Source organism: Schistocerca gregaria, chromosome 3, assembly GCF_023897955.1.
Source record: "Schistocerca gregaria isolate iqSchGreg1 chromosome 3, iqSchGreg1.2, whole genome shotgun sequence".
NCBI lineage: Eukaryota > Metazoa > Arthropoda > Insecta > Orthoptera > Acrididae > Schistocerca > Schistocerca gregaria.
This window is the reverse complement of record NC_064922.1, coordinates 362,035,675-362,179,853: the sequence shown is the minus strand read 5'-3', so window position 1 is coordinate 362,179,853 and position 144,179 is coordinate 362,035,675. Positions and strand designations below refer to the sequence as shown.

The 144,179-nt window shown below is 42.7% G+C and overlaps 1 protein-coding gene across 1 annotated transcript; it reads right to left on the bottom strand.

The window, feature by feature from the left end:
* Positions 1 to 29,833: 29,833 nt before the first annotated feature.
* LOC126355373 (octopamine receptor beta-3R-like) lies at positions 29,834 to 80,117 on the bottom strand. The gene is made up of 2 exons (XM_050005668.1): positions 79,283 to 80,117; positions 29,834 to 30,081 (listed from the first exon to the last, which is right to left on the bottom strand). Exons 1-2 carry the CDS (start codon positions 80,097 to 80,099, stop codon positions 29,834 to 29,836), a joined length of 1,065 nt encoding a protein of 354 aa, XP_049861625.1. The 5' UTR covers positions 80,100 to 80,117.
* Between the last annotated feature and the right edge of the window lie 64,062 nt (positions 80,118 to 144,179).

The following is a 144,179-nucleotide window of genomic DNA, read 5'->3' as shown; positions in this document are numbered from 1 at the left end:
GCACGCCAAGACCGTAGGATCCTACGCAGTGCCGTAGGGGACCGCACCGCCACTTCCCAGCAAATTAGGGACACTGTTGCTCCTGGGGTATCGGCGAGGACCATTCAGAACCGTCTCCATGAAGCTAGGCTACGGTCCCGCACACCGTTAGGCCGTCTTCCGCTCGCGCCCCAACATCGTGCAGCCCGCCTCCAGTGGTGTCGCGACAGGCGTGAATGGAGGGACGAATGGAGACGTGTCGTCTTCAGCGATGAGAGTCGCTTCTGCCTTGGTGCCAATGATGGTCGTATGCGTGTTTGGCGCAGTGCAGGTGAGCGCCACAATCAGGACTGCATACGACCGAGGCACACAGGGCCAAAACCCGGCATCATGGTGTGGGGAGCGATCTCCTACACTGGCCGTACACCACTGGTGATCGTCGAGGGGACACTGAATAGTGCACGGTACATCCAAACCGTCATCGAACCCATCGTTCTACCATTCCTAGACCGGCAAGGGAACTTGCTGTTCCAACAGGACAATGCACGTCCGCATGTATCCCGTGCCACCCAATGTGCTCTAGAAGGTGTAAGTCAACTACCCTGGCCAGAAAGATCTCCGGGTCTGTCCCCCATTGAGCATGTTTGGGACCGGATGAAGCGTCGTCTCACGCGGTCTGCACGTCCAGCACGAACGCTGGTCCAACTGAGGCGCCAGGTGGAAATGGCATGGCAAGCCGTTCCACAGGACCACATCCAGCATCTCTACGATCGTCTCCATGGGAGAATAGCAGCCTGCATTGCTGCGAAAGGTGGATATACACTGTACTAGTGCCGACATTGTGCATGCTTGTTGCCTGTGTCTGTGTGCCTGTGGTTCTGTCAGTGTGATCATGTGATGTATCTGACCCCAGGAATGTGTCAATAAAGTTTCCCTTTCCTGGGACAATGAATTCAAGGTGTTCTTATTTCAATTTCCAGGAGTATATATAGGTCTAGCGGTTCTAGGCGATCAGTCTGGAACCGCACGACTGCTACGGTCGCATGTTCGAATCCTGCCTCGGGCATGGATGTGTGTGATGTCCTTAGGTTGGTTAGGTTTAAGTAGTTCTTAAGTTCTAGGGGACTGATGACCACAGATGTTAAGTCCTATAGTGCTCAGAGCCATTTGAACCAAAACAGAATGTAACGTATAAATTATGCTACGTGTTGCTATTCAGTGTAGGAATACCTCAGCAAAACATCGAGTCTGTCCGACCTGAAATAGCGTACAAAATTAGTGTTCTCACATTATGAAATTAATCATTGTGATTTTATTCCACTGTCACGACACTAGTGCTAGTTATTACGTCTTTTAAAAGCTCATCGTCCTATTTCTATTAGTATAACTAGATGTAGCTCTACAGGTTGTATGCTGTTTGTTATCTTCATGTTTCTATTCATAGGCGGAAGTGAAGCCTCGGCACTTAAACTTTGAGCCTATCCTCCCCCTACGGCTTACCTCCTGTGTGCACACAAGACCTGCACTTGATAAAGCGATGAAACCGACGCACAAACATGCAAGGCTAAATGACGTACAATACGGACTACCTTTGAACACGCTACGGGCGTATCGCACAGCTCTCCTGTAAGCCATAGTACGCTTTGCAGCGTGTGCGTTTGTGCAGCGCCTGAGTGTAGTGACCAATAGAAACACAGTGAGGCGAGGACAGAGGAGCATACACTCAGAATGTCGATTGCTTTTGGCACCACATCAATAGAAGCCTTGTGTGTGCTTCTGGGAACGTGCCCCATTAACATCACTATCCGCCACAGAGTAGTGGCATACTGGCTAGAGACCGGCAGACACGACGACGTTCCAGAAACATAACAGCAGTGGACATTGCAGACGTGCGACAGTGAAACAACTGCCGCTTTGACACGTGGCAGCGGGAGAGGGACATGACCGACAAAGGACATTACGTTTTCTCTTCCTTCCCCAATATATGATAAAGACTGAAGCTAAAGCATGCGGGTCTGAGCTGCGGCATGGTTCACTTTTTGACCGGCTATGAGCCGTAGCTTGCACATTTAAACCGCGTAGTACTTCGCCAGATCTCTACGTGCACACGCGGGACATACGTTTCTCCTAAACGTATGGCATTACAGTGTAATAACTTCACACACGTACGACCTTTAACAGAACATAACGACCCAGACAAATGGTGTGCTATTAGGTAACATTACTGATAAGGTTTCAAGAACGTTGTAAGACAAGAAAATTGAGAACGGACACACAACAAACACGACTACAGGAACCATGGGAATACACAAACTTGGGCACAAACACTGTTATAGATGCAGTCATAGAAGATTAGACAAACACAATAACAACATTAGACACAGACTCATAACACAAGGAGTGTAACAGCTAAAATAGAAAAGGTATTTATAGAAAAAGTAGACATTCCAAGTGATTTGTTCTAAGAGATAGTTAATTAAAATTTATTTACGAAGTATTTTGTGGAACAGTTTTAAATCAACAGATTATCCGTCCGAACTGCGACTTAGTTGCAAGCGGCGATAACGCTTATAAACTCTTACGAGTGCTGCATTTCTCGGTGATGTTAGGTTATCACTGATTCATTGGACCTAATGAGAAGAATTACTTACGATTTTACTGCAGTTATGGATTGAGCTACGGCGTTCTATAAATGTAAAAGTGTTCAGTTACATAACAAACTGTCTTCTGTGAATAAATCAAAGACATTTAACAAAGAAAAATACTTTTCTTCGACAAAACCTACCGTGACAATTACCGCTACATACAGACAGCATTCAGACTATTGGAATCCCTGAGGAAAGAACACTAACTGCTATCAAAGGGGATCTATTTTTTTAATTCTCTTTTCCTCAATTCATTATAGGTACTTGAACAGATTTTAATAAAGTGTAATTTAATACTTTTGGTCCGCATTTAATGAGTTTCAGTGAGTTAGACTTGGCAAGAGAAATGGGATCGTGAACTAAATGTCGGTAGTCATATAGCTAATTACCAGAATTATCTCAAGTAAATCAAGTATGGCCTTTTCACTGTTAAATAGTTCTTTTAATGTCTCGGAAGGAAAAGCAAAGCCAGCCATACTGTCTGCCTCCCATACCACCTTCTACTGACTCCCTAACTAAACTGAGACACTTCTGGAGGTTTAGTTAAAAGGTGGAGGAGGGATAGAATTGTTTGTGGAGTTCGGTCACCCGATGCTCTTATCCCCTGTAACAGATAAACATCTCTGATATTCCAAAATATAAAAATTCTTTTCTCGGTTTGTCGCTATGTTGTCAAGAAACGGCACCCGTAACAGCAACTGTAGGGTGCAATGCTAAACTCCGCTACTTTACTTACTTACGGCATAAGTCATATATGTGTATGTAACAGTTTGAAAGACATAGGGCTTTGGAAACGAATGAATCATTTATAGCAGCGCCGTATTTATGTTGGACAGAGTTATTTACTCCAATTGAGAATTCAACATGCAAACAAATCAAATAACATAACCATGAGAAAATTAAATTCATTGAGCAATAAAGTACTGTTCCAGAACTCAAAATAAACCTTGCAAGATTTAGAATACTTCCGTTCCTTAAGGATGACGACTTGGCTATCATGACAGAGAAACAACGTAACGGACAATATGAAATAGAGCATCAGCTTAATCGCAGATGCTATCAAAAATATCAGCGGGGATATGAACAAGGTTTCATTAACAGAATATTGAAACAAGGAACAGTTACTTAAGGCTCCACTTCAGGTCAGTAACTGATGACAGTGGTGCCACAATAAAACAATCAGATACTCCAAAAAACGACTGATACAAAACACACGTTAACTGATACTCTGGCAGCCCAACAACATCCTATTGCGACATCGCACAGTAAATCAAGTCAACCAGTCACTACGCCTACGTGTGACACATCTCCCGAAAGACGAAAACCGAATTTCAGAAATAGTTTTTCGCTGTCATGTTGACTTGTTAAGGTCCGAAGCGGATTTGCTAGCCCAGTTATATATGGCGTCTGGAAAACAGTTGTACCACTTGCTGATCTAGTAAGCACAATCGCTATTTCTTTTCACTTAAATATTAGAAGTTCACAGCTTCATGCTCCGCCTAAGATTTCTGCTTCTCCTTTTCTGCACAATAAGTCACTCCGTCCATATTACCTGAACATTTTGAAAACAAGACGTAATCTTACAACTCAAGCACGGCTCAAAAAAGGCTGTGAGTTTACATGGGAGCGAAAATCGATTTTGAAAGTGGAAAACCGACAGCTAGAAGAGGATTTCCAAAATCTATTTTGGAGTATTTACATGACCAACCATAAACGGCACTGTGAAATCAGTTTACGAATTCCGGTTTTGGGAGCCCCACGTAAAGATAGTAATTGCCTCAAGCCCGGTGTGAGCTCGTACATCCCTGCCTGCTGTTTGCTGTCCAGCCTACCTCAAGCGGAGAAAGACGCCCGCCCAGGGATACAGCTACAGGAACAGGGTCCTCTGTATCGCCCAGGCACCTCTCGGCAGCACCATCGGGAAATCCGAGTTGAGCGGTGCCATGTTCATCACGGTTGAAGTTAAAATGGGCAGTAATCGGCACAGTGCAATAGCCTCATTTACATTCTCTTTAACAGTAATGTGTAATTTTCTGCGATCCTGTCAACGACTCGTGCGAAGAATGTCGTCATAAGCAGTCTTAAGGGTATTATTCATTTAATCAGATAACCGTTATTCTGTTCAATGAAAGTGTCTTGACTTTCAATATCGTTAGTAAAGAATTCATCATCCACTGCCATCTGTGATATTTGTTCGAACCAGTCACCGTTGTCAAAGGTCAATGATCAACGGACTTCCGACAACACGCAGCTTTCTGCAACAAGAATCATCATTTGAGTATTTAAGGTGAGAGATAATAAGGACTTTGCGATCTGTGCCTGAAGTGAATACATACGCCTTCTAGACCACAGGTGAACTGTAGAAATATTGCAACCACTGGTACTCTCACAACAGTAGCTGTCTTATGAGTCCTTTAAGAGTAAACTTCGCAGTACGCTAATGACGAAAGGCGTATTCAGTACCTGGCTGGTGTGCTCACTCGCTTCTGAAATAACTGTTTAAGCAGTTGCATGATATACAGCACCATGACCAGAGGTCGGCACCATCAGTGCACACTCATTTCGGATATGTCTCGACGTAGACGGCACTCGTAACGTGGAATCTATTTATGCTTCTGCAACAAGAACTTGAAAAAGATTCCATATTTATAGGTTTCCGCAAAGCGTTTATAGGGAGCTGCAGATCATTTCATGGGCATTTCTCTAGTATTTGGAAGTCATGAATGCGTAAGCGCCTTTGCACTGTTTGAAATTATAAGCGCGCATTTTCATCAGAGATGCTTTGTCGCCTGGAGGCTTGCTTGGACCACCTCTGCTTTGCAATGTGCGTAGGAGATGACGCACACTGTTAATCGAGGGATGAGGAGACACAGCAGTCGGCAGTGGTGTGGCGTGAGTTGCAGTACGACATAGTCCGGGTGGTACGGTTGAAGGAAGTGGAACATGCTGATTTACTGATTAATTATTTGAAGTGAGGAAAGAGATTGAAAAATTTTGAGCAGAATAATTTATTTCATTTTTGATGAGTAATAGAACAGGGCATAATTCATAGTAATTAGGTTCAGATTTTATACTTTATTGCGGTAACTTGTAGTTAGGCATTCTTGGTTCAGACATTCAGGGAAAGATGAATAGGCATGCATAATTTTCAATCTGAATTTGAGGGAGGATTAACTGTTGAATATTTAATGTCATTTTTCGAGCTGCATTTATGAAAATATATCATTTGATGTTCATGAATACGTACGTTTGTCCACTCATGAAGTGTATTTTTTATGTGTTAATAGTAGTGAAACAAAGAAAGAGATAATTTATTAATATAGAACTTTTCTGAAGCTTCCTGGCATATTAAAACTGTGTGCGGACCGAGACTCGCACTCGGGACCTTTGCCTTTCGCGGGCAAGTGCTCTACGAACTGAGCTATCCAAGCACGACTCACGACCAGTCCTCACAGCTTCAATTCTGCCAGTATCTTGTCTGCTACCTGCCAAACCTCACAGAAGCTCTTCTGCGAACCTTGCAGAACTAGCACTCCTGGAAGAAAAGATGTTGCGGAGACACGACTTAGCCACATCCTGAGGGGACGTTTCCAGCGGAGAGTGCGCTGATATGAAACTTCCTGCCTGATTAAAACTGTGTGCCGGACCGAGACTCGAACTCGGGTCCTTTGCCTTTCACGGGAAAGGTTCGCAGAAGAGCTTCTATGAAGTTTGGAAGGTAGGAGACGAGGTACTGGCAGAATTGAAGCTGTGAGGACGGGGTGTCAGTCGTGCTTGGGTAGCTCAGTTGGTAGAGTACTTGCCCGCCCGAGACAAAGGTCCCGAGTTCGATTTTCGCTCCGGCACACAGTTTTAATCTTCCAGGAAGTTTCATATCAGTGCACACTCCGCTATAGAGTGAAAATAACATTATAGAACTTTTCTAATCAGAAAGCTAATTACATTTGATATTACAATGTATCACAAGTCATTCTTCGCACCCAAAGTGCAGGCAAAATATGAGTTATCATTTTTACTTAATTCAGACTTTTTATGAACCAAGTATGCCTTACCTTTTTTTAAAAAGGAAAGGGCATTGCACCAGACTCATCTCAGTAGTTAGTTTTAGCTCAGCAAATGCGACGCACTTTTGAAGACAATGCCATGGTGGTCCCATTTTGCTACAGGTAAGCCACAATTAAATAATAAAACAAGTGAACATTGAATTTTTCCAGGGCCAACGTATCAGTTTATAAGTTTAATGATTATACACAGACAGTGTTCTTGCCACTGCAATGTTGAACTTATGTTCCAAGTTCACGAATTGCTTCTTGAAAGTTTACGTAAGCTTATAGATAGGTTACACCGTCAGTAAAAAACTTCTAATGAATTACAATAAATATACTATTTTTACTTTGATAACTTTCCGCATTTAACACGGTGACGTATTGCAGACTGGTAATGAAGGTTCGAACTTTCGGAGTAGATTCCCAGATATGGGCATGACTCAAAGACTTGTTAGGCAACAGAACCCAATATATTGCCCTCGGCGGCGAGTGTTCCATCAGAGACAAGGGTATCGTCTGATGCGGTCCAGAGAAGTATGACATAACCGTTATTATATTTTATATACGTAAATGATTTGGCGTACAGGGTAGTCATCAATCTGCAGATGTTTTGCTGATGTTGTAGTGTACGGTAAAGTGTCGAAGTTGAATGACTGTAGGAGGATACAAGATGTCTTAGATAAAATTTCTAGTTGGTGTGAATAATCGCACCTAGCTCCAAATGTAGAATAATTTGAGTAAATGCGCATGAGTAGGGAAAACAAACCCGCAATTTTCGGATACAGAATTAGTAGTACTCTGCTTGACACAGTCACGTTGTTGAAATATCTGAGCGTGACGTTGCAAAGCGATACGAAGGGGGAACGAATATGTGAAAATTGTGGTAGGGAAGGCAAATGGTCGACTTCCGTTTATTGGGAGAATTTTAGAAATTGTAGATCATCTGTAAAGGAGATGCATATAGGACGCTACTGCGACCTATTCTTCCCGCTAGAGTGTTTTGGATTCTCACCAGATCAGATTAAAGGAAGGCATAGACGCAATTCAAAGGCGGGGTTCTAGATTTGTTACCCCAGAGTTTGAATAACATGCAACTCTTACAGAAATGCTTCGGAAACTCAAATTGGAAACCCTCGATTGAACGCGACGTTTTTTTTTTTTTTCGAGGAAAATTTAGAGAACCAGCACCTGAAGCTCACTGCATAACTATTCTACTGCCATTAACACGTAGCTCTCGTAAGAGAAACGAAGATAAGAGAAGTTAGGGCTCATACGGAGACATATAATCTTTTGTCCGTCACTCTATTTGCGAGTGGAGCAGGAAACAAAACGATTATTAGTCGTACAGGTTACCCTCTGCCACGTTCCGTGCGGTGACTTGCGGATTATGTGCATAGAGGTACGTGTAGAAACAGTCGGCTCCATCAGCCTACAACAGGAGTCCAGTGGTGCTGTAGGTAACATGACTCGTTTCGTAATTTTTCGTATCTTTTAAAAATGTTGTTATGATGCCTGTGTTATTAGATATGATTTAAAATTGAAGCAACCATTGAACTAACCTACCTTTACTCATTTATCGAAATGTTATTAATGTTATTAATCTTTAAAGTAAAACATTTGTCGCACCACAGTAACAGGATTCTCAAACTGCTCTGTCAGAGGAAAAGTTTCTGAACCACCGCCTACAGTAATGTCAGCCACCAGAGAGGGCGCTGATAGCTGGAACTACTTTCTTATTCCGCAAAAGAGAGCGCAGATGGAGAACACCCCGCTGTCGCGGATAAATAGAGACACACACCGGAACTCGGCTAGTTCCATTTCACCAGTTGCGTTTCGTTAGATGGCGCAGTTTGCAGTTACTGTCGCACTTCATCGCCAGTAACAGTTCCCTACAGTCCCAGCCGACACCAGTCAACAGTCCCGTCGTTATAGCTGACAATACAGATGAGTGGTCGTCGAACAGTTTATTAAATATTCAGAGCCAGAGAGGCTCTTAGAGACACCAGTCTAAATAACTGCTGCAGATTAAATACAGGGGCTGGACAAAAATATGGAAACACGAGAAATGCAACACATTACAATGGCTAATAAGGTGTAGGCAATCCTTTGGCTTTCGAAACAGCTTCCAGTGTGCTTGGAACAAATAAATACAGGTGCTGTGTGGTTTCCAAGGGAATCTTATACCATTCCTCCGGCAAAATACTATGAAGTTAGGTATCGACGACAGAAGTGGATAGCAGTAACATCCCTTCCCTGCAAAGTGTACCAGAAAGGATCAATAATATTGAGATCGGGTGACTGCAGTAGCCAAGGGAGATGAGGGAATTCGTCCTAGCGCTCACAAAAGCACTACTGCATGGTGGAAGCTGTGTGAACCGGGCCGTGTCATCTTGGAACCCGGCATCAGCATTGGGGAACAAACATAGTACCAAGCGATGGACTTCATCAGCCAAAGTGGTCACATAATCCTTAACAGTAATGTGAACTTGCAGAGTAACAGTGTAACCCATGGAATGCTACGATATGGCTGCCTTAATTATCACCGAACCCCCACTACGTTTCACTCTTGGGATGTAAACTCGGCTATAAGTTGGAAACTTATGTGAAACAAGACTCATCCGACAATATGACTTTCTTTGTTTGTTACAGGGTCGAAGTTTTATGTGTTCGCCACCACGTTTTCCTGTTACGAGAAACTGACGTGCCGTTTTAAAACTCCAGCTCACTCTGCAGTTACCGGCTAATCGAGCCTCCTTCGTGCTGATAGGGTTTGCCAGTGCGACATTCAGTTCTGCACGACTTTTGATACAATAGCAGTCATATACAACCCCTCGCTCACTGATAGATCTGTACCTACAGATTGGAAAATTCTGCAGGTCGCACCAGTGTTTAAGAAGGGTAGTAGGAGTAATCCATCTAACTACAGACCTATATCATTGACGTCGGTTTGCAGTAGGGTTTTGGAGCATACACTGTATTCAAACAATATGAATCACCTCGAAGGGGACATTCTATTGATACGTAATGAGCATGGTTTCAGAAAACATCGCTCTTGTACAACGCAGCTAGCTCTTTATTCCCACGAAGTAATCGCCGCTATTGACAGGCGATATCAAGTTGGTTCCGTATTTCTAGATTTCCGGAAAGCTTTTGACATCGTTCCTCACAAGCGACTTCTCATCAAGCTGTGGGCCTATGGGGTATCGTCTCAGTTGTGCTACTGGATTCGTGATTTCCTGTCAGGAAGGTCGCAGTTCGTAGTAATAGACGGCAAATCATCGAGTAAAATTGAAGTGATATCACGTGTTCCCCAGGGAAGCGTCCTGGGAACTCTTCTGTTCCTGATCTATATAAATGACCTGGGTGACAACCTGAGCAGTTCCCTTAGGCTGTTCGCAGATGATGCTGTAATTTACCGTCTAGTAAGGTCATCCGAAGACCAGTATCAGTTGCAAAGCGATTTAGAAAAAATTGCTGTACGGTGTGGCAGGTGGCAGTTGACGCTAAACAACAAAAATTGTGAGGTGATCCACATGAGTTCCAAAAGAAATCCGTTGGAATTCTATTACTCGATAAATGGTACATTTCTCAAGGCTGTCAATTCGACTAAGTACCTGGGTGTTAAAATTACGAACAACTTCAGTTGGAAAGACCACGTAGATAATACTGCGGGGAAGGCGATCCAAAGGTTGCGTTTCATTGGCAGGACACTTAGAAGATGCAACAAGTCCACTAAAGAGACAGCTTACACTACACTCGTTCGTCCTCTATTAGAATATTGCTGCGCGGTGTAGGATCCTTACCAGGTGGGATTGACGGAGGACATCGAAAGAGTGCAAAAAAGGGCATCTATCTTTGTATTATCACATAATAGGGGAGAGAGTGTGGCAGAAATGATACGCGAATTGGAGTGGAAGTCATTACAGCAAAGACGTTTTTCGTCGCGGCGAGATATTTTTACGAAATTTCAGTCACCAACTTTCTCTTCCGAATGCGAAAATATTTTGTTGAACCCAACCTACATAGGTAGGAATGGTCATCAAAATAAAATAAGAGAAATCAGAGCTCGAACAGAAAGGTTTAGGTGTTCGTTTTTCCCGCGCGCTGTTAGGGAGTGGAATGGTAGAGAGATAGTATGATTGTGGTTCGATGAACCATCTGACAAGCACTTAAATGTGAATTGCAGAGTAGTCATGTAGATGTAGATGCAATGATCGACATCTTATTTTTCGTGACAATCCTCTTCAATGAGCATCTGTCATGGTCACCTAACACATACTTCGGCCCACGTTGTGACTTAGAGTTAAGCCCACACCATACCAGCACCTGCTGTTTGCCTATATTCGATAATCCTTAGCTCCGACATAATACACTCACTACCACACAGAATACTGACACTTGAAACGCGTTGAGAGCACTGCACAAGTGCCGTTCGTAGTCAAATACAATAGTGCAACCTGCTGGCTTGGCCAAAACCACCTACACTACAGGTCTTACGTGGCCGCGTAAAGAAAGTGTGGAAATTTATATCATTGCATAAAATAACTCAACAAAACTGCCCTATGTTATTTCAAGATGTAAAATTACTTTGACGATTTGCCTTAATTACGCGTTTCTAGGCTTGAATACAAACTGTAATTTTTACCTCAGGAGCTACGCTTTCTTGCAGTAAAAAATCGGCAATATGAAACAACAAGCAGAAGTTTTCGGTTTTAAATAAAGCAGCTGGAGCTCAAACAGAATTTAAGAATTTGTTTCCCTGGTTTTCATCGTAAATTTTCCTCTCCACTTCAAAATTTGCTGACCTCGCACGAAACTCACATCATTCGACGAAATGGAGCACCTCCTGACATAATGTTTAATAAACCGAAAAACCCGAAAAAATGTTTTATTACCTGTTTCTCCGGAACTATAAACATGAAAAGACTGTTTCTCCTATATCCTTGATTGAATTCGTGTCACAGAGTGCTGTTAATTTAGTCATAATGCACTTACCTCGAAATTGTACTTTCTGTACTGCTTAATCTGTCGAACACAGAACTCATTAAACCGATTTTCTAAGGTAGTTTACTCAAATTGAAAGTATTTCCGAATAGCTGTATATGTAAAACTGAACAAACTCAGTCTGTAGCTCTTCCATATAAAAGTACTGTAAATTCAATAATCTGGTAGGAATGATAAGGAATACGAGTCATACTAATTAATATAACTATTCTGTGAGACAATAGTTGCAAATATGAGAGACATTTCACAGCCAGCTTAGAATTAAACTCGCAGCAATGGTCCAGAATTAAGAAACAAGTGATACCGGTACATAATACATAAATGATTTTAAAATGAATTGGCAAATATGATGCAATGGAAACAAATAACACGCTCCAATTTTTTTTCTCATTTGCTTATCCTTGAATGATGCGTAGACACAAATTCCTGTCTGGGAACAGCTGCAATCCAGTGATTTCTCAACTTCACACATTAGGGAAATCGAAACAAGTGCACTTTCATGCCTTTTTGGGTTTTATAACTTCCCTGGCAAAAGGGAAAGCAGCACTTGTATCCCATACTTCGAAGAACGGTAGGCGAATACTGTATGAAATATATATTTCTTTCGCGTGTCACACACATTCAACACAACATACACGCCAATAGGACTGCCGACCGAAGATAAGATGGCCAACAGTTTGTGACGTCACGTGCCAAAATGGCCGCTGTGCATAGGCCTTGTATCTAGAAGGCTTTGGCTTGGCTGGCCTCTACTTCGAACCGCTGTAGATTTCTGTGAATGACTTAGATTAGAGTATAGGACTTTGACTGCAGAGTCTACATCTACATCTAAATATACAGGGTGTTACAAAAAGGTACGGCCAAACTTTCAGGAAACATTCCTCACACACAAAGAAAGAAAATATGTTATGTGGACATGTGTCCGGAAAAGCTTACTTTCCACGTTAGAGCTCATTTTATTACTTCTCTTCAAATCACATTAATCATGGAATGGAAACACACAGCAACAGAACGTACCAGCGTGACTTCAAACACTTTGTTACAGGAAATGTTCAAAATGTCCCCCGTTAGCGAGGATACATGCATCCACCCTGCGTCGCATGGAATCCCTGATGCGCTGATGAAGCCCTGGAGAATGGCGTATTGTATCACAGCCGTCCACATAGCGAGCACGAAAAGTCTCTACATTTGGTACCGGGGTTGCGTAGACAAGAGATTTCAAATGCCCCCATAAATGAAAGTCAATAGGGTTGAGGTCAGGAGAGCGTGGAGGCCATGGAATTGGCGGGGAATCGAGGAAGTAAAGTACATACTGACGAAACTAAAATGACCTCTAACATGGAAGTTAAGCGTTTCCGGACACATGTCCACATAAGATCTTTTTCTTTATTTGTGTGTGAGGAAAGTCTCCTGAAAGTTTGGCCATACCTTTATGTAACACCCTGTATACTTCGCTAGCCACCAAGCGGTGTGTGGCGGAGGCCTCAATTGGCGCCAAAGTTATACTCCCCCCCCCCCTCCCCTCCCACTGTTGCAATAGCGGATCGCGCGAGAGAAAGACGACTGATAAACGACTCAGTACGAGTGGTGATCACTGCGTGATTTGAAAGTTGGTGGTAATATTATATGCTCTGCATCCTCGGCGAAGATCAGATTTCGGAATTTAGTGAGTAAGCCTTTCGGTGTAGCGCGTGGTCTATCTGCAAGTGAGTCCCACTTCAAACTTTCTATGAGATTCGTAATGCTCTCGCGATAGGTAAATGTACCAGTCACGAATCTTGCCGCTCTTCTGTGGACCTCCTCAGTCTCGTGAATCAGACCCAACTGGTAAGGTTCCAAACACACGCAAAATACTCTAAAACTGTACGAACTAACGTATTGCAATCAATTTCCTTTGTTGAAGGACTGCACACATCATTCATCGCTCAAAGCCAAGTATTTTATTGTATCTTGCGTTAATAAACGTACCTTACGTGTTTTTTGTGTTCTTCATATTACGTGTGTCCTAGAAATATCGCCCTGCGAGCACAACAGTCATTAGTGTGCAAGCCAGCTACCTTGCTCTGCAACTAGCTTTCTGTAGTAAGGGGATCAATTCCTCCAATCGTTGACGTTGGGTCTCAGACATGTTTTGATGAACGCAGTAACTCTTCATTGATCTCCGAACATTCCGAATGGGTATCACAGCTAAAAGTTCAAATAAGAAATATGCATTAACTTTTCACTCAATTAAGGCATTCATTGTCGTATCATATAAACTCTTACGACATGCCCAGTTTTTAAATTTTTTTTATTTACCATATCGTTTGGCTCTGAAAGTACTAGAGGATATCATAGCCGCTACTACTTCAAGTCAAGAACCGTAAGTTGAGTATACTGTCGACCCGCGGTCGAGGTAACGGAAACATCTTTTTCTACTTTTCACTAAAGCACCATTATTTGTCCAAGACTTACCAGAGATCATTGGGCCAATACGTCCCACTTTGAGCCTCCATTTTTACATTGTGCCCTAGCTCATATCAAAGAGAGACGAATTAAAGAAACTGGCTGCGAAGTGAAATTTTGAATGCACGCGAAACTCTAATCTGTAACACCATCTGACGGAAACACAGGAGTTAAGCTATGGGCCGAATTCCGCTAATAGGCAATATAAATGGGCGAGCACGAAGCATTTGAATATCTGAATGGCCGGGGAAATGTTAACGGCTTCGGAATTTTAATTGGATACCAGCAGGCAGATTTTAGCACGGCTGTCCATTACCGGGAGTCACCGCGTTTGTTTGGAAGCAATTAACGTATGCTTTGGAAGGCGGCACCGCGAGGATCGCTGTAATCATGGAAATTACAATTTTCCTGGTTTCACGAGTGTTGCTTGTTGGAGCCAAAGTACTACATACCATTTTGTACTGTAACTTCCTTTCTTGATGTAATCCACACCGACACATTGTATCGATCGTTTTAGAAAGGGCTACTTCATTTTACCGATTTTTCGTTTTTTTGTTGTTCCTTTTTAATCCACTTTCTCTGTTCTATGCTCAACATTTTATGTAAATAGATTAATGTTGGAGGACAGTAAGCATACAAAATGGATATTATGTCATTAAATTATACTGAAAAGAGGTAAGTATATTAGATAACTAAGCGTGGAAGATGTGTTTCATGTCATTATCTGTCATCTCTCTCAGTTTTAGTTCCTATTAATGGGTTAAATATTTGACGTTACGTATGTAAACAAGAAGTTCAGAAATACCCTTCATGTTTGTTGGAAGGCACTGAGTGATCTCATTATAAAATGATGGATAAATATAGTATGGGTAGTTTCCGCTTCTTTGTGAACAAAGGCAAGTTTTTCACACATCTCAATGTTTGTGACGTCATATCTCCTGAACTGTGTCGCATTATGATATAATTTTGCAGGTATATTCAGTGATTTAATAGGTACCACCTGCAAAATGTGTTGCGAATAAAATTAGTAGTAAAGAAGTGACGCTTGTGGGGTTCAGATGACACGGCGGCCCGTCGGTACCGTTACGCCCCCATGGCCATTTTGGGCGGAGAGAGTAAGTATCTGTGTTATTATATCTCCCGAACTACGTCTGATAAAACGTTATAATTTTGCAGGTGTATGCAGTGGTCTATATGGTCACTGTCTGCAAACAGTATTACGATTAAAGAAGTAATACGTTATAACATCATATCTGATGCTAGGGTTTTGGCCGGCCGGTGTGGCCGAGCGGTTCTAGGCTCTACAGTCTGGAACCGCGCGACCGCTACGGTCGCAGGTTCGAATCCTGCTTCGGGCATGGATGTGTGTGATGTCCTTATGTTAGTTAGGTTTAAGTAGTTCTAAGTTCGAGGGGACTGATGACCTCAGAAATTAAGTCCCATAGTGCTCAGAGCTATTTGAACAATTTTTTGTGTCTGAAATCTTATGGGACTTTACTGCTGATGTCGTCAGTCTCTAAGCTTACGCACTACTTAACCTAAATTATCCTAAGAACAAACACACACACCCATGCCCGAGGGAGGATTCGAACCTCCGCCGGGACCAGCCGCACAGTCCATAACTGCAGCTTTTTTGCTAGAGTTTTACTGCATGAACAGCGAAAATGTAGCAAGCGAAAATCTTCTTTTCTTTCATCATTTTATGTAAGGGTGTCAGCAAGAAAAAGTTGTTTAAAGGTTTGTAATTATGTGTTAAATTTCCTGTAAGTCACCAAGTGCTCTCATTCAAAAACACTGGATGAAAAGATTCCGCGTGTTTTCGCGCCCTCATGTACGCTGCCTCAAGACAACCACGCAGTTTTCAACTGTAATATTTGTCCTACTGTGCTAAACCTTTGACGTAAGATTGCACCTCTTAGTGAGTAGATTAGGCAGCACTTCATATTCGCTCAATAATTACTCGAAAGATTGAAAATCAATTTTTAACCTACCCTGGAATCTGTTAAACAGGCAACCTGCAACAGGTACTTGGGTACCACTTTTGGCGTTCAGGGTTAGTCATTAAGTAATACAGATACCCTGTAGCAGCCTGGAAGTAAACCATATCTTTACTAAGAATATTTTTGAGGAAACTTCGCAGTTCAGATTTTAAGAGCGTTAAGCGAGAAAAGCGACAATGAGAAAATTATGGATACTTCTTCATACATTACATGAGCTAAATATACAGTAGTATCAGATCAGTAGATTTTTTAATCTGAACAGCAAACTGATATGACCAAATGCACAGAGAATATAAAATGCGCGTATCTTATTACATTGTGCTTAACACGAAATTATCAGTTTTTGACATTACGGTACTAATACTGATCCTACTGTATTCCAAACAGGTTCTCGGAGGAAAGTGGAATTAAATGAAAAGATAAACAGGATATTCGTCTATTTACACATACTATCCTTTTCAAACCATGTTCTACTTTATTGCCTTTCTAGTGTCCACATTTTCCATTTGCTCTGACAACACGTACTTCATACTTCTCTATTGTTATTTTATTCTTTCATACTATTTTTAATACTGATTTATAATATTGTTAGTTTTCAGGCTGCATAATCACTGCCTTGTGGCTTCATTTATTGATGCTGCTAATCTCATATATGTTTTAATTCTTAGTACGTTGATTTGTGTTATAGAACGGACCTTTCATAGGAAGGAACATTATAAATCTTTCACCTATCCATCGTTTGTAGGTAACGTTTTGGTCGCAACGGACTGCAATAGAAAACGACATAAAGAAGTCAGTTATCACCGAATACTTCCTGTATAAAAACTAAGGGTATTAGAGAGCTTTCATAACTATTCATTCATTGCACAAGAATACTAAACTTAGGAAGGAAGTTGACAGCAACAATGCTCTTTCCGTAGCATAAGATGTCGATTTGGAGACAGAAGTACAGATGAAGCTCCTTCGTAAAAGCAGTTTCATTGTACTCATAAAGTAATTCTTAATCAGGAAGAAGATTCTTTACCCTTCCTATTATGTATGCTGACAACTAAGAATACTTCCAAATGCACATTTATCTATTCAAAGCTAAATTAAATAACAGAGGTAGTGGTATGTACGATAATTTGTGCTCATGGTATCCGCAGCAGATCTTGTCTCCCCCCCCCCTAACACCCCTCCCCACCCACTTGTTATTCCAACAAAAGAGAGCAACATCACCTGAAGTTAGGATTGTGGAATAGTTTTCACACTATTATAATATCACCAAGTTGTGTTATTTTATGTACGCAGCTGCCGGTTCGGTTTACAACGCAACAGTGATGTAATCCTGGCAACCAATGCTTAGGCTTGTTCGTAGCTTTTGCATGTTTAGGAAATGTTACTCATTGCAGTGACATTGGAATATCATGAAACAGGGTGCTCGGAAAGGTGATGTTCATTTTTTATGTTGGTATATAAGTTCGTAGCGTTTTTTTTTTTGCATGTTAGTATTTCGGTTGTTAAGGGATTATTTATACATCATCATATTTTATCTGTGGTTCATTGTCGCTGTTTAAATTAACATCGATGATTTTGTCATACGAAGATACTGAGCGGATCTGTGGACGCTAGAAAATCAAATTTAATGTGGAGAAATTGGAACATTTCAGACATATTTTTCTGTTTGAGTTCGATACAGGTGTGAGAGCAGCGGAGGCAGCCTGGAACATGTGCGCCTTTTGTGGCGATGATGTCATTGGGCCGAGCACTGCTAAAAAATGTTTTTTTTTTTTGTTTTAAGGAGAATCTTTTGACATTAGTGACTCTCCAAGTTCAGGAAGGCCTTCGGGTTTGATGAAGATCATTTGAACGCATTAATCCACAATGATTCCCTCTAATGTACCCAAGAACTGGTAAATGTGATGAACTGTTATCATTCCACCATAGGCATTTTCTTGCAGTGGAGGAGGTTCTAAGATCGGGTGGATGGGTATTGCATATTCTAAGCCAAACTCACGAAAATAACTGGGAGGTCATTACTCATCTCTGGTTGCCCGTCATCAATGGCTCGTGATCAATACCGAACCACTACTTTCACCTTTCCCGCCCTCTATCTAACAACCTTCAAGGATATTCCGTTAATGATGAAAATGCGCTCCTAATGTGGTTCAACGAATCCTTCGCCTCAAAGTCATGTGATTTCTACAGACGCGGAATCGAAAAGTTATCCCAGCGTTGACGACTGGTGTAAATAGTGAAGTAGAATATATTATTGATGATTAAGGACGATGTGATGTGTATCTGTTGTGTTCATCAAATTTATGGATAAACGCTGCGAACTTATGTACCAACGAAATACAGCATATATTGGATATGAAGTACAACGGCAGCTATACAACTCTGAAACCTCTCAATGTGATTGGGAAACACTTTCTGTAGATTTGATTGTGAAATGCTTCTCACGTACGTACTTACTGCAGTTGGTAAGTCACAAATCGTGCGTAGGCGATTGTGAAACACTACAAATGTTGCTACTACCCAAAGAAATAATCTGGTGGAAAGCGCCATAGCATTTTTTATATGAAACGTTCCACAAAATATCTTACAGAGTGTTCAAAATGTTGTTATTTGCGTGTACAGTAGTGCCATCTTCTTGAAACCCCGTACGCTAACGCACAGCTACAATTCCAAACGCTATGAATGTGTCGTGTGAAAAGTATCCTCCTACATAAGATATCCACAAATAAATTAGTAATATTTCACCGACGACAACGATGTCAACACAGTTAACGGTTACTTAATGGGGGAACAACAGGCTGAGATACCTGTGCAAATTAACGTTTGATGTGTAGCCCTATGTGAGGAACAACCTGACGTAATTGTTAGCACTGCTCAATTTTGTACACATGTTATTGGAGACGCTTAAAATATGCATTAAATTATAATCCAAATACGGTGAACGCGTTGAATAGCTTCGGAGCAGCCGAATTTGAGGAAATCAACCAGTGACAACCAAAGTACCAGAGAATCAAAAAGAAAGAACAGATTTGAGTGGTTTGTTAGAGACAAACTGTAGAAGATACTAACACATTGTGCATATAACTGGATATAGAAAGTTTCAAAGTTTTGACAGAGTTCCGCTGTTGCTAGTTTGTAGCAACATTGGAGCTAGACCACTACACCACAAGAGGAATCAGTTTGTGTGTAGGAACTTGGGCGAAGTCATTGTTCAAGTGCAAGGTGCATTCCGCCGCCGACAGAGCAAGAAGCCGCATGTGGAAAAGTAGATTTATGATTGGCATACAAAATCCTTGGAAGTTGGTTATGTATGTAAAGGAAAGAGCCCTGGTCGATCACGCACGACTGATGGAAATGTCGCGCTTATCCGAGACGGGTTGGCACTGAGCCCATGCAAGTCCGCAAGAAGAGCAGTCTAGGAACTTCACCTTCCTCCAACAATGGCGTGGAGCATTCAGAAGCGACGCCTGCATATGCAACCTTACAATTTGCTGCTATTGCAGCAAATGCATCCAAGTGGCCTTAACAGAACGTTCGAATCTCGCATTTCAGTTTTCAGGATATGGAAGAGGATAGTATTTCTGAACGCCTCATATTTTAGGATGAATATGCGTTTCATTCTTTGGGTAAAGTAAACCTCCATAATTTAAGAATTTGGTGGTCACAAAATACTGGGGTCCTCGTTGAACATGAAACAGACTTCTATGTTTCTCGAGGTTCAATAAACAGGAACGTGTTGATTCGTGTGCGGAATGAAATGGGCTGCTGTTTCTATGTTTCTCGAACTGCGCATGGCACTAAACACATTCAGTGCCGTTTCCGTTCCCAGCGATTATGGACGTTTCTTTATTGTGGAGGAAATGGTGACAGGAATGTCATTCTCGGACGTTGTGCAAAATTGGTTGTTTCCTCAACTTCAAGATTCTAAAGATTTCATTTTTATGCATGACGGCGCGCCGCCTCGCTTTCACCTTGAGGTGTGTCGTTATCTTAATAACATACGATAAAATCTTGTTGATTGCTTTTGGCCTGCCTGGTCACCAGACCTCAAAGATGGTTCAAATGTCTCTGAGCACTATGGGATTTAACAACTGAGGTCATCATTACCCTAGAACTTAAAACTACTTAAACCAAACTAACCTAAGGACATCACACACATCCATGCCCGAGGCAGGATTCGAATCTGCGACCGTAGCGATCGTGCGGCTCCAGACTGCAGCGCCTAGAACCGCTCGTCCACACCGGCCGGCACCAGACCTCACACCTTGCGATTTTTTTCTGTGGGAGTACACAAAAGACAGAGTTTTTGTGCCATCTATGGCAGCTATTCTTCAAGAGCTGAGAAATCGAATTGTTGAGAACCTGTAAGTTCAATAAACAGGGACGTGTTGATTAGTGTGCGGAATGAAATGAACTACTGCTTCTATCTTTCTCGAGCTGCGCGTGGCACTAAGTTGAGTGTATGATATAGTTTCTGCGCGAACATACAACTTTGAATTTTTCTCTATCCAGTGACATGCGTGATGTATTTCTATCTTTCATAGTTCGTCTTCAACAAACAACTGAAATATGTTCTTTCTTTTTGAGTAACCCTATATACGCCTTTGTTTAATGTGATATGTTAGATTCTCTGATTTCGTTTTCTGTCGCTGTTTCATGTTGGTTGGTGAAAGAGATCTTCCGGTGCCTTCAAAGTAGCTCTTATCATTCGAAAAAATTTGTAAGTACCTATTGACAATTTCTCAAATAGAAATAAGCAATCGTAATTAAATATTTATTTTTAGAAAAGGTTAGTGTGGTGTCACCGCCATTAAATCGGCCCTGGTCCGTTAGTATACGTCGGACCCGCGCGTCGCCACTTTCAGTGATTGCAGACCGAGCGCCGCCACACGGGAGGTCTAGTCTAGAGAGACTCCCTAGCACTCGCCCCAGTTGTACGGCCGACTTTGCTAGCGATGGTTCACTGTCTACATACGCTCTCATTTGCAGAGACAACAGTTTAGCAAAGCCTTCAGCTACGTCATTTGCTACGACCTAGCAAGGCGCCATATTCAGTTACTATAGTTACTATCTTCAAGAATGTATTCAGAACAAATAATATTGTGAATCATGTACCGTCAAGAGCTACGTTTATCATTAATGGATTAAAGTTAAGTATCAAACTAATTACGCCTGCTTTCTGAATTCTCATTCCTTTTCATGTTCCAGACCTCACGACAGTATTGTTCTTCCCTCCTCACGCCAGCCTGCGTGAGCTAAAACGCGTGCATTTCGGCCTCCACTCGTAACACGGAGTAGTCTCTTCTGCTAACACAAAAGTTAGATCTCATCTTTGGGTGCTGCTGTTGCACTGTTGGCGTTGAACAGGAGAAAGCGTGTTCAGTTCCTCGAAGCAAATCTTTCTGAAAGTACGTGTAGTGACTTCGAATAATGAAAGTACACATGATACAAATTGCATCATTCAGGGACGGAACACGGTGATTCTATCTGTTAAAGTGGACTTGTTAATATCCAATACTATACAGTAAAAAATACGTAAATACACAATTAGAAGTAGTCGCTACACGTGTCTCGAAGACGAATGGTTCTCCGTAAACAGTTATCAGTGACCCTTTCTAAGTCTAGCGCGTTCTTGTGCAAAATGTTGCCGAAATACAAGCTGATCTTGCAAAGATGGAAACAGGAACCAGTCACTGCTAATAATGCTGTTTATTTATACAAATGTCACCGTTACCGGGTACTAACCGACAGGTTCATCTCCAGATGGCCGTTTGCATTTTTTTATTGTTGTTACGTTTGTTGCTGTTTACAACATATCTCGATGGCAGAACTGATTCGAATTTTAGGGCTACTTAGACTTAGGTCGGCACTACAATATCTTATGTGTGACTGCTTGTCTTCATGGCGTAGTGAGAAATACTTAAAGCACTTTTGAATATATAAATATTCACACATTATGAGAGATAGAACATCGACAAAAGAGTTTCTCAATGTGAGATGAAAACAACAAATGTAATACAAACACGCACAGACGCCTGAAGATAAACCTGTCATTTCGAAACCGGTAACGGCACTGTTCATGCAAATAAATACCATTGTTAACAATCGCTGGTTGTCGTTTACTTCTCTGTAAGATTGAACTTGTATTTTACATACAGTCAAACTAACAAAATGTCAGCTCTTGATATAGTAGCGTTGCCAAAAACCATCCAATACGCCCATTTTTTTCCTTAACCATTTCTGTCTGACTGCTATTAATCTTTGGAAGTCCTCGATCGTTTTCTACCCCTAAAATTCACGCCACCCCTTTCCCCTCTTGATACTGTTTCTTCGTGTACCAAGCTGGTTCTTGGATGCCTCAACTCAGTAGTTTTCCTGATTAGGATTGGCGTCGAAGGCATCCAATTCATCTACTGTCACCACACCAGTTTTTACATTTAGCAAGTAGCTATTTTTCTTTTTGCTGCTTCACATCGCTTTAGCCTTTGCTGTATTTATCTTTAACGTCAGTGTTGTGCTGTTATAAATATAAATCCAAGTCCGGTGCTTCGATCGAATTTCTTTTTTGCAATAAGCCTATTTCCGCTATAATTGCCATTCTTAAGCTATCTGCCAATAACACATAGCATTTTATTATTATTTACTTAATTTTTCTGTGTTAACATATTATGGCTATATGGTGTGTCTATATACATTGGTACTTATGTCCCTTCCGAATTACCGGAGATGATGGTCACGTGTGCATGAGGTGTGTGTGTGTGTGTGTGTGTGTGTGTGTGTCTGTGTGTGTGTGCGTGTGTGTGTTTTTATGACGAATGTTGTAGCCGACAGCTACGTTGTAAGTGTCTTTTAACTGTGCCTGTCAGAAACATAACGTGTCACCTTCACGATAAGTACCGATCTATCTTTTCCTTACATTGTTGGTGCATACGTCTAGTTATTGCTGACTTCCATTTCACACCTGTTCCTTCCATTGTTGGTGCATACGTCTAGTTACTCTTGACCTCCATTTCACATGCTTTAATACTGTCGCTTATTAAAGTGCTGTCTATGGCTATGTTTGTATTTTAGCAAATTTGCGACAGCTTGTTTGTCCTTTTTCACACTAGAGGATGCTGCTCTACGTGCTTGATTTTACGTTTATTTGGTAACGAATCTCTGGCAGAACATCTGACAGTTACGCCAACGATGCTATATGGTTACAAAGTTGCTGTACGTAGTCTATAAAGTTAGTTGATTAACCTTTTGATCTTTGCTGCTAATTTTATCTTTGACTATAAAGTGTTCGTATTAGGTCTCTGTGTGCCCGTTATTGTAATTTTAGATCTGAATAAAATTTTCTGTATTTTTTTTATGTTTAAAGTCTGTTTGTTCGCTTAGTATGTTCTGTGATTGCTTAATTGTATGCATATGTATTCAAATTTATTGAAAAACTTTCATAGTTAGCCCCTTCGGTATTATGTACAGGATTTTCATTGTTTGTTCTGTATGTCCTGGTTTGATATTTTCTCGGATTTTAAGTTTGTGAAAAACGTAGAAGCATTACTCCCATAATATCTAGTGCGCTCTCGATATCTAATGTGAAACTTTAGTCCTGTGTGAGTTACGTAAAACCTTTCACAGTATTCGATTTTATATACGACTGGGTTGGCTTGAATTTTTCCCTGAGTGGATTCGTGATTCCAAGTTATTGCTGGTATGGCAAGCGAATTCGGTATGTGCAGGTACTACATGAAGGGCTTATTTCAACACTAGTACAAGTCCATTACCTCCACTTTTCTGTCTATAATGCTTCTGACGTTAATGGTCCAAACAAACAGAAAGAAAGGTTCATCTCTATGAAGAAGCCATATGCTTGAATATTTCTGGTATCTCAACTGCAGATTTTTCAACGCTCATTTAACTTTAGGACTCTGTATCTCAGAATGAACAAAAGTGGACTTGTACCACTATTGAAATAAACCCTTCATATGTAGTGTTGAAAATTCATTACCATATAAATCTAAACTAAAATATATTTCAAAGCATCCACTGATGTGAAAAATGAGCATCAAGCTGTCACGAAATCGCTAAAGTACAAACATAGGCATAGACAGCAGTTTAATAACCAACAGTACCCACCGAGGTGAAATGGAAGTCAAAATTAATTAGACATAAGTACCAATGTAGCCTTAACATGTAAACTTTAAAAAAAGTAACAAAATAACGGTAAAATACTCGAAGATAGCTTGACAATGGCAATTGTAGCCGAAATAGGCCTAATGAAATAAAGAAATTTAATCGAAGTAGCGGACTCGGATTCATATTAATAATGTCATTACAAGCCTTACATCACACTGCTGGCCAACAGGAACATAAATTTTGTGTTAAGTGCACCATAAATGTTTCACAGGCAGTTTATTTCTGATGTCTGTACAGCTGAGTGGCCTTGGCGAGCCAACTTCTCACGTTAGCGTACAGCGTGCTGTCCAAGACCCGGCCTCTTACTCGGCTTTGCTCGGTCGTTCCCGCAAATACTCGGAACAGCGCGACACACGGTCAATTCTGAGTTCGGCAGAATCGTGGTTTCTACACTGTTTACGGTAAGCTATTTGTTTGTGGTATGAAGGTCGTTCAGAGATCATATGGCTGTTTCCAAAAAAAGAGGCAGTGTAGGCCTGCTTCATATTTGCTACGAGACGACATTACAGTACCATGGAGGAAGAATTTAACGATTTTAGTTGACAACGAGAGAGCAAGAAATTACAACGATCGACAGACGGGATTCAGAGTTCTATACATCAAGATTATAGGCATGGAGCACGTGATGAAATTGATGTAACGAATAGTAAAATTTCTGAAGTAGCATGCATTATTTCATTGTGAGTTGCAACAGTTTTCAATGGAACTAACGTAAGAGTATGGAGATTTCATAAACTACTGCAAAATATGCTGGTGAAGTCAGGGGAAATACGTATAACGATTTTTCGATTTAAAAGTCGGTATTGTTGAATTAATGAAGGCGAAAGGAATGCAGGGACGGAATTAGAATAGCCGGAATGGATTGCAGATTTCACATTTCAGGTGGATTTGACTGCACACTGTCTACAGTAAGACACTGCAAGGTAACTTCTTTCTGATTCAATGAGAACATATTTTTAAAAAAAACCTGACAAAGTTAATCCAATTCCCTAAGCTCATTGGCGTTAAAGAAAACGCGAAATTTGAAGACTCCATTCTTGCCTTGAAAGAATTGTAGTTTTATAAAGGCTTTCAGGACACTGTAGAATTTACATCTGTTTTAGAGCTGTTTTCGAGACCGTTTGGCGTGTGAGTTGAAAGCGCCCCTGTACATGTGCAGATATAAAAGACTGACCTGCAAGATATTTCTAGTTTTTAAGAAAATATTACTTTACTCCATAGTGAGACTGCAATCGTACTAAAGTATTTCGATTGACAATGACATTGAATATTTGTTTCGTTTTGATCTCTGTTGCTGAAAAATGTGAAATATACACTGATGAGCCAAACCATTATGACCATTTGGCTAATACCGCGTTGGTCCACCTTCGGAACGCATTACAGCAGCGATTCTATCTCACTTGAATCCGACATGTATATGACACCAGCAGGGTCACGCAACTGTCAAAATTATGGGCCGTTGCTCTATGGACGGGAAGTGGTGCTCGGTAGCACCTCAGAAGTGTTTCCTCGGGTTCAAAAATGGCTGTAAGCACTATTGGACTTATCATCTGAGCTCATCAGTCCCGTAGACTTAGAACTACTTAAACCTAACTAGCCTAAGGACATCACACATATCCATGCACCAAGCAGGATTCGAACATGCGACCGTAGCAGCAGGGCGGTTCTGGACTGAAGTGCCTAGAACCGCTCGGTCACAACGGCCGGCTCCATGTGGTTCAAATCAGGAGTATTTGGCGGTCAAGACATCAATGTCAGCCATCATACTCCAGCAGCAACACAATTCTGGCCTTGTGATGTGTTCGACGATGCCATCGCAGTTGGCGAAGACATCGCGGAGGAGGGAGGCAGGTGATCCACAATAATACACACGTCGTTTGTGGTTGTCTTGGTGCCTTCGCTTGCTGACACGACCCCATGCATTTGAATGCCCCCACTGCGTAGTACTGCCCCAGCAGCCTGCGCCCATTGCGCGGTGCGTGTTTCAAGCATCGTTCGCCTGGATGACGGCATATCTGGTGTACCGTGAAACGTGAATCATCAGTACAGGCTACACGTTTCCATTGATCCATAATCCAATCTTGATTTTTCCTTGCACTTTGCAATCTTGATTAACGATACTGTAGGGTCTACATCGGAACAAGTAAGGGTCATCTGCTCTGGTACCTCATGTTCAACGATATGCATTAAATGGTGTACTGCAGAACACTTCCAGCTGCACCAGCTCTGCACTCTGCTGCCGGACCTGCACAGGTTGCTTCCTACCCTGTTTTATAGACCGGAAAAGCTTCCCTGGTGAGGCGTGGACGTCCAACCTCTTGTCGCCTCTTCAGGATTATTTTGCGCTTTCATCCACATTCCACAGCTGCTCACGACACCAACACATCAACAGCCGACCAACTTCGCCGTTTCCAAGATACTCTTTCCCAGACGCCGGGAAATAACTGCCTGTTGTTTGCCGTATCATCGATAGAAATTGTTCCCTATTCATTTCCGCTCGAGTTATATATCTTCCTTAATGTGCCACGTACCGGAAACGCCATGCAGTCTCCCTGTACGCAGTGGCAATAATGTTTTGGCTCGTAAATGTAAAACCAAGTCGTATGCAGTGCGACTGTGCTGCCATTTAAATGCGGACGTTAGCACTTTTCCCCCTCTTCTCCCTCCTGGGGCTCAGATAGCGTGGCTTTGCGGTGTTAGAAGTGTGCAGCGGGGCAAGAGAGGGTTGGTTGGGTTGTTTGCGGAAGGAGACCAGACAGCGAGGTCATCGGTCTCATCGGAGGACGGTGAAAGAAGTCGGCCGTGTCCTTTCAAAGGAACCATCCCGGCATTTGCCTGAAGTGCTTTAGGGAAATCAAGGAAAACCTAAATCAGGATGACCGGACGCGGGACTGAACCGTCGTCCTGCCGAATGGGAGTCTAGTGTGCTAGCCACTAGGCGGGGAGGGGCCCGTCAGCCGAAATATTGGTCCCCTCTGCTCTAGAGGATCTTCCGTCTCCCGTTCATAGCGAATAATTAGCATCTTCAGCTACTGCATGTACCCCAGTTCCAATTTCAAGCAATTTGCTATTGGAATATATACAGTTGGACTGCCCTGCCAATGGACTGCCCTTTTATATCTTGCGTACGCGATATTATAGCCATCTGTATTTGCGCATGTCGCTATCTCATGACTTTCGTCTGCATAGCGTAATAAATAATTTCATTTACTGTATTAAATACAAACATAAGATAAAATGTGTTTACTGTAGTGCTGAAATCCATAGCAAATAAATAATGATCTTCAAATAAATCTCCCTATAACCATAATTGAAACGGATGACTTGGGACGTCAGCTAGTATAATATATGTTAAAAAATGACGAAATTCCTCCAGCTGTATTAAGGTGTTGGTTTTTTTGGGAACTAGTTTCGATGTTGTTACAACATCATCTTCAGGCCCATACTCGCTGACAGCAACCGTATGAGTCTAACACTAGTAGTCAGTGGTGAGATAGGTATTTTCCATGTGTAAGGCAGGTAGTGGAACACGCCTGTGTCACCGCTGACTACTAGTGTTAGACACATACGGTTGCTGTCAGCGAGTATGGGCCTGGAGATGATGTTGTAGCAACATCGAAACTAGTTCCCAATAAAACCATCACCTTAATACAGCTGGAGGAATTTCGTCATTTTTTAACATACACTTCAAATAAATGGTCCAAATGGCTCTGACGAACGTCAAGTGTAGCAGCCATCTTGAAGACATGCTGTGACGGCGCCACTCACAGGAACCGGTTGAACTAAGTATGAAAACAAGCGGGAAGGTTCAAATGGCTCTGAGCTCTATGGGACTTAACTTCTGTGGTCATCAGTCCCCTAGAAGTTAGAACTACTTAAACCTAACTAACCTAAGGACATCACACACATCCATGCCCGAGGCAGGATTCGAACCTGCGACCACAACGGTCGCGCGGTTCCAGAGAGTAGCGCCTAGAACCTCTCGGCCACCAAAGGCGTCCCCTTCAAATAGAATTGAATGGTTCATTTTTGTTCAAATATAAACATATTACGAACTGGGGTATCCTGGTCAATCCGAAGATGAATACACAAAAATTTAATATGATATTTTTTTCCCTCTTGATCACTTATGTCAGTTATAATATCTTCTCTCTTTATCGCCATTGCTTTTATGACATCTATGTTGAACATTACTGACCAGAATCTACAAGCACGACGTACGCACAAACCAACGTGATCTGTTCCCCTTGATATATTAGGAGGCACTAAAATTATACATTTGTGACAGTGGCCTGGTAACTATTTGACACGTGATGTGTAAGTTGCACTTAAGACAGTTCAACTGAGTTTGATCTTATCAGTGATGTTACGGAAGCAAGCGTCCTAGAACAACTGGAGCGAAAGGAAATTGTGTAAAGGTGTTGACAGAAATGGTGGATGAAAACACGGGGAAGTACGGTAAACGAAGAAAAAAATAATGTACAAAGAATGCTATGGACGTGAGAAACGAACAAAAGCATTCTCAACACCGACATTTTTGAGATTCCCGATTCTCGCGCAATGTGACAGCAGCTAAAACACCTACTTGGGCATCTTCATTTGTTGCAGGTTGTGGTTGGCGTTTCACATGCGGCTGAACACTTCCTGCTCCTTAAATAGCGTAACTATCCTGCGAACGGTCCGGACGCTTGAATGATGTCGTCCAGGATACCGAGCAGCATACATAGCACACGCCCGTTGGGCATTTTGATCACAACAGCCATACATCAACACGATATCGATATTTTCCGCATTTGGTAAACGGTTCATTTTAACACGGGTAATGTATCACAAAGCAAATACTGTCTGCACTGCCGGAATGTTACGTGATAGCACGTACGTTTGTGACTATTACAGCGCCATTTATCACAAAGCGAAAAAAGTGGTCCAACCAAAACATTTATATTTCTTTACGTACTACACGAATATGTAATAAAAATGAGGGTTCCTATTTAGAAAAACGCAGTTGATATCCGTTTGTCCTTTGGCAGCACTATCTAGCGGGCCAACCAAGCGCTAACTGGTTTCCCCCTTTGGCCCGGTCACGATCAATGGACCACCCTGTATATTTCCTCACCTTTGTCATTGGCTTCATTTTGCACAGGGTCCTACTGAAGCCAATAATATAAAATTAAGGAAATGACAACAACCAACCAAAACGATTTTTAGGGATAGTTTTCGTACATTATTATCACTTAAAACCTAGTGACAGTTTTCAGGTTTCGATAAAGGAAACCCACTAACGATGGCACGGAAGTGCGGAAAACTGTTGTTTTGCGTTAAGAGGCGGCTCTTATATCCCGTAATGGTACGAAAAAGGAGTGGCAAGTGACGTACAATCCCAGGTAAGCACCCGGAGTAACGAGGCCTGGCACGGCAGAGCGTGGACGTGTGTAATCGGACATTCAGGAAGCAACTCAGCCGGCGGTCGGATTTCCCCGGAGGCTCGCCCGGCCTGCTGCCCCTCAACCGCTAAAGTGGTTTGCGGCGGCGGCGGCTAATTCGCTGATCGGCGCATGCGCAGTGGCTGGGCAGCAAGCTGCAGGTCGGCGCAGGCTCTCCCACTCGTGTAACCTTCGCTGTCCGGCCTACGGTAGCCAAATGAGCGCGCCAGCCTCTGAACCGAGGCGGCGCGCATCTCCAGACTGACTTTCGTTTTTCCTGCTGCATCTTCTAACGTGCCCAGTGCCACTGACCCAAAGCTTAGGATCAGCCACAAACAATTAAGAAATTGGTGAAACTTGGCTGAAGCATATAAAAATGTAATATGTAAAAGATTTAACCAAAAATCAATAATTCGCCGCAGACAGTTAATCAGTAAAACTATTATTTTATCAGTCCCGGACTTCAAGAAAGCAATTGATTTCCCAGACCTTAGAGTATCTGATGGTAAACCATACTCAACAACCATAACTCACGAAACTAACAAGTTCGAAATCTAAACTGAAATTTGTGGGAGGAGAACCTCAACTGGTGTGAGGAGAGTGTTTCTCAACTTTACTTTTAACTGCGTTTTAGAAAATATATTATAGAGACCTTGAATTTTAAGTAAGAAACAACAAAAATTAACTAATAATTATGGTACGGAAATCAGGAGAAATTAAGGTAAACAAACCACGGTTTACAGGCAATTTCCCAACACTTTCACAAAATATGACGAAATAATTTACTCATAAATTTCTTAGAAATGGTCTCAGAATTTCAGCTGAAAAAATGAATGACGAATATAAATAATACACAAAAATACAAAACACAAATGGCTAAACAAGGCAAATTAGTAAATTTCAATATTTTGAGCTTACAGCATGATGCGCTAGAACAGGAGATGGAGGAGGAGAGGAGGAGATTAGTTTTAACGTCCCGTCGACAACGAGGTCATTAGAGACGGAGCGCAAGCTCGGGTTACGGAAGGATGTGGAAGGAAATCGGCCGTGCCCTTTTAAAGGAACCATCCCGGCATTTGCCTGAAGCGATTTAGGGAAATCACGGAAAACCTAAATCAGGATGGCCGGAGACGGGATTGAATCGTCGTCCTCCCGAATGCGAGTCCAGTGTTGCGCTAGAACAATATGCAACAGATGCAAGAGTTAGTAAAATAGAAAAAGCGTGCTGCTTAACCAAAACAACAAGAAAGCTGTCTCTAGAAATTAAAAAAAAGAAACACTATATCACATTATTATGACCTGAATGCTTATATGAATGTAAATGCTTAACGGTGACGTGTAAGCTACACACAGCAGAGATATTTGAAACACGGATTATTAAGACACTAATGAGTACAATAAAAACTAAAGATTGGTGAAAAATGAGGACATCTGCCAAAATAAACAGCAAATATCAAAAGTAACTGCAGTCCATAGGTTAACCTCCTGTACCGAATGAATGAGGCCAGGCTAAAAATTTCTGAAGAAGGAAGTCAACAATAACAAGGAATTAACAAATAAGAAAATGAACAGCTGCAAATAATATCAAAGAACCGAACATCACAAAGTGCATAAGTATAAAATAAGAAATTTCGGTGGCTTTAAAGAAAAAAATAATGATAAGTTAGAAAAGATATGGTCAGAAGAAGAAGGAGTACTGGAACGCTGCTCGATGTGGCCGAGCGGTTCTAGGCGCTTCAGTCTGGAACCGCGCAACCGCAACGGTCACAGATTCGAATCCTGACAGGGGCATTGATGTGTGTGATGTCCTTAGGTTACTTCGATTTAAGTAGTTCTAAGATCTATGGGACTGATGACAGATGTTAAGTCCCACAGTGCTCAGAGCCATTTTTGAAGTACTGGAAGAATCGTAAACAACAAAGAATGAAGTGGAATGGAAGACGTTACATCATCCTCGTTGGACAATACAGAGGTAAAAAGACTGATATACAGGTTCAGGCCCAGAACTGAAAGTTTTGGTTAATTACAAACTGAGTATTTCAGTTTTTGATTGGAAATCCAGCGGTAATGGAGAATATTGCTTCTCCTTGCAGCATTCTTTTTTTTAGTCATCAGTTTTTCCTTGAAGCGGCCCGTTATGATTTCCTCTCCTGTGCCACTCTTTTCACTACAGAGTATCTCTTGCAGTCTACGTCCTCCATTCTCCACTATTTGTTGGATGTATTCAACTCTCTGTCTTCCTCTACATTTTTTTACCGACTACGGTTCCTTCTAGTAACTTACCATGGAAGTTGTCCCTGATGTCTTAACAAATGTCCTATAAACCTATCCCTTCTTCCTGTTAATGTTTTACATTTAGTCCTTTCTTTGTCGATTCTGCCGGAAACTTTCTCATTCCTTACCTTATGAGTCTATCTACTTTCCAACATTGTTCTTAGCAGCACATCTCAAATGCTACGATTCTCTTACGTTCCGGTTTTTCCACAATCCATGTTTCACTATCATACAATGCTCCAGACTTACATTAGCAGAAATGTCTTCCTCAAATTACGACCCAGACTATGTCGTCAAAGTATCCGGACACCCTCAAAAACATACGTTTTCATATTAGGTGCACTGTGCTGCCACCTGTTGCCAGGTACTCCATATACGCGACATCACTGGCCATTAGACAACGTGCGAGAGCAGCATGGCATTATCCGCGGAACTCACGAACTTCGACGTGGTCAGGTGACTGGGTGTCACTTGTGCCATACGTCTGTACGCGACATTTCCACACTCCTAAACATCCCTACGTCCACTGTTTCCGATGTGATAGTGAAGTGGAAACGTGAAGGGACAAGTGCAGCACGAAAGCGTACAGACCGACCTCGTATGTTGACTGACACAGACCGCCGACGGTTGAAGAGGGTCGTAATGTGTAATAGGCAGACATCTATCCAGATCATCATACGGTTATTCCAAACTGCCTCAGTGGTGCAAGTAATACGACAGTTAGGGGGGAGGTGAGAAAACTTGGATTTCATGGTCGAGCGGCTGCTCATAAGCAACACATCACACCGGTAAATACCAAACGACGCCTCGCTTGGTGTAAGGAACGAAAACATTGCACGACTGAGCAGTGGAAAAAGGTTGTGTGGAGTGACAAATCACGGAACACAATGTTGTGGTCCGATGGGTACGGTGAATGCCCGGTAAACGTGAACTGCCAGCGTGTGTAGTGCCAACAGTAAAATTCGGAGGCGATGGTGCTTTCCATGGAGGGGGCTTCACACCTTGTTGTTTTGCTTGGCACTATCATGGCATAGGCCTACATTAATGTTTTAAGAGTGGAAGCACTTATCAAACCTAAGGGTGAGCCAACATCATATTGAAGAAGTCATTTTCGGTCACGTGTCCGGATAATTTCGATCATATAGTGTATTTTTGATACTAATACGCTCCTGTTAGCCATTAATGTAATTTTTGCCAGCTTTTATTTGCTTGTTATTTCCTTTTTACTACAGCCTTCACTTTTTTTTCTGTGTGGATGGCAGAATTCCTTGACTTCGTGTACTTCATCTTCAATTCAGATATTCAGATGTTAAGTTTCTCGCTGTTCTCGTTATTGCTACATCTCATTACTTTCGTCTCTCTTCGATTTAGTCTTTAGTAAATAGTGTTCATTCCGTCAACAGGCCGTGTAATTCTCCTTATCAGCGAACCTTATCAGTGATATTCTTTTACATTTAATTTTAATCCCGCTCTTTCATCGATCAGCTAAAGTATATCTTCTGTTACCCATGGATTTTTCGCACTTACCTTCTCTTCAAATTTGGCCTACATGACTCAATAATATTGAGATCTGGTAACTGTGGTGGCCGGGGAGATGCGACAATTCATCGTCGTGCTCACAAAAGTAATCTCTGGAAGATGCGAGATGTGTAAACAGAGGCCCCGTCGTCTTGAAGCAAGGCATCACCATTCTTTTGGGAACAAACATTGTACAATGGAATGGACTTGATCAGGACAAAATGCTCAGATACTCCTAGGCAGTAATGCGACGTTGCAGAGTCACCACGCTATCATGCAGAGTTCCCATGGACCCAACAGAACAACACGACATGGGTTCCCAGATCGTATTCGACCCCTCGCAATGATACTCTCTTGGCACGTGAACTCGGCCGGAAGTTGGAAACAATCTGAAACAAGACTCATTCCACCAAACGTCTTCTTCCATGTTCCATTGACCACCTTTTATGGTTTCGGCTCTACGATTTCCTGTTACGTGCATTCGTATCGCTGATAGGGTCTGCAATTCCAGCTCCAATACCCTACTTATCGAACTCTGTTCGTGTTGTTTTGGCACTGACAGAGTTCGCGAATGCAACATTCAGTTCTGCAGTAACTTCTGCAGCTGTCGTCCTTTTATTTTTCGTCACAATCCCATTCAGTGACCGTTTGTCGCTATCATTCAGCACACTCATTCGTCGGGTTGTTACTTAGTGCATGATGGTTTTCCTTTGTCCTTGAATGCGCTAAAAATCTTCGGTACAGTGCGGCTTGAGCCCTAGATACTTCGGGTCTCTTGGTTATCCCACCATACGAGTACTAATAAGTTTGCCCGCGTTCGGTTTTGGCTTAGCTGTGACATAATGCACTCATAACTACCCAGAACACGGTTCTGACACCGACCAACACTTAACAACGTATCGACGACTTTGCACTGGTGCCGCTCATGGTCAAATACAGCAACGGAACCTGCAGGCTTGGCTAGTATTAGCATTTATGTTCAAGCATGTACTTATCTTTGTGTTTCCATATTTTTTTGATCACACTCTGTACGTATCTCAAAGCTAACTCTTGGTAGTTTATTTGCAAGCATTTCAGTTCAGATGCAAGTCATCAGCTGGCCTTATCTACATCCAAGTCGACATCTACATCGAAACTCTGCAAATCGCATTTAAGTGCCTGGAAAAGGGTTGATCGAACCAACTTCACAATTCTCTATTATTCCAATCTCGTATAGCGCTTGGAAAGAACGATCAACTATATATCTTTCCATACAAGCCCTGATCTCCCTTATTTTATCGTGGAGATCACTCCTTCCTATGTAGATCGGTGTCAACAAAATATTTTCGCATTCGTAGGAGAAAGTTGGTGATTGGAATTTCGTGAGAAGATTCCATCGCAACGAAAAAAGCCTTTCATTTAATGATTTCCAGCCAAAAACCTGTATTATTTCTGTGACATTCTCTCCCATATTTCACGATATTACAAAATGTCATGCCTTCCTTTGAACTTTTTCGATGTACTCCGTCAGTCCTATCTGGTGAGGATCCCACAACGCGCAGCAGTATTCTGAAAATGGACGGACAAGCGTACTGTAGGCAGTCTCCTTAGTACGTCTGTTACATTTTCTAAGTGTCCTGCCAATAAAACGCAGTCTTTGGTTGGCCTTCCCCACAACATTTTCTGTATGTTCCTTCCAATTTGAGTTGTTCGTAATTGTAATACCTAGGTATTTAGTTGAATTTACGGCTTTTAGATTAGACTGATTTATTGTGTAACCGAAGTTTAAAGTGTTCCTTTTAGCACTCATGTGGATGACCTCACACTTTTCGTTATTTAGTGTCAAATGCAACTTTTTGCACCATTCCGATATTTCATCTAAATCGTTTTGCAGTTTCTTTTGATCTTCTGATGATTTTTAGTCGATAAACGACAGCGTCATCTGCAAACAACCGAAGACGGCTGCTCAGATTGTCTCCCAAATTGTTTATATAGATAACGAACAGAAAAGGGCCTATAACACTACCTTGGGGAACGCCAGAAATCACTTCTGTTTTACTCGATGACTTTCCGTCAATTACTACGAACTGTGACCTCTCTGACAGGAAATCACAAATCCAGTCACATAACTCAGACGATATTCCGTAAGCACGCAATTTCACTAGGAGCCGCTTGTGTGGCACACTGTCAAAACCATCCCGGTAATCCAGAAATAAGGAATCGATCTTAAATCCCTTGTCAACAGCACTCAACACTTCATGTCAATAAAGAGCTAGTTGTGTTTCACAGGAACGATGTTTTCTGAACCCATGTTGTCTGTGTATCAATAGACCGATTTCTTCGTGGTAATTCATAATGTTCGAACAAAATATATGTTCTAAAATGGTGCTGCATATCGACATTAACGATATTGGCCTGTAATTTAGTGGATTACTCCTACTACCTTTCTCGAATACTGGTGTGACCTGTGAAACTTTCCAGTCTTTGGGTGCAGACTCTGGAAGGAACCTAATTGGTATACAGTCTGGACCAGAAGACTTGCTTTTATCAAGTGATTTAAGTTGCTTCACTACTCCGACTCTAATTCTGGAATATTTGCTTCGTCGACTTTGTAGGGAGAGAGGCAGCACTACGTCACCTTATGTATGACGTGATTGCTAAAAGTCCTTGTATCTCAGATTCCTAAATTTAGAAGTTTAGATTATGTGACTGAATCATACAGGGTGTTTCAAAAATGACCGGTATATTTGAAACGGCAATAAAAACTAAACGAGCAGCGATAGAAATACACCGTTTGTTGCAATATGCTTGGGACAACAGTACATTTTCAGGCGGACAAACTTTCGAAATTACAGTAGTTACAATTTTCAACAACAGATGGCGCTGCAAGTGATGTGAAAGATATAGAAGACAACGCAGTCTGTGGGTGCGCCATTCTGTACGTCGTCTTTCTGCTGTAAGCGTGTGCTGTTCACAACGTGCAAGTGTGCTGTGGACAACATGGTTTATTCCTTAGAACAGAGGATTTTTCTGGTGTTGGAATTCCTCCGCCTAAAACACAGTGTTGTTGCAACAAGACGAAGTTTTCAACGGAGGTTTAATGTAACCAAAGGACCGAAAAGCGATACAATAAAGGGTCTGTTTGAAAAATTTCAACGGACTGGGAACGTGACGGATGAACGTGCTGTAAAGGTAGGGCGACCGCATACGGCAACCACAGAGGGCAACGCGCAGCTAGTGCAGCAGGTGATCCTACAGCGGCCTCGGGTTTCCGTTCGCCGTGTTGCAGCTGCGGTCCAAATGACGCCAACGTCCACGTATCGTCTCATGCGCCAGAGTTTACACCTCTATCCATACAAAATTCAAACGCGGCAACCCCTCAGCGCCGCTACCATTGCTGCACGAGAGACATTCGCTAACGAGATAGTCCACAGGATTGATGACGGCGATATGCATGTGGGCAGCATTTGGTTTACTGACGAAGCTTATTTTTACCTGGACGGCTTCGTCAATAAGCAGAACTGGCGCTTATGGGGAACCGAAAGCCCCATGTTGCAGTCCCATCGTCCCTGCATCCTCAAAAAGTTCTGGTCTGGGGCGCCATTTCTTCCAAAGGAAACATTGGCCCATTTTTCAGATCCGAAACGATTACTGCATTACGCTATCTGGAGATTCTTCGTGAATTTGTGGCGATACAAACTGCCTTAGACGACACTGCGAACACCTCGTGGTTTATGCAAGATGGTGCCCGGCCACATCGCACGGCCTACTTCTTTAATTTCCTGAATGAATATTTCGATGATCGTGTGATTGCTTTGGGCTACCCGAAACATACAGGAGGCGGCGTGGAATGGCCTCCCTATTCGCCAGACATGAACCCCTGTGACTTCTTTCTGTGGAGACACTTGAAAGACAAGGTGTACCGCCAGAATCCAGAAACAATTGAACAGCTGAAGCAGTACATCTCATCTGCGTGTGAAGCCATTCCGCCAGACACGTTGTCAAAGGTTTCGGGTGATTTCAGTCAGAGACTGCGCCATATTATTGCTATGCATGTTGGATATGTGGAAAATATCGTACTATAGAGTTTCCCAGACCTCAGCGCCATCTGTTGTTGACAATTGTAACTACTGTAATTTCAAAAATTTGTCTGCCTGAAAATGTACTGTTGTCCCAAGCATATTGCAACAAACGGTGTATTTCTATCGCTGCTCGTTTAGTTTTTATTGCCGTTTCAAATATACCGGTCATTTTTGAAACACCCTCTACGTGCTCATTACACGAATCTTTCCTTCAAGGTCGGTTACTTATACAGTACATTCCTCAGACGCTCCTATAAGCTTGTCAGAAATTTACCTTTGCAATGCCGTTAGAGCATAACTTGGAACTATTTTCGTAAGACGAGTGACGTCAGCATTTCCATTCCGGGACGCAGGCTGTTGCTGACCTGCATGGAGACACGTTCCCGAGCTGCCGCTAGGGGCTTCGCACAGTCGATGTACCCGTGTCGAGGTGGATAATGAGCTTGAGCTTAAATTCTTTTGCGCATATTAAGAGCTGCTGCTCGGCGAAAACGTGTGTCTATATTTACAGTTTTGCTAAAAGCCATCGTCTCCCTCTTACCGTGAAATTGTCAAGATAATCAAGCTGATGAACTAAATTCGCATTCCAGTAATATATCTGTGTCGTTAGTTTGTGACTAACAAAGAAATATCACCAACCTGACCTCATATGTTCACATGCAAGGTATCAGCCCCAGAAATCTATCCTAGGCGAAAACTTAGTCCTTTGTTCTGATAGCACGCAGTTATGACATTCTGACAATAACTTTCGAGCGCACCGTTCGTTCCTTTCCGCTTCAACCGCCTGTTGTACCTGAGCGCGAAACACTGTACATTGGAGTGACAACCAGAGCTCTCCTATTCGCAGGATGTTTAGGGGTAAGGAAAAGCAGGGGAAAGTTTGGGACATCTGGTCAACATGTCTTGAAATCGTGTTGGAGAACACGTTATTTTACGCGAAAAATACTCTTACTTGAGCACAACGTATGACTACCTTACGCACGTGCATGTTCAATATTATTTTAAGAATATCCTCGTACTGAAATTCAGCAGCTGCATAAACGCTTCACATTCTGAATGCTTAAACTTAAGCAACTAAGGAACTGTTATGAAATGAATTTAATGTTTTTTGGATGTAAAATTTGATCATGCCAACGAAGAATAGCGCATCCCTTGCAGCTTTAAAAACCAGAGAAAATAGCGCACAATAGCGAGTTTAATAAATAGCGCAATGCTGCTTCTTTAATGACAATCCTACTCATTCCTATACACTGCATTTGTGGATCGCAAGATGAAAATGTTCAGAGCGAACAAATCTCTGGCACTACCTAAAGATTAGAAACAACGTTATTTGACATAATGACCAAAGCATGTCACCAATGTCAAAACAGTATTTTAGAAACCTCTTACTCACTCCACTGTACAGAAATTCCCGCTCGGGCATTACGCGGTTGTAGTTGGGCGGAGCGAGTGACAAAGGGCGAGCGTGAAAGTTTGAAAGCTGTACTTTCAGTAGGTCGTAACTGAGTACTGTTAGAATTATGGCCCAAATTTTCGTGCTGGATAGATTGCTGGCGCTGATATCTTGTTAGTGTGCTTTAGTTCTCTTTAAAATATGAGGTCAAGTTGATTTACGCCACCTGAAACTACGCTTCGCCCACTTCCTAGCCACAGTAGCGAAACTAGCTTTACGCTACCTAAACAGGCAAGGGAAAGGCAATTTGTTTTTGGTACAGAGTAGGTATTACGATGCGCAACTATGTCTTTTGTGTATTTCTGGGTTGTGAAAAATAGTTTCGTTCATGAATCTCAAGACTATAGGAAATCTGTTCAATCGTAACATACGTTCCACAATAGAAGTAGAAGCACCTACCTTAAAGTTTCAGATATTAAAAAATCATTACATTACATTTTCACAGTCTCAAAAGTTTCAGTACATATATATTCCGAGAAACCTTTGAGACCTTAACGCAAGAGGATAATTTCAGCAAGAAAAAGGATAAAAGGATGCAGGATTGTTATCCTAAAGATGACCACAGGTAGCAAATGGGAAGGCACACCATTAAGTACCACAGAAAGGCCCTCGGAGCAATGGCGCCGCGTATGTGTATATAAGACGCACACGAACTCGAATTCAATCCACCATGAATGTGGGAAGATAATTCTTTGAGAATGACAGCCACTCGGGTCGTCGGAACGTAAGATTATTATCAATCAAGCGGCAGCCAATGTAAGGACCCTAGGCAGACGTTCGTTCACCAACACTGTTCGAATTATTTTCTTTCGAAAACTCGCTAACCGCATTTACGGGCCTTTGCTAGCATCCAAAAACAGCATCATAAACAAACAATTAAGTAATTAGTGTTCTACCGATAAATATTTACATTTATGTTTCTTTTAATTATTTTGTTATTAAAAGTCAAAATTTACGTATCATCTTGCAGTTTAATTCTGATATTTCTGGAAAAATGCAATACCAAATCCTAAAAAAGATGAAACTTCCTGTCAGATTAAAACTGTGTGCCCGACCGAGACTCGAACTCGGGACCATTGCCTTTCGCGGGCAAGTGCTCTACCAACTGAGCTACCGAAGCACGACTCACGCCCGGTACTCACAGCTTTACTTCTGCCAGTATCCGTCTCCTACCTTCCAAACAGGAAGTTTCATATCAGCGTACACTCCGCTGCAGAGTGAATATCTCATTCTGAAAACATCCCCCAGGCTGTGGCTAAGCCAAGTCTCCACAGTATCCTTTCTTTCAGGAGTGCTAGTTCTGCATGTTTCGCAGAAGAGCTTCTGTAAAGTTTGGAAGGTAGGAGACGGATACTGGCAGAAGTAAAGCTGTGAGTACCGAGCGTGAGTCGTGCTTCGGTAGCTCAGTTGGTAGAGCACTTGCCCGCGAAAGGCAAAGGTCCCGAGTTTGAGTCTCGGTCGGGCACACAGTTTTAATCTGCCAGGAAGTTTCATATCAGCGCACACTCCGCTGCAGAGTGAAAATCTCATTCCTAAAAAAGATATTTATAATTACTCATCACGTAATAAAACTTAGACTGAAGACAAGGAAAACAAACAAGGGTTAAATCTGCTTAAATGGAGAAACTAATTCTGTAAAATTAAATGAGAATCAAAACTTCATAGATTGCATACCAAATACAAAATTTTTAGAACTTAATATTAACTGTCACGTAAACACACAAATATACCAGCAAAGAAAATAAAATCGCACGTTGTGCACTTAGAGTTCTGTAACAGTCAATGGCTGATATGTACTATTCCTACATTAGGTTTGGAACCAATTTTTGTGATTCCCAACACAAAACATCGACACAAACTACAGGAAAGAGCAATTAGAGTACTAACACTTATCTCACAAACAACAGTATTCAAGACCATGGAACAAGAGCCAGAGTAAAATTACATTTGTTCAAAAAAGTGGTTCAAATGGCTCTGAGTACTATGGGGCTTCACTTCTAATGTCATCAGCCCCCTTGCACTTAGAACCACTTCAACCTAACTAAGCTAAAGACATCGCACACATCCATACCCGAGGCAAGATTCGAACCTGCGACCGTAGCGGTGGCGCGGTTCCACACTCTAGCGACTAGAACCGCTCGGTCCCCTCTGCCGGCTTACATTTGTTCAAAACTGACAAGAGTGACAGGCGTTACTAAAAGATCGTTCGCGATATTATCCAGCACGTGATCATTAAGCGCGAGATGCAAAGATTATGCAGATTTGGCATTACTTTCATTGTAGTGCTCCTTAATATATGTGGGGTAGACTGTTAAAAGTCTTTAAAGCATTTTACGAAACACTGCAACGTAAGAAAAACCAAAACTACGTTATCTATCTTTCTTGCGCTTAATGATCACGAGATGTATAATATCGCTGACGATAGTTCAGTATTACGTGTCGATCCTAAGGGATTGACACTGAACTTTCTAGAAGGGAAAGTTAGAATGAGTAAACCGAACCCTGCTCTGAACGAACAGGTAGAACTTAGACATAGACATAATGAGTAACTTGTTTAAATACCTACAACTGCCGATTTTTTACGTAATGCTCTTGTTGGTACCGATCAATAGTCCTTTCACAGCCACTGTTCTTAGTCTTTTTTACGTACTTTTACTTTTGTTCGCCGTATAATGTGTGGTTGAGTGGTTACCGTTTTGGTTACTCATCGCAGTTTTTAAGCTTTAGGGCCTGCAGCCACGAGGTTTTAGATTACACCATTTGCACTTCGTATGTGATTTAGATTTACATGTGATCTGTATCAGTTTTTGTATTTGTTTATTCTATTCGATTTAACTCAGTTTTTTTACACTTTATCTTGATGGTCCACTATGTTTCTTATGGGGTGCCCATCTCTCGACTTGGGTCGTTACCTTAAGCTGCTCATTACAACTGCCGTTGCTTTGAACTTTATGCTAGGTTCTCTTTTACTCGGGTGGGCGCTCCTCACGCCCTCTTTACTTTAGACCAGCTTGTAGTCACATTACTCAATTTCCATTCTCCTCGTAGACGGAACACATTGCCACTTTCTACGAGTAATCGTTATGTGGCAGACATTGTAGTCACATTGCTTTTCAGACGTTTAGTTGCTAGCTAACGGATACTGGAATAGCGTTTTCACTTGTTACACTTACGTCAATTTGTTTAGATTAGAAGGAAGGTCAGCGTTGGCCGTAAATTTGATGGTTTATCGAAACAATTTATTTGTTGCCTATCAATGACAGCTCTGTGCAAACTTGGCGTAGACTGACCTACCGTCAGTGTAACTATTTTATCCTTAGTTTTAGCCTTACTTTGTAGCTCCTTGCCTTTCATACAGTCACTAATCCTGTTTGAGTTGCTCAGACTCTAGGCCCTCACCGGCCTTTGCAACATATTATCACTGATGTACATAAGACACATTTGGAAAGTGGTTTTAGCGTGGTCACTTCTCCATACTTCTTCTAACGAGCCATGCACGTCCGATGTGCTGCCTTTGAACTTGGACATGTACCCTTTGTACTGTTTTTAGGTATATTCATTTCTATCTACATATTTCTTTTCTTACTTGCTTTTGTACTACTAGTAGCTTTTTCAAGGATTTTACTGTTCAGGTATATCGTTTAACTTTACTTTACAGTGGCGCCTGGTGATGGCGCTCAGACCCTGAAACCGGGTTTTGTAGGACTTAAGGGAAAATAAATATACAGCTGTATCGGAAGTTAAAATTAATGTAACCAACTTATGTAACGGTTACGGATGCCCCACGAACAGAGATTTATATTAACATTTACGAAGTATAATGAAACAAAAACACAAAACAGCATGTTCTACAATGGAATAATAGAGTACATTAAAACACAAGTGGAAATTAAAGAGATAATTTACAATCAAATATTTAGAATCAAAGATTTAAAAACTTATAATAGCATATCTCCTAAGAATTTCATACGAAGTGAACGATTATTTAGGAAACACAAAGTAGGGAATGGTAAATAATTTCCATTATTTATTTATATACAGCATCATTCTAGAGTATCCTGTCATAATTTAATGATGCTTACTATAACGTCCTATGCCTGTATCTTTGATGGACAATTTGGATAAACCCTAGTGTCTGGTTTCCCCTGTCGGCTAAGCCAAGGACGCTACACAGCCCCCATATTTGAAGACAACGGGGTTATAGGTAAAGAAACGAAAGTATCACACAAGAAAAGATAATACATATAGAACTACGTTCGATAAATTACAAAAGCAGTTCACGTTATTAATTGCATTTCCACGAATTATATCGTAAAGAGACTAATGTACCCTACCACAGAAGAAATTACCACAGAGAAAAGGAAATATTCGTGACTGAAATACATTAGTATCATAGTTTACGCTAATATGTAAGATAACCACAGACGACCTTTAAAGGTCACTACGATATCACCTTCACAAATTAGGAATACTGTGTAGTAATGTTGATTTTTAATAATAAATACTGCACCTAAGGAACTGCGGCGGGGAGGGGGGCGATTTGACGGGGACAAACTAAAATCTAACACTAGAACTGCGAAACGAAATAAATAGTAGCATATAGCGAACGAAATAAGGATTTCAACAGGAAGCAAGGAGAAATACACAAAAGATACAGCACAACTAACCAAAAGAAACAAACTTTGGAATCGGCAAATTCACTTGATCTTTATAGATCATTTGTAGTTATCGCTTCCAAGATTCATTATTTCTAGAGTTTTGGCAGTAGACGCCTACAGTGTTTTTTTTTTTTTTAGCATTTCTGTTGTGCTTAGAATGGGCAAGTACAATACAACCTATATAGGTCAATCCTACTTATCGATTACAAGTTTCTTTATTATTCACAGTAAGAAAGGTCCAGAATGAAAATCCTGAAAAATATAAGTGTACGTACCAAATACAAAAAATCTAACAGTAGCAAGCCTTGAAGCCACAATGTAAGCAGTGCCCATAAATTTCTGCCTAACCTAATCCTCGGAAATCAGGCCACATTGGAGAAAAACAGCAAAATATTTATGAAAATCAAGTTTATATATATGACTGCTGCTTGGTCCACTTGCAGCAATTTAAGATGTGATCTTAGATTCCTGCCAAAATACACCCTCGAAAATCTAGGCATGTTTAGAATAAACAACATACTTTATGCTACTCATTGATACAACCACAGATAACACTTCATAACAGACAGCTTACATCGTAAACTGTTACACAGGACGTCAGTGGTCAAACATGACTGGTAGAATCGGATACTAGCATTGCCCAAACAATAATGTGAGTTTTGACCAGGGTGTGATATAAGTGAATAGTCATCATAAAATATTACTATACGCATAAATTAGTTATATTTTTAAATATGCTTCCATTTTCAATTGAGGTGACTTGTCTGACTTCATTTCTGTAAGTTAACAATAGTTAAGGAAGCAACTACCCAAAAACAGTTTGAGGTTTACCGTACATTCTAGTTCTGATTTGTTAGTAAAGAGATTATTCCAGTAAGTTGCTTTCAGACACACATTTTCTCTTCTTTTGTGAGACTAAAATGGAATTCATTGTGGTGACCTTCACCGAAGAGATGAATACACTGATAGAATTTCATTTTAGAGAGAGAGTCGAACTCGCTATCTGGTTGCAGAATACTGAAATAGCATGGCTGTCTATTTCCCGCTCGCGGAAATTGGTAGGAAGGCTCCCTGATGAACTCTGGCGGAGTGCGTTCTCAGCCTACCGTTATGCCTACAAGTGACATAATCGATGCAGACGGCCCTTTTCACACACGTTCTACGTATGTACGCACTACATGTCTACATTATGTACGGTGCGCGGCTGATAGTAGTTTTTATTGTATCCTGTAAGATCTTTTCTTACAATGATTTAACGTAAGAACAGTGATTCGGCGGTTGTTTTTAGGCATCTGTACGAACTGCGGCATCGCTCGCACTTGTGTATATTGCGAGTGCTTCAGCAGGGACAATAAGCCGATATGAGTTAAAATCGTAAGATGTTTTGGTCCTATGTAAAAGAAGTAACCGCCTAGAAATCCTCTAGTCTTTCACTCAGTCACCACACTGGCACCGAAACGGAACATAACAGAGAGAAGGCCGCAATACTGAATTCGGTCTTCCGAAATTGCTTCGCTGAGGAAGATCGTATCGCGTTCCCTCCTTAGAATCATCGTACGAACGTCGAAATGGCCATTATTGAAAAGACCGACCGCGGAAGAGGAAAGCAACTACAACCGCTTAGTAGTGGAAAAGCATCAGGACCAAGTGAGATACACCTTTAAGATACTTCAAACAGCTTGCAGACCGTAGATCGCTGGAGCAGCGGATGGTACCTAGCGTCTGAAAAAAGAACGAAGGTCTTTCCTGTTTTCAAGAAGAGTAGCAGGACAGATGCACTTAATAATGCGTATAGGTCTACATCGTTGACATAAATTTGTTATAGAATTATGGAACATATTTTATGCTCAAGAGTTATGACGTTTTTGGAGAACGAAAATCTTCTCTATAAAAATCAACATGGACTCTGCAAACAAAGATCTTGCAAAACTCAGCTCACTGTGATTCTCCATGAGATCTATAGCGTTATAGACAACGGTGCTCAGGTGGATGTGTTCCTTAATTCAGGAAGGCATCTGACACCATACCGCACCGCTGTTTAGTGGAAAAAAACTTATCGAGTTTCGGACTAGATTTGCGTATGGAATACAGAGCGTGCGGTTTTCTATAAAAAAGTAACACTGCCAGAAGACAGTATAGATATGCAATTGCCCTGAGAAAGATTGAAGAATGGTGCAGGCTCTGGCAGTTGACCTTGGACGTAACTACACTCATGCTCATAAATTAAGGATAATGCTGATACATGGTAAAACAACGCTCTGGTGGGCGGTTTACGGGTTTAAATCACCTCGTGGCATGACCGTGCGGTGCATTTGACCTGCGGTCGTCGCACGGTGGCGCTTGCAACAGTCCACATACGCAGAGGCGTGTTGGTGCATGTCAGAGTACGGTGCTACGAGTGAGTGTGCAGACGTTTTCAGACGTGTTAATGGTGAGTGTGTGTTGAAAACTGCTCAAAGAACACATATTGATGATGTTATGATGGGTAGAATACTAGGGCGACTGGAGGCTGCTCAATCACAGCAGGTCGTAGCACGGGCGCTGTGTGTGCCACAAAGTGTGATCTCAAGTTTATGGCAACCATTCCAGCAGACAGGAGTCGTTTCCAGGCGCTACAGTACGGGACGTCCACAGTGTACAACACAACAAGATGACCGATATCTCACCATCAGTGCCCGCAGACGGCAACGGCGTACTGCGGGTAGCCTTGCTCAGGACCTTACCGCAGCCACTGGAACATTTGTCTCCAGACACACAGTCGACAAACGACTGAACAGGCATGGTTTCTTCACCCGGAGACCTGCAAGGTGCATTCCACTGACCCCTGGTCACAGGAGAGCCCGTAAAGCCTGGTGTCAAGGACACAGTACATGGCCATTGGAACAGTGGCCCCAGGTTATGTTCATGGACGAGTCCACGTATAGTCTGAAGAGTGATTGTCGCCGGGTTTTCATCTGGCGTGAACCAGGAACCAGATACCAACCCCTTAATGTCCTTGAAACAAGCCTATATTCATGTCGTGGTTTGATGGTGTGAGGTGGAATTATGATTGGTGCACGTACACCCCTGGGTGTTTTTGACAGAGGAACTGTAACAGGTCAGGCGTATCGGGACATCATTTTGTACCAATATATCCGCCTTTTCAGAGGTGCAGTGGGTCCCACCATCCTCCTGATGGATGATTACGCAAGGCCCCACCGAGCTGTCATCGTGGAGGAGTACCTTGAAACTGAAGATATGAGGTGAAAGGAGTGGCCTGCCTGTTCTCCAGACGTAAACCCCATCGAGCACGTCTGGGATGCTCTCAGTCGACGTATCGTTGCACGTCTTCAAATCCCTACGACACTTCAGGAGCTCCGACAGTCACTGGTGCCTGAATGGGAGGCTATACCCCAGCAGCTGCTCGACCACCTGAGCCGGAGTGTGCCAACCCGTTGTGCCGCCTGTGTTATGTTTGCATGGTGATCGTATCCCATATTGATGTCAGGGTACATGCGCAGGAAACAGTGGTGTTTTGTAGCACATGTGTTTCGGGACGGTTTTCTCAACTTATCACCAACACCGTGGACTATGCTATTAGCGGCAGTTTCGTGTAGTGCCACGTTATGTTGCACCACATTCTACAATTATCCTTAATTTATGAACATGGGTGTAAATGTAACGTATTGCTCTTACATAGGAAACGAAATCCACCACTGTACAACTATACTGTTGGTGACACGTTGCAGGTAACGGTATCAACTACACACTGAATCGCTTCCCACGCCCGGGTTCCCGGTTTTGATTCCCAGCGGGGTCAGGGATTTTCTCTGCTTCGTGATGGCTGGGTGTTGTGTGATGTCCTTAGGTTAGTTAGGTTTAAGTAGTTCTAAGTCCTATGGGACTGATGACATAGATGTTAAGTCCCATAGTGCTCAGAGCCATTTGAACCATTTTACACACTGAAATTAAATTCACTGTGGAAACTGAGAAAGACAATACCATTAACTATATAGATCTCACAATTGGCAAAAATAATAATCGCCATACACTTGATAGCTATAGAAAGAATGCCACTTCTAACAATATAATAAATGCCAATTCCTGTCACCCAATGTCTCATAAACTAGAATGTTTGCATTGAATGATCGATAGATTAAATAAATTCCCATTAGAAAAGCCAGAAATTCCAAAAAGCTTATCATACTTCAAAATTTTGGAAAACACAGCCCTTAGTCGCGAACACAAGTAATTTGTGACGTAGGTTTCGGTGTGACACCGAGGGCTGTGTTTTTCAGTTGCAAACACGATTAATTTGTGACCTAGGTTTCGGTGTGACACCGAAACCTATGTCACAAATTAATTGTGTTGGCGACTGAGGGTTGTATTTTCAAAATTTTGTATTATACAACAGTCGCTGATTGACAGCCATGTTAAAACCCTTATCACACTTCGTTATATAGCCTATACAAATGATTTTGATTCCAACATAATCACAATATTTTATTACAAATGTAAAACACCAAAGAAGAACATAATAGAAAGCGAGATATGCCTAACTCGAAAAACATCACTGACGCAGAAAATAAGATACGTACCAGCAGTCTACCTTGTCAGAATCTCCAACGGAATTAATGCACTTTTTAAGGCCACAAATATTCAACTAGCCTTTCGAACCAATAACCTCTCAATAATATTACGTTCCCCATCAATAGAACATCGAAATATGATAAACCAGGCATATATAAAATCACATGTGGCAGTCGTAATAGCTTTCACATAGGCCAAACAGGAATAAATTTTAACCTATGATATAAAGAACACAATAGAGAAAAAGAATATAATCAGTCGAGCTTCTTTCTTCAGCCGGCCGGAGTGGCTGTGCGGTTCTAGCCACTACAGTCACGAACCGAGCGACCGTTACGGTCGCAGGTTCGAATCTGCCTCGGGCATGGATTTGTGTGATGTCCTTAGTTTAGTTAGCTTTCATTAGTTTTAAGTTCTAGGCGACTGATGACCTCAAAAGTTAAGTCGTGTAGTGCTCAGAGCCATTTGAGTTTTCTTTCTTCACTTGGAAAATCAAAATCACACTGTTCATACCAACGAAACTGCACTACAAATTCGGTACATAATACCAAAAGGTTTTGCAATGAACAATGTTTAGGAATTAAAAATTTATATGTACACGAGGAAATGCCCGCAACAAGTATTAAACGAACATACAGTTAGTCGGCGGTTCAATCCCGCGTCAGGCCTTCCTGGTTTAGATTTTCCGTGATTTCCCTTAATCGCTCCAGGCAAATGCTGGGATGGTTCCCCTGAAAGGGCACGGCCGACTTCCTTCCCCATCCTTCCCTAATCCGATGAGTCCGATGACCTCAATGTTTGGTCTCTTCCTCCAACCAATCCAAACCCAATCCATACAGTTAGTCACAAGTCCTGCCGTAAATATTTTACATCGTCTCATCCGTTCAGCAAAAAGTAAAGTCGTAAGGCGTTGTTGGTTAGTTTAGCTGCCTTTGGAAAAGGTTCTTCTGTACTTCGCCCACAGTGGACATTTCCATTTCGAAGTGTGAGAGTTGCGTGTTTAGGTATATCCGATAAATGTAGGTGACACTAATTGGTGTATTTTGTGTATTATGTTTCGTTTGGATGACGATGAGAGAAGGGAGAGTATGAAACCGAGTGCCGGTGCACGGTCCGCACCGCTCGCTCAGCACCAAGGCGGCCGCCGAACTTCACGTCCCCATCTGACGGACACGACTACATCAACTGGGGCACATCCCCTCGCTTCATGACACACTGAGGAGAGATTTAGCATGTAATGCAGAACATTGGCGCAAAGTCTGGTGATCAGAAACTTTAGGCCACCACCGCTACTCTTCTCTGCCGTAACGACAAGCAGAAAACAGCAGACAGCACTTGGCGGACCAGGGTGGATACCCAGCCAAGGACTGGTCACTCCTGTCGTTAGTTGCAGTTACTTATCGAAGTAATGGTCACAATCAACTTTTTAACTTCTGTGACGTGACGAGAACCGGTGTATTCAACGAGACAATGGCTTTAGCGACCACTTCAGTGCACTGATACTTTTGGAATAATACTGCTCATTATTTTGTGGCGACATTGAGCTGTGTAAATATTATGTATTGCGATTACTCTGTATGGAACCGCTGGAATGTTGTTTTCATCAGGATTGACGTTTCGCTTTATTCAGTTAAAACATCGCCAATAGTGAGATTTTCTCGTCTGTATGTTGCGTACAACGCGGCTGTAATATTTGAATGGGTATTTCATTTGAATTTTCACCTTTGGCACTGCCGCTATACGCAAAATATAAAAGGAAATGGAAGACTAAAATCGGTGAACAAAGACATGCAACAGTGCTGATGATGTAAGTTCGGACGGCCAATACGGCATACCACGGGCATCAGCGGCAAATAAGGCAGCGAGGGGAGGGGCTGATACGCCGGTCCCCTCTTCTCCTCACGCTGGTCTTCTTCTCAACTGCCCATGTAACTACCTCTTACGAAACAGTAACTACTTTCGGCACAACCATTCGCGAGGAGCTATTGTCATTACTCATTAAACTGATTCCTAGAAATCTTTTTCGACATGAAAGTATGTATCCTATAGGTAAAAATCAACAGTGCATCTGGAAAGACAACGTCGCTCTCATCAGATGACGGCGTGTGCCATCTGGAGGACAGTTGATGTAGCGATAATGGTTTCAACATCGTTCGCCAACCACAGCACTGTCTGTTGTAACAGCAACCGGAACGTTCGAGGGGTGTCCGAGGAAGCGCGGCGGGACCAAACGGAGAGCGGCCCGCGAACAAACAAACGAACAGAAAGGACGGGCACGAAGCAAAAACGGACGATCGAAAGAGACCTTACGACGACAAAACGCAAGAAGCAAAGTGGTGACAGAGACAACCAAACGAATCCAAGAGGTTCACTACTATTAAAAACAAAGAACGGTAAACACGCTGTCTGTTGTCGAGGCGATGAGTCAATACGCACGCAAAGATAAGACTCACTGGCTGAACGAGAGGCAGGCGTTTAAATACACGATCGGGGTCGCCGCTATTGGCCGCTCAGACCACCGTTCCACTGTGGAGCCATCACACTACATGTGGGCCAGGAGGCGCGCGCCGCCACGGCGTAGGGAACGATGGTGCAGAGACCTCTAGGGGTCTTCGACGTCCACGACGTCTGGCGCGGATTCAAATTCCGCGGCGCTCGGTACCAGACTATCTGTGTCTACCCATGGCACGGATACGCACTCGTGCTTCCTAGTTCCTACTGCCAACTAAGGGAATTTGAAACGGTTCAAATTGTGGCCTTCCGAGTTGCAGGATATTCCTTTCGGAGAACTACCACGCAAGTTGAACGTGCTGCGTCAACTGTTCAACGTTGTTGGTATTACTGGTCACATGAATATTCTCATACCCGTTGACGAGGTCCTGGAGGTCCAGGGAAAGTAGACGCTAGCCAAGGTCTTCGTATTGTAAGGGCAGCAGCGGCAGATCGTATTGTAAGGGCAGCAGCAGCAGATTGTACAGCTGTCTTGGCAGAGGTAAGACTGACTGTGAGACCATACGTGTCAACACGAACCTCCAGCCCGTCTTCCATCCACGCCAAAGCGACGACGTACACAGATCGACTGGTGTAATCAGGGGATCACCTGGAAGATGGAATGGCGCGCCGTGGTCTTTTGCGATGAGAACAAATTTTTTGCGTGCATGCAACTGATGTTCGTCTGCTCATACGACGTAGACATGGTGAGCGCTAACAGTGCATTCGTCCAGGACACACTAGGCCCGTCCCAGGGCGTATGGTCTGGGGTGCAATAAGCTACAACACTGGTTCGCGTTTGGTCTTCTTGGTGGCGACGCTAAAAAGCGCTAGGTACTTATAGAATGTTGTTAGCCGCTTTCTTTTCCGTTCTTGCAGCAGGAAGGTGATTCTTGCAATAAGAAGATTATGTGCTGTTCGAACAGGATATTGGTCAACGACATGTTCTGCAAGATCTGCAGGAACTTCAGTGGACGATTTCTGAACTTGTCTCTAATCAAGGCCAGCCACAGTGACCGAGCGGTTCTAGGCGCTACAGTCTGTAACCGCGCGACCGCTACGGCCGCAGGTTCGAACCCTGCCTCGGGCATGGATGTGTGTGATGTCCTTAGTTAGGTTTAAGTAGTTCTAAGTCTAGGGGACTGAGCACCTCAGATGTTAAGTCCCATAGTGCTCAGAGCCATTTGAACCATTTGTCTCTAATCGAGCACGTGTGAGATATGATGCGGCGAGAAGTGACACGTGCGAAGGGTCAGCCAACAACCCTTACAGAACTACGTGAACAGGTAGAGCAGGTGTGGCATAATGTATCCCAGGACAGTAGTCTCCATCTGTACGGTCGGCTGGATTCCGAGAGTCGGCGCCTGCAGTTCCGCCCATAGAGGCTACAACGCGTGCTAAGATAGATGTTTCAGCATGTGTAGATACCTGGTACCTCAGAATCGCTAATGCTTTTGATCAGAAAATGAAATCACTTCACTGTTTTAACAATAAAACTGCAATAATAAATCTTGAATGAATTTGAAACCTCTAAAAGGTTGTAATAATGTTCTTCGGTAGTGTATAAACGACTTTAATGCTGTTTTCAGGTTATCTATTGCAAACTGGCAATGCTCAACTCGATATGAACATTGCAACAGTTACAACAATCGGACACTTGCATTACTATTTCCTTCCGCATCTACCGTACTCACCAGATTCTCCTCCATGCAATTTTCATATGTTTGCACCACTCAGAGGAGCACCCATATAACCAGAGATTCATTGCTATGACATTTATTTTTCCTCAAACATTTGATAAATTCTGCAGGATTTTCCTGTTCCACGTAGAAAAAATACAATAAAAGTGCGATTTTATGATCTAGATTTACATGAAAGCTTCGCATTTGGAAACGCAACTAATTTTACTCCATTCTCAACATATTTTAATCACTTTGCGGAAATATCACATAACTTCTTTATACACCTAATTTGAAAAGTACAATTCTCCACCTTCTTTTATTTCCTGTCTGATTGTGTTTTATTATTTTTGAAAGAATGATTATTATCTATGACTGCTAAAACTGCTTATTCTTAAAATCCACTGTCTCAGTTTCGACCCTTCACCCAGTTCCATACGGAAAACATAGAGAACTTGCTTGAGCTCCGGTCAGAATTACATATATCAAATCCATAGGTTGAGTGGTTAATGGTGTTGGCAGCTTCTGCAGAAATAGCACTAATACTCTACATTTAATCACCGTTTGATGGCACAAAATTTTGGTATACTGATATGTAAATTGCTAAACAGTCGATCCTGCAGTATCGAAGCCTATGAGTAAATAGTTTTAACAGCCAAAGACGTCAAGGCCCCCTCTCAAAGACTTTATATGACTGTGAACACTTTCCCCGAAAACTACTGTTTCCTTTTCCTGAATTACGCTTAAGGAAAAATGGTAGAGACCGTTGTTAAATAAGGGCTACATTATGTTGTAGTAGTAATAAGCATTCAGCAGTGCTTTTTGCCATACAGCTTCAAAAAACTTGGAACAGCGCCAGGGAGTGTTCGATGAACGTGTGTGTGTGTGTGTGTGTGTGTGTGTGTGTGTGTGTGTGTGTGTGTGTGTGTGTGCGTTTGTGTGTGTGTGTGTTTGTGTGTGTGTTTGCTATAGAGATGCGACCACTGAGACAGCTACGGGGCAATTTAATTGCGTGGCAACCAGAGTGGAACTGCAAACGGAGCCAGTAGCGGTATTCCATCGATGTTAGTCTGCCATAGATATTACTCTAACTGGCGCAATGCACGGCAGTCCAATTACGGTTAGCAGTAGCGTGCGTTTGCGGAATTTGTTCGGAGTCTCTTGATAATTGCTGCCGGGATGGATAACGCAACATGGTGACTCTCCATATCATCGATAAAGATGTTTCGCTTACACATCTTTCTTATTTCTCCCTTTTATAACAAGAACAACATCTACAAGGGGCCTCTCGATTACATGATGAACAGGACTCATGAACGACCTTACTGCAGATTGCATATACCAGTGGAATATCTTTTCTCGCAGGACATCAATTCTATTTCGTACATGAAGGAACAAAATTTACACTAATAATTAAGAGCAAAAATAATAGCTGAAAATAACGAGGACATATTGAGTGTTGAACGATTCAAAGAGGGAGGGTAATAGAGAGTGGAACTGGAGGTTGAAAAAACGATCAGTGGATAAAAGGAACTTCACAGGCAATTGACACTCATTTACTGCAACATTATCTATTTAGAAACTTTGGAAATGAAAAGAATTCACTCAGGAAATTAATATCTCTGAGAAGTCGAAAGAAAGTCATCTCCTAACCTTTCTTTTCGTACATACAGAAATTTTCTAGCGTAAGACTAATTGTCGTAGATTACCTTACGAATTTTGTTTATTCGTAGTAACGGTGTTATCTCCTGAGTACGATGGGTGTAGGAATAGAATATTTTTTACTACTTTCAGAAAGGTACCATTCGCAACTGGCAGTGAAGATGTATTTACATGCAGTTCATGATTTCTTATGTACCAAGCACGAGAAAACGATCTAAAACGGAAGTCATTCGTATAAAGAACCCATGAACTTTTCCTGCCCGAAAGCATTTGTATATAATCATTTGATTATGTGAACTGAATGACTACCAATTTTTATCTTGTCTGCTATTAAAGGCGTGATCATGAAGGGCCGGCCGCTGTGACCGAGCGGTCGCAGGCTCGAATCCTGCCTCGGGCATGGACGTGTGTGATGTCTTTAGGTTAGTTAGGTTTAAGTAGCTCTAAGTGCTGGGAGACTGACGACCTCGGATGTTAATTCCCATTTGAACTATTTTTTCACCATGAAGGGATACGACACTGATAAATACGTGAATAAAACGGTAAACGGTCACTGTAAGACCACCAAATTCGGCACCACCTTCGGTGCCACTTTCAAAATATGCCTGTACAGAGACGACAATGTGAAAATACGCAGCTCCAATGCGTCTGCGCCGCCTGCAGATCACACAGAGCAAGGTGCCATGTATCATAAGCAGCGCTCCAAAATACAAATGCGCAGTGGACCTTCACAGACAATACCACCTTGAGATTCTCAGGGAGGTATTAAAAAACCATGCCACACGACTGTACGACAAAACGAGACACTCGAAAGATCGTTTCATCCTTAACCTGGGTAATGACGATCACAATCACACGTGGAAACACAACCGCTATAAAATACTACCACTTAGGGACAATTAACCACCAATGGATAACACTAACACGCAAACATGACAAATGTGGTGCACAGTAAAATTTACTGCCACTAACCGACCAAGCGGCAACGAAGGGAAGTTGTATTGCACACTAAACGAAAAGAAACCTAACCACAACCCTCACACAGCGATAGATCTATGACCAGTCGACCACTTACATAAAAATCTTGACATATTACAGGTACAGTCGCGGCATCTGGGCGAGAAGACCTCTCAGGTGCCCAGCACAGCAGTACCACTCCTCAAAAGAGCTGGCAGTCTTTAGGATCACCTAAGCTATGACAACGATATCGAGCATTTCACGATACCCAGAAGTAACAACCCTTGCATGATCTGTCGCAGATAGCTAAAAACCGCTGCTGCACTTACTACACAACCAGACTATCGCAGAGGTTTCCCCCAAGGCGCTTGCCTTGGCACTTGTTTTCCTCTGCCCTTGAAACCGATACCTTACGTTCGCTTTTCGTCCACTCTGTCTCCTCGATGCGACCGTGTTAGTGTGCAGTCCTACCCAGACGCACGTATAACATCACGGCCCCACATCCCATGAAGTCCTCGATTACTAACTAACCCAGCTACCAAATGCAGAGGTGACAGTAGATCTCTTGAGATTGTCACCACGTCGGTGTGGGCGTCGAGGAGCTCCACTCTTCCTTTTTTTAACTTGCTTGCAAGTTACGCTGCTACTCTTGGTTCTGCAAGTAGGCATGCAGAATCACTGGGGTGTGAAGGCGTTGTCTGTCCGCAAGCGCCTAAGACTCCGTCACAGGTGGACTCTGTACGGAGATATTTTAAATTGTTACATACACGTATGTGCGGTGTCTGATCTGTCAGACATGTCTGATAGAACAGACACCACATGCTTTTCTAAATCAGCAGCTTTGGATATCAATACTCAGGGGAATAACAGCGACGGCGACCGCATTGGGACACTGAAATTAACCAACTGTACGAGTTCAAATTTATGTCGGTCCGGGACTCGAACACGGATGCAGCGCTTCCCAAGTTCCTACGGATAGGGAATTTGGGTCACCCAGAAAGCGTGTCCGGATGGCCAAGGCGTTTAAGGCAACCGTTTTAGAGAAGCGAAGCATCCGTGTTCAAGTCCCTGTGCGATATAAATTTTCAACACGGATCACTGATAAGTTCCAGTGCCCCAATGCGACCGCCGTTGGAAAACTTTCCCTTGGGGGGGGGGGGGGGGGGGTGTCTTACAGCTTACAGCAACCCTACGCTGGTTTACTCATGCAAGTGCCAAAGTGGCGCCCTTCGTGATCGCACCATAGGAGGGAGTGAAACAAGAGAGGTGAGTAGGAATAAGCACCCTTTGCTACTTCGGGTCACGTTGAATGGTTTCGAACAGTCCCTAGTGATTCCACCTATTATACAAGAGCAAAATTTGCGGGCACACTGCAGTCCAAAAGTGGTGTGATCACGTTGAACGGAGTTATATTCAAATCTTTAATGGGGTCTCAACAGTGTCAAAGACGGACAAGAACATCACACTGTAGACGTTTGCGACTGCGAAATGTGTGGGAATCAAAGCCCCAAGCGAAGGGGAGAGTGCAACTGATGCCATTTATGCCACCACCTGCAGCCCATTCGTATCAATTCTGAGCGGCAATGTGTCGACAATGTTTTCCTCGGCCACTCGTAAGAAAAGTGCATGATTTCAACGCAGTGCATCAGTGCCCTGATCTCCATCACTGAAGCGTCAAAGGAAGGGATTAAAATGTGGGTAAGAGGGGTTGTGACGATCTTCGCATGGCATGATACGTTCATTGTGGAGAAATTTAGTCATTATCACGACATTAACCCACCTTAAACGTTATATGTGTCGACATCTTGCTGCCTTGAAGCCCGATGGCGATGTCACTGGGTGTCAACCTTTCGCACCACGACAGAAAAAGGCTGTAGGCACCTTTGAGTCAAATTTCAAACTTTCACTCGCAACTGGTAACAATTACGGGGCTTCGAAAAGTTACCCTTTAAGTGTGTTGCGTAGTGTGTTTGAAATTATCAGAACAACACATATAAGCCCTAAAGTAAGACTGGTAATGTACAAATTTCACGAGAGCCAAGACGCAACAACAGGAAAAGAGAAGGGCTCAGAGTAATAAGGGCGTAAGGCTGTCATTCAGTTTCTTGTTATACATCTGAACCTGCAAATCGAGGAAGGAATGATGAAAATAAAGCAGCACTAATCACGAGTTCGGTACAGGTTGAGATTTCAGCGCACAAGGCAAACCTCTTGCCGACTGCCTCTTCAGAAAAAAAAAACTGATCACTGTGAAATACCAGAAGATCGACAAAAAGTCAAAGTCAGTAGTAAGCCGGAGGCAAATCCCAAACATAGTCTAATTACACAGCATAGGTCGGTAAAAGAGAGAGGCCATGTGTCACAGGAACTTGGACTGAGTGCAACAATGGCTTTTTGTTGATGTGCAGGCAACTTCATCACACACCGGAGACCACGGAATCACGCCACGTGGCGCAATGTGGCAGAGGAGAGCGTGTCTGGCCTGTTGTGGTACGCTCACTGCCGGCTGTGCCTATTTTGTGGGAACTTGGAAGCAGTCTCCCTATTTGAGTTATTAGCAGGGGAGTCCCTAATCACACAACCCAACTCCTGCCTACTCTGGAGATGGTGTACATCTTCATGTCCTGGGCGGGAAGCTTGGCGCGAAGAGACAATCCGGGTGGGTCTGCGTGGCTGCTTTGCATCGCATGGAGGTCGATACTGTGGGGTATTGGACCCTTTGAAATCTACAGAGTGTTGTGAGACGCCAAGAAAAGTTGCGACGGAGGAGAAGTGGGGAGGACCAATCCATGATCACTGCTGTTGCAATAGCAGGGATGGAGAGGGAATACACTACTGCCCGTTAAAATTTCTACACCATGAAGATGACGTGAAATTAACCGACAGGAAGAAGATGCTGTGATATGCGAATGATTAGATTTTCAGAGCATTCGTACAACGTTCGCGCCGGTGGCGACACCTACAACGTGCTGACAAGAGGAAAGTTTCCAATCGATTTCTCATACACAAACAGCAGTTGACCGGCGTTGCCTGGTGAAACGTTGATGTTATGCCTCGTGTAAGGAGGAGAAAAGCGTACCATCGCGATTGCGGTTTATCGAATAGCAACATTGCTGCTCGCGTTGGTCGATATCCAATGACTGTTAGCAGAATAAGGAATCGGTGGGTTCAGGAGGATAATACGGAACGCCGAGCTGGATCCCAACGGCCTCGTATCACTAGCAGTCGAGATGACAGGCATCTTATCTGCTTTGCTGAAACGGATCGTGCAGCCACGTCTCGAACCCTGAGTCAACAGATGGGGAGGTTTGCAAGACAACAATCATTTGCACGAACAGTTCGACGACGTTTGCAGCAGCATGGACTATCAGCTCGGAGACTATGACTGCGGTTACCCTTGACGCTGCATCGCAACAGGAGCGCCTACGATGGTATATTCAGTGACGAACCTGGATGCACGAATGATAAAAAGTCATTTTCTGGGGCGAATCGAGGTTCTGTTTACAGCATCATTATGGTCGCATCCGTGTTTGGCGACATCGCGGTGAACGCACATTGGAAGCGTGTATTCGTCATAGCCATCCTGGTGTATACCCCTACGTGATGGCATGGGGTGCCATTGGTTACACGGCTCGGGCACCTCTTGTTCGCATTGACGTCACTTTGAACAGTGGACGTTACATTTCAGATGTGTTACGACCCGTGGCTGTACCCTTCAACCGATCCCTGCGAAACTCTACATTTCAGCAGGATAAAGCACCACCGCATGTCACAGGTCCTGTACGGGCCTTTCTGGATACAGAAAATGTTCGACTGCTGCCCAGGACAGCACACTCTCCAGATTTCTCACCAACTGAAAACGTTTGGTGAATGGTGGCCGAGCAACTGTCTCGTCGCAGTACGCCAGTCACTACTCCTGATGAACTGTGGTATATTGTTGAAGTTGCATAGGCAGCTGTACCTGTACACGGCACCCAAGCTCTGCTTGACTCAATGCCCAGGTGTATAAAAGCCGGTGGTTGTTCTGGGTAATGATTTCTCAAGATCTATGCGTGAAAATAAAGTCACATGTCAGTTCTAGTATAATGTATCTGTGCAATGAATACCCGTTTATCATCTGATTTTCCTCTTGTTGTAGCATTTTTAATGGCCATTAGTGTAAGTTGTTACCAGGAGAAAGAAAACTATCGTTCTACGGATCGGAGTGTGGAATGTCAGAGCCCTTAATCGAGCAGGAAGGTTAGAAAATTTAAAAAGGGAAATGGATAGGTTATTTTTAGATATAGTGGGAATTAGTGAAGTTCGGTGGCAGGAACAACAAGACTTTTGGTCAGGTGAATACATAGCTATAAATACAAAATCAAATAGGGGTAATGCAGAAGTAGGTTTAATAATGAATAAAAAAATAGGACTACGGGTAAGCTACTACAAACAGCATAGCGAACGCATTATTGTGGCCAAGATAGACACGAAGCCCATGCCTGCTACAGTAGTACAAGTTTATATGCCAACTAGCTCTGCAGATGACAAAGAAATTGATGAAATGTATGATGAGACAAAACAAATTATTCAGGTACTAAAGGGAGACGAAAATTTAATAGTCATGGGTGACTGGAATTCAAGAGTAGGAAAAGTGTGAGAAGAAAACGTAATAGGTGAATACGGATTGGGGCTAAGAAATGCAAGAGGAAGCCGCCTGGTAGAATTTTGCGCAGAGCATAACTTAATTATAGCTAACACTTGGTCTAAGAATCATGAAAGAAGGTTGTCCTCGTATACCTGGAAGAAACCTGGAGATACTAAAAGGTATTATACACTCCTGGAAATGGAAAAAAGAACACATTGACACCGGTGAGTCAGACCCACCATACTTGCTCCGGACACTGCGAGAGGGCTGTACAAGCAATGATCACACGCACGGCACAGCGGACACACCAGGAACCGCGGTGTTGGCCGTCGAATGGCGCTAGCTGCGCAGCATTTGTGCACCGCCGCCGTCAGTGTCAGCCAGTTTGCCGTGGCATACGGAGCTCCATCGCAGTCTTTAACACTGGTAGCATGCCGCGACAGCGTGCACGTGAACCGTATGTGCAGTTGACGGACTTTGAGCGAGGGTGTATAGTGGGCATGCGGGAGGCTAGGTGGACGTACCGCCGAATTGCTCAACACGTGGGGCGTGAGGTCTCCACAGTACATCGATGTTGTCGCCAGTGGTCGGCGGAAGGTGCACGTGCCCGTCGACCTGGGACCGGACCGCAGCGACGCACGGATGCACGCAAAGACCGTAGGATCCTACGCAGTGCCGTAGGGGACCGCACCGCCACTTCCCAGCAAATTAGGGACACTGTTGCTCCTGGGGTATCGGCGAGGACCATTCGCAACCGTCTCCATGAAGCTGGGCTACGGTCCCGCACACCGTTTGGCCGTCTTCCGCTCACGCCCCAACATCGTACAGCCCGCCTCCAGTGGTGTCGCGACAGGCGTGAATGGAGGGACGAATGGAGACGTGTCGTTTTCAGCGATGAGAGTCGCTTCTGCCTCGGTGCCAATGATGGTCGTATGCGTGTTTGGCGCCGTGCAGGTGAGCGCCACAATGAGGACTGCATACGACCGAGGCACACAGGACCAATACCCGGCATCATGGTGTGGGGAGCGATCTCCTACACTGGCCGTACACCTCTGGTGATCGTCGAGGGGACACTGAATAGTGCACGGTACATCCAAACCATCATCGAACCCATCGTTCTACCATTCCTAGACCGGCAAGGGAACTTGCTGTTCCAACAGGACAATGCACGTCCGCATGTATCCCGTGCTACCCAACGTGCTCTAGAAGGTGTAAGTCAACTACCCTGGCCAGCAAGATCTCCGGACCTGTCCCCCATTGAGAATGTTTGGGACTGGATGAAGCGTCGTCTCACGCGGTCTGCACGTCCAGCACGAACGCTGGTCCAACTGAGGCGCCAGGTGGAAATGGCATGGCAAGCCGTTCCAGAGGACTACATCCAGCATCTCTACGATCGTCTCCATGGGAGAATAGCAGCCTGCATTGCTGCGAAAGGTGGATATACGCTGTACTAGTGCCGACTATGTGCATGCTCTGTTGCCTGTGTCTATGTGCCTGTGGTTCTGTCAGTGTGATCATGTGATGTATCTGACCCCAGGAATGTGTCAATACAGTTTCCCCTTCCTGGGACAATTAATTCACAGTGTTCTTATTTCAATTTCCAGGAGTGTATATTGGTAAGGCAGAGATTTAGGAACCAGGTTTTAAATTGTAAGATGTTTACAGGGGCAGATGTGGACTCTGACCACAATCTATTGGTTATGAACTGTAAATTGAAAGTGGTGAAACTGCAAAAAGCTGGGAATTTAAGGAGATGGGATAAACTGATAGAACCAGAGGTTGTACTGAATTTCAGGGAGAGCATAAGGGAACATTGACAGGGATGGGGGAAAGAAATACAGTAGAAGAAGGATGGGTAGCTTTGAGGGATGAAATAGTGAAGGCAGCAGAGGATCAAATAGGTAAAAAGATAAGGGCTAGTAGAAACCCTTGGATTACAGAAGAAATATTGAATTTAACTGATGAAAGGAGAAAATATAAAAATGCACTAAAAGACCTAATTCGAAAAAAGGCCCCCGTATTAGACAACATTCCATTAGAACTACTGATAGCCTTGGAAGAGCCAGTCCTGTCAAAACTCTACCATCTGATGAGCAAGATGTATGAGACCGGCGAAATACCCTCAGACTGAAGAAGAATATAATAATTCCAATCACAAAGAAGGCAGGTGGCGACATATGTTTAATAAGTCACAGCTGCAAAATACTAATGCGAATTCTATACAGACGAATGTAAAAACTGAAAGAAGCCGACCTCGAGGGCGATCAGTTTGGATTCCGTAGAAATGTTGGAACACGTGAGGCAATACTGACCTTACGACTTATCTTAGAAGAAAGATTAAGGAAAAGCAAACCTACGTTTTTAGCATTTGTAGAGTTAGAGAAAGATTTTGACAATGTTGATTGGAATACTCCCTTTCAAATTCTGAAGGTGACAGGGGTAAAATACAGGGAGCGAAAGGCTATTTACAATTTATACAGAAAGCAGATGGTAGTTATAAGAGTCGAGGGGTATGAAAGGGAAGCAGTGGTTGGGAAGGCAGTGAGACAGGGTTGCAGCCTATCCCCGATGTTATTCAATCTGTATATTGAGCAAGCAAAAAAGGAAACAAAAGAAAAGTTCGGAGTATGTATTAAAATCCATGGAGAAGAAATAAAAACTTTGAGGTTCGCCGATGACATTGTAATTCTGTCAGAGACAGCAAAGGACTTCGAAGACAGTTCAACGGAATGGTCAGTGTCTTGAAAGGAGGATATAAGATGAACATCAACAAAAGCAGAACGAGGATAATGGAATGTAGCCGAATTAATTCGGGTGATGCTGAGGGAATTAGATTAGGAAATGAGACACTTAAAGTAGTAAAGGAGTTTTGCTATTTGGGGAACAAAATAACTGACGATAGTCGAAGTTGAGAGGATATAAAATGTAGACTGCCAATGGCAAGGAAAGCGTTTCTGAAGAAGAAAAATTTGTTAACATCGAGTATAGATTTAAATGTCATGAAGTCGTTTCTGAAAGTATTTGTATGGAGTGTAGCCATGTATGAAAGTGAAACGTGGGCGATAAATTGTTTATACAAAAAGAGAATAGTAGCTTTCGAAATGTGGTGCTACAGAAGAATGCTGAAGATTATATGAGTAGATTACATAACTAATGAGGAGGTATTGAATAGAATTGGGGAGAAGAGGAGCTTGTGGTACAATTTGACGAGAAGAAGGGATCTGTTGGTAGGACATGTTCTGAGACATCGAGGGATCACCAATTTAGTATTGGAGGCCAGCTTAAGTAAAAGCAGATGTCCTCGCTTGAAAGGACTCCACCACAGCCTTCATCACTTCCTTAAAAGTGCGAATCGTCCGCTGGGACCGCGCTGTTTGATTGGAGACGATGCAGCGAAGAGATATTGAGAGTAGAATGCCGTGAAGTGTGCGGAAGCCAATTTCGTCCGTTAGCAGTCAGCATGCCCAGTGGGAGGCTTTCTGCCGCGAACACCTTACGAAACCTTTATTTGTTACTTGTTTCATTGCGTAATACATCCTGTTTACATATGGAAATTTCGAGGGAGTTCACGACAATTAGAGACTTTGAGAAAAGTCCACAAGAACTCGTTACCGACCCTGATGAAAATTGCGTCGAGGCGGTGCTTTGCGGAGGTCGCAATCGGGACATTAGCAGGTGAGTGCCTCAGTGACCTTGTCGATGCCCAGCCAGTAAGCGCTGCGGAAGACGAAGCGTGGGCCAAGGTATTCACTCACGTGGCATCCCAAGCGACGCAGGGCTACGATCAGTTTGCAGAGTGAGGACACGACTATCACCTGGAAGAAGTCTTTGTAGCGAGGGAAGGACCCCGTCCTGAAATGACAGACGATGTTTCACACAATCCCGCTGGAATGTGGTCTGGCTAGTCTGACTTCACCCATTGAGAAGCTCGGCAAATGATACACTCCTTGTGTGATTCTATTGCAGTCGTGGAGCCCATGACTAACTAACCATCTAAAATGAAAAGGCTCTCCTAATCTATGTGAAAGCACGTGACCCAATGTCGGTCAAATTCTGTGTTAGGGCCGGCCGGGAGTCAGGAACCCCCAACGAGAGCCCTCCACTATGTGTTGCGTCATTTTGTCGGGCAACAGTGCGGGAGAGACAAAGGAAGTGATAACTGGTAGTGATTGGTTACTGTTTTGTTTGGCGTTACTGAAAGTTTTGGAAACGAAAGCTATAGGCTGTGTGAACGGACGGCCCTGATAACATGATGGGAAGCAACTGTGGGAAGCATCGTACCTGGAGAGTAGGACACGAAGCAAGGCGCCATTTTCATTGCCGTTTAAGAGTCCACTCACATGTGGGCAATGAAACAAACACAAATCTCTACTCCTTTCAGAGGGCACTGAAGAGCTCAGTAGGCTATAAACTTTCTACAGTCAAATTCAAATGGCTCTGAGCACTACGAGACTTAACTACTAAGCTCATCAGTCCCCTAGAACGTATAACTACTTAAACCTAACTAACCTAAGGATATCACACACATCCATGCCCGAGGCAGGATTCGAACCAGCGACCGTAGCGGTCGCGCGGTTCCAGACTGTAGCGCCTAGAACCACTCGGCCACCCCGGCCGGCTTTCTGCAGTCACTTTGGCCTCGAAATATTATAGTTCCTTTAAGTTTCGGGGTGGGGACATGATGCCAATGACGTTTAAATGGTGTTTGTTGGGACGAATTACATTTTGTTTATGACGAAATTCCTGTACTTGACGAAATATTGAGAAAAGAGAAAAACATTTCTTGAGGATGTACCTCAGACCTGATTTCTATAATGCGGAAAAAAGTTAGCTTCCATTTTTGGCATGCTCGCAGGAGTAACTTCCCATGGCAATGTTAACGTAGAGATAGTTACAAAGCGACAGAATCCTTCGGATCAGTTGTTTCAAATATCGTTGGGAATCGGTAGGTGCGGCAGAAATGCCAGAAGGAATCTTGTGGTAATGGTAGAGGTCAAACTGGGTATTAAAAGTGAACAGCCGGCCGCTGTGGCCGAGCGGTTCTAGACGCTGCAGTCTGGAACCGCGCTGCTGTTACGGTCGCTGGTTCGAATCCCACCTAGTGCATGGATGTGTGTGATGTCCTTAGGTAGTTAGGTTTCAGTAGTTTTAAGTTCTAGGGGACTGATGACCTAAGAAGTTAAGTTCCATAGTGCTCAGAGCAATTTGAACCAAAGTGAACACCCGTTTGGATCTAGATCTAATGATAGTTGGAAGTACGCTTCCAAAAAGTACGCTTCCCACAAATCGATTTCAGGACAACATTCATCTCTCTTTAACTTTGGCAAAAAGGTCACAGATCGTGCAGAACGTGAAACAGGATAGGTGTCAGTCACCATTTGAGAAGTGACTCATTAAAGTCTCCAAGGATAATGGGGTCATTGCAGGGTGCTTTACGTGTTAGCACCACTCATCGTATGAGGTTACGAAGGGCATTGTCGAACATGATCGTTTTGGTGGAGCAGGTGTTAAGGCGTGGGAGGCATAATGTAGCATGGCTGTACTGACTTCAAATATTTAAACGCTATACACCCCACGGTCAACGTTATTTTGCCACTGTACTCCTTCTTCATGTGCGTCCTTTCACGGATGCGTTTGTCCCTAACTTCACTTTTACGGACGACAATTCGCGTCCGCATTGAATTATGTAGATGGAGGCGCTGTTGGAACACGAATGCTGTGGCCTGCCCTACATAAATCCCATCGAGGACGTGTGGGAAGCGTTACGGAGACATACTGGGGCTCAGTCGCCATGCACCAACGCCCTCCACAGCATTGGAGCACGTTGCAGAAAATGCACTGCCGTCCTTGGTGATTACACACCCTATTAAGATCCATGTCCCTCCTTTTGTAATGTTCAAAAGACTATCATAAGTCACAATGACTTGAACGTAGCCGGCCGCGGTGGTCTCGTGGTTCTAGGCACTCAGTCCGGAACAGCGCGACTGATACGGTCGCAGGTTCGAATCCTGACTCGGGCATGGATGTGTGTGATGTCCTTAGGTTAGTTAGGTTTAATTAGTTCTAAGTTCTAGGCGACTGATGACCACAGATGTTAAGTCGCATACTGCTCAGAGCCATTTGAACTTGAACGCAACTATTGTCTTTATATAAAAATGTCATTTCTGTTCGTCTTATGGGTATTTGTTTGAGTTCCTTCAGTTATTTCACAGAACTACGTTACTTGGGAGTGACATATCATGGGAAAGTTGCTTTGTCCTCACGCTTTTCATACACTTGTATATTTTTCATGGACTGAATATCGGTAATTTATACCGATGTCGACACTTTTCTGCAACGATGTATCATTTAACTGTGTTATAGATATCTTTCAATCCCATCACGGATCGCGAGACAACACTAGTTCCTATTTCACGTACGTGTTGTATTAATGTATTCGTATAATGCTGTATCAGTAGTGGGAGCAGACAAGGCAGCGCTCTCCAGCGTGTAGCAGCAGAACTACATTTTGACGAGTGTTCTTTCTGTGCGCACCACAACCGCAAAGAAGTTTCTTCTTTCTGAACACCTGATCGATACATACGTATCTCCGCTTCTTATCTGACTGAACCGCACTTCGATTTAAGGGATGTCGATACAATCAAACGCGCAGATGTTTGGAAGGGAAATACAGACATCTAGCCCTACGTGCACTATGGCGCATTGCCGAGTGGCAAGCTTCCAAACTATCGAGTTTTGCAGCCACTTTACGGGCGGAACTTGGAGCAACTCACACGATTGCATACGGTGCCAATCATTTCAAAACATTTATCATTTGATGTTTCACCAGTCGTTCGATAGAAGCATGAGGTCATGACTACTTAAAAACAACTAACCCCTCTCCATTTTTATGTGACTTACTGCTGTATATTTAGGTAATTTAAGCCCCAGCCACTGCATTCTCCCTATAATATCATGGATAAAAAATAAGTATCCTGCTCAACCAACAGCCACATTTCTTATTGTATGGAGATGTTAACAGAGCTACCGGTCAAAATATCGCAGTAACGATTTAATGACGTTTTCCCGCACTTATGTAAGCTTACTTAATAACAAATGAAACTTCTTTAAACAATCTTCCGGACAAGTGTAGCTTATGATTTTTTCTCCGAAACTACTTCTTAATACGCTTGTGGCCGCCAGCATTCTTACTGCAGTTAGTACGTTATTAAAAGTGTCAACAAGCCTCGAAGCATCATTTCAAGTTTACACTGTTCGCGAAACAAGGATTGTGAGCAAGGGATGTTATCTTGGTGCACAGTAAGCGAGTTCAGGAATAACACGATACTGAATGTTACGCAACAGCAGACTCGCTGCCCCCTTTGAATCTAAACCCTACACACCCTCATACGCAGGTTGGGCAGAAATCGCGGCTACAATTTTTTTTCTGCAGTGCTCTTGAAGGGTTTGAAAGCGGAAAGGTGGCGAAGCCTGTTGTACTGCACCGCTAATGTAGGTATACAACAGGTGTGCTACGAAAGCAGAGAAAAACACGAGCCACTTCAAAGGAGCATTTGATCCAACAGGCTGCTTCAGAGTATGGTCGTATTCAATTGACATATTGCTTAGAGAAGACAGTTTAATTCTGCGGAACTCAGAATGTTACCGCGTCCAGGTAGAATACAAATAGTTCATTCTTAATGGAGTGAAATCATCAGTTATAGTAGGACGGGGATACCCCAACAGGGTAATAGAGGATCGCAATTGCCTGTATAAGTGTAAATAATTTCCTAAGATAGGAAATTCCATACGACTGTTCGTGTGTGATGCTCGTGTATACAGGAAGTTCGCAGGAAACTCCATGTGCTGTTCGTGTGTAGTACTGCTCAGTATAGGAAAATAGTAACTGTGGGAAAATGAAGGGAATTGCCAGAAGACGTGCAGAAGTTCGAGGCTTGGAACACGAGGTGATATGAATCCCTAAACATACGTAAATGGAATATGTTGAGAATAAACACATGGAAATACTTATTACCATTCGATTACATTGTTGGCGATCAGTAATTAGAAACAATAGCAGTCGCCAAATACCGAGGATGAGATTACAGTGACCTGAATGGAGTCATCATATACAATCAGTTGAGGGAAACTATATCGCAAACAGTAATTCCTTTTCTTAAAATGTTTCAACCACAAAAGAGAGTACTGGTTGGCACTCAACGACGCACACATGCCTATAGCACGCAATGGTTTTAGATTCGTCCAAATCGTTGTCCACCACACCAGTCTTCCGAGGGGTGTAACTCCACCAAGGTATGCACGAGATATTCTTTGTAGTTTAGAAGCGTTACATTTTGGAAAGAGTCCTATTCACATGACCCCATACTGCCTGTATATTCTTCTCCGTGCCATGGTATTCCGAAAACGTCTGTATTAAAAAATGCGTCAATAAAGCATTTGACTTACATTTAGTGACTATCGTATGTGTATCCACATCCGTAACAGCACAATATTCATAAAATGGGTACATACCCAATATTGAAATTTAGAAAGAAAAGGAGTTGTAATCGTATTGTAAATGTAACGATGGCACTGAATGAAACCTGGACAGCCTGGTCGGTATGAACATTGCCCTTCGAAGTCAAGACGAGCGTATAATCCTCTGTCGAGTGAAATATTAATTCTGATTAATTATGTTAGGAGATAACTCATATTAGGAGAAAACTCATTACTTATTTGCTCGATATCCAAGAAACTTTGAAATTCGTACTTATATTAGCCAACTTGAAAATATTCAAATTTATCCGAAGTTCGTGATTTATTATTTCAGATAACTGAGTTAAAAAGTACAAAAGCGTGTAATTTTATATGGATAACGGCCAAAGAAAGCCAATTTGGATGTCCAAAGGACAAAAATAAGAAAGCAGAGAAAAAAGTGAAGACAAAGTAATCTATTACAGTAACTGCTGATGGAAAAGGAGAAACTATGTACTGTTCCTCATTTAGATGTGTTAAGATATTATTAAAATAAAGTTTATTTTGGTTTGTGGGACATAATGTAAGCGATGCATGTCAAATCACATAAACTCTCAAATCCCCATTGCTAAGACATCGCCATTGCAATTAGTCAATATAAAAAATACAAGAACAGGTTCAGAGTCCCGTCTACAGCGAGGCGATTGGTTAACTGAGGAACGTAATCGGCTGCACCCTTTAAAATAAACCGTCCTAGCATTGGCCTAGAGCGATTCAGGGCAATGACATAAAACCTAGATTTGGATAGTCGGAGGCGGGCCTGGATGGTCGTCCTCCCCAATGCGAGTACAGCATGCCAACACCGCGCCATTGTACTCCATTTGCAGTATAAGCATATATGGCATTGTTGTTTGTGAATTTTAAATGTTTGGGAGAAAAAGGCACTTAAGCGTTTTAAGTGCTGCAATAGTACAAGAAGTCGTTGGCGAAGTCTCAGCAGTGAATCCAACCAGTGACAGTTCTTCGCCCTTCCCACTATACTCCGCACACACACACACACACACACACACACACACATATATATACTCCATTGATCGCGCCAAATGTCTCACGAATTAAGCATCAAACGAAAAAACTACAAGGAACGAAACTTGTCTAGCTTAGAGGGGGAAACCAGATGCCGTTATGGTTGGCCCGCTAGATGGCGCTGTCATAGGTCAAACGGATATCAACTGCGTTTTTTTTTTTTTTAGTAGGAACCCCGACTTTTTATTACACAGTCGTGTAGTACGTAAAGAAATAGGAATGTTTTTGTTGGACCTCTTTTTTCGCTTTTTATAGACGGCAATGTAATAGTCACAAACGGCTCACAATTTTAGACGAACAGTTGGTAACAGGTTGATTGTTTAAATTAAAATACAGAACGTAGGTACGTTTCGGTTGTTCGAATGGGATACATGTACCTTTGTGAACGTATTTCTCAGAATGCGTGCTGTTACAGTGTGATTACCTGTAAATACCACGTTAATGCAATAAATGCTCAAAATGCTGTCCGTCAGCCTCAGTGCATTTGGCAATACGTGTAACGACATTCCTCTCAACAGCGAGTAGTTCGCCGTCCGTAATGTTCGCACATGGATTGACAATGCGCTGACGCATGTTATCAGGCGTTGTCGGTGGACCGCGATAGCAAATATCCTTTAGCTTTCCCCACAGAAAGAAATCCTAGGGCGTCAGATCTGGTGAACGTGCAGGCCATGGTATGGTGCTTCTCCATGTTTGCAATGATTAGGTGCACTTCTTCTTGGGGCATCAGGACTCCTGGTAACGTCCATAGCGCCAGGTGGCCTTTGCTGTGACCGGGTGGCACCCAGTTTGTTGTCCATGTATATCACAAGGGCTGGATAGAGGAGGCTGGTATGACGTTATGGATTAACAGAGTGTAGGAGAGAAGGAAAGGTTCTTTATTGAAGAAGAGTTCTTTCTTGTGGTGAATAAACTTAGTAGTCATTTGAAAAATTCTGTGAAAGAGAAACTGAGATAGGGAAACATAAAGCTTGCTGTTGTCCCGAGAGAACTTACTTTACAATGCAATCTCTTGATGTCTCGATAAATAAACCATTCAAAGTGCATAAGAGATAGGAATGGAAAAAAAGGATGATGGATGAATGCCATAATGAATTCACACCGAATGGAGTTTTAAAACGACCTACAATCAAACAAGTGTGCCAATTCATAAAACAGTCGTGGTCCAGCGCGAGAGAAGACATGATTTTTAAATCTTTCAAGAACTGCGGTTCAAGTGGTACAAATGGCTCTGAGCATTATGGGACTTAACTTCTGGCGTCATCAGTCCCCTATAACTTAGAAGTACTTAAACCTAACTAACCTAATGAGATCGCACACATCCATGCCCGAAGCAGGATTCGAACCTGAGACCGTAGGGGTCGCGCGGTTCCAGACTGAAACGCCTAGAACCGCTCGGTCACACCGGCCGGCTCAAAAAGTGCGGCATATGTAACGTTCCCGATGGTAGCCAAGACCATCTTAAACAGTGTACTAAAAAAATAGCCATTATTTCAGGGAATGGTGGTATGCATCAAAACAAGACAACCACGTCTTATGACCATGGATCCTACAGAGCATACGTCCTACCATGTAACATATGGACACCTGTTCATAGGAGATGCTCCTGTGATATCATCCATGGCAATGCGTACCTTTTTCTACTACAATGTTACTTATAATCCGTTTGAGGGCATAAAAAGTTTATTCGCATGACCAATTTCGCTTCCTCTAGAACCATCTTCCGATCTGCAGTTTCGGTTACAGGAGTAACCCGTCCACACACAGCAACCCTCAGTTGCTGCGTCCCATTTTTTTTTTAATGTGACGCAGCGTATGAAGGTTGCTCTGTGTGTGTGGATGGGTTACTCCTGTAACTGAAATTGCACATCTGAAGATGGTTCTAGAAGAACCGAAACAGGTCATGTGAATAAACATTTTATGCAGTCAAGACCGATTTTAGGTAACATTGTAAAACCACTTAATACGGTTATTCCATCTACTACAGACTATTATCCGACCCATACCCTTAATTACAACCCCTGACGTGGAATAATGCAAGTGAGCAAGGCACCACCAACATGCTGTTGCGGATATGAGCACCGTTGTTGCATTGGCACTCCGTGTCACGTCAGGGTCAACATCGTGCTGGGATAGTATCGATGTCAACATTACTTACCTCAGTGTTTGCAGTGATCTGTACCGTTTACGTTGTGTGACTGTACTGTAGTCTTGTTACGTCTGTTTACTTTCGCGTCCATTTCTCCCAACTCCGGATGCGTACCTCTATGTTTGGCCTCCTTATAAGTCACGTTTAAGATACATGTTATTGGGATGGTTGTGGTGCGGTACAACATGTTTCCTCTCTTGCAGATACTCAGACACAACCTAACAATGGTGGACTTTTATTACACAAAGTGAATGGCAGACGTGATTTATTGCTACGGTTTAGCAGATGGAGTTAATCTGAACAGCGCGGGGCACCTTGCACGGTCCGCGTGGCTACCCCCCGTCGGAGGTTCAAGTCCTCCCTCGGGCCTAGGTGTGTGTGTTGTCCTTAGCGTAAGTTAGTTTAAGTTAAATGAAGTAGTGTGTAAGCTTAGTGACCTGCTGACCTCAGCAGTTAGCTTCCATAAGGTCTTATCACAAATTTCCAGTTAATATTAGAGTCCGTAACTTGTCGACTGAATCATTCCTAACACGCAGGATACCATCGTTCAGCTGTCCAGATGACTGTTGCAGCGTCTTGGAGAAACAGGTTCCGTAGCATCCAACGAAGCAGACAGTGTATTTAATGTTTCAGTTCACACGCCTGAAATGGAGGAGGTTGTTCTAGGTGAAGTGGACGACAAACCTGGAACGAGTGCAGTTATGCCAATGGTTCTTGCGACAGTGTGTTGCAGATCCACAATTTGCCTCCGAGATTTTGTTTACTGCTGAGGCAGGGTTTACAAGAAATGAGATTGCGAATTTCCGTAATCAGAATGTGTCGGCAGATGAAAATCCCCGTACAGTTCAAGGAAAAACTGCATGGGAATCGATTATCAATTAATGTATGTGTAGCCGTTCTTGACGATAGATTACTAGGGCCGTACTTGCTACAACAGAGATCAGGTGGGGCTTATTATCACCGCTCTCTGAAGAACGTGCTGCCTCTCTTGCTACAAGATGTTCCATTGCAAGGAGAGGGCAGATGTGGTTCGTGGGTGATGGCACCCCAGCACATTTTCTCTGTATTATACATCGCCACCTGTTGAGGACATTTGGAAAGCGGTGGATTGGCCAGGAGGTCCCATACCTTGGCCTGCCCGTGCCCCAGACCTGAATCCACTAGACGTCTGGTTATTGGGACACATGGAACAATCGGTCTGTGTCATACCAATAAACGATGTGCAAACACTACACAATCGAGTATTCCTTGCATCGCAGCACATTCAGAACCAACCAGGGCGATTTCGGAGAGAACATGAGTCCTCAAATCGAAGAGCAGAGGCACGTATTGAGATGAACGGACATCATGCTCTGAACGTGAGGTCATTCGTCAGAAAGTATACCTTGTAGGACCCATGGTTATGAGACAGTTTTTTCTCCTGAAATTTTGGATAGTTTTTTTTTAACACCCCGTGTATGAATAGGACAACGATGACGACGCAGAGGAAGAAGAGGAAGAATAAGAAAGTTCATATGATGATTCTTAGGGATTTTAAAGATCAGTTCTGTTTAGTTGACTAAGAAGTTTTTTATTCTGTGTTTGCAATCTGATAATAAGAATGATAAAAGTGCTGTTTTTATTTTTTTTAAAAAAAGGTGCTTAAAAATTGAGGTGCATCTTTTGGTCCGTAGTATACAGTTGTCCGTAAAGTAGGGTAAATATTGCGAGTTGTACATATTGTCACGCAGAAGAAGGTGTAATTAGATGAATGACGAACACTAATTCCACTTAGTAAAGGTTTGTTCAGCACTTGCACATACAAGAGCGCGGAGCGAACTGCCTCCGGCCAGAACACAGTCTATATACAACTGCAGAACATTACAGAACAACGCTTCTTGACATTTGTGGCTACTTGTACAATGTACTCGAACCGAATACAGAAATTAAAATTTTGCAGTCCACCTGGGTTTTGAACTCAACAGTTTAGTATCACAACCACTACCCCACGGTGCTACTCAGCGTCTCCTGCGACAATAATTCAGTGTTGTATGTTGTAGTTGAGCTAAATGGGAGATATTCTTATTTACTCAGTTTGATAGTTTTATAGTGAATAAAATTTCGTAATTTTTAAATATAGCTACATAATGTGCGGATGATTACGCCATGTTTCATCGGTCGTGCACCATTTGTACCTTGAAACGAAAGGAGGTCTTCTAACATGGAACAGATTATAATTGCAAATGATATGATTTTAATTAATGTGTTAATAGTTTTCCCTCTCTTCCAAATGGAAATTTGTGTTGGTTGCCAATAGCTTCCGCTTCAAAACATTTTTAACATTTTGCCCATTTTTAATAGTACTTTTTAAGATATGATTTCACGATTATTTGGCGAGTAGTAGAGTACTAACGTAAGATATAGAATATTAAACATAGTCGACTAGATTTTCTTCATCGAAATACTTATGAATTGGAACACAAAAGTTTTTCCTAGTTTGATAGTTTACTTTCAGGAATAATTTTACATTTTCAGGAAAACACCGCAGCACACATAAAGTAAATGCTATCATTTCAAGATGCGAAAGTGTTCCAAGGTACAGCAATCTCGCTTACAGAATAGCTCCACGGCCAGAATTAGCAGTATTATGAACTGCTTTCTGTAGATAGAATATTTTCGCATTTCCATGTTGTGTAAATACCGTTTACGAAACATGCCTACGGCTTGAGTCCAGCCAAACACGCTCCACTTCTCCAGCAGCGCGACGTACACAAATAGATTGATTATTATCGATATATGCATACTTTGCACTTCGGAATGGTTACGCAGCCGAAATTACGTGGTAAAGAGCAATAATAAATAAGAGGATGGTTTATTTCTAGCAATAACAATTTGTGCAGCAGACTCATATAATGCTAGAAATTTATCATGGTTGGAGATCTCATTGCAACTAAAATACTGCAAGTATTTCTCGTATGTAGATCTTAATGCAAGTGGATAACTATGTTAATTCCGTGTGTGGTCTCATGAAGAATTTGTATGTTTTGTGCAAAACACTGTGAAGTTATACCCGAGCGCTGGTATTAGTGTATCTTCACCGATAACCTCGGTGTTGAGCGCCCGTAAGCTCCACCTTAGTTTATCTTCGTGTTCGTACACAATATCATCTCTGATCGACCTCACCGCATAATACGTTAGTGCCTGACAAGCTCATGTCTATGAAAACGGTGCCTTACGGTTTTCGGCGAAGGAGCGATATGAGCTGAGGAAATAGGCCGGATCGATCTCCCTAAGGCGAGGAAGCTAGACGCGCCGAAGTATTTGATTACGGACCGGGAATTACATGAACGCCTACCTCCGTTTCATCCCAGACATCGGGTGGTATCAAGAACCTCATTTCCACCTCCCGTTTATCTTAGCTTATCTAACCCTACTTTCCCCGCCTTTAAAGCGTAATTACCCTTTTTATCGGGTTGTTTACGCCGGGATGCAACCGAAACATCTTACTCCAACGTGTTTGTTTAAAGCTCACGATTTTAATCTGAGTTTAAGCCAGTGCCGACAAGATATAATCTGCATAGTGCGGGTGTACAACCGTTCATTCTGCTCACATCCACTCAATGGTATTCTTGTAAACGCATTATCTTTGAAAGTGAGAGCCATATCCAATGGACTATTTCATCAGATCGACACACTCAAAATATGTTGACTGCATTGCAAAACAGTTGGCCACAAATTGTGTTAAGTAACACTACAGAGCGAATTAATTGCGATGGGTGGCTCGTATGGTTCAGGACAACAAACATAAACCAAAATTTGGGTGTCTGGAGCATACCCGAGGAGTACTATGTTTTAGTTAATGTATTATCACATGTAATCGTAATCATCATTGTTTGGATTTGATGCTCTAACAGCAGCCATGTTTTCAGCCGAAATTATATGAACTGGAGTCCACTATTGTGCAAACTGTATTCTTTTTACTAGCCAAACATGTCTCACCACCACTGTCCCAACGTCAGTGAGTACTTTCATTCAGAACTGTAAAATGCACAGCTCGTAAATAATAATTATCGGAATGAAAATACGGCCTATGAATCTTTTACTTTGTTTTGATAATTACCTTACTGTCTAGAATGTGTGATTATTTAGGATTTTCTTTATATTGTTCTGCAGCTTGTCATCTACAACGAAATAACGTTAGTTTCAAGTAAACAAGTTGCTTTCACGTCAGGCGTAATTTAGTGACTTTATTTAACAAAAATTTACAGTTGTTTCTTGTCCTCTGTCCCCATCTGGAAGCTCAACTGTTGCAGAACCACTCACGTAATCGCGGTACATGCTTATAGTGAACAGCAGTCAAAAGTAAAATTTTAGGTAACTTTCTTGACTGGAGCACAGTGATCGGTATAAAATATTAAAAATCAAAAAAAACTTTCTCCATTGCATTTCCAGATTTTTTATTTTTGGGCAGCCAATTTCGGCTCTTACCTCGGACCAGCTTAAGGCTTGCACCACCATCATGGCTGCTGATGGCGGCAGACGAAGCTAGATCGTTAGAAGTACGGTTATTACATGTGTCAGATTAGAGTCACGCAGTCTATTACTGTAGAGGTACCCTATTTCTACGGGAGCCACAACGAATAACATTTGGAGTGACTCTTCAATTCTCCAAACACTTCCGTTATTTTTAGTTTCTGTGTAGGTCATTAACATAAATTTTTAGATTACCAGGCGCTTGTTTCCATTATAAATCGTCACGTTATTATATTTACTGGATTTGCATTGCATCAAATACAAAAAATAATTTCAGAAACAAATGTTAACGTCTGTTTACCAATGTCTTGCATTGTGTTGCAGCATCATTATACGGATTTCCTACCGAAGTATTTTATTACATCATAACAAATAGAGTTTACACATAAATGGAAACCAGTGTAGAATAACAAGACATCGAAGAGGTAAACTAACAAATGTAATTGAATGCACTGTTGAACTGAGACTTAAAATTAAACTGTAGCTTGAACTATTATAAAAGATGAGAACTATGATAAAAGATGATGCCTGAGTTTTTCACGATGTAAGCAATGTTCAGATAACTTACAGAAATGTATAGGTGCACACCCTGTCATTTTCAAGGCAAAATTTCAGTAAGTACACGTGTTGCAAGGGAATTTAAAAACTCGGTTTGTAGAGCCATTCCGGAAAGACAACACACATAACACACACCGTGAACAGTAGCTCCAACACACAGCCAAAGACGACCGATATCAGAAGTTATCAATAGTGAGAATTAATAAGCAACGAGTAAGGAAGCATTAACTCTGTCCCTCTGCTTTTTGAATAGGTAGGGAGCAGGACTCCAGGCTGAAATGAAGCAAAAACCTCCTTCCCTAAGATCACTTGCTAATTTAATTTTAACTGTTTGCCGGCCGGAGTGGACGAGCGGTTCTAGGCGTTACAGCCTGGAGCCGCTCGACCGCTACGGTCGCAGGTTCGAATCCTGCCTCGAGCATGGATGTTGTGATGTCCTTAGGTTAGTTAGGTTTAAGTAGTTCTATGTTATAGGGAACTGATGACCTCAGAAGTTAAGTCCCATAGTGCTCAGAGCCATTTGAACCATTTTTTTAACTGTTTCCTTAATAACGCTCTCCCAATAGCCGGCATTGCTTAACCAGAACCTTCGTGTTGTTGCTGCATCGGTGTTTGTTATCTTTCCGGAACTGCTCTGTAAACCGGGGTTTTAAATTCCCTTGCTGAACGCTTACTTGCTGCAGTTTTGGCCCGAGGGAGGACTCGAACCTCCACTGGGATCAGCCGCACAGTCCATGACTGCAGCGCCTGAGACATCTCGGCTAATCCCGCGCGGCTTTGGCGTGTGTTGGTGCTGGTATTTACAGTGTGTGTGTGTGTGTGTGTGTGTGTGTGTGTGTGTGTGTGTATCATTTTCCGAATTGCTGTTCAGACCAAGGTTTTAAATTCTCTTGCACCAGGCTTACTTGCTGCAATATTGCCTTGAAAATGATATGGTGTGCTCATGTCGAAATATCGGCGATTGTCGATGACGTCACCGGCTGTATCCTGTAAGTTGTCTGAACGTTGTATGCGACGTGAGAAACTCGGTTGGACTTTAAACTTAGTGCCTAGTGGTTATGACTTTGGTACTATTGTAGTCAGAAAAATCCCCTTTCTTGTACAACTTTTGAACCATGAATTAACAACAAGACGATCTAGCGATTAATGACACGTTAGTTAGGGGACGAAGTTTCATAGCGCAACGGCATATATGAAGGTGTCTCTAACATGTTAAAAGTAATGAAAATTATAATCAAGATCGCCAACCATTCTAATACAACCTAGAAGTATAGTTGCGCCTTCCGTTATAGAGAAAACGCATGCAATGCAGCTGTAAAGTGCACCACGTATTGTCTAACACCTAATAGCATAAAGCATGAATCCCAAAAAAGCTCTGCTGTGAAGGTAGCTGGTGAAAACTAAATCCACACTGAGCAGTGAAAATTGCTTTCCTTCAGTGTCTCCTCGGAGCAGACGCTGCAATATTATTAGGTTATGAGTCGCTTCATTTGTTGTATTGAATTTAGCACCGCCTTATTTGCTCCTGAGTAGGGCTGGATGAGACAACGAATCGTCGGCACCGGAGATATAGCAGCAGTCATCTGAGGTAGGGAGCAGCTAAAAACACATCTATGCAATCACAACCGTCAAATGTTGAGTAGCATTTGTTAACACAGAGCTCCCGAGCATACACATTTAAAGTCTGTCATAGGGTTTTATGTCAGTTTTTCACTTATCACTTTTACAATTCTCTCGCAGTAAATCAGCCGATTAAAATTACATATGGGCCGGGAATGACCAGTTCAGTACAAGGACTTTACATAGTTTCTTACGTAACGAAGTGTGTTGATATAGTGATTTACATGAAAGGCACAAGTTTTATATTTTATCACTTAGCAGATATTGCAAAACTGAAGAGTAAAGAACGGTTTTTCAAAAAATTATTGGGGTAGACGCATTCCTCTCTTTTTTGTGCTTTGAAAACTGCTTGCCGATATGCCCATGGACATTTATCATCACAGCAACACTTACTCCTGAACATTACTATTCAATACATTTACTTGTGTGTATAACTTATATGTATTCATTTAGTGTGTCATATTTGTGTCTTGCATTCGTAACCTCGGTCAAACGAGCTGACGAAGTGCAGACAACTGACAGATGTTTCTTTGCTTAAAGGCCCTTGTGGAATGGGACGCATAGCTGGGCTACAGCAAAATTAAATTTTCGTATAACAGTATTAACCGAATCTAACAGACATAAGAATCTGTTAAAGGAACTAGAAACAGTTACGACCATTGTAGAATGAAATTGTGATACATTTAAGGGATCACAATATAAATGTACAGTGGTCGTAACTGTTTCTAATTTCCTTTAACAGGTTCTTATTGCTGTTAATCCGTTGAAGGGATTTCCTTTTACAGTCACGGGCTTTCTTTTTTTATGCACCATATATATCGCTTGGTTCCCTGCCGCATGCTCAGAACATATCAGCTGAGACGGAGAATTTTAAGAAAATTTTAAGACAATTACACATACCTCTATCGTTAGATGAGCGCATCTTGAAACCAAGAAAATGAAATAAAATTAAACTCTAAAAAATCTGTTTAAAATGTGGTAACTAATAATTATTGCCCTTGAGGCAGCCTGTTAGGCGTTCAAAGCACCACTTGGTATCACAGTCACACAACGTATGGGAGTTTTCTTCATGGCAAGTTCTTTAGTCAGGTTATGTTCCAAAGCACAACTAAAGAAGCTGCATCTCGATAGTAATGTCAGAGTCTCATCGATATGTGCGGACGACGTGTACGACTCGATTAATATATTTTATTGAACATGAACAGAACTGGTGGATACAGCCAGAGGCCGGTACTCACCGTTAAGGTTGATCTCGGCAGGTGCGAGCGCTTTCTGCGAGCCAGCGGAGGACTGCCTGCTGCTGGGCGGCTGGACTTCTCCGTCGCTGGGGTGCAGCAGGTGCTGCTGCTGCTGTTGCTGCTGAGCTGGGTCCGTCGTGGCTGCAGCGGCGGCGGCGATGGCGGCGGCGCGGCTGCGGTGGCTGGTGCGGTGCGCGTGGATGCTGTTCAGCAGGATGTTGCTAGAGGTGCGCGACAACGCCTTGCGCTGGCGCACCGCCTCCTTGTAGATGCGGTAGTACATGGTCACCATCACCACCGCGGGCACCCAGAACGACACGCTGGAGGAGATTATGGCGTAGGCGCGGTTCACCACGAAGATGCACACGTCCGGGTTGGAGCGGCGGAAGTCCTGGTGCTCCGGGGTGGTGTACCAGCCGAGGAAGATGGGCGTGAAGGAGATGAGCGCCGGCAGCAGCCACACGTTGGCCAGCATCAGGCCGACTGTGCGCTGCGTCATCGTGACCGGGTACTCGAGCGGGCGCACGATGGCGTAGTAGCGGTCCACGCTGATGCAGCACAGGTGCAGGATCGACGCCGTCGAGAAGTAGACGTCGAGCGAGTTCCACACGTCGCACATGAAGTAGCCGAAGAGCCAGGTGCCGCCCGTCAGCTCGACGCTGGCGTTGAACGTCATGGCGCACAGTGCGACCAGTAGGTCGGCCAGCGCCAGCGAGACGACGTAGTAGTTGGTGATGATGCGCAGCTTGCGGTGGCGTATCACGCTGATGATGACGAGCGCGTTGCCGAGCACCGCGGCCACTATGATGCTGCCCATGATGAGCGCTTTGACGGCGATCAGCGCGGGGGCCACCTCGGGGCTCCAGGGCGAAGCCACTGCCGAGGAGGCGGCGGCGGCGGCGGCCGCGGAGTCGTTGTGCGGAGCTGCCGCCGGGACGGAGGCGGCGGCTGCGGCGGCGGCGGCGGCCCACGCGGCCGTGGGCCTGCCGGGCGGCAGCGGCGGCGGGGGCGGCGGAGGCGGCCGCACCGGGGGCGGCGCGGCGAAGACGGGAGGCTCGCTGGGGGCGGCCATTCCGCTCAGCATCGCGCCGGCACCGCTGGTGCTGTCTGGAAGCGCGACTGCGGACAGCTAGCCGCCCCCCGCCTCCCGGGGACCGCGCCTTCGGCTTGGGGCCCGGCTGGCGGCTGCAGGCTGTGTGCAGCTGCGTCTATGGCTACGGCAGCCCGCCTCTCGCTTCCGTATGCTTCCCTAGCTCTGCTAATGCAGCTAGAAACTGGACTAATCCGACCTAACGTTCAGCTCTGCAGATATAATACCCTGCCGATATCGTGCTTTCCCTATCCCTTAGCTACTGATTCCCGTCACTATCACCTAGGACATTCGAATCATTGTCCCATACTGGTTGCTTCGTGATCGTATACTATCGATTAGTACAATTTTATCCATTTTTTGTACAACATAATACCTCTGGAAAAGTCTTTTATTGCTGCAATCTCTAAATACTACTACCGGACATTTTAGCCATTTTAGCACCCGTCTTATATTCCTTCCCAATTTACGAAAATGATTTAACACTTACTGCAGCCTAAATGTGCATCTTTGCCAGTATGACACATCATTTTCCCCATGAGATTCTTTGCTTCATTACCATTTTCAGTAAGATGCCATTCTTTGCCACGAGCCAACTCGTAAACTTCTCGTGTGTTCGTCTCGTTTACATTACGTCTTGTCCAAGACGCCACAGAGCTCCTCTAGAGTGCTCCCCATTGGCGACGTTTCGACGCCTGACGTGCCGGTCTCTCCGCTGCTCACCATTTTGTCGCCCTGCCACCTCGCATTCAGCAGGCTGTCCCGCAGCAGGTGTAGCGGGCAGGTGTGAGGGCGGCGGTCGTAGCTTCGGAGGCGGGACCCGCACACCGAGGCGCGCTGTCTCTGGCCCCTAATTTCATTTTCGCCGCCCGGCGTCGCGCGTAGCGTTCACTTCCGTTAATTTTCCGACGAATTACGAGCCGCTCTCGCGCCCGCCTGATTTGCTCTCTTGTCTGGCAGCTTCGTTACTCATTCACCTCGATGTCCCACTTGCCGTCGGTTTTGCAGGGCACCACCTGTCGCCTATCCGGAAGATCGAGTCCGCTGCGGTGGATCTGAAACACAGAGGATTCGAGGTCAATTCGTCTGAGTGTGTGCTCGTTTTTCCCATTATGGGCTCCGCAAATTTTATTACTTTTATGTTAATGAATTTGAGTTTTGCTGGTTATACACTATAAGACCCTCAAGAAAAGTGAAAATTATCTGAATGGAACAGATATTGTAGTTATCATGTACATGAACTGACAAACGGATGATTGGAATTTCACTAAAATTGTATCATGTATTTCAGAGAAAGAGCTTCAGATATTCAAAATGTTAATAACGCGTTAGGCGCGCGGGATTAGCCGAGCGGTCTCAGGCACTGCAATCATAGACTGTGTGGCTGGTCCCGGCGGGGGTTCGAGTCCTCCCTCGGGCATGTGTGTGTGTGTTCGTCCTTAGGATAATTTAGGTTAAGTAGCTTGTCCGCAGCTCGTGGTCTTGCGATAGCGTTCTCGCTTCTCAAGCACAGGGTTCCGGGTTCGATTCCCGGCGAGGCCAGGGATTTTCCCTTCCTCGAGATGACTGGGTATTGTTGTGTCATCTTCATCACCATCATTCATCCTCATTACTGTTGGAGGGAGGCAATGGCAAACCAGCTCCGCTAGGACCTTGCCTAGTACGGGTTTCCCGCATCGTCCTCTACGCTCATCGGAGTATGGGACCTCATCATCATCAGTGTGTAAGCTTAGGGACTGATGACCTTAGCAGTTAAGTCCCATAAGATTTCACTCACATTTGAACATTTGAACAATAACGCGTTAATCTACCTTTGGCTCTTACGAGAGCAGTTATTCGGCTCGACATTGATTGATAGTGTTGTTAGATGTCCTCTTTAGGGATATCGCGCCAAATTCTGTCCAATTATCACAAAGTCCCCAGCTGGTTGGACGGACTGGCTCATAATGCTCCAAACGTCCTTAACTGGGGAGAGATTGGCGACCTTGCTGGTCAATGTAGGGTTTGGCAATCACGAATACGCAGTAGAAACTCTCCCCGTATGCGGGCAGGTATTGCCCAAGGTGATTTGCCATGAAGGGCAACAAAACGGACGGCAGATTATCATCGACGTACCGTACCGCTGCCTGTTGTTAGAGTTTTGTGGATGGCAACCAAACAGGCCCAGTTACGAAAAGAAATTGCACTCTAGACCGTCTCTATCAGCTGTCCGGTCGTACGACACGCTATAAAGTTGTATTCTGTGCGTCTCCAGACACGTTTTTGGCCTGGAATCCAACTGACTGGAGCAGAATTGTCTTCAGCGATAAGGATGAGTCATGATGCGAACCGAGAGACAATAATTTCTTCGTGGTGCATCACGTTTTTTGTTGTTGTTGTTGTTTTTTTTCAGTCTAATTTTAGGGATGGTGATACGACATGCGAAAACTTATCTATAATTTACAGATCCAAAGTGAAATAACTGGAAATGCGAAAGCAATGGCAAAACAAGGCAAAAGAGGCAACACTCCTATAAACTTGAAAAATCGTTTGAAGAAATCGCATTCAAACAAGTATTTGAGAATTTGTGTGCTGTCTTTGTGACCGGAGACATAGGACTGGACTTTCACGAAAATACCATCTTCCCCACAATCCCCCAACAAAGGAAGGACAGATAACTATAGCGCATTGTACATTCAGTTGCTTACAAGAATAATATACAAAGGTTGGTATACGTTCGAGAAATAATTGAGGTTATTGGGTGCAAAGTTGGTTTGAGATGCAGAAGTTTGGCAGTTGTGGAATGGGTTGGCACCCCCCACATCACTTATTTGAAGATATACGCCCCCAACAACGGATTCTAAAAGTTTAATAAATCTCATGTGTAAATCGCCGCAGACTTTTATGTCAGAGCCGACCGGTGTAGCCGTGCGGTTCTAGGCGCTTCAGTCTGGAACCGCGTAACCGCTACGGTCGCAGGTTCGAATCCTGCCTTGGGCATGGATGTGTGTGATGTCCTTACGTTACTTAGGTTTAAGTAGTTCTAAGTTCTAGGGGACTGATGACCACAGATGTTAAGTCCCTTAGTGCTCAGAGCCATTTGAACCAATCATTATGTCAGAAATTATTTATATACGACTTATCTCAAACATACAACTTCATTAGATTGACGTAATATTATTGCATGATAAGCAGTTATTTCCATCCAAATGTGTGTCTCTACAAACAGTCCGTTTATGTGATATCTGATGAAGAAAGAAGCTATAAATGAATAGGATATCAGCCAAGTCAAGTGTTTCTAGAGCCTAGACGTGCTATGATATCTTCCAAGAACTTGTAATGTCTGCGAACCGTACTTTCAGGGTGTATTTATATTACTGTGACGACCTTATGATCATCTATGATTAAAACTAGTCATACAGAAGCAATTATTAATATAGCAGCTTATGGCGGTTGAAGACAACGTCCCTGAATCATAGGAAAGCTACGAAGTACTACCTCCCAATAGAACGAAAGGAGTTCAGTAAGTAATGCAACACATTGTCCCTGGGCTAATATAGTTTGAAAAGTGCGGAATTTGTTGTGGGATATTGTGGAATATTCCCACTTCGGCCCCTATAGTCTCATGAAGTTCTGATCGGTGGCGGCACTGTTCGTAACCTACTAAGTGGCGTCTGTAACGGAGGTGCATTCCAACAGACAGCTGTCATTAAGTCTCTTTTGGAAGAAAACCAGAGCTTCGCTGCTATTCGTAAGCACTTGCAGGATGTCAGCGGACACGAGCTGGCAGAAAATAAAAGGACGATGAGTTGTTGGGCCAGACGTCTGTCGTCATCGCAACAAGGTAGTGGAAACCTGTCCAATCCACTGTGTGCAGGCTGGTCGCACACAGATATATTGGAACGTGTGGACATTCTCATTCGAAGCGAATGGCGGATCACAATCAAACACCTCACTGCACAACTGGACTTCTCTATTGGTAGTGGTGACACACACCTATACCAGTTGGGGTACTGAAAGATTCGAGCCCGCTGTGTTCCCAACCGCCTAACAGAAGACCATAAAGATCAATGAAAGACCATGTGCGCCGAATTGCTAGAGCTTTACGAGGCTAATCGCGACGAATTTTTGTCGAACGTCGTCAGAGGCGATGAAACATGGGATCATGACTTCGAATCGGAAATAAAACGCAGTCCAAGGAGTGGCGCCACATCATCTCTCCTCTGAAGAAAAGGTTGAAAGCCGTACTCTCAGCACCGAGGGAAGTGGCGCAGTAGTTAGCACTCTGGCTGGATCGCTTTCGGGAGGAAAACTGTTCAGACTCGCGTCCAGCCATCCTCATTTAGGTTTTCCGTAACTTCCCTAAACCGCTTCAGGCAAATGATGGGATGGTTCCTTTGAGAGCGCACGGCCTCCTCCCTTCCCCATCCTTCCTAATCCGGTGGGACTGATGACCTCGCTGTTTGGTCCACCCCCCTCCCCCCTCCCCAAAATCAATTAACCAATCGAACGTACTCTCAGGACGGAAAGTCATTGCGACCGTCTTCTAGGACTCTAAAGGGGTTATTCTGTTAGGTGTCCTCTCTTATTATGCAACGACCAGTTATGAAGTGTATTGTTCCATCCTCCGGAAACTGAAAAAATGAGGTTAGAGTATTCGTCGCAACAAAAATGCAAACAAACTTCTCCTTTTTGGCCGCAGCTCGTGGTCGTGCGGTAGCGTTCTCGCTTCCCGCGCCCGGGTTCCCGGGTTCGATTCCCGGCGGGGTCAGGGATTTTCTCTGCCTCGTGATCCTCGTGATGACTGGGTGTTGTGTGATGCTCTTAGATTAGTTAGGTTTAAGTAGTTCTAAGTTCTAGGGGACTGATGACCATAGATGTTAAGTCCAATAATGCTCAGAGCCCTTTGAACCATTTTTCCTCCTTTTTAATGACACGTAAAGCCTCATGTAAGTCTGTGTACCCGAGGGAAACTCACTAAACTACATTCATCCGTTTTTCCTCATCTACCACTGAGCCTGGGTCACGAACCTTTCATGTGTTCGGCCTAAGCACTCCACAAGAAGCAGTACGCGGATGATAGGAAGGTTACTGATTCTGCAAGACGTTGGCTCCGACCTCGACCAGTAGAGTGGTACTAGGCGCACATACAATAAGGTGGTATAAGGCCGTCGAACTATAGGGAAATTACGCTATGTGGTCAAAAGTATCCGGACACCTGGCTGAAAATGAATTACAAGTTCGTGGTGCCCTCCATCGGTAATTCCGGAATTCAGTATGGTGTTAGCCTACCCTTAGCTCTGACAGCTTCCACTCTCGCAAATATACGTTCAATCAGGTGCTGGAAGCTTTCTTGGAGAATGGTAGCCCATGCTTCACGAGTGCTGTACTGAGGAGAGGTGTCGACGTCGGTCGGTGAGGCCTGGCACGAAGTCTGCGTTCCAAAACATCCCAAAGGTGCTCTGTAGGATTCACGTTAGGACTCTGTGAAAGCCAGTCCGTTTCAGAGATGTTACTGTCGTGTAACCACTCCGCCACAGGCCGCGCATTAAGAACAAGTGCTCGATCGTGTTGAAATATGCAATCACCATCCACGAAATGCTCTTCAACAGTGGGAAGCAAGAAGGTGCTTTAAACATCAATGTACGCCTGTGTTGTGATAGACCCACGCAAAACAACAAGGGCTGCAAGCCCCCTCCAGGAAACACAAGTCCACATCATACCACCAGCACCTCCGAATTTTGCTGTTGGTACTACACACGCCGGCACATGACTTTCACCGGGCATTCGCCATACCCACATCCTGCCGTCTGATCGCCACATTGTGTTCCGTGATTCGTGACTCCATACAACGTTTTTACACTGTTCAATCGTTCAATGTTTACACTCCTTACACGAAGCGAGGCATCGAATGGCAATTAGCGGCGTGATGTGTGGATTACGTGCAGTCGCTCGACCATGAAATCCAAGTTTTCTCGCCTCCTGCCTAACTGTCATATTACTTGCAGTGGATCCTCATGCAGTTTTGGATTCCTGTGTGATGATCTGGATAGATGTCTGCCTATTACACATTACGACACTCTTCAACTGTGGGCGGTCTCTGTCAGTCAACAGACGAGGTCGGCCTGTACGCTTTTGTGCTCTTCGCGTATCTTCACGTTTCCAATTTACTATCACACGGGACAAAACGGACTTAGGGATGACATAGCGGCTTGAACTCCAGTACAGCACTCGTGGATTTATAGTTTTAGCTTGACGATGTCCACTATGGACAAATGATAGATACTGTTATTCTGAAGAAGGTTGGGTTATCCCGACTGAAACCTAAGTAAACGGTGCAACTGTGGCTGTTCATTATTAAAATTAATAATTGTTTCGTGTGTTTGCAGTATGTAGATTCTCGACCAAATAAATTTATATGATATTTGGAGGACTTTTTTTTGTTCTTTAAGTTCTCAGGAATGTCGAGAATTTACCATACGACCTTTGAAAAAAATATCCATTATGAATCTCTATTATTATTACTTGTTCCACATGTTGTTACCATATTTTGATTTTTTTTTGGAAACGGTCGTCCCTCATAACATCATTTTCACCACTGACGCGCCAAACTGTACAGCAGACAGCTCCTGCAGCACACGGAATTTTGTACGCCGACGTATAAACGAAAAGACCTCTCGGGGCGGACGAGGAACAGTACAGTAGTCAAACGCTGGGGCGCTTCAGTAGAGTTACTGTCTCCAGTACTCAACTGAGACAAGAACGTCGATCGTGTACAAGGCGCTTCAGAGTTACAGGATGTAAACTGAAAGCACTGCTAAAGCTAAGCAAGCATGTCAAACGCTACCAGGCGCTGTTTGTGATCGGATCGCATCTCACAGTCTGGGATTGTAAAAAAGTGTCGGAAACGTTTGGGTGCTATCGCTGTCGTCCAGTACTGAACAACTGACGAATATTCACGCAAAGGGCCAGACAGTTGTTGTATTACGAATTGTTTTCGTTGGCTGTAAAATTAATTTTATTACAGGAGGGCTTGCTGAAAAGTAATACCTCCGACATTTTTAACTGTAAAACTCTTAAACCTTTTTAGATGGAAAAAACATTGTGAGGCGTGGTCGGCTCGCGTCAATGCCGTTTTTCCTTTTGGGCATTTTGTTACCATCGAGTGGCGTCTTATCCCTCCCTCAGCCAGTATCTGAACGAGTTGCTCACTTGCCTCTGTCAGTGGCAGCAGCAGCGTTTATCGATACTGCTACTGCTGTAACTTCTTGAGTGTGGCAATTATATTTCCGTGTCATGGTGTGTGTGGCAGTTGGTCGGTTGCGGTGGAGCAGCTAGGAAGTCTCTGTGGCGTGTGATCAAACCGGGGCACGCGCGGTCGGAGTTGTATGCCACTAGCAGCGAGAACTGCTAAGTTCGTCGCCCACCGCACCTGCATACTGGAGTTTAGTAATCAGTCAACCTGTCATGAAATCTCAACCGTTGTGACATCTCTTCGTTAATTGCTGGTTGTTGCATCCTGAGCTGTTCGCGCAAACGTGATGGTGTGTTGGAGTCGGCCAACTTTTGCAGCGGTTTTCCTGTATGGTGTTTAACCTATGAAATGATTATAATGTATTAGTGAAGTGCACCAGCGGTATCTTCCGCCTTGTGCTGGTTAACGTTCCGGTTACCAGCCTTGGTCGTTAGGGTAGTTTTGCAGCAGTGTGTTTTCCTCGCCGTGTTGGTGCTGTCCGGTACGGCGTGTAGTTTGACAGCTTGGTGTTGCTCTCTTTTTCTCTTTGAGTGTTTATTCTTCCTTGACTGTGTTTATACGCCAATTATTGAGACATAATCCTGCTGCCATCCTCGTCTTCACTGGTACCTTTGGTGGTCGTGCTGTTGCTCGGAAGGAAGGGAATTGATTAGGCGGTTGTTTGGTTCGTCAGCCGTCCGTAGGTCGTACTGCAACCCGATTGTGTAGTGTTACGCTTGGCAGTCTGTCTCACTTAAACTGTTGTTAGAGTTTCCTCCCCAAGCCGACCCTTGGAACACCTCTGAGCACCACTGTTTGTTGTTTGTGGTTGTAATTTTATCTGGTCGCAGTTACTATGCCAGGCCTTCAACAATGTATTAATACTGTCTGTTTTATGTTTTGTATATGGCCTTCAGCCGAACTTCATAACAACTTTAAGATTAGGCCTTCAGCCATGTTTCATTTACGATTCTTGTTGCTCCGTATTTAGGCCTTCAGCAGCGTTTGTTTAAGAATCTGTGGCTTTAACGTGTAAATCCCCGTCTTTAAGGTTTCTCTTTAATTATTTTGAGTTCTTGAAACGGCTTTCAGCCGTGTTCTGTAATTGTTTATCTTAAGGTTGTCTTTAATTATTCTCGAGTAATTGCTTGGGCCTTCAGCCGACAAGGCACTTCTAGTTTTCTTAAGATGTCTTTCTGTTGTACTGTGTATAGGCTTATTCTTAAGGTCTCTCTATTATTATGTGAAGAAAATTTTTTAATTTGGCTTTCAGTCGAAGAATTAACTTGAATTTTCCTTAATAAGGCCTTTAGCCAGAAGATATTGAAATTTGAATTTAGGAAGGCCTTCAGCCGTTACTCTAAACCCTTGTGTTTTAACAGCAATCATTTAAATTTATTCTGGAGAAGTTACTTGGGCTCTCAGCCGTGAATTGATCTTTGTTGTTTTAAAGACAATACTGTGCTTTGGCTTAAGGAATAAAGTTGTGTGTATTCTGGTGTAACTAACAGTATTTGACCTTAGCCCCTTTCCACAACCTGATCCGCTCTGTCTTGCAAAACCAGATTCGAGTTGTACAACTTTACGCATCATGTCTACATAAAATGAAGCAAAAATATACCGCAACACCAAGAAGGAGATGTGCGACATTAATGAATGTAATTAGGTGTGTTCCTATGTCTGAAAGATGATGTATATCCAGAATTCGCGACAGTCACACTATGAGGATGAAAATCAGGTTTTCTTTTACCTTTAAGTACCATTGTGATGAGATGGCGTTAGTCGAGAATGCCTTTAAAGTGAGGAAGGCTATTCTCAACACGTCACTGAGTTTGAACGAGGACGTGTAATAGGGCTACGAAAAGTTGGATGTCCCTTCTGCTGTGCTCAAGAAAGCCTTCGCAGGAATGTAGCCGCTGTTCGTGATTGCTGGCAGCGGACGTCACAAGAGTGTTCGGCTGCATGAAAATCGCGCTCCAGACGACCACGTGCCACTACCGAGAGGAAAGACTAACAAGTTTGGCGTATGGCTCAGGCTCATCGTAATGCATATGCAGCAGCACTTTGAACAGCAGTTAGCTCCACAGTGGCTCAACGAACTGTTACAGAGCACTCACTTCAAGGACAGCTCAGAGCGTGCATCCAACTTACCCAAACCATCACAATCGGTGACTTCAGTGGTGTCTAGCGAGGGAACTCGTTCGAGAGCAGTGTGGAAGTCAGTTACAGTTTCTCATGAAAGCTGGTTCTGCCTTCATGCCACTGATGGCTCCTTGTTGGTTAAAAGTAGGCTAAATGAGGTTCTGCACCCAACCTGTCTACCTGCTAGACACACTGGGTCTAGAGCTAGAATTGTGGTTGTTGTTGTTGTTGTGGTCTTCAGTCCTGAGACTGGTTTGATGCAGCTCTCCATGCTACCCTATCCTGTGCAAGCTTCTTCATCTCCCAGTACTTACTGCAACCTACATCCTTCTGAATCTGCTTAGTGTATTCATCTCTTGGTCTCCCTCTACCATTTTTACCCTCCACGTTGACCTCCAATGCTAAATTTGTGATCCCTTGATGCCTCAGAACATGTCCTACCAACCGGTCCCTTCTTCTTGTCAAGTTGTGCAACAAACACCTCTCCTCCCCAATTCTATTCAATACCTCCTCATTAGTTATGTGATCTACCCATCTAATCTTCAACATTCTTCTGTAGCACCACATTTCGAAAGCTTCTCTTCACTTCTTGCCCAAACTATTTATTGTTCATGTTTCACTTCCATACATGGCTACACTCCATACAAATACTTTCAGAAACGACTTCCTGTCACTTAAATCTATACCCGATTTTAATAAATTTCTCTTCTTCAGAAACGCTTTCCTTGCCATTGCCAGTCTACATTTTATACATTCTCTACTTCGACCATCATCAGTTATTTTGCTTCCCAAATAGCGAACTCCTTTACTACTTTAAGTGTCTCATTTAATAATCTAATTCCCTCAGCATCACCCGACGTAATTCGACTACATTCCATTATCCTCGTTTTGCTTTTGTTGTTCATCTTATATCCTACTTTCAAGAGACTGTCCATTCCGTTCAACTGATCTTCCAAGTCCTTTGCTGTCTCTGACAGGATTACAATGTCATCGGGGAACCTTAAAGTTTTATTTCTGCTCGATGGATTATAATACCTATTCCGAATTTTTCTTTTCTTTCCTTCATTGCTTGCTCAATATACAGATTGAATAACATCGGGAAGTGGCTACTACCATGTCTCAGTCGCTTCCCAACTACTGCTTCCCTTTCATGTCCCTCGGCTCTTATAACTGCCATCTGGTTCCTGTATAAATTGTAAATAGCTTTTCGCTCCCTGTATTTTACCCCTGCCACCTTCAGAATTTGAACGAGAGTATTCCGGTCATCATTGTCAAAAGCCTTCTCTAAGTCTACAAATGCCAGAAATGTAGGTTTGCTTTTTCCTCAATCTAGCTTCTGAGATAAGTCGCAGGGTCAGTATTGCCTCACGTATTCCAATATTTCTACGGAATCCAAACTGATCTTCCCCGAGGTCGGCTTCTACCAGTTTTTCCATTCGTCTGTAAAGAATTCGCGTTAGTATTTTGCAGCCGTGACTTATTAAACTGGTAGTGCTATAATTTTCACATCTGTCAACACCAGCTTTCTTTGGGATTGGAATTATTAGATTCTTCTTGAAGTCTGAGGGTATTTCCCCTGTCTCATATATTTTTCTCACCACAGGATAGAGTTTTGTCACGACGGGCTCTCCCAAGGCTCTCAGTTGTTATAATGGAATGTTGTGTAATCCTGGAGTCTTGTTTAGACTCAGGTTTTTCAGTGCTCTGTCAAACGCTTCACGCAGTATCATATCTCCCATTTGATCTTCATCTATATTCCATTTCCATAATATTGCCCTCAAGTACCTCGCCCTTGTATAGACCATCTGTATATTCCTTCCACCTTTCTTCTTTCCCTCCTTTGCTTAGAACTGGGTTTCCATCTGAGCTCTGGCTATTCGTACAAATGGTTCTCGTTTCTCCAAAGGTCTCTTCAATTTTTCAGTATTCAGTATCTATCTTACCCCTAGTGAGATAAGCCTCTACATCCCTACATTTGTCCTCTAGCCATGCCTGGTTAGCCATTTTGCACTTCCTGTCGATCTCAGTTACTGCATTTTTATATTTTCTCCTTTCATCAACTAAAATTCAATATTTCTTCTATAACCCAAGGATATGTACTAGCCCTCGTCTTTTTACCTACTTGATCCTCTGCTGCCTTCACTACTTCATCCCTCAAAGTTACCGATTCTTCTTCTACTGTATTTCTTTCTCCCATTCTGGTCATTTGTTCCCTTTATGCTCTCTCAGTTTATCCAAGTCCCATGTCCTTAAATTCCCACCTTTTTGCAGTTTCTTCAGTTTTAATCTACAGTTCATAACCAATAGCTTGTGGTCAGAGTTCACATCTGTCCCTGGAAATGTCTTACAATTTAGAACCTGGTTCCATAATATAATCTATTTGAAACCTGTCAGTATCTCCAGGCATCTTCCATGTACTGTGGTATGTGGTGCTATTTCGTATGACACCACGGGGACTGTCGTGGTTATCCCACATACCATAAGTGGACAATTGTACGTCAGTGCGTTGATTAGACCTATAGTGCTGCCACTCATTAAAAACATTCCATGGTGTGTTTCCCAAGAGGATAACGCCCGCCCACATACCGCTGTTGTAACGCAGCATATCCCACAGCGTGCGTACATGTCGCCTTAGCATATTCGATCGCCGGGTATTTGTAAATTTGTACTAAGTTCCTATGGGACCAAAGTGGTGAGGTAGTCGGTTCCTAGGCTTAAACACAGCTTAATCTAACTTAAACTAACTTAACGTTAAGGACAACAGGACAACACACACACCAATTCCGGAGGGAGGATTCGACCCTCTGAGGGGTGGGGGGGGGGGGGGGGGGGATGGGAGCCGCGCGGACCATGACAAGGCGCCTAGGACCTCGCGGATAACCCGCACGGCCTTATCATACTTGTGGTGAACGATCAAGAGCATGGAACTTAATCCCACATACTGACGACCAGCACTTGTACGATACAATGCACGCACGCTTGCATTCTTGTAATAAAAAAATAAATGGCTGTGAGCACTTAACTGCTGAGGTCATCAGTCCCCTAGAACTGAGAACTACTTAAACCTAACTAACCTAAGGACATCACACACGTCCATGTCCTAGGCGGGATTCGAACCTGTGACCGTAGCGGTCGCGCGGTTCCAGCTATAGCGCCTAGGACCGCTCGGCCACGCCGACCGGCTCTTGTATTTAACATTCAGGCCGTAACAGAGGATATTTATGTACCAGCATTTCCCATTTGCAGTGACTTGTCTCACGCTAACATTAATCTGTTAATCACTTACATTTGTTACCTAGGAAAATGTGTTCCTGAAATTTCGTTACTCTACACTAATTATTTTTTGCTGTTGCGATCTTTTTTTCCGTCATTGTATTTGCCGCTCACTGCCTTTAGAGGGCTCCGAATTGTAGGGTTTACCCTGACGGTGACTAAACGTAATTAGGACGGTGTGTTAGCAACAGCGTGTACTGTAATCTATTATAGGACTGGAAGAGCTAGTCCACACATGGCGCACTCTTCCTACAGAATGGCTATGGCAGACCGCACACGTTTGCTGTGAAAGCTGTAACAATCCGACGCCTTGGGTTCGTTGTCATTCCAACATGCCCCATAGAATCCCGATTTGGCGTCATCCGATTTTCAGCTGTTTCCAGAACATAAAGAACGCATTTGAGGACTTCACTTCGATTGTGATGAAGCATTGGAAGCAGAGGTGAGGTTGTAATTCCGCCAACGAAATCAAACATTCTGTAGTGACGGTATAAACAAAGTGGTCTCTCACTGAGATAATTTTGTTCGTCTCCAGTGTAAATATGTTGAGAAGTAAATATGTAGATATGAGGAACGTTAACAACTTTAGTTTCGTTTTAAAAGCTTTGCAAGTTTTCATATAAAAAAGTCGGAGACATTACATTTCAGCACGCCCTCGTACATAACAGTATCTCCTATTACAAATATTGGCACGCAATAGCCCCATATCAAAACAAAAGCGTGCATTTACAGAGAGTGGACTGATATATCTGGTAAAAAATCAAGAGAAGCAAACCTGGTTTCTTGACATAGACTCCTTTGAGGGGTACACACCAGTTTCAGCGATCCTCCAGCAGTTTTTTCAACCATCGGAAAAATGGAATCTGTCATACTTGTTCGCTGTATTTCTTCCCATGAAGATAAAGTACAAGTTAGGGGACAGGCAGAAGTCATTTGAGGCTAAGTCTGGTGCGTTGGGTGAATGAGGAACTAATTCAAAGTCCTGTTCACGCAATTTCGCTATTGTTATCGCTGATGTGTGGGATAATGCATCATCCTGGGGGAAGAGTAGTTTTTTGTGTGCCAGCCTTGGTCTTTTTTCAGCCAACGCTAAATTCAGTCGAACCACGACTAAATCATAATGTTTTTTTTAGTTATGGTTCTGCCTTTCTCTGAGTAACCTATGGGGATTATTCCTTGGGAATCTCAAAAAGCTGTGACCCCCACCCAACCAGCTGACAAAATGGTCTTTGTCTTGTTGGTGCACTTTCACTATCTTTGTCCATTGTTCTGACTGCCGTTTTGACTCTGGAGTGTAATGACAGATTCAGTTTTCACCAACAACCGTAAATCGGCGCAAAAAGTCCTCTTCATTTCGTTGGAACCTCGGCAGGCATTCTGTTTAAATGCTGTACTGGATGCACTTCTGGTTGACTGTGAGTAATAGCGGCACCCATCTCAGACGCAGCTTTTTCACAGCGCAATCCCCGCGCAGGGTTTCATGTAGTTGCTCGTTGATATGCATACGGCCTCAGCAATCTCACGACTTTTTATTCGCCAATCTTGCATTACACACGTCATCGATACTGTCACTTGTTTCCTTTGTGGCGAGCTCAAGTGGACTGCCGGAGAGCGCTTGTCCGCCCATATTTAAATTCATTAACCCAAAAGTAAATTCTCTTCAATGGTGGTGCAGAGGCTGCTTGAACTGCATCCAGTTCAGTTTGATTTGTGCGGCACACCAACCCTTCAACTGAAAATTTTTGATAATAGCACGAAACTCGCTTTTCTCTATTTTAAAACGAAGTCGACACGCTGGCCAAATGAGACGGCTGTCAACAATGGACTGTTTACAGTACATTACTGAAATTCCTTCTTTGATCCTTGGATTAATCAAGCTTATGAACCATGAAGGCGCAACAAAAACGGTGCATTCCTACATGGAAATTTACCAGATTTATCAGACGATCCTCTTAGGTATAGGCCGAAAGAATTAATTTGTGAGTTACTAATGCAACATCATAGGACATCGTTCTTAAAGGTACGTTTGCAAGGCCAAAATCTCATACTGCCGCAGTATAGCTCGGAAATGTCCGGTAATATTGTGGCATCACGAATTTCTCCGACATATACAGAGATGATATAGGCTACGGGGGCCCGGCAAAGCTTGCGGCAGAACATTTTTAAGTCAGAAGTGTTTACATGGGCCACACTATGACAGGGAAATGTACGAAAGCGGACTGGAGAACATGAGGGCAGCTTCTTGGACTTCCAGTCCAGAAAGTGAGAAAAAAACAAGAACAAGAGAAATAGCGCTTCGTACAGAAATTGTTTTTTAAGTAAGCGAACTGCTTTTGAAAATTTAACTTGTGCACTTCTGTAGAATATACACTTTGCTAGAATTCTGGAACGCTATTTGGAATATATCATTTAAAAGCAGTTCGTCAGACATTTCGTGCGAGCTATGCGAATACGGAAAACTGTATACCAGTTGCAACCGGATTGGAAGTCTCACTTCAGTGTTTGGCTAGTGGTGCTCCACAGAAAAGTCTGACATACCTCTTTAAGGTGCACTTTCTCGTTGGGATGTCTGTTGGTACAAACCGTTTGTAACCCTTTACTACAAGAACTCAAGAAATTCATTGAGGTACGTTCCATTAATGCTCTGATGTTTGTGTAATGATTTATCCAGATTCACCAGTGCAATAAGACAACTAATAATATCATAAACTAGTTACACCTAGGAGCAGAGCTATGGGACGTGAAAAGTAATTTACACAAACACTGCAGTGAAAAATAAGACAGTTTGCGAGTTGCTAACCATAAAACACGCGTAATGAAGCTTCAGAAAAGTTTACATTTCTTAAGAATCCATGCAAGTTAAAATTATGGCTCACTATTGAAGAACAACGCTGACGACACTAGCAACAAGGACGACCTTTTTCGCAAAAGTCGTTTTTCAGATTTCGATCTTTGTGTAAATTCTTTCCTACCTTCCGCAGCTGGAGTCGAGGTGTATGTCTCACATTTCTGGAACACAGCTAATAGCCTGCTCCATCAGCATCCCCGCCATACCGCTGTTGTGGCATGTGTAGATGCCACATTGCAGCAGCATTGCTTGTGGCCACAAACTGCCGTGAAATATTCCCCGTGTGAAAGCACCTTAAGCCAGAAACTCTTAACGGATGTTCGAAAAAGTCGTCGTCTACACGTGAAATCGTGAATTGTCGCATTCCTTTAAACACTCCCGATTGGTGTCGAGCGGTTTCACAAGTTTCCATGCCACTTTGTCAAAGCCTACTTACATTAGGGATGAATAAACCAAGCGAAGTCAGAGGGTGTAGCAATTTGTACAGGAATTGCCCTCTTGTATCTACCCTACATCGCTGTGTCATTTTGAATAACGTGACAGAAGATGCTCCACCATATGCAAACGAGACATACTTCGTTAGTGAAACATAATGACCGTCCCGTATAAACTTATAATACGAGTATACAAGGTTGGTCCATCGATGGTGACTGAGCCAAATAGCTCACGAAATAAGAGTCGAACGAAAAAGCTACACAGAGCGAAACTTGACTAGCTTGAAGGGGGAACCAGATGGCGCTATGGTTGGCTCGCTAGGTGGCGCTGCCATAGGTCAAACGGATATCAACTGTGCTTTCTTAAATAGGAACCCGCAGTTTTTATTACATATTCGTGCAATACGTAAAGAAATATGAATGTTTTAGTTGGACCACTTTTTTCGCTTTGTGATAGATGGCTTGGTAACAGTCACAAACATATGGCTCACAATTTTAGACGAACTGTTGGTAACAGGTAGGTTTTTCAAATTAAAATACAGAACGTAGGTACTTTTGAACATTTTATTTCGGTTGTTCCAATGTGATGCACGTATCTTTGTGAACTTATCATTTCTGAGAACGCATGCTGTTACAGCGTGATAACCTGTAAATACCACATTAATGCAGTATATACTCAAAATGATGTCCCTCAACCTCAATAATTTGGCAATACGAGTAACGACATTCCTCTCAATAGCGAGTAGTTCGCCTTCCGTAATGTTCGCTCATGCACTGACAATGCGCTGACGCATGTTGTCTGGCGTTGTCGGTGGTTCACGATGGCAAGTATACTTCAACTTTCCCCACAGAAAGAAATCCGGGGACATCAGATCCGGTGAACGTGCGGGTCATGGTATGGTGCTTCGACGACCAATCCATTTGTCATGAAATATGCTATTCAATACCGCCTCAACCGCTCGCGATTTATCTGCCGGACATCCATCAAGTTTGAAGTACATCGCCATTCTGTAATGCAGTGAAACATCTTGTAGTAACATTGGTAGAACATTACGTAGGATATCAGCATACTTTGCACCATTTAGGTTGCCATTCATAAAATGGGGGCAAATTATCCTTCCTCGCATAGTGCCGCACCATACATTAACCCGCCAAGGTCGCTGATGTTCGAATTGTCGCAGCCATCGTGGATTTTGCGTTGCCAACTAGTGCATATTATGCCGGTTTTCGATACCGCTGTTGATGAATACGCTTCGTCGCCAAATAGAATGCGTGCAAAAAATCTTTCATCGTCCCGTAATTTCTCTTATTCCCAGTGGCAGAACTGTACATGACGCTCAAAGTCGCCGCCATGAAATTGCTGGTGCATAGAAATATGGTATAGGTGCAATCGATGTTGATGTAGCATTCTCAACACCGACGTTTTTGAGATTTACGATTCTCGCGCAAACTGATGTGAGGATTAGCCGCGACAGCAGCTGAAACACATACTTGGGCATCAATATTTCTTGCAGGTCTTGGTTTACGTTTCACATGAGGCTGAACACTTCCTATTTCCTTCAATAACGTCACTATCCGGCGAACGGTCGGGACACTTGGATGTGTCATCCAGGATACCGAGAAGCATACATAGCATACGCCCGTTGGGCATTTTGATCACAATAGCCATACATCAACAGTATATCAACCTTTTCCGTAATTGGTAAACGGTCAATTTAACACGGGCAATGTATCTCGAAACATATGCCATCGGCACTGGCGGAATGTTACTTGATACCACATACTTATACGTTTGTGACTATTATAGCACCATCTATCACAAAGCGAAAAAAGTGGTCCAACTAAAACATTCACATTTCTTTGCGTACTACACGTATATGTAAAAAAAATTGGGGATTCCTATTTAAAAAAAAAACGCAGTTGATATCCATTTTACCTATTGCTGCGCCATGTAGCGGGCCAACCATACCGCCATCTGGTTTCCCACATCAAGCTAGACAAGTTTCGTTCTTTACAGTTTTTTCGTTTGATGCTTATTTCGTGAGATATTTGGCCCGGTCGGTAACAATGCCTGGATACATAATTATTCCAGTTTCTTATTAGTCCATCTTCTCCTCCTCCCCTCTCTCTATTGTCGTCTCCTCCTCCCACCTCTCTCTACCCATAACCCCCTCCCCCATATATCAACCCACCTTCTCCTCTTTCATTTTCTCCTCCCTCTCTTCCTCCTTCTGTTCCCTTTCTATTTCCCCTTCCCCCACTCTGCCCATCGCCTCCGCCCCGCTACCTGCGTCCATCTCCTAGTATGTACCTCGTACTCTCTACATGTTATCACCCTCATCCCAGGTTTCTGGTTATCAACCCCCCCCCCCCCCCCCCCCCACACACACACAGTAGTATTTCTGTACCAAATTTCGTTGAAATCGATCGAGGGGCTGATGAAGGAGCTATTTACCCATTGCTTTGGCCGTGCACCTAAATGTCACATGTATTTAAAATATATATTTAACAAATTTCACGTAAGTTAGTGCACATAGTTCTCGTGTGTATTTAGCGAATCTCCCGCTCCAGTTTCGTTTTCGCGCAAGTCAATGTTTGTAACGTCATATTTCCTGAACTACGTGTCGTTCAATGATACAATTTCGTAGGTACATTCAGCTGCATATGTGGATATTTTCTCCGTAACGTGTTGCCAATAGAGTTAATAACATGGAAATAATAAATTAAAGCTTCAAGACTGATACGGCAATTTTGCTGCATGCAAGGAAGAAATAACTAAGCGATAAACTGTTTTTCTGTCTTCATTTTGTGTTTCCAGCGAGAATGTCTCGCAAGTGTTTGAAATGGTGAGTAAATTTTGCTGGAAGCCGCCAGGTGCTCTTACTCTCAGATACTGTATGAATAAGTTAAGGTAGTCTTGCGGCGAGGATTACATTAATTATTCATCCCCATAACCACTCCTTTGAGAGCTAGGTGATTCTTACGTCCACAGCGATTTCTTGCAGACAGTAAGTGATATGTGAAGCAAATCTGACTGGATTCGGTCCAGTGGTTTTGGAGGAGATATGTGAGGATTTCAGCCTCAGCTCACTCCATTTGTATCATTACTGATTTCAACTTATTATCAAGTTATCATCAGATGATCTGAATCCGTTATTTAATAAGACCACAAGTGATGAGTCCTTGAGTGGTGCTAACAGTATTGAATCAGAAGGTTACAGCCGTGTTCAGTACCTGAGTAGCGATGTGACTTATATTGATCGTCCGACGAAGATAGTAATAAGTCGAAACCAGCAATGGCACTATTTAAGACATCTGATCCTGTGACACTTTTAATTACCTCGCTGAAAGCGTATGTACGGATGTTTCTTTTGAATCGGATATGACTTAGTTTCTTTTGAATTCTTGTGTAATATCACTAAGACCTTCTGCTTTGCCTCTAATGACCCCATTAATCACTAATCATCCTTCCTTCAAATGTTGTCTTGCTTATAAACAAGACTAAAGAGTGGCAGCTCGTATATACAACTAACAACCGGAAAAGCTCTTTCAGGTCGTGCTATGGACTGGCGAAGGTTACTGCGCCAAATGAACATTATCTAAATGTATGAATAGTGGCCTTAATGCGGTACTGTAAAATGTAACATTTCGGAAATAGTTTGGAAGTATGACGAATGTATCCGTTAGGACAGTGCGGCGAAATCTGGCGTAATGGGCAATAGCAGCAGACGACTGACGTGAGTGCCTTTGCTAGCAACATGACATGGGCTCGTGACCACGTCAGTTGGATCCTAGACGACTTCCACGGGCCTGATCACATGAGTCCCGATTTCTGTTGGTGAGATATGATGGTAGGGGTCGAGTGTGGCGCAGACGTCACGAAGTCATGGACCCAAGTTGTCAACAAGGCGTTGAGAAAACTGTTGATGGCTCCATAAGGGTGTGGGTTGTGTTTACGTTTAACGGACTGGATTGTCTGGTCCAATTGTACCGATCGTTGGCTGAAAGTGGTTAGGTTCGGCTACTTGTACACCATTTGCAGCCAAACAGCGATGGAAATTTCATGGATGACAGTGAGCCGTCACCGGGCTCCGTTGGTTTAAAGAACATTCTAAACAAGTCGAGCGAATGATTTATCCGACCAGATTGCTCGACACGAATCCCATCGAATATTTTTGGGACATAATCCTGCACTGGTATCACCCTCGCAAAGATAGCTGTAGGGACAGCATGTCTCAGTATTAATGCAGGGCACTTCCAACGACTTATTGAGTCCACGCCACGTTGCATTGTGTACTACGCCGGGCAGAAGGAGATCAGACATGATATTAGGAGATATCCCACTACTTTTGACAACCTATTGTAAATACCTAGGAGATAGTTTAGACAGAACGTTTATCTGTAAGGAACTAGACACTTGTCAGCTCCAACGGTCTCAAAAATCAGCCACAACCTGTGCCATATGCACCAGAGCATTGACCTGCAAAACGATGGGTAAGTGTCGCCGCTTCTTTCTCTCAGCTGGTCGTTTTTGAAACACAGCCAGCGACCAGCTTACAGAAAGAAGCATGGACACCTTCTGTACGACCAGCCAATAATACACTACTGCCCATTAAAATTGCTACACCACGAAGATTATGTGCTACAGACGCGAAATTTAACCGACAGGAAGATATGCAAAAGATTAGTTTTTCAGAGCATTCACACAAGGTAGGCGCCGGTGGTGACACATACAACGTGCTGACATGAGGAAAGTTTCCAACCCATTTCTGATAAATAAACAGCGGTTGACTGGCGTTGCCTGCTGAAACGTCGCTCTGGTGTCTCGTGTAAGGAGGAGAAATGCGTACCATCACGTTTCCAACTTTGATAAAGGTCGGATTGTAGCCTACCGCGATTGCGGTTTATCGTAACGCGACATTGCTGCTCGCGTTGGTCGAGATCCAATGACTGTTAGCAGAATATGGAATCGGTGGGTTCAGGAGGATAATACGGAACGCCGTGCTGGATCCCAACGCCCTCGTATCACTAGCAGTCGAGATGACAGCCATCTTATCTGAATGGCTGTAATGGATCGTGCAGTCACGTCTCAATCCCTGAGTCAACAGATGAGGACGTTTGCAAGACAACAATCATTTGCAGGAACAGTTGTTAGACGTTTGTAGCAGCATGGACTATCAACTAGGAGAACATGGCAGCGGTTACCCTTCACGCTGCATGACAGACAGGAGCGCCTGCGATGGTGTACTCAACGACGAACCTGGGTGCACAAATGGCAAAACGTCATTTTTCCGGATGAATCCAGCTCCTTTTTACACCATCATGGTGGTCGCATCCGTGTTTGGTGACACTGCGGTGAACGCACATTGGAAGCGTGTATTCGTCATCGCCATACTGGCATATCACCCAGCGTGATGGTATGGGGTGCCAATGGTTACACGTCTCGGTCAGCTCTTGTTCGTTTTGACGGCACTTTGAACAGTGGATGTTACATTTCAGATGTGTTACGACCCGTTGCTCTACCCTTCATCCCATCCCTGCGATACTCCACATTTCAGCAGGATAATGCACGACCGCATGTTGCAGGTCCTGTACGGGCCATTCTGGGTACAGAAAATGTTCGACTGCTGCCCTGGCCAGCACATTCTCCACATCTCTCATCAATAGGAAAAGTCTGGCCAATGGTGGCCGAGCAACTGTCTCGTCACAATACGCTAGTCATTACTCTTGATAAACTGTGGTATCGTGTTGAAGCTGCATGGGCAGCTGTACCTGTACACGCCATCCGAGCTCTGTTTGACTTAATGCCAAGGCGTATCAAGGCCGTTATTACGGCCAGAGGTGGTTATTCTGGGTACTGATTTCTCAGGATCTATGCACCCAAATTGCGTGAAAATGTAATCACTAGTATAATATATTTGTCGAATGAATAGGCGTTAAACATTTCCATTTCTTCTTGGTGTTGCAATTTTAATGGTCAGTTGCGTATTTTAGAACGTCACTCGGGTGCATATGATGCAAGTTATGACTGATTTCTACGACCGGAAATAAATCTTTGTGACTTCAACTTTATTCCTAAACAGTACGAACCACTTCATGACATTCGCTTCGGAACTGTTACAGAGTTTCTTCGGGGAGTAGACCGTCCAGTCTATCAACAAAAGTGACGCTGCTGAGGGTATCTTACGGGTTCCACATCGTTGGCAACGGTTTGTAGACAATGCAGGTGACTACTTTGAAGGACAGTAAATGTTTGAAACATCATTTTTTATAAATTGTAAACAAATAATTGCCACTATTGAAGTTACAAACCTTGTATTACCGTTACCACCTAGGCAGACATAATCACTAAATTTACACCGTGCCCATTAAAAAAAAAAAAAAATCTGGCTACGTTCGAGTAGGACTAGCATACCGAGGGTTCCGTAGAATCGTAATGGCGTATATACGAGTAGGTAGTTCATCCAGCCCGGGAATTTAGAATTTCGACGATTTCTGCCTGTTATCGCAATCGATACTGGCATAAATGGCTTTTGGTTTCATTGAAATAGAAGCTTAGATTCTTTCACCGCCAAAGGACCGTGAAACAAATCTGAAATTGATATGCCTACCCGTTCCTGAGAAAAAGGGGTGTCAACGGACAGAGACGGATAACATAAAAAAATATTTTTTAAATCTGATATAACAAATTAACAAATTACAGATTAACAAATCTAGGATTTTTTCCTTTACCTTTAGTAACCTTGGTTATTGACAGATTTCATGAGTCTTTGTGAACATAAAGTGGTACTCTACAGGTTTCCATGAAGGAGTGAGCGAGTATCAAAATATGCGACATAAATCGCCGTATCTTTTTTTACAGTTACTTGGAAGCTTAACGTCTACACCGTAAAGGGGCCATAGACATTATTATGTCACGTAAATTTCAACATGACAGATCAACCCGTTTTGAGAACGAGGAGTCTTAACAGTCGGACAGACAGACAAACAAGAAAGTGACCCTCTGAGGATTCCGTTTTGGCCGATTGAGGTACGGAACAGTATTCTTGGAATTTAATCGTGCGAACGAATAAACTTTCTGTAGAATTGTATACAGCACAATGAACCATTTGTAAAGTGTGAAGGAAATTACTGAATGGAGCCACCGGTATGAATACACTGTGGATAATAGGGATAGAGTAAGCTTTTGACTCAATTTATACAAAATCTTTTGTGGTAGTATTTTACCAACCAGATATTGTTCAAAATATTTTAATTTCGTGAGGTATAAATACGTCAACGGAAGAGCTTCCATAAGACTTCATGAAGATAGTCATAAACACAGAACTGAAATAGAGACAAAACGAAAGATCAGGATCTAACGTTCCATTGATAACGAGGTTATGGGGGACAGTTCACGAAATTGGCTTCAGCAAGAATGTGAGGAAAATCGGCCGTAGCTTTTGCAAAGGAACCATCCAGAGCCTTACGTGATTTGGTGGAACCATAGAAGTCTGGTTAACGGGGGTAGGGAATAGTAATGCCTCGTCGTGAATGCCAGTCGACTGCCTTATAACTACCCCACCTCTATCCTTAATGGAAAGAGAGTTGAGGCCAGATCTTCAGTTTCACTAGACCAATTCTCAGCAATCCTTTAGTTGCATTTCAGATCCTTAGGCTGGTTCAAAAATGGTTCAAATGGCACTATGGGAGTCATCAGTCCCCCAGAACTTAGAACCACTGAAAACCTAACTAAGCTGATGACATCACATAGATCCATGCCCGAGGCAGGATTCGAACCTGCGACTATAGCGGTCGCGCGGTTCCAGACTGTAACGTCTAGAACCGCTCGGCCACATCGGCCAGCCCTTAGGCTGGAAAACCGAAGAAATAATACTTGACCCTAGTGCAGTTGAGCTTCAGAATCATCTTCATAACATCTGCATTTACATGACTTACTCGGACAATTCACAATCAAGTTGCTAGCAGAGGATTCATAAAACCACCTTCAAGATATTTCTCTACCTTTCCTTTCTCGAACAGCGCGGGGACAAACGGACACATAAACCTTTTCGTACTATCTCTGATTTCTCTTATTTCATTATGATGATCGTTTCTGCCTATGTAGGTGGACGCCAACAAAATATTTTCACTTTCGGAGGAGGAAGTTGGTAATCGATATTTAATGAGAACATCCTGCCGCAGCGAAGAACAACTTTGTTTAAATGATTACCATCCCATTTCGTATATCTCATCCGTGGCATACTCCTCCTATTTCACGACGATACAAAATGAGCTGCCTTTTTTAGAAAAACTGTTTCGCTGTCCTCCGTCAATTCTGCCTGATGTGGATTCCATATCGGGCAGCAGTACTCCAGAAGAGGACGGACAGGTGAATCGTAGGCAGCCTCTTTAGTAGATCTGTTGCAATTTTTCAGCTTTCTGCCAATAAAACGCAGTCTCTGGTTCGCTTTGCCAACTAATTCGTCTGTGTAATATTTCCTATTTAAGATTTTAGTTACTGTAACCGATAAAAATTTATTGAATTCACAGTGGGATAATACTGCATATTCGAAAACAAGCTTGAAACTTTCGTGTAATTACACTAAAGTAATGTCTAAGTAACACATCGAAAAGGGAGTTGTTGAATTTTTTTTGTTAGAGGCAAAGAAAATGACAGCAATAATCTATCCAAAATATTTTTACTGGCAGGACCTAATAGCAAAATATAGCCTTGAACCATACTTTTTCGGACAGACAAAACTGGAGACTATTGTAATATTTTTGTGCAAAATAGAAATAAATTGTTTGTACCACATTCATAAAAGCGGGAATCGGGAATACAACAAGCTGTGTAGAAAGTAAGTACACTTAAACAATAGTGTATCATATATATAAAAGTACCAAAGCGTAGTAGCTAAACAAAATTGTTATTTTGCTCAGGGCAGCTGCAGCATTCACTTTGTTCCCGATGTTGTAACCATGTACTGATTGAAGAATCAAATACGCATTACGCTAACTGAAGATAAGAGAAAGCCCGAAAAGCGTAATAGCTCAAATAAAAATACGTATTAAATTGGCAGGTACCTGTATTTATTAAAATAATAAACTTCAGCAAAAAACTATAGTTGAAAAAATAACATGAAGTGTTCTTGATAACTTAATCACAGTACTGAATACAAAGTTTACAGTGCTATTGTCAATGCACGTTACCAGGTTTATACTGATACCAATGAGACAACTACTTTTAATGCGAAATTCATTAAAGGTTTTTCAGAGAACAATGGAGAGAGCCATGCTTAAAATTACCAGTAAAGGTAAGAAAACTAAGAAATGGACGAATGAACAGAAAGCCTAACGTATGGGGGTTGGGGGGGGGGGGGGGGGGGTTGGAGGGGGAATGCGGGGAAGTAGTTTTAATTCTACTGAAGTTGAAATTTAGGCCGTTAGTAATTGGATGAATGACAATAGAAGAAACAGTGATATTAGTGGTATTCTTTGTCGGTCTCTTGAGTGCAGTAAAATTCACGGTCGTTCGGGCTACAGACAGGACCGTCGGGCTCGACCGATAGCCATGTCATTATCGGCTGTTGACGTCAGGTGGATGTGGTAGGTTGAACGCCCCGCTCTCCCGCCCGCTGTCAGCTTAACAGGCCTGGTTCAGCTACTGCGCGGTCAAGTAGCTCCTCAATGGGGGTCATGAGTCCAGTCCTCGCACTAAGGAAACAAGTCCCCACCTGGCAGTCAGCCACGCTGATTATCCGCTACGGAGGCGGACTCTGCGACGGAAGGTGTTAAAATGTTACAAAACACGAGGAGAAATGAAATTTAACAGAGTCACACTGGATCACGCGCTCTGTTTCAGAAATATTCTTTTATTCACAAATCTCAATGGAAGTTCCATGCACGAACAAAAAATTGGGTGACATCGAAATAAGTGTCCAAGGAATAGAAAAGCGACTGAAATCACTCAACAGAGGAAAGTCCACTGGACCTGACGGGATACCAATTCGATTCTACACACTGCTGCTCACATCTATTACTTTCCCCTCTTTGGGGAAGTGTGCGGGGGAGTTTGTGGCCTTGCGACTTTTACTCCCCTGTGTACTTGTGTGTGTGATTATGTCTGTACTTTTTGGTGTCTGTGAAATGTGATGATTGTTCTGTGTGTGTCTGGTACTTGCCTGAGGTTTGGCGAGATAATTGTGGTTGTTTGGGTAGGAGCAGGATTTGGGAAAGGGTATTGGGATTTACTCTTCGACTTAGTCGTCGAAGATCGTCATGGGGCGATTATGTTTATCGCGGGGGATGTCATACCGACCTAGCGATTCTACACAGAGTACGCTAAAGAACTTGTCCCCTTTCTAACAGCCGTGTACCGCAAGTCTGTAGAGGAACGGAAGGTTCCAAATGATTGCAAAAGAGCACAGGTAGTTCCAGTTTCCAAGAAGGGTCGTCGAGCAGATGCGCAAAACTATAGGCCTATATCTCTGACATCGATCTGTTGTAGAATTTTCGAACATGTTTTTTTCTCGCGTATCATGTCATTTCTGGAAACTCAGAATCTACTCTGTAGGAATCAACATGGATTCCGGAAACAGCGATCGTGTGAGACCCAACTCGCTTTATTTGTTCATGAGACCCAGAAAATATTAGATACAGGATTCCAGGTAGATGCCATATACCTTGACATCCGGAGGGCGTTCGATACAGTTCCGCACTGTCGCCTGATAAACAAAGTAAGAGCATACGGAATATCAGACCAGCTGTATGGCTAGATTGAAGAGAGTTTAGTAAACAGAACCCAGCATGTTGTTCTCAATGAAGATACGTCTACAGATGTTAAAGTGACCACTAGCGTGCCACAGGGGAGTGTTATGGAACCATTGCTTTTCACAATATATATAAATGACGTAGTAGATAGTGTCGGAAGTTCCATGCGGCTTTTCGCTGATGACGCTGTAGTATACAGAGAAGTTGCAGCATTAGAAAATTGCAGCGAAATGCAGGAAGATCTGCAGAGGATAGTCACTTGGTGTAGGGAGTGGCAACTGACCCTTAACATAGACAAATATAATGTATTGCAAATACATAGAAAGAAGGATCCTGTATTGTATGATTATATGATAGCGGAAGAAACACTGGTAGCAGTTACTTCTGTAAAATATCTGGGAGTGTGCGTACGGAACGGTTTGAAGTGGAATGATTATATAAAATTAATTATTGGTAAGGCGGTTGCCAAGTTGAGATTCTCTGGGAGATTCCTCAGAAAATGTAGTCCATCAGCAAAGGAGGTGGCTTACAAAACATTCGTTCGACCTATATTTGAGTATTGCTCATCAGTGTGGGATCCGTACCAGGTCGGGTTAACGCAGGAGATAGAGAAGATCCAAAGAAGAGTGGCGCGTTTCGTCACAGGGTTATTTGGTAAGCGTGATAGCGTTACGGAGATGTTTAGCAAACTCAAGTGGCAGACTCCGCAAGAGAGGCGCTCTGCATCGCGGTGTAGCTTGCTGTCCAGGTTTCGAGAGAGTGTGTTTCTGGATGAGGTATCGAATATATTGCTTCCCCCTACTTACACCTCCCGAGGAGATCACGAATGTAAAATTAGAGAGATTCGAGCGTGCACGGAGGCTTTCCGGCAGTCGTTCTGCCCGCGAACCATAAGCGACTGGAACAGGAAGGGAGGTAATGACAGTGGAACGTAAAGTGCCGTCCGCCACACACCGTTGGATGGATTGCGGAGCATAAATGTAGATGTAGATGTAGGCGGATTTGATGTCTTTAGGACAGTACAACGGTTCTGATTCCAATGTTTCAAAAATTCATTATCGGACCTAGTATCTCGTTACGAGAGTAACACGTCATCATTTAGCACTCATCGTGGGCATTTAAAAAGAACAGTTAATTATGTGAACATGATGGGCGGTAAATGACGAAGAGTTACTTTTGTAGGAAGGCACCGGTTCTGATGATGAATAATTAAGTCGATTCGGTTTACTGTCATAATTACACCCAAGGCGATCAAAACTACACCAAATGAGTTCAAGGTATTCGTCAATATAAAAGAAACATCAGGCGCTACATAGATTTCTAGCAGCAGAAGATTGTAATGCACTGAGACATTTTTCAGATTCCTTTATACAGCATTGGAAACAATTTGGCTGTGTATGAAACTTTACTAGTTGTTATATGAAACAATACTGTAAGTCAAAATCGATCCCATAGCATTTCAGTTTTAACGGAAGAGTATTTACTCATATACGATCGCGCTTTGTGTTTAAAATTTATAAATTCAGTTCATAAATTTAATAAACAACTTTATTAGCATATTTAGAGACCGATAGCACAAAATAATGTTAATAGCAACAGAATAGTATTATTGGAAATATCTAATGAACGGTATGAGGCGAGGATGTTGAAGCTGGTCGCTTGCTTCAACTAACGATAAAGTCAGAGCTCATGTGGACACATGTCTTTCATTACTCAATGTACTTCTTCACGCTATACTGACGGATAATTCAGGCCGGTGTAGGAAGAGAGTACCTTGAATTGGTCCGGGAGAAGGAAAAGAAAAGTGAAAAATGTGCGAAACGCAATAAGGAAATCGACCCAGTGTCGGACCGTGTATTATTGCCCTTAAGAACTTTATACTTCGGCAGAGAACATGTGTGAAAAAACCAGATTGATTACGTTTATCAGACTGCTCGATTACGCAGAAGAGAAGAGAGTGAGAAAAAACAAGAAAAAAAAACAAATCAAGCTCAAAAAAAGATCTGTATTGTAACACGTCTTATTTTTTATTCCCCGTTTGTAGGTGTGACTGCGGCTGACGGCAGGTTTAGTGCAAAAACCGGTTTTCCATTACACTGCGGAAACAAATTAATTCAGAGTGCTAGAAAGAGAGAGAAATAATTGTGTCCGGACTGCTTTCGTGAATACGGTAAACCGAGTTAGCACCAAATGCAAAACACCTCCCCGTACCGTAGTTGGCACTCAGCATATTGGATAAAAGGTTTTACCACCAGACGAGGCGTCCGAATACCTCGGCTAGCGAACTCCAGCACTTGTAGTTTCGTTTGAGCTTACTGCACTTCAAGTGAATCTATTATTGTCTAAGAAAGGAACAACATCATGAATAGCAACGCAGTAGGCAAAACAGCTGCAACAGAGTTGCATCATTGAAAGTAAACCAAAGTTCAAGAATTCTGAATCCCCCACTTAGGGGGCCATGCTTACCATAGACAATTAGTTTTAATCCTAGCTCCACAAACTGGCGGCAACTACAGTTCCCTCTTATCCGAAAGACTAGCCTTCCAGCTGATTGTTTTGACAGTATTTTTAACATTCTTCAAAAGTTGGCAAAGGTTGAAGAACCAGACACCGTGATGAGCAGGAAAGCCGGCCGGTGTGGCCGAGCGGTTGTAAGCGCTTCAGTCTGGAACCGCGCTACCGCTACGCTCGCAGGTTCGGATCCTGCCTCGGGCATGTATGTGTGTGATGTCCTTAGGTTGGTTAGGTTAAGTAGTTCTAAGTTCTAGGGGTCTTATGACCACAGATGTTAAGTCCCACAGTGCTCAGAACTATTTTTTTTTTTTTTTGAGCAGGAAAATCCATTTATTGTGACTCTTATTAACACGTTCCCATATTAGATTTTGTATCTTTACTAACAAACAGATTCATATGGGCTGTCATATAAGGAAGTTCACGTCAATGAAATATGTACAGTTCCTTAAATTTCTCAGCAATAAAGAATCAGCTAGTGTATGACGGTACTTTCACCGTATGTAGAAACAAGCTTGCCACTCTATACAGTTATGAGATACACGTTATGCAGATTATCATGTATTTATTTATTAAACTGATTTTCTTGCCGAGTGAATCTGGTGTCAGAAATATGAAATTTCATCCACAGAGGCTTGCAATAGTTCTGTAAAGCATGTATTTATTTTTTAAACAAAAACTAGATTTTCTACGTAAGCTTGATTGTTTACAATTTGGCAGACCTCATGTAGAAATTGTGAAACTCGCTAAGCCAGCGCAGCGTATCACCTTTGATACATTTTCATTTTCTCTGTCGGGACGTTATGTACAGTTATAAAATCCAGTTCACATCCAGATCAATAAGCTTTCGTCACAGGTCGAAACAGGATGTTGGACGGTAGACACACGTTCGATAGTTAAGACACGACGGTACGCGTATTTTAATTTCTACCTACCCTACCAAATTACCGACACTTAACAATTCAGTTTTTGCCTGTTATCAGTTAATAAGCTCATTTAAACGGAGAGCAACTACAATCCTGTTAGGAGTCTGAAATGAATTTCGAAGTCTTAATTGTTCTGAGTGACCCAACTACACTGATGGGACCAAACATAATAACAGCGACCCATCGCGAGGTGGCGTTGCTGGCAGTTAACTTGAAAAGAAAGTACACACATCAGAAAAAGTTTTACATCACCCCAGTTCCCAGAACTCCTGAAGATAGACGTTGACTGTGGATATTGTATGATAGACACAATCACTTTGACTGTTCGTAGATTTCACTAAACCCTCCCGAAGATGTAAACAACCGTGCATGACCAGCGCCTATTACAAGTTGTGGGTCCGACAGCCTGTCAGATCCAGTCATTGCACCAGGAAGGAGGTAAGCGGCTCGGGCCGCGCTGGATTAGCCGGGCGGTACAAGGCGCTGCAGTCATGGCCTGTGGAGCTGGTCCCGGCAGAGGTTCGAGTCCTTCCTCGGGAATTGGTGTGTGTGTTTGTCCTTACAATAAAAATGGCTCAGAGCACTATAGGACTTAACATCTGAGGTCCTCAGTCCCCTAGAACTAAAAACTACTTAAACATAACTAACCTAAGGACATCACACACATCCATCCCCGAGGCAGGATTCGAACCTGTGACCGTAGTGTGTCCTTAGTATAATTTACGTTAAATAGTGTGTAAGCTTAGGGACAGATGAACTTAGCAGTTAAGACCCATAAGATTCCACACACATTTGAACATTTAAACGGCTAGTGTTGTATGTGATTCAACCACGCTTAGACGGTCAATACTGCGGTTCGATCGCCTCCGCATTGTTACTTTGGGTAGGAAGGGTTCTCAACAAGTGAAGGTCCAGATGTCTCTGAGTGAACCAAAGCGATGTTGTTCGGACAGACTCGCTGTGGCCGCCCAAGGGCTACTACTGCAGTGGATGACTGCTATCTACGGATTATGGTTCGGAGGACCCTGGCAACAAAGTCACCGTGTTAAATAATGCTTCTCGTGCAGCCACAGGACATTGTGTTACGACTCAAACTTCGCGCAATAGGCTGCATGATGCGCAACTTCACTTCCGACGTCCATGGCGAACTCTATCCTACCATGCAGCGTAGTACAGATGGGCCCGACTACATGCCGAATGGACCGCTTAGAACTGGCATCACGTTCCCTTCACCGATGAGTGTCGCATATCCCTTCAACCAGACACTCTTCGGAGACGTGTTTGGTGGCCACCCTGTCGGGTTGAACGCCTTAGACACACTGTCCAGCGAGTGCATCAAAGGTGAAGGTTCCCATCTGTTTTGAGGTAGCATTATGTTGGGCCGACGTACGCCGCTGGTGGTCATGGAAGGCGCTGTAACGGCTGCACGATACGTGAATGCGATCCTCCGACTGATAGTGCAACCATATCAGCAGCAAACGGCGGAGGGAATTCGTCTCCATGTACGAAATTCGCGCCCCCATTGCGCACATCTCGTGAATGACTAGCTTCAGGATAACGACATCGCTCGATTAGAGTGGCCAGCACGTTCTCCAGACATGAACCATACCGAAATTGCCTGGGATGGACTGAAAAGGGCTAATTATGGACGACGTGACCCACCAACCTCTCCGGCGGATCTACATCGTATAGCCATTGAGGAGTGGGACAATCGGACCAACAGTGCCTTGATGAACTTTAGACAGTATGCCACGACGAACAGAGGCATGCATCAATGCAAGAGGACGTGCTTCTGGGTATTAGAGGTAACGGTGTGTACAGCAATCTGGACCACCACTATGAAGGTCTCGCTGTATGAAGGTTCAACATGTAACGTGTGGTTTCATGAGCAATAAACAGGGGGGAAATGAAGGTTATGTTGATCTCTATTCCTATTTTCTGTACAGGTTCCGGAAGTCTCAGAACCGAGGTGATGCTAGACTTTTTTTCATGAACTGAGCAGAGATGAACAGGGAATCATTAGTGTTGACAAGAGCCGCAAATGGGGAAATCCACTGACACAAAGATATAGATTGTTAGGGCCCAGTGTTTGGGAACGAGGATTTCTGAAACGACAAAGCAGCGTGCACGTGCAGACAAAACTGTCCCGGAGCAGTCAGTTCAGAGCACGTTGCTCAACAGGAGGCTGCGCAGTGGATGATAACTACGTATTCTCATGTTGACCGAACGACATCGTGAATTACGATTACCGTCGATCCCGTGATCATTGAGATTGGACAGTGGATAAACGGTAACGTGTCACCTTGTGGGATGAACCATGGTTCTTGCGACACCAGCTCGCCATGGTATCCGACATTCCGTAATCCAGACGGATAGGTATTCAAAACATGCACCGCGTCAAGCTGGAGGGTGTTATATACTGTCCACTCACATTAATGTGACCAGATGTCAAAAGTTTGACTAGCCACCTTTTGCACCGCAGACTTCTGCGACACATGTAGGAGGTGAATCAATCGGTTTTAGAAGATTCCCACAGGGATTGGAACCGTTCAGTACCGTTCCCAGCTGCACTACTTTTCTCAGTTGAGAGTCCACGGCACAAACAGCCTGATCAAGGCGGTCCCATAGATTCCTTATTGGGTTTAAATCTGGGGCTTTGTTGGCCAAGGGGGTAATCTAAACTCATGCTGGTGCTCTTCGAACCATGCACGTACTCTGCGAGCTGTGTGACACTAAGTATTGTCCTGTTGGTAGTTGTCATAGGGCCGAGAACAAACAAACTGCATGGAGGGGTGGACATGGTCCCCAAGCACAGATGCATACTTGCGGTGACCTATTATGCTTTCCAGAATGATGAGATCACCGAGGGAATGTCACTAACACATTCCCAGTACGTTCCTTTTTATAAATAAATATTTTTTACAACTGTAGTGGATTTCATCATTGACGAGTACAATAAATTAGATTGTGTGTTCAAACATTTCAGAGAAAATAAACACTGAATATTTTGGTATGTTAATCGGCAACTATAATCTAATAATACCGTAAAACTGTAAAGAACATGTGTCCAAGAAGCTAACAGAAATTTTAAAGCAGTTGCCTCATTATCTTTTCTCTGAGTTTACCACAGCTAACGGGAAGAGAATGTACTCCATTCTGTTTCACTCATTTACTTCAGTGGTTCAGAACGAACCTCAGCCGGCCGGTGTAGCCGTGCGGTTCTAGGCGCTTCAGTCTGGAACCGCGTGACCGCTACGGTCGCAGGTTCGAATCCTGCCTCGGGCATGGATGTGTGTGAGGTCCTTAGGTTAGTTAGGTTTAAGTAGTTCTAAGTTCTAGGGGACTGATGACCGTAGATGTTAAGTCCCATAGTGCTAAGAGCCATTTGAACCATTTGACCCATTTGAACGAACCTCAACATTACGAATTCGTTAAGGATGAGCTCAAAACATCTTTACTCTTTCTCTATTGGAATGCGACACATCTCAGTTTGATTAATTGTACAGGGTTTCGTGATTATTGTATTTTGGAATGTCAATATTTAAATGGTGTACGGATCGCTGAATAGAAGTCGATAATGATGAACAAAAATTTTTCGGTAATATAGAACAGCGGGCATCATTTAGCGAATGATATCATACGCTCTGAGTCTAGAAATTAGTGAGTAGGATAAACGAGATTATGATTTCACCCACTGATTAACAGTGCAAATTGGCGGAGAGCAACCATCTAGCCGGAAATAATCTCACATGGAAATTGCAACAGGGATCTGCTAACGAGCTTTGAATGTAATGTGACTGTACTTTAACCGTCAGAGTAAAGGAAGAAGGCGATTTCACTCCATCAGTGGTGTGACTCATGACCTACCCGAACGTGTGCAGTGTTTCACGAACATATACGAATGAGAATCCCTTTCAATCAATCTGTCAGCGATAAATGTAACAGCCACGAGATTTAACAAGTTTCGCGATATATTTACTCTCGATGCTGAGTTACTATTACAGAACATGGAGAGCCTCGGCAATTCTGTATGTGTTGTTAAGGTGAAATTTCAAGTAGACTGCGGCGACTGTGAGAATTTGGATCCAGGAGGAAGGCGTGTCAGGGTAAGCCGTGCACCTCTGTGAACCGGTGTTCCAAGATGCCTCAGTGGCTGAGGCACATGCCTAGAAAGCAGGAGATCCCGGTTCGATTCCCGGGCTTGGTACAGATTTTCACTCGCCGTTTCAGTCTATTTGCATAAAATATATCAGATAGTTATCTGAATATGTATGGGATTTCATTTCCTGTTCATGATTCATCAACACCAAGCGAAATTTGCCGAAACATCGCACAAAAAAGGTGTGGCTGATGTACTATGTACATGTTTCAGTAACCGACAGCTATTGACGAAACTTCTCTCTTGTCGGTTGTGACTAAGGATAAGATCAAAGAATTTATAAGCGCAAGTACCTATATGAAAATTCTCCATGTTTTCTATTGAACGCAACACTTTTGAGAATAATAACTCCTACCTTCCACACTGAATAAATATTTAACGACATGAGTAATGTATTCGAATTAATGACGCACATATTTAGGTAAACTCCACAGACTGTCACTTTTATAATGGGTAGTGTGTCCACTGAATAGCTGGATATCATCTCTTAATTCTAGCCTATGCCACTGCAAACAAGAATGTATTATAACGGATTAGGTTTACAGTTTCTGATGGCTTTATTTCTGCAGCAACTGATTCTCCCATTAACCCATCTGCTACATGTCAGACAAATTAAAACAGCAGTCTTAATTGCAGACAGTATTATGAGAACTGTGATCGTTAGATAATGTAAAGGAAAAAATTTTTGTTTTTGACCAAACTTGTTTCTGGACAGTTTTGGCATAAACAGAGGGTTAGGTTTTATTTAGTTATTAGTCTCTTGAATTTTAAGCTGTGTAGGACCTTCGTGAAACTGTCAAATTAATTGTCATAATTGGCTATGATTGTCATTGTCGACATATTCAGGTTTGTATGTTGCAGAAGAGACAGAAAACCACAGAGCACGTTAACTGACTTCACGACACTCGGAGGTCGGAGATGTTAAGAATAAGACAGTTCTTCATGCTTGCTTGCTGAAAGTTCCACATAGGAAAGAGCAATACATCATGTATCGGCGCACAGCTGCAATTACGTAGAATTGTTGATATAGAAGACATTGCTAGCATTCCGATTTCTCTAATATGCGAAAGATAACAGACAAAAACGCCTTATGGTATCAAAATATGCTCTTATCATAATGAACTCTTCTTGACTAAACTGGTTTTGTTAAATACTTCGAGGAAACAAAACGTAAGACAGTTCGATTTACTACCGACAGATCCCAAATATCTGCGAAGCAAGCATTCATAAGAGAAGGATTACTTGTATGACAAGAATGAGAGAAGTTGTAGGTGATAAAAGTTTGCTGGATGTAGTTTACCTGAGCTGCAGAAATCACATCTCCGTAAGCGATGTATTGTGGAAGTTAGAATACATTTCTTGGCCAGTTATTTGGACTTTTACCGGCATGACATTGGATCCATTGCTAAAAAACGTGAACACCGTTCCCAATAACGGGCGTTTCTCGAATGTAAAAGAGTTATTAGAACAAACGAAGTACCATAATGTTGTGCGACTACTGCTGGACTTACCGAAGAGACTTTCCTGAAACAAAGCAACATCAGAAATCAGAAAGCAATTTTTTTTTTCGCTTGTTCTCCGACTTCTTCCCTTTTTCATACGTTTTACTTCTTTGCGTACTAATGGAATCATCTTCCGTTCTCATTAGCAACTCTTGTCGCAAGACCGTATCATTTTGCCAATGTAGATTCATCTCCAACTGATATCAGCCAATCTTTTCCCCGAAGGCAAGCGTTAGTAGACGCTTGTAGGAGTTTTGGTTTTGCCTGATGTGTTTGCTTCTATCGTCTTTGAAGCGTTCTAGCTTGTAGGCACCAACTGATTTTGCTAACTTCAGATTCCACATAACTATTTGTTGCTGGCCACTCTAGTAGTAACTTGTCTCCGTAGCCTCACATAAACATTTGTAGCAACCATTATCACGTGATTACCATGCAGAAATTCCAAAATTAGATCTCCATTCAGGGAAGAATTAATTTCTTGAAAACGTGTGTGGTGGTCTTCTGGAAGAAAAGCTTTCTTTAGATCGTAATCTGCCAGTGATTAAAGCTCGGTTTGTAAGTATTCTTCACATTATGATTCATACTTAAAGGGAGGTTTACTATCTTTCGGTTCAAAAAATCGTTTATTTTAAATTGCATTTTTGGATCTATAAAAGTGTTTAGAATCCACCTCTGAAACGGTTTTTCCGAATACGGAACGGAAATGTTTGTTATTCGCGGTTGAACAAAAAAATGCACCTGCCTGAAATCGACGTTTTTCACGCACCAATTTTTTTTCTTTCGTAGGACGAGTTATTGTACCGGCGCTTGGGAGGAAACACAAATTCAAATGAAAGTTTGAAAGCGTGTGTCTGGAAGTTAGCCCCCAAGCATTTGCATTCTGGTGCGAAGAATGTGGAGATTGCGACTTTTTAGGCAGTGAGCAGCTTCAGCGAAGGGTATTCAGCAATTATGAAGACCATGACAACGATGGACGTCGCCCTGGGACTGCAGTCGACGCAGTTCGTCAAGCATTCGGACGGTCACCGGATTCATGCGGCCGAAAACCGTTTGTCACCGGCCGTACGAACGGCTCTGGAATAGCGCAGGATGGACCAGATCGTGCAGAACATCATCCATGAGGAAGAGGAAGGACTAGTTTATGGACACGCAATAGCAGTTTAAACGTAAGTTGCATAGTATTGCATTTATATGAAGTCAAAACTTCAAACGCGCTTTTCTCGAGGTATGGTAACGGTATGGTAACTTCATCTACTGAACCGTTTGGCATGATTCTTTGTTTCCGAGGAAGCTAACTTAATTGTTTGGGAGTTGTACCACTTTTATTCCGATCCATCAACTATAAATATTTTTACTTGGCCCACGAAGTCCTAAAATCTATGAAAAAACCTTATTTCTTCATATGGCCGCCGTTTTGTTTGTTATGGTCCAAATAATGTAAGCGAGGTACATCTCCCAAAGAATCTTATAAACTTCACTGGCGTCAACTCAATTTTGATTTCAGACGAGCCGGCTGACCTATGACATACCGCTCGTGGAGGTCTACATCGAAATTTTGTTTAGTTCAGACGGCACTTCCGCCTTTTCTCTTCGGCTTAATGATGTGGGTAATGTATTGCCAAGATGTGTGCGCAAGACTGACATGTGAAATAAAATAAGATTGCAAGATTACGGCTCTGTAAACCTACTGGGATAGCAGCGGTTAAATTCTAATGCTGCGGATTGGAAGTAATTACCTTTTGTAACTGAAGAGTTCACGTCTCTTTACTCCGCTTTCATCTGAAGGCATTTCGCACCTAAGCCTGTCTGTAATTGTTCGGTACTCCTGTACAGTAAATGAGAAAATTTTAAATTGTGGCACGGGAAAAACTGGTGTGTACAAAACCTGTAATAAAGGGGGTCGCACTGCAATTTGTTGTCGTGTATTTCAAGTGCTTTCGCTAAACTGGATTAATCTGAGTATCGTTTTTAGGTTTGAATTGCTCTCAGTTTGTTATTATAAGTTTGTTTAAGGGTTACTACATGCATTTTTAAAATAGAACTGGGGATTTTAAATTTTTATCACAAGCTGGTATCGAGCTTGAGTTGAAAATTTTAATTGATTTGATAATTGCTTTCGGCTCAAATTTTACACTACTGTATCATTGGTATTTTGCCCTCGATATTGGATTACTGTAAATATTATAAATTAAGAGTACGCCTTGTAATGGCTACCATTTAAAAGAAGAAAAACTAAAAGGGACAGGACAATATGTTTTTTAATAACTGTTGTGTTAGAATAGTTCCTTAATTAATTTGTTTTAATGAATGTCTCAATTAGTATTAGTCCGGCACCCTACATTCCTTCATACCTCCTACCATACCAACATACTTATGGTGTTTCAGTTTAGACCCCAGGAGATCATTGTTTTAAATTACTCTCACGATGTGATACCTAATCAATGCTAACCATTACTCGGAAGGTGCTAGCAACTTTACACCTGAACGGCTCTCTCACGACCTACGTCATTCCAGGCTTTCGGTACTGGAAAAAAAAGCATTCTAAGTTCCAGAGTAGAACAAAGCGAGATAAAAATTTCCATGTCCCGCTTTTAGCACTGAGCTACATAGAGAGTGCTTCACCTAGGCCAGGGATCGATCGGCACCTCACTTGAACTTCTCAGGGGTGCTGCATACTGTTGCTGGGCGAGAACGATAAAGCGGACTACTTTTACAGCTGAACGCACACCACTGAACTGTTCTGGCACACACAAATATAGCGTGTCTGTCCCGTCTTCCTTCTAGACACTTAAAATATGTTTACATAAAATGTACTTACACACATCATTAACTACGATTATCAGGAACAGTTTCCAAAAGCCTATTAAGTCTGTCTATAACGCTAAGAGAAGTTATTATTGCAACTGTAAGACTGCTGAACATTTGCTTCTCCGTAGAGTTATAATCACATTTTTAAATAGAAATTCTTCTATACATTGATTCGTATTCGTACTTGATGTACAAACTTTTTCAGAGCCACACTGGTTAGACGAATGTACCCTGAACTGCATCACTATAATTCGTTGAAGGAAATAAATTAATAAGGAAATACACATACACAAAACGTTATGACATCTGCCCACAGCGACGTTGAATGCCACCTGCTGACGTTGCGTTCACGTGACGCGGTAGCAAAGGTGTGTATGCGCTGCAGACACGCACGGGAGATGACTCTAGGAAAGATATGGAATGAAAATCTGTAAATCCATTGAGATAATTGGCTCTGATAAAAGGGCAGATTATTATTATGCCAAACGTGTGAACAAGTATCTCGAAAATGGGAAAGCTTGCCGAATGATCACATGCTATTGTCGTGGGCATCTACGGAAAGAAGTACGACAGTGAAACTACCACTAGGCTCTAAATCGTTGGAAGCCCACGACTCTGCACAAAACGTGGACATCGGAGGCTTGTCTGCCCTGTAAAGTAGGACAGACTGTGATCTGTGACATCTATGCCGAAGGGAGACAAGGCTGGTGCGCTCACAGGTGTTTCGGAGCACACCGTTCATGGTACATTTTTGAACAAGGAGCTCCTAAGCACGCCACCACTACGTGTTCACAGGTTCACCCAAGACATCGTCAGTTATGATTGCAGTGGGCATGGGACCATCGGGATTCGGAAACGTGTCGGCTTTTGGCGTGAATCACATTTTTGATATACTAGGTTAAAGGTCATTTCAACATACACCGCCGTCGAGGTGAACAGCGGCTCGAAACGTGCTGCGCACAACGCTGGTGGGAGCAGTTTATGCTGTGGGAGACATTCCCCTGTGCTTGCATGTGGCCTGTGGTAGTAATCGAAGACACTATGACTCAGCATACAGGAAAGTCAAAACGAGCTTCGGTGAAATTAAAAGCAAGTGTGGTAACATCAAGAATGAACGGGAATTCCACTGTTAAATGCAGAGGAGAGAGCGGATAGGTGGAAAGTGTACACTGAAGGCGTGGATGAGAAGGAGGCTATTTTCTGATGTGACTGAAGAAGAAGAAACAGGAATCGATTAGGAACAAATAGGGGATCCAATATTACAATCAAAATTTAACGGGCTTTGGAGTACTTTAGATCCAATAAGGGAAGAGGGATATATAATTTATATAATCTGTCAGTTAACGGGCGAGTTGTGGCGCCCTGGATATATTATATGTTCGGAGTTGGGGCGGCCGCACAAGAGGCTCGTCAAAGCCGGGGCCCGGCAGCAAACACGTGGTGCCAAACGTTAGACGGATGAGAGCGATAACCCCAGCGCATGGTCCAGCTGTGTGGCTGGGAATTCCGCTGTGACGAGGACGTTGCTTTGTGTCAATGAAAGAGACTTTTATGCCCAGAGCGCCAAAGATGGCTGACGTTGTGAAACCTTAATGGCAGACATTTCACAGTTCGTATAGAAATTAATAGTAGCCAGATGAATCATGATACCTACCCGCCAGGGTAGCTGAGAGCGCTAATGCGCTGCTTCTTCGACTCGGGTAGGCGCTCCGGCCACAGATCGAATCCGCCCGGCGGATTAACGACGAGGGCCAGTGTGCCGGCCAGCCTGCAATGGTTTTTAATCGGTTTTCCACATCCCGATAGCTGAATACCGGGCTGGTCCCCACGTTCCGCCTGAGTTACAAGCGTCGCAGACATTTAAAACACCTTCGCACTATTCCATGGATTACACTCGACGCAGACAGTTGGGGTACACTAATTCCGTCCTGGGTGGTATGGGGTGGCGGCAGAAAGGGCATCTGGCCATCCATTGTCAAATCCGTTGTATCCACGCCGACCCCGCGATTGCTGTGGGACTATGTCATAAGCGAAAGAAAGAAGATGAATCATGGTACCTCAGAAAGAAACATGAACGATACTATTATTTGCACGACGATTCTGATAGTGTAATCAGATTTTCAATATATTTATTAGTTTAAAGTTTAGTATCTGACGATAAATTATACAAGTGACACCCAGCAACGAATTTACAAAATCTAAACGGTTCATCTGATTTCGCCGATCTACCTGTCTTTAGAAAGCTATGAGTGTAAACCTAAATTGATATGAATTACAGGCATGTAACTTGAATAGTACGTGAGATATTGGAGGTCAAAGTGGCCGATTACTATTGATAGCGTCAGGCCATAAGTTCTCCAAACTTACACGAAAAAACGGTAGCAGCATGCTTATAAATATATTTATTCGTCCATGTCTTTGTTTATACAGGTATATACTATTCGTGAATAAATTGGTCAAATATTTACTGTGTTTTAGAAAGTACAGAAACATTAGGGTACTGGCCTACTTTTGCTTGCTGTTCCGTTGATATATGTACACTACGGCCATTAAAACTGTTACACCACGAAGATAACATGCAACAGACGCGAATTTTAACCGACAGGAAGATGAAGCTGTGCTACGCAAATGATTAGCTTTTCAGAGTATTTATACAAGGTTGGCACTGGTGGTGACACCTACAACGTGCTGACATTAGGAACGTTTCCAACCGATTTCTCATACACAAACAGCAGTAGACCGGTGTTGCCTGGTGAAACGTTGTTGTGATGCCTCGTGTAAGAAGGATAAATGCGTATCATCTCGTTTACGACTTTGATAAAGGTCGGATTGTAGCCTATCGCAATGTTTAACGTATCGCGACATTGCTGCTCGTGATGGTCAAGATCCAATGACTGTTAGCAGAATATGGAATCGGTGGGTTCAGGAGGGTAATACGGAACGTCGTGCTGCATCCCAAAGGCCTAATATCACTCAGTCAATAGATGGGGACATTTGCAAGACAACAACTATCTGCACGAACAGTTCGACGACATTTGCAGCAGGATGGACTATCAGCTCGGAGACCATGGCTGCAGTTACCCTTGACGCTGCATCACAGACAGGAGCGTCTGCGATGGTTTACTCAACGACCAACCTGGGTGCACAAATGGCAACCGTCTTTTCTTCGGATGAATCCAGGTTCTGTTTACAGCGTCATGATGGTCGCATCCGTGTTTGGTGACATCGCGGTGAACCCACATTGGAAGCGTGTATTCGTCATCGCCATACTGGCGTATCACCCTGCATGATGGTATGGGGTGCCATCGGTTACAGGCCTCGGTCACCTCTTGTTCGCATTGACGTCACATAGAACAGTGTACGTTATATTTCAGATGTGTTACGACCTGTGGCTCTATCCTTCATTCGATCCCTGCGAAACCCTACGTTTCAGCAGGATAATGCACGACCGCATGTTGCAGGTCCTGTACGGGCCTTTCTGTATACAGAAAATGTTCGACTGCTGCCCTTGCCAGCACATTCTCCAGATTTCTCACCAACAGAAAACGTCTGGTCAATGGTGGCCGATCAACTGGCTCGTCACAATACGGCAGTCAGTACTCTTGATGAACTGTGGTATCGTGTTGAAGCTGCATGGGCAGCTGTACCTGTACACGCCATCCAAGCTCTGTTTGACTCAATGCCCAGGCATATCAAGGCCTGGGTACTGATTTCTCAGTATATATGCACCCAAATTGCGTGGAAATGTAATCACATGTCAGTTTTAGTACAATATATTTGTCCAATGAATACCTGTTTATCATCTGCATTTCTTCTTGGTGTAGCAATTTTAATGGCCAGTTGTGAATATTTAATTTGTTTGTGTGTGTAATAATGTGTATCAGAGCGTGTTTATGGTCCAGCGGTGGGACTATTTATTTAATTTCAAGCACTTAAATGTAGATACAGTATTTCGCATGTGCTTAAATATGTTTGTGGATGCGTTAGCTTGAAGACATGGCGCGAGCGCTCTACCCAATCACAACGCTCGTGAATGGAGAGGTGGGATGGAAGCTGGAGAAGAGCATTGTATCGAGAGAGGACATGGGGAAGTTCTGACAGTACGGCAGTCCTAGAGAGTACGGCAGAGGACACGGGAAGTGCCGGGACGGTACGGCGTGAGGGACGCCCGAAATGGCGAGAGAGACTTGGAGTGAAGGGCGGTTTGCTGTGGTCGCGAGAGATAGAAATACTTCAGAGTGCGGACTTGTGAACTTGTGAGATTTCCGAGGTTTCTACAGTGAGGAGGTAGTGTGCGTTTAGAAGTGAATATCAAGCGAGCTATGTCGTTGCCGGCCGGAGTGGCCGTGCGTTTCTAGGCGCTACAGTCTGGAGCCGCGTGACCGCTACGGTCGCAGGTTCGAATCCTGCCTCGGGCATGGATGTGTGTGACGTCCTTAGGTTAGGTAGGTTTAAGTAGTTCTAAGTTCTAGGGGACTGATGACCACAGCAGTTAAGTCCCATAATGCTCAGAGCCATTTGAACCATTTATGTTGTTGTTCTTAGCTAATTACGTGCAACAGGAATCTATTGTCTCCCAATTATTCAAGTTATATTTTATTTAATTGCTGGACCATCGACACCAATAAGTGTTTTCCAGAAATATACGGCAGTCTGAAAAGCACTTCTGCTATCGTACTTATCATTTAAAGTCGTTAAAATAGTACCCGCAGATTTTATTTAATTGCTATCTTTCATTTATAAATTTCTATATTAAGTCGCAATTAGCGAGTGATAAACACCTTCAACCATTTCATTCATGTGTGTACTCATATTTTATACTGTAGACTCAGCAGTACTTGGCTTGTAATGCGGAAACTAGGTATCCCAGCCCGTAGACAACGAAACCAGAGAAAATTTTAATACTGCAACTCTGAGTCGGAAGGTTCGTAGTTATTATAGAAAGCCAGCAAATCATTGGTGGAAGTTGCAATAAAATGACTATTCACGTTGGTGTGTAGAATGTATGAGCCTGGCAACTACCATCTGACTTTCGGGAAAAAATCATCCACACAATCCCGAAGACTGCAAGATCTGACAAGTGCAAGAATTTTCACACAGTCAGCTCAACATATCATGTATCCAAGTCGCTGAGAACAATAATAAACAACGAATGGAAAGGAAAATTGACGATGCGTTGGATAATGACCAGTATGGATTTAGGGAAGGTAAAGGCGCCAGAGAGGCAATTCTGAAGTTACAGTTGACAGTGGAAGCAAGACCAAAGAAAAATCATGTCATGTTGATAGGATTTGTCGACCTGGAAAAACATTCACAGTGTAAATTGGTGCAAGATGTTCGACATTCTGAGAATAATAGGGGTAAGCTCCAGGAAGAGACGAATGTTATACAATATCTACAAGAGACAAGAGGGAATAATAAGAGTGAAGGACCAAGAGCGAAGTGCTTGGATTAAAAAGGGTGTAAGACAAGGATATAATCTTGTCCCCTCCCCCCTGCCCCCCTAATGTTCAATCTGTACATCGAGAAGCAATGATGGAGAAAAGAGGAAGGTTCAGGAGTGGAATTAATTCAGTGTGACAGGATATCAATGATACGATTCGCTAATGACATTGATATCCTGAGTGAAAGTGAAGCAGAATTACATGATCTTCTGAATGGAAGTAACAGTGTAATGAGTACAGAATATGACAGAGTAAATCGAAGAATGATGAAAATAAGGAAAAGTAGCATAAATTAGAAGAGCGAGAAACCTAACATAAGGATTGACGGTCACGAAGCAGATGATGTTAAGGAATTCTACTGCCTAGGCAGCAAAATAACCAATGACATGCGGGGCAAGGAGGACTGCAAAAAGGGCATTCTAGGGCAAGAGAAGTCTACTAGTATCAAACATATGCAATAATTTGACGAAGAAATTTCTGAGAATGTGCGTTTGGAGAGCAGCATTGTGTGGTAGTGAAACACGGACTTTGGGAAAATCAGAACAACTGAAGAGATCGAAGCATTAGAGATGTGTTGCTACAGCCGAATACTGAAAATTGCGCGAGGAATGAGGATGTTCTTTGCAGAAATGGAGAGGAGAGGAATACATGGAAAACCCTGACAAAGAGAATGAACAGGATGATAGGACGTAAGTTAAGACATGAGGGAATGACTTCCATGGTACTAGAGCGAGCTGTGGAGGAAGACAGATTGGAATACAATCAGCAAATAATTGAGGTCATAGGTTGCAAGTGCTACTCCGAATGAAGAGGGTATCAGAAGAGAGGAATTCGATGTTGGCCGCGTCAAACCAGTCTCAATTCACAACAATACCCAAAAAGGGAAGTAGGAGTAATTCGCTGAATTAAGGGCCTATATCAGTAACGTCGATTTGCAGTAGCGTTTTAGAACATATACTGTATTCGAACATTATGAAGTACCTCGAAGAAAAGGATTTATTGACATATAGTCAGCACGGATTCAGAAAATATCGTTCTTGTGAAACACAACTAGCTCTTTATACTCATGAAGTAATAAGTGCTATCGACAGGGGATGTCAAATTGACTTCATATTTTTAGACTTCCAGAAGGCTTTTGACACCGTTCCTCACTGTTGTCTTCTAACCACACTGCGCGCCAACGGAGTATCGCCTCAGTTGCGCAACTGGATCCGCGATTTCCTGTCAGAAAGATCACAGTTCGTAGTAATAGACGGAAAGTTATCGAATAAAACAGAAGTAATATCCGGCGTTCCCCAAAGAAGTGTTACATGCCTATTGTTCCTGATCTATATTAACGATATAGGAGACAATCTGAGTAGCCGTCGTAGGTTGCAGATAATGCTATCATTTACCGTCTTATAAAGTCATCAGATGATCAAAACGACTAAAAAACTGATTTAGATATGATATCTGTATGGTGCGAAAAGTGGCAATTGACCCTGAATAAAGAAAAGTGTGAAGTTATTCATATGAGTACTAAAAGAAATCAGCTAAAGTTCGTTTACGCGATAAATCACACAAATCCGAGGGCTGTAAATTCGACCAAATGCTTGGGGATTACAATTACAAATAACCTAAATTGGAACGATCACATAGATAATATTGTGGGTAGAGCAAACCAAAGACTGCGATTCATTGGCAGAACAAATAGAAGGTGCAACAGGTCTACTAAAGAGACTGCTTACACTACGCTTGTCCGCCCTACTCTGGTGTATTGCTGTGCGGTGTGGGATGACATTGAAAAAGAACAAAGAAGGGCAGCTCGTTTTTTATTACCGGGAAATAGGGGAGATAGTGTCACATACATCATACGTGAATTGGAGTGGCAATCATTTAAAAAAAAGGCGTTTTTCGTTGCGTCGGAATCTTCTCATGAAATTTCAATCACCAGTTTTCTCCTCCGATTGCGAAAACATTCTATTGGCACCCACCTACATAGAGAGAAATGATCACCACGGTGCTCGTTTTTCCCGCGTGTCGTTCGAGAGTGGAACGGTAGAGAGACAGCATGAAGGTGGTTCATTGTACCCTTTGCCAGGCACTTTATTGTGAATACCAGAGTAATCACGTAGATGTAGATGATGACTTAAGAAAAAATAGGAAAAATGACAGCTATGAAACACCAGCATTTATTCATGGTTGATGTCTTCCCAGGAGGCGATGCCGTATGTCAGCAGCATAACTGACCGTGTCTCGTAGTCAAAACTTTGCTACAATGGTTTGAGGAGCAGTATAGTGAACTCAGTTTTCGTGTCGGTAACCGAATTCGCCCGATTAAATCCTATGGAACCTATCTGGGTCGCTACCGGGCGCGATTATCGCGTATGCAAGTCAGCGGACAGTTATTTAAGCGTATTGCATGTCCTGTGCGTAGAGATCTGCCACATACCTCCCGAAACCTGCAAACAAACTGTCGGATCCCTGATACGCAGAATCAGTAATGTATTTCATTCCAATGATAGCAAACAAGCTATGAAGTAGGTGGACATACCGTTTGGGCTCATCCCTGTACATAAGGACTATGAGTGGCCCCGTAAGTGAGAATTCCCGGTCCCCCTTTATGATCTCACCCCAGTCGCTAGCTTTCTTCGCCTTTCGACCACTGTTTGGATTAGCCAGCACAACTTTTTGCATTCTGTTTGTTAAGTATGATTCAAACCAGTTATGTGTGAAGCCTCCAGATCCACAATACTTAAATTCTTCTAAGAGTACAACACGATCTACAGAATCAAACTCCGAAAGATCACAACGGACAATATTTTATTATTAAAGCCTTGTAATATTTGGTGGGTGAGGGAATAAACAGCATTCTCAGTCGAACAAATCTTCTGGTATGAAAACTATGATTAGCTAAGTAAATTATTTCTAATTATTTGTGAGACTTGACAGCCTTGCCACAGTGGTAAGACCGGTTCCCGTCGAATCACCGAAGTTAAGCGCTGTCGGGCTGGGCTAGCAATTGGATGGGTGATCATCCGGTCTGCCGAGCGTTGTTGGCAAGCGGGATGCTCTCAGCCCTTGTGAGGCATACTGAGGAGCTACTTGATTCAGAAGTGGCGGCTCCGGTCTCGGAAACTGATATACGGCCGGGAGAGCGGTGTGCTGACCACATGCCCCTCGATATCTGCATCCAGTGATGCCTGCGTGCTGAGGATGACACGGCGGCAGGTCGGTGCCGGTGGGCCTTCATGGACTGTTCTGGAGGAGTTTTGTGAGGCTTGAGTACATTACTTTCTCGAATACTGTGGAAAAAGCTGTCAATAAGGAAACTGGACAATTATTGCTTAAGCCTTTCTTGTCACCTTCCTTACAAGGCGGTATAACTGTTCCACATTTTAATATGCTGTGTTTTGAAAAGACTAGATACAGGGTGACAGTTATTGAGGTATATGAAATAAAATAGTCGTACCTTCTGAACGGATTGCGTTGGAATGTTCAAACCGTACGGTTGACCTCGGGGCATGATGGATGGGAATTAATATGCGCATGCACGGTTTGGTTTAGCGACGAGATCCGCTTTAATTTGGATTGGTTAGTCAATAAGCAAAATTGGCGCATTTGAGGGACTAAGAATCCGCATTTCGTGATGGAGAAGTCTCTTCACGCTCAACGTGTGACTGTGTGGTGTACAGTCACGGAATAATCGGTGCGATATTCCTTAATGGCACGGTGACTATTTAACGGTACGTGAAGGCTGTGGAAGATGATTTCATCCCCATTATCCAAAGTGACCTTGATTTCGACAAGATGTGGTTCATGCAAGGCGGAGTTCGACTCCATCGAAGCATGAGTGAGTTTGATCTCCTGGAGGAGCACTTTGGGCTATATTAAAGATGTACAATAACTGGAAAAACATTGATGAGCTGAAAACAGCCATTCAGGATACCATCGACAGCATCGATGTTCCGACACTTCAGCACGTCATGCAGAATTTCGTAATTCGTCTACGCCACATCATCGCCAATTATGGCAAGCATATGGAACATGTAATAACTTAGATCCTCATATCTGTAGTGATGTTTACATGTTGAATAAAGAGTCTGCAGTGTGTGGTGCCTTAGTTTGTAACTAATTTAAGTTTTTTTCATCTAGTTCAGTATTTGTCACCATCTATGTTAATATGGTTATTATAAAAGGTAAATTCTTGTACAATAATTTCTAGTTAATATTGTAATAAATAGCAGATCGTAATGGTTCATGATATATTGTAAGGTAGAAGTAGAAAAAACAGCACGCTTCATTTCTCAAACCTGACGATACCGTCCAACTAACAATAAATAGTTCAGTGTTCATCCAGTCACTAACTCTATTATTATTACCCCTTTTCGCAAACTCACAGCCCCCAAAGTGACTGCAACCTGGCTTAATCATTCTGCTCGTATAGGCTGTCCGCTGAAGAGTTCCATTTGAGAAATGTGATGAACAGTGCACTCCGAAAAATATGTGCCCCAATCATTCACTTTCGATTGAGTCACAGAATGCTAACCATACTGCCTTCACACTCAGAAAAGTTTGCTCCGTCTCCTGTTGTCGAACGCGATGTGGCGACTGACAACTCTACTCCTGTTAGCTTGTTCACTCACTTACAGTGCATAGATTGTAATGACTGCAGTTTGTGAGCGTCCGTCGAGATTCGCCCTTTGTGTAATCATGCTCCCAGTTGCTAACCCATCCCACTCCACAATTTGTCAAAGTAGTTTAAATCGGCAGCTTTTCTCCGCTACACGGAATCCGCTCAATGACGTCTTTGTATTCGGGGCTCCATTTATATTCATCCATTCAGTTTCGAATATTCCGTCATGGAAGGAAATGTTCAGAGATGTGGAATCAGTCTGCGTGTTTAATAAAGAGAAGGCGCTGCAGAAACTAAGTCCTTACACGATATTAATTATGAAACATCTCTAAAATGCTAACATTAATTCTTTACAATTATCAGAAAAGTTATTACTGCATACTGCTCCCTTATTAGTTGCTCCAAATACGTACTATTTAAATACTGTGTTTCGAGGAAACCTAAGACTCTGAATCTAAGTAACTAGATTTCTTGTATAACTTGTCGTTGCTTCGAGTTATGTATTTTTCAATCTCTTCTTGGTGGAAGGACATAATTGTAAATGACAAACACAATATTGAGTGCCTTCTAAAGCATAGCTTCCCAGCCTGTTGTTCGCGAAACCGCAGGCGGTTCGCAAAATATTTCAAGGCGTTCGTCAAAACCCTTATTCATAATGGCAGTTTTCGAGGTTTAGCCTGTTACTATCTCCTCAGTTTCTGTTAATTTGCCATAATAATAATAATGGTAACCTTCTTGCTGAATTTCAAGAAATAGGTAATTACAATGAAACCCGTTATTTATTGTTGCAACTAAGCCTACATGTTGTGTAACTTTAAAGCTGCAACTAGAGTAATTTTAGGATTTATCCGTTTAGAGTTAAGTTAACTTAAGGTTATTAAATATTTTGGTAGGAATTAAATTTTATCCATGTCTACTGTATTGAGCCGTAATGAGAGTGACTTTAGGATTTACCGCCGCGCGGGATTAGCCGAGCGGTCTAGGGCGCTGCAGTCATGGACTGTGCGTCTGGTCCCGGATGAGGTTCGAGTCCTCCCTTGGGCATGGGTGTGTGTGTGTGTGTGTGTGTGTTCGTCCTTAGGATAATTTAGCTTATTAGTGTGTAAGCTTAGGGACTGCTCCTCTTAGCAGTTCAGTCCCATAAGATTTCACACACATTTGCACATTTTAGGATTCACCCTTTAAGGTTAATTTAAATTAAGTTTAATAAATCCTTTGATAGGACTTAAATGTTATGTATGCCTACTTCACGCACATTTAAAAGTCAGTGGTTCACTGAACTCAAATCGTTGTAGAAGGTGTTCGTGAGTCGGAAAAGGTAGTGATCCGCTGTTCTAATGGATTAATTTTTTTAATTAACCGACTTTTGGTTTACAAGGCCGTCATCAGTCTTTAACTCAATGTCATGCAAAATTTGTACACCACATCAGTAAAAAGATAATACTCATCTAGACTGAGATACGAACACGCAGTGCTGTGGTAATGCTATTATAAAGTAAAAGAACTTAATAGTGAACAAATACACAGAGAGTGAACCAGAGAAAAAGTTAATCGAAAATTAAACAACCCCAGTAAAATAAAATCACTGCTTCGTAAGACTACTAAAGAATGACTTGAAGAGGTATTCCATATATAAATTGATATTTAAACTAGTAAACGGCAGAACTAACGTGACACAGGTAATCGCAATAAAATGAATAAACTTAGAAAAATGGACCAAATGAAAGTAACACGCAGTTTGAGAGCATTTGGAAAGCTGTGAGAATTGAATTAAGCTTAGAAAAGGGAACTTAATCAGCTGCTGTCATTTAATATTAAATCAGAACTGTGGGTCAAATGTTTGGTGATTTCCAGGGCCCCCAACAGGTTGAGGTTCGGGCCATTGTTTGCTAAGTCGAGGACTGACTGGTTTCTGCAAGCTCCAACTTCGCATCTGGAAGTTACAGAAACTTCCACAAGGGATGCAGATTAAGTGAACAATGACTTACTGAGAAGTTTTTTCATTTGTGAGCTCTTGTTCTTACTGTTCTATTATCATTTGGCCATCGACTAACGTCCATGTATACAGAGTGTCTTACGATGAATGGTCAAAATTCAAGGACATGACAGTCACATTCATTCGATGCAAAACATTCTGGTAAACATGGGATGTAAAATGTGTTCCTTACGAGCGACCACTTCTTCATCTTCGATACTGTGAAACAAATGTCTTGTTTTGCAAGTTCCTTCCTTTCCGTGCTTCCGGAGAAAATTTTATGGACCGAAATTAGAAAACAAAATTGTCTACTGAACATGGGTTCTAAACCGAATTCTTTAAGAGCTATGCGCTCTGGTTCCTTAGCAGAAATGTGTTTCAGAGGAGCGAATATACCTCTTAAGGTATGTGCTTTGGAGCCCATATTTACTCGATATTTCATCTTTTTCTTGATCTATACTACCACCTCCCAGAACAGGGAAGGAAAACTGCTTTCAGTAGCAGAGAGGTGCTGCACAGTATCGAAGATGAAGAAGTGCTCACGCTCATAGTGCCAAGATACGAATTATAGAACTTTCTTGCTACGAATAATCGTTCTTGTCATACCCATGAATACTGGGTTTTCCTCCTGGGACTCTCAGTATAAATGTGGTCGACCTCGCCTTCAATGTCATTCTGTCTGCTGTGTGATGGCTCTTTTTCTCCTTCCTAGATTTTATTCTGGTATACGGGATCTGGTAATTTCATAAATTAGTAAATTTGATTTGATTTTAATTTTGGGGACCAGATGTTCAGCACACAACAAAGCAAGTTTAGTCTGTGTGCCACCTGTCTGTGAAACTGGTAAATCTTCCTATGCGTGTTAACGGGTTTCGCCTGTCTGTGTATCATATTTTGAGAGGAACATATTGAGAATCGGCCCAGAATTTGCCTAGAGACTAGAAAAACACATAAAAACAAGCTCAGGTTGGCCGGTATATCAGACCAGTGATCGTTATTCACACACGCAGATTCGATGGCGTCCTGGTCTAGCTACATCTCGCGACCTAGGAATCTGCAGGTTAAGATACATGAGTGATTAGGTACTACGTCAAAGTACAGTGATATAAATATGTGCCATGTTTTGATAGTTTTTGCGCGATTTTCTTCAGGTCACTAAGTGTGCCAGTAGTCTGTGGTGAGTTGCTACAATACTAGGGTTGCGAATTGCTATCCTTACGCAGTCAGGGTCATTGTTTGATATCTATAAAACAAAAAATTGCAAACTTGTGTATAATATTGTTAATGTAAATTAATATCGACAAAAATATTCACTGAAACTTTGATCCTTAGTAGAAATAGGAAATAATGTAATAGTAGGAAATCTAGGCCCCCTTAGCTCCTAGAAAGTGTGCCAAGACAAATGGTTCCATAAAAATAAAAAAATGGAGGAATGTCGTTGTCCCAAAACGTTATACCATATGTTTAAACGCGGGTCTGTTGCTTGTACTACACTCGTGGTATCGTAAACATGTAGTACTACCTTTACAAACGTCAACACTCTGTTTTAGTTGTTGAAGCTGCGAATAGAATTAGGATTGTTCGGGAATGAGTGCTACATGGCCTCAAAATTTTGTTAACGCCCTTTGCACAAAGTATAGTATACGGGGGATGCTAGACGACAGTTAATGGCTACATTAAATGTATTCGCAATTGCGAATATGGACAACCATCAGCTGTAGAATGGAATGACAGCAATGGAAATTTGTGCCGGACCGAGACTCGAGCCCTGATATCTCGTTTATCGCTTGCGGTCGCCTTCCAATTTGGCTATCCGTGCACGACTCTAGGCCACACCCAAACTTCCATACGTCGTCAACAATACCTCCGCAACCTGTACTCTTATATCCATTATGTTTATTCACGTACAGGGGAGATATTTTACTTGAAAATCGCTTGCCCGGTGTCGGCGGATAAATTCGATATTGCAGTGCCTGTGTTATGCTGAATTAGGATTCAAAGTTCCTTTGGACATGTACGCATATCCAAAGGACCGAAGGAACTTTGTATCGTAATTCAGAACTACAGAGGCATTGCAGTATCGTTTTGTACAATTAATGTCTGTACTAAGGCGCACAGAATGGCCATACTCGTATGGTAGTGATAACAGAACAGTGTGCAATGAGATTTGTAACAAAGTGACCTTTTAACCCAGACAGCCCACACAACAACAAGTGTAAACATAGCTTTTGATCTCGTTATATCCCTCTAAATAAAGAGAACACAGGTTTAAAGCTGTTTTGAACTTTGGATTTTGCAACTTTACACAGCAGAGAAAAATACACTGTACCGAACGGAGTGTAATGCGTAGCATCCGGCGGGTTCATGGTACAAGGCGTGATTCCTCTGCTTTATCTACCGGCGGCCTTGTGATTCTCAGCATTTTAATGGCAACATCTAAACGGAACCATATGTTCTAGCAGTGTCATTTATATCTGGTACCATAATTGACGTGGATATAATTTGGAGTAAAAATTGTTTAGCAGGCAAGAACCTTTCCCAAAGAAAATTATATTTTATAGGATTTGTGGAGATGACACACTGCTATTAATCACAGATGATTTCAAAGGTATAGTGAACATTCTAAATTGCTTCAGTAGTCTACATCAGATAGTTACATTTTCATTGGAACGTGAACAAGGAAATATATCAATCAACTGGATCAATATATCACAAGACACCGTACATGAACACTCTAATTTTATAGAAGTATAATGACCAGTACCACAATCCCTGCGGTATTACGTCACTCAAGCCTTCACAAGCAAGCAACGTATACGAGTAGGTCATTGCTGTACAGGGCTTATAAAATACATTGGGCCAAGAAAACATACAACAGGAAGTGTATGGGGGATGATCAAAAACTTCGTTTGAAGACGTTGCTACAGCATACATGCAAAGTAGCGTGACTCCGACTTTGCTCTCTAAGCACCGACATTGGGAAGGGATCTGCACCCAATGGCAGCCTCTGAGCAACACCACCGCACAACGTCAAAGGTATAGACATGCAAGATACCCACTACTAACAAAGCCTACCCTTGCACGACCTATCGCAGGCAGAAAAGCATCCGCTCGTGCTCTTACCACCCGACCTAACTATGGCAGAGGTTTTCTTCCCTCGGCTCTTGCCTTGGCACATGTTTCCCTCTGCCCTTCAAACCGCTACCCTTCGTTCGACTTCGACCCAGTCTACCTCCAGATGAGCGCGTATTAATGGTTAACCTTAACCAGACGTACGTAAACATCGCAGTCCCACCTCCTGCGAGGCCTCACTTTAGTGAAAACTAACACTTATGCAGAGATGAAAGTAGACCTACTGAGTTCGCCATCATGTCGGTGTGCGCGTTTAGGGGCTCCACCTCTAAAAAAACAACAACAACAACAAAACCGGAATGGATCTGCGTGGCATTCATCTCTTTCCGCCGTGTTTGTGATAATGCGGAAACGTGAGATATGGCGACGTTGTTACCAAATGTATCCAAACAGGACAGTTGTGATGTTCTTTTCTTGGTGCTGAAGGACAAACGCCAGTAGACATCCACTGGAGAATGGAGATGGGGCAGCATGTCTGTCAAAAGCCACCACTGTGGAATGGCGTGCCAAGCTCCGTGTTGGTCGCTGTTCGACGGAATACGCCAGTGTGAGAAGCCAGCCTCTTCAGTCACAGCATCCGCAGCTTGTGGTCTTGCGATAGCGTTCTCACTTCCCGCGCACGGGTTTCCTGATCGACTGCCGGCGGGGTCAGGGATTTTCCCTGCCTCGAGGTGACTGGATGTTGTGTCGTCTTCATCATCATCATTCATCCCCATTGCGATCGGAGGAAGACAATAGCAAACCACCTCCGCTAAGACCTTACCTAGTTGGCGGTGCGGGTCTCCCGCATCATTCTCTACGCTCGTCGGAGTATGGGACCTCACCGCATCCGTCACAGCCAGATGGAAGATACTCGAGCACCGCTCTATAGGTTCGACGCCTCGTGTCGAAAAAGGATGCGCAACCGGCTGTTCCGGACGTCTATACGCAACAGAACGCGCTGTGTTACCAACCGGGCATCTCTAGCGTTGTTCGTCGGTGGGATTATTGCCTCAATGTTCACGGTGATTTTGCCTGAATGACACAACGATTCTGTTCTGCCTCCTGACAGAAATTATTTTATCACCTCTTATGCAGTGAAACAGGTTACAGTTGATAATAAGTACCCTGGTTTTATGGTTGACTGAACGCTATGCAAAAAATCAAGATATGAATCACACTACAGAAGAAAAAGATAAAATCATCTAGCATCCCATACATTGGCAATGAGCGCTAAATGTTGCAAGTATATTCAACAATCACAAGATAAAAAATTAAACTCTTTACATTCAATAAACTACAACGGAAACTAAAGCGTAATGATTATTCATACTGAGATTCTTGAATATACTTAGTAATATGCCAGGAATGCCCGATGTTCTACTTACGAAAAACAGGCCGAGATTTCCGTACCAGGTACACAGAGCTCAATAGACCTTACACATGCAATACGTACACAGTAGCCATTTGGAAATATAAAGGAAAGTTTTATAGTATTCCATCCATCAAAAAGAAGTGTCAAATGGAAATCTGGAAAGTGACTCAGTCACTTTCTTCACATGCTTCGATGGTATTACTAAGTAAACAAATAAAATAGTGATACACAAAAATTAGTACTTTTGCAAACAATATACAAGCAAATAATAATTTAGATAACATAAGTGGCATAAACTCTGCATGACAGAATCGTTTATCTTACTCCGTTAATAATCAGTATCCTTATCTCTGATGAATATTTGTAAAATTAACCAAATTACGCAACAAAACTCAGAGAACCATCAAAGATGCAATCTTAATTTCCTTTAATACTTGATGACTAGCTTCATGCCTAATCTCATTACCAAATCATCCAATGAGCTATGCAATAACATACACTACGACAGCCACATGGTAAATTAAATTAAGTGAATAAAGTTCTCCCCTGTACCGCTTTATACTAAATATGTGTTTAACTAGAAGGCACAGTCGTGTGTCTGTCGTAAAGTACGTTATTGAATAGCTTATTGAATCATTTGATAATTGACTAGGTTCGAAATTAGTCATCAAGTGCTAAGGGAAACTAAAATTGCGCCTTTCACTGTTCTATGCACTTTATTGCATAATTTGCTTAACCAGAATTGTTTCTGATATTATGCCTTCCAAAATTCTGGAAATTAGTGGCATATATGGAAAATGGTCTTTGTGATGTATTTTTTGTACATTTGCTGTTTTCAGTGTGTACTGTGCACTGCAAATTGTGCAAGTGATGTTTATTATTACTGAATTTCTGCATAAATGGACTACAAGAAAACCGTAAGTGGAAGTTTTATTTTCCAAATTCGCCATTAACTCTACATATAGATGTACCATTAATAACAAAAGTGTGAGTCGTTGTTCCTTACAGTAAAGGTAGCACAACAGCGTTGCATCTCACATTTGATAAATGACTAGGTTCGAAATTAGTCATCAAGTGCTAAGGGAAACTAAATTTGCGCCTTTCACTGTTCTATGCACTTTATTGCATAGTCTGCTTAACCAGAATAGTTTCTGATATTATGCCTTCCAAAATTCTGGAAATTAGTGGCATATATGGAAAATGGTCTTTGTGATGTATTTTTTGTACGTTTGCTGTTTTCAGTGTGTACTGTGCACTGTAAATTGTGCAAGTGATGTTTATTATTACTGAATTTCTACATAAATGGACTACAAGAAAACCGTAAGTGGAAGTTTTATTTTCCAAATTCGCCATTAACTCTACATATACATCTACCGTTAATAACAAAAGTGTGAGTCTTTGTTCTTTGCAGTAAAGGTAACACAACAGCATTGCATCTCACATTTTGTAAACATGATGCATAAACGGCTTAATATCAAAAAAGCGCTTTAAAAGGGGAATCATTTCCCGAAATACGTTGTGCGGGATATAAATGAAAATGATGAATAAGAGCAGAAAATGTTATTTTATAAACAAACATGACACACTTTGTAAATGCGCAAAGCTATCTACAGGTTAACAACGGATACCACGTGGAAAATCTCTGTCATTGGGTAACACTGGGCTGAAATCCTAAAAACTGTCTAGTTAAAACGGTTATTTACGTAACAGGCGGCTTCGTTAAATTACACTGTAATGTGAAACTGCCAGATCGCATGAAAAAACAAAACAAAAAATACATTATCGCATTAACTTAAAGTGTAAGAACTGCAATAACGCTGACGGCGAGGGCGTCATTGATGGTAGCAGGTTCGAAACAAATGCCTCCTGTAATCTTGGCAAAGAAACGTACTACCAATAACTGAGCAATATGCAGCGGCGGAGAGACAATGGAGTAACTTTCGGAAAGAGACGTTTCAAAGTTTCGTCTTACTATCCACCTTTAAGTTTTCTATGCTCTCCCTAAGCTTCCTGAGGCAAATTGGGTTACACTTCCTCTGAGGACTTCGTCTATAGTGTTTCATCAGTCAGAGCTTATGTCTCGCCTGTGGATATTAAACAATAATATTCCGTTCTTCCATTTCGTACAAGGAACCAAAACATTCTTATTCATTGATCGCGTCAACCCCGGCTCCCCACACATGCAGGGTAACAAGTTTGATTCATCGAAAACCCAGCACTAAGTAAATGTTTACTAATGATAGTATAAATGTAATTAATTACTTCCTATAGGTTTAAAACAGCCTCCAGATACTCCACGTAAGAGGGAAACGAATTCAACTATTTCTCCTAAATAAACGATACCTTATACCAGGGGTCTCCAAAGATTTTAGCCTAAAGGCCACACTGGCTTTTCCTCTAAGCCCCAAGGGCTAAGACGTAGGTATAAATTTTCTTGAGGTCTAATACTCTAGCACCCCTCGGAACTCCTCGGCACAATTCAGAAGCTTTCTACTGTTCCCAGTTAACAGTTCATTGCATCATTCATCAACAGTGGCCGTGCGGAAAACGCTTGGACATGTCAGAAGTTTTAAAATCAGTCTTGTCAGTTGTTAATTATATAATATCGTCCGCCCAATTTGCTGAAAGGTCAGCGCGTTGGAATGCCACGCACAGGGGCCCAGGTTCGATTCCCAACTAGGTTGGGAGATTTCTCCCCTCTGGGAGTGGGTGTTGTGCTGTATTCATCATCAGTTCATCCCCATTGTCGCCGCGCAAGTCACCCAATGTGGCATCGCACTCAGTAAGACTTGCTCTTGGCGGCCGAACTTCCCGCCTGGGAACTCCCAGCCCCTGACGCCATACGCTTTTTTTTTTAAATATAAGATCACGTATTCTCAGTCATCGTCAGTTCCGCATCTTTACTGAAGATATTAAGAAAATAACTTACCCTATTATACAGCAGTACGTTGGCTTATCTCTGGAAAGGCCCTGACGCAATTTTCTCATCTTCGATCAACAATAAAAATTTTCTTGAACGAAAGGAAGGTACAAAACAGTGAGTGGTTATAGAAGTTATAATTTTATGCACATTTAACTAAAGATATGATCGAACTTAATTTAAAATTACAAGTGGGAAACCAGCTACTTTGATTGGTACACTCATATTATATCCTTTCGACAAACAATTGTTTTGCTTCAGTCTCAATTGAACAAAAAATGTTTCACATATTTTAATACACGCCAAACATTGTCAGCAATCAGAGGCTTAATGTCCAGCATACTTTCAATTGAGAATTTGAGTACTTTAAAGAAAAAAATTGTCTCGTTTTTTGATACAACTGCAAATTATGTCAAGATTTTTTAAATTCTTCTTATAACTGATACAGAAAGTCTTGCCCCAGAAATTCAAATGGTAATGATTGAGTTGTAATGAAGCGACTTTTATAAAGGTAAAGAAATAAATTCATCACTGCTGGAATTTATAAGAGGCTTCCACTCACACAATTTGATCAACTGCGTAAGTTTCCTGTGGGCTTTTATTTCCAGTTTCGGCAGTACTTACGTCTGTGAAGAAACATTCTCAAAAGTGCATAACACGAAGCACATTTACAGATCTAAGCTAGCTGTAAAGCATTTAGGTCGCTGCTGATAATTTCCTCTGGTAAATTTGATCCACAACTGCAAAAAACTGTACGTGGAAAGTTACAGGTACAGCAATGACATTAATTATAATTACAGTGCTTGATGTCATTATCTTAATTGCTTATGTATGACGCTTAAGTGCGGTAAATTTTCAGGAAATGAGATATAATTAATTACACTAAGAATGTTCTATTACGTTATGTAAGTCAGCTAATCTGTATTTTAATTGGTCATACAATAAAAGCTATTGATAATTGTTCGTTTATTTTATGGTTTATTGGAGTTAGTACATTTTACTCTGTGCGGTGTTACTTCGCTTAATGCGCACTATTCCTTCCTGAACCTTACTCGTAACTGACACTCGTTACGTGAAACACTTCTTTCCGTGGGAAACGACGTAGAATAGGTCAGTGCGTTCCATACAAAAGAGGAACGCAAACGAATTTACAATACACTGTTTAAATCTTTTATCTGCAGTATACAACGTCCTATTTTAAAATAAAGTTGTCTAATGATACTTTTTATGCCTGTGCTTCAAAAATACAGCAGTGTCGGAGCTTCTGCTCTATAGAGCAGTAGTGCATAGGCTAACGCCTAACTTAGTGTTCATTTATAATGGCCAAAGAGACTGATCCACGCCAGAAAGTGGTGTGTGATATGTTTATTTAATCCTGAATCCATGTGAAACATTGTTGGTTTCTTAAGTTTTCTTTCACTCGTCCAAATCACTCGGTATCGGAGGTGCTCGCTAAGCAACGTCTCACTGTAATAATAAAATTAAAAATAGGACGGCAGGTATTTCTGACCCGTTACCACGTGCCCGTTTGATTTACACCATCGATGTATCGTTAGTTACCTGTGTTATAAGAGTAACAAGTAACGAGGCCTAGATCAAGTGAGATGGTGCACATCGATAGCAATATAGTGGATGTTCGGAAATTCCTGTTACAAACTCATAGGACGTATAGAAGAGATTGAATAGTAATATTTAGAACAGAACTCATGTCTGAAAACGTACAGTTTCCGTTCTACAACAGTTTCAGTTCAGATGAGTAACGCGTCCATACCTGCTAAGGGAAAGAGAAGAGACTGGAACTTGTTGGTCTTGGTACACAGTAGGGCAGAAATAAGGGTGTGTACTACGTCAGACGGTTACCTGACGTTCCTTAACGTTTAATTTACGAGGCTCCTGTACAGAGAGAGGAAAATTTGCTGACACGAGTTCTGTCTGCTGCAGCAGAAACTGAAGAGACACCAAGTGGGATGGAAAGTCTGTACCAGGACGTGCTTCGTAGTGCAATATCTGTAACAATGTTGGCGTCGTTACATCGAGCCGCTGTTATGCATCAGTACTCTGCTGCAGAATTATTTATGGTTTGGAATGATGTAACCGAACAGTGTTTAAGTGTTATTATCCGTGGTCTACGGATCGCCGGCACGGTAGCTCAGCGTGTTCGGTCAGAGGGTTAGCTACGCTCTGTAATAATAATAATAATAATATAAAAAAACTGAGTGAATCGATCAGCGATGAACTTGAACGGATGTCATGGGACGTCCGCCCAGAACAAGTGCAACGAACGGAACGAACAAAATGATTCTTAAAAAGAAATAAGAAAAAAATGCAAAAGGGGTATCGTCTTTGATTAGTAATCAAAACGTCCTCGGTCCTGGGTTCGAAATCAGCCATTGCTTAAATGTTGATTAACAGTCAGCATTGATGGCCGAAGACTTACTTTAGTTACAAACAGCAGATTTTGTGACACTGTATGGAAGCTATTACGGGCCATCATTTCTCAATTCTTTTTGTTTACACCTTGAATCTCAGATATTGTGATTTAATTTGTTATTATATGACAGAATATTTTACGTGGTAATTTACAGCTTAAGAATTATGGCTGCATTGAACCAACTGGTTCGGAACCTCAATTATATGACAACGCAGTTTTCGATTCATCGAACCTCTGACACGTATAATGTCCGCCACGCATTTCTCTCCAGTGCCAAACATCATCACCTCAGAGTAGTCCTAATTAGTTGCTTCATGCAGTCCGATCTCTAACTTCACCTATAGTTTTACGCACTACAGCGCCATCTAGTACCATGGAAGTTATTAACGCATCTCCTGTCATCATGTCCATTCTTCTCATCAGCATATACCACATAATTCATTCCTCAAAAATCTGCGGAGGACTTATTTTCTTATTAGTGCACCTAATTTCAGTATCCTTCTATAGCACACATCCCAAACCGTCTATTGTCTTCTTTTCCGTTTTTCCCATTATACTTTCGTAAAATACTGTGCTCCAAATGTACATTTTCAAAACATTGTTCTTCAAGTTGAGGACGATATTTGATACTAGTAAATGTATTTTGGCCAACAATATTCCATTTCTTGTGCTATCTCCTTTTTGTATCTCTTCAAATTTTTCCTGCAGCCATTTAGTCTTAGCTTCCCTGCACTTCTTACTTATTTAATTCCTAAATGTTTTATTACCGTATTCATTAGTTGATTTGTAATGTCACCCAATGTTTTCTGCAGTTACCTATATTCGTCTGACTAGATACCGTTACATTCTTTCCATTTCACTTCATTGCGCCCACTGTACCTACAGCCTTGTCATGGTCCGCGCGGCTCCCATCCCCGCCCCCCCCCCCCCACCACCACCCTCAGAGGGTCGAATCCTCCCTCCGGAATTGCTAACATCCCTACCACTTTCAGACCTCTGGCTTTCCACATAGAATGTTAACCTTTCGTTGATTATTGAATCTTTTTATCATGATTACATTTCCCTCGACAGTCTCCTCCCGGAGATCCGAATGGATGACTAATCGCTAAACATGACATCTCACCAACTATAGACAGTACTTAAGCGTCGTTAATATCGTGGTTTCAATTCCATTCTACATCCTCATGTCATGCTTCATTGCTTATTCCTCGATCTTGTGGGAACAGTTTGTGACTCAAGCTTCCGCAATCCCGCCTTGTTTACCAGGCATCTTGGGGAGGAGGAGCGTGACCCGTTAGCAAACAGGACTTTGGCCATCAATAATGAAGACTTTTATTAAAAGTTTCAACACTCGGTAGATCAAACCCAGAACCAAACAAACGTTTCATTGGAGGCTACCCATAAACGTAAATTCTGGTTTGAAACATCCTCAAATACCAACTTTGTGTCCAGACCAGGACTCGAACTTTCCCTGACAGCTGTTCTAATGATTGAGCTACCCAAATACGACTCACGATGCATCCTCACAGCTTTACTCCCGCCAGTACCTCATCTCCCACCTTCCGAGCTTTACAGCAGTTTTCCTGTATGTCTTGCTGTTCTAGCGCTCTTGGATGAAAGGATATTGTGGATAGATGGCTTAGCTACAATCCTAAGTTTCAGTTCAATTCAAATGTCTGGAATTTTCCGTTAAACAACTTCTAGGACTTGTAGAATGGAGGGATTACATAATATTTTTAACACCAAACCATGTTTGAAAACGTACGGTTTTCGTCCTGCGACGGTTTCAATACTGATACATGTCCACATGAGGAACTGATTAGACGTGACGCAGGACAATTAGAATACTCATTGGATAACAGTTCGAAAGAAAACGTAACTAATTATCAGATTTACATTCAATGACATTTATTTTTTCCCTTTTTTTCCGTCAGTAGTCTTCTGACTGGTTTGATGCGGCCCGTCACGAATTCCTCTCCTGTGCCAACCTCTTCATCTCAGAGTAGCACTTGCAACCTACGTCCTCAATTATTTGCTCGATGTATTCCAATCTCTGTCCTCCTCTACAGTTTTTGCCCTCTACAGCTCCCACTACTACCATGGAAGTCATTCCCTCATGTCTTAAGAGATGTCCTATCATCCTGTCCCTTCTCCTTATCAGTGTTTTCCACATATTCCTTTCCGATTCTGCGTAGAACCTCCTCATTCCTTACCTTATCAGTCCACCTAATTTTCAATATTAGCCTGTAGCAGCACATCTCGAATGCTTCGACTCTATTCTTTTCGGGTTTTCCCACAGTCCATGTTTCACTACCATACACTGATGTGCTCCAGATATACATTCTCAGAAATTTATTCATGGAATTAAGGCCTATGTTTAATACTAGAGGACTTCTCTTGGCCAGGAATGCCCTTTTTTCCAGTGCTAGTCTACTTTTAATTTCCTTCTTGCTCCGTCCATCATTGGCTATTCTGCTTCCAAGGCACGATTATTCCGTAACTTCATCTACTTCGTGATCATCAATCCTGATGCTAAGTTTCTCGCTGTTCTCATTTCTGCTACTTCTCATTAGTTTCGTGTTTCTTCGATTTACTCCCAATCCATATTCTGTAGATTGTTCATTACATTCAGTATATCATGTAATTGTCCTTCACTTTTACTCAAGATAGCAATTCTTGAGCGAATCGTGTCAATGACATCCTTTCATCTTGAATTTCAATCCCGTTCCTGAATGATCTTTCTTTTATTTCCGTCACTGCTTCTTCGATGGACAGATTGAACAGTAGGGGCGAAAGACTATATTCTTGTCTTACACCCTTTTTAAATCCCAGTGGTTCTTACTTGGTCGTCCACTCTTATTATTACCTCTTGGGTTTTGTACATTCTGTATATTACCCGTCTCTCACTCTATATATCTTACCCCTATTTGTCTCAGAATTTCGAACATCTTGCACCATTTTACACTGTCGAACGCTTTTTCCAGGTCGAAAAATCTAGTGAACGTGCGTTGATTTTCCTTTAGTCTTCCTTTCATTATCAACCGCGATGTCAGAATTGTCACTCTGGCGCCCTTACTTTCCTGAAGGCAAACTGATCACCATGTAACACATCCTCAATTTTCTTTTCCATTCTTCTGTGTATTATTCTTGTCAGCAACTTGGATGCATGATCTGCTAAGCTGACTGTGTGGTAATTCTCGTGCTTGTCTGCTGATACAGTCTTCGGACTTGTGAGAATGATATTCCTTCGGAAGTCAGATGATACGTCGACAGATTCATACATTCCACACACCAACGTGAATAGTTCTTTCACTGCCAATTGCCCCAATGATTTTAAAAATCCTGATGGTTTGATATGTATCCCTTCT

What these genes read in the sequence shown, in the direction of transcription:
- LOC126355373 (XM_050005668.1), bottom strand. Translation starts at nt 80,099, where the DNA reads ATGGGCAGCATCATAGTGGCCGCGGTGCTCGGCAACGCGCTCGTCATC. An exon ending in TGCCGAGATCAACCTTAACG is followed by an intron (nt 30,082 to 79,282) that starts GTGAGTACCGGC and finishes TATATGCTTCAG; the next exon opens with CCAAGTTTCACCAATTTCTT.